Genomic DNA, 144179 nt, shown 5'->3' on the forward strand with positions numbered 1-144179 from the left:
TTAATTCTCTCAATTTCTACTTCATTGTGTTAGAGGTTAGGAATTTGGCACGCTATTTTTAAATCTAAACATAAATTAAGATAATTTTTCTAAAGAGCCATGCCCTACTGCCTAAAATGTTTCCCAATGAAGGTCTGCGTTTGCTTTCTGTTGTTGCCACGTCCCACTGTGCAGCTATAGATAGATGTGCCTCTCTGCCCAGGAATCCTCATTCTCAATACACTTTGTTAAACTCACTCAATGGGCTAACACTGTTCTTTGTTAGACATGAAGATGATTGCTTTGTAAAAGAATGTCAAACCCCTGGTGAAGTAGATTTATTAGGTGTCTGCTGATACCAATTTTTAACTGAGAACTTTTTATTATTCATTTCGGTCATACCTCGAAGCTGTTAATATCAACAAGCAACAAAAAGGTCAAATTCTTCCCAAAGGAAATCAGTATTTTTTTTTACACAAATAAGGGAATAATCAACCAGGGACGTCTAGATCTGTAACAGTTCGAGTTTTGTCATGTGTCTGTCTATCTCTTTAAGTTTCCTTGATGTCTGATTTAAAATTTCAACCTACAAGAGATAAACTTTGCAAGTGTTTTATGATTTTCTAGAAAAAAAAAATGCACACTCGCTTGTCTATATTCACAAATATGTTGAATAAATGTCAGAATGATTCGCAATCATTTTCGGATTTCTGGGGGCTGGTTTAAATCAGCAAAAAACATTGGGGCAGATTTACAAGCCCCTTGCGCCACGTTTACGCCGCCTTGCGTGACGCAACAGCGGCGTAAACGTGGCCCATCCCTGTGAGGCAGTTACAACGTGATGCATTTAGGGAGATGCGTCACGTTATAAAGCCCGGCGCCACGATGGGGGCGTTCCCACACAGGGTGGCCGATCCGGCGCCTGTGCGCCTCGCAAAAGTGCCTGCGTGAAATCTACAAGATTTCACGCAGGCACTTCCGTGACGCTGCTGGTCAATTCCTTACGCCTGCTTGAAGCAGGCGTAAGGACTGATGCAGCATGTTAAGTATTGGGCGGCCCTGAGCATTGCTGGAGTTGCGACAAGACTCCAGCGATGCGCCGCCCTTACGTCACGAGATGCGTCACGCATCTGCCTACCCTTGCGCCACGGCGCACCGCATTGTAAATGCGGCACATCTGCCGTGACGCAAGGGTAGTTTTGCGTGACGCATTTGTTCTGGCGTATCTCTGCTGATATGCAGAGATGCGCCAGAACTCGTAAATATGCCCCTTAATTTAGGGAGATGGCGGATCGTGAGATATCTAAAATAGGCAATAAATGCAGAGGCACACACATATGGGGAGGGTTACTGAGAGGTGCCTGGCCCAAGGCAACTGTAGAATTACTTCGCACGAATACCTGTACTTGGGAATGCAACAATTCTCCAAACCTTTTACGACCACTGCTCAGACTTATACTCCTCCATTCCAAACTTCATCACTCAAAGGCTCAGATCGATACCTTTCTGGATGATAATACGATTGTATAGGTGGAGGATGGTGTGCGAGACTTTTTAATGGCACCCGCCTTATTGACCGAAATTGTGTTAGCAATTGATGGCTTAGCTAGTAGCAAGGTCACTGGAGAGTACGGCCTGATAATTGAATTATTTAAAGAATTTAAAGAAAGTCTTGCTCCTCATCTGTTGGCGCTCTCTAATGCTCCATAGATGTGTTCAAGAGTGGCCTTGATTTACGCAATCATAAAACCTTTCAAGCACACACATTCAATGTCTGGCAGAGCTGCTAAATGTTGGTCCAATGGCCAAGGTATGGGTTCATGGCTACCTTTCCCCTTGTCTCCTGGTGGGTAGAGGTACACAGCAAGGTTGCCCGTTGTCACCACTTTTGTGTGCTCTCGCTGTGAGACCCCTGGGCTCCTTTCTGCATAGTGAAATGGCAAGAAAGGTTTCACGTTTCCTAAATGTAGATTTCTTTTTTTTCTATATGCCAACGATATCCTCTTGTTTGTTAAGGAACCGAAAACTAACTTGAAACCCATAATTCAAAATATCATGCTATGGTACTTACACTGGTCTGTGAATCAAGAGACTTGGAAAGTGACCCTGAAAGTGTCCCTGAGAATGGAGGGAGGGGTTGTTTGGTGCCTTTGCAATTGAGTGAATAAAGAAAAAAAAAACAATTAAAAGCATAACTATGACCCCATATTCAGCAAATTGACAGCACAGATAGACCACTGGATCGAGCTTCCCTGTCTATGGCGGGCAGAGGAGCCCTGATAAAAGTGCTTGTACTCCCCAAAGTTTATACCTATTTATTAACATGCCAGTGAAAGGGACGGGCCCATCAGTTCTAGACCAGTTCTAGAATCACAATCCAATGGTTAATTTTGGCAGCATGAAAGTGTAAAGGGGAGAAAAGTCGTTGGGAGGCCATTCAATTAGTCAATAATTCTCTTGTACACATAGTAACCATGGACAACTACTTAAGGTTATTTGGATTTAGTACACAGCCAAAGATAACTGAACATAAAGACACCTCAATTCGAGAGTGCAGAAATACATAGGAATGAGCATAAAGTCAAATCTGCGTATCCAGTTTAGATAATGCATCATAAGCAATACAATTAGTTCAAGAAGTAAGATACAAAAGATCAGGAAGCAAGAGTCCAAGTTTCCCTGCATCAAGGGTTGGTGAATGAAAAGCATTAAATCGATCCCTACTCTAACACTAAGGTGACATCCTTTCATAAGCATTTCCAGAGGAAGGAGTAAAAAGTGTCAGTACGTGGAATTTCCCTAAAAAGCCTCTCCATGATCAATGGGTCATGCACCATAAAGCTACCAAGACAGACTTTGCTCTAAGATGCTCTCTCTCAAAAGCCAAAAAAAGAAGTGAGACACTATCCCTAACTTCAACAACAGTTATTCGTAGGTAGCATTCCCAAGGTTCAGTGCGAGCCGCACCACCTGCTCTGAGAACTGTCCTGGAGGTGAGTTTCCACAGGACAGCAATGTACTTTTCTTGATACAATTTGTCATTGGTTCCCAGGCCTTCTCCTGTGTTTAGCATAACAACCTTCCTTTATTGAGTCAAGCCACAAGATTGTAACTTCTTCTCTCAAACAAAGACATTATTTTATGTAATGAGAACGCTTCTTTCACCTGCAACACAAAACGTGAGAAAGAACAAATTTCACAGCACACATGAATTTCAAATAGTTAATTCTAAAGTGAGAGTTTCCAGGGAACTGCCATTGAGGCCTACAAAGATCAGTTAACATAAGAAACACTTCATATTAACTTCACAAATTCAATAGCATTAATGCAATTTCAACTAGTTCATTTTCCTAAATATGAAATTACATGATTGATAAGCACATTTATTACATGAATGGTTGTCAGTTGCACAACATGAGTGTTCCATGTTAATGGTTTCTTCTAGTGACATTAATTTTCTATGTTCATTAACCATGCTACTTTTCAACGGACTAAAACCCGTCCCATTTGGGAAACATCCTTTACAACAAAACTTTTACGACGCAAAGCTATTACAACACAGGTTTTACTACGCATACCTTTACAACGCATTACACTGGGGGGGTGCTCTAGGATAGGGAATACGTTTAATTTACTATCCAACACCTTCCCTAGTGTCCACGGGGACTGGAGTTGGAATAGTAAATTAGACTATTCACTATCCAGCCCCCCAAAGTGTAATGCGTTGTAAAGGTATGCGTAGTAAAACCTGCCTTGTAACAGCATGCGTTGTAAAAGCATGCGTTATAATGTCATACATCCGTCACATTTCCATGTTAATACAATTCACCAATTCAAACACTTTACATTAATACAACAAAGGATTGTATGCGGGTGCGGTCTATAAGTAATTATAATTCACCATTACAAATAAAATGCATTTCCACTCTATCACCCAAAACCTCAGGATAATGATTTTTAAGGCAAACTTTGCACTCTGCATACTTGACTTTCATGGGAAGGAAAAGCCCCATGACTGAGTTTGGGAGAGATGTACACTCTAATACCAAAAGAGTGTGTTTGCAGACCCATTCCCTGAATGATATATTTTAGCAGCACAGGCCCATTATGCAACCTACTGGGTGAACTTGCACTGCACAGTGCAACATATACCTATCTATATTGACAAGCCAAACAGTGGATGACTTACTTTGACACAGGCCATCAAGATGCCCCGACAGGTATAATTTGAGACAGTTCAATGGCCCCAGTAGGCGATGTGGATTCTTACTCGATCTGTAGGTTTCTCTACCATCCATTCCCCTTGAAATTGCTGTCAATAATAACCATGCCCTATCCCGGACCGCAGATAACTCAGCGTAGCATACACTCACACTTTTGACTCCAGAGGAAGGGATAATTATTTTCAACTGACTCTGGAAAAATTCAAACAGTTGGGAAAGGTTAACATGCACAACCTCTTCACCTTACTATTGACTATGCAAGGCGTCCGATGCTCAGTGGAGTAACTTCCCCTAAGAATCCCTGGAGTTTCTGCCATTGACGCAGATGTACAAAACTGCTTATATGAGAGCTGTGTACCAAAACTGTAAAAAATGATAAAGGCTGTGATCCCACACCCTGCCATCAAGCCTAACTGGGAAACAGACTTAAGGACTGCCACATATATTCAAACAAAACCTGGGAACAATGCTGTGAAAAAAAAATGTGTCCGTAATCCAGAGGCACAGATTAATACACTATTAACGTTCTGAGCAGACCATACTAAACCCCTCTGAGGCTACACCGGAAAGACCCAACATGCTTCTCTAGCTGCCTCAGATGATCAATAGAGCCATCACATTTCATACATCAAGCGTGGTACTGCCCTACCATATATCATTTTTATTGGAGCTCATCCATACAGGTAAAAAATAGTTTCCACACAGCTACAGTGAATGCCACTGCCCCTGCTCCTGGAATCCTTGGTGGACTTCGCCCAGAACAAGAGAAAGGTGATGGCGCTCTTATTAGTTATTGCTTCACCCAGGGTTATAGATCATGGTGGAGGTGCCCCGTCCGCAAGCTCCATAAATGGGTTTGTGACATTATACTCTGTGTTATAAACATCCAGTGCGAGACACAGATATATTTGGGGATCCTTTCATGAGTTCAAGGGCGGGACGTAATATGGGCTCCGATTTTATAGTGTTAACCCAACTCAAACATAACAGAAGCATATGTAAAGTGCACATTCACCCAGGAGGGTACATTGGTACTAAATAACAGATATTTATTGTTACCCAACTCAATGATACTCATTTCATCCACCTCAGAATGAGGAAAGGCTAAGTGGACCTGCCAGGATTTAAACATGAGGCCCCTATAGTAGACGGATTAGTACATTAATCCACCAGACCCAGCCCAATCTGGCACAGGAGCTTTTGCCGTCTGCTGTGGGAGTTCACCCTTCATGCACTGTCTCGGTTATGTAAATATGTTGACGGTATTGATTTGACATATTTGCTCAGTATCTGCAAGGATCTTTCTAACTACAAAGAGTGTCCATTTCCTAAGGTATTATAATAGCCTAATGTATTATAAAATCAGTTATCTTAATGCATTATAATATCAGTGCCTTAATCGTTTACCTGGCTCTGATTGTCTATTTTTGTTTACATATATGTATTCATAATTTATACTGATTATATGTATACCAATGTAACAGAAATTCCATAAGCAGATTTAAAAATATAGGCATAAAATATAGAAAACAACAAGTTGCCTGAAAGTACTGTAAAGCAGTGCAAAATGTCTTACTCTTTGTCAAGGGGGCTTACCATGGGTGGTAGATAGCTGTTCCCATGCAAGCACTTGTGATTTGTTATGCAAAACCCCATCCGCTAACAACAGCTGCCAGGGTTTTGCATACAAAATATATAAATATATACAATACCCAAAAAAAACACTTTCTACATTGAGCCCTTTGTAACTAGGAGTTGGAACTACAGTTCTCTATCTCCTCAGCCTTCATTGCTCTCCAATAGGAGAGCAGAGTTGCAACCTTTTTCCTCACCTTCAATCGCATTGGAGGACGAACTGGGAGGTGGGACTACATTTCCCAGACTCCTGCCTAATTAGGAATCAAAACCAAAACGATTGAACATCCGATCTTGTGACATTTTCACGTGGCACCTGGCATTTACCTCCAGAATTTTGCATAAATACAGCCAGGCCCAGACACGGCGAGCACCAAAGGAGTGCAGGGAGCAAAATTAAGTGTAAGTGAGGAAAAACTCCCTTGATGAAGTAGGTTTGGGGGCTCTCCTTTCTAAAAGGCAACCTGAGACCATGTGCAGTGGATATGTTCTTTTAAAAGGCTTACTATTCATTTTATTTCTCTTGAGTGTGACTACAGGGATGGCCCACGCCACTACCCAATGAATCACTCACAACTTAATAGAGGATAATCAGGTTTTAGGTATACTTTATTTCTGATATACACCATTGTGTGAATGATGAACATTATCTACAAATACCATTTGCTTTCATACACTTTCAATGTATGCTTTTATATTTATACATATGTCATGCCTGACATTTTCAAGGGTAAACTCAAATGCCTGCATGCCCTATCGCAAATGTTAACCAAGGTATGGCTGAGCATGAGACAATGCAATATCAAGGGGTGAACATTACCCCCAACAGAAATACAATAGAGACCATTAAAGGAAAAGGTCCACTTTGGTCTGTATGTTTGCATGCTTCATGATGTTCGTATGAACTAATACTCAGAGTTGGAAGCTACCAACTAAATATTGTAGAGATACTACATACATTTCCGGCCCTAAAGAAAGCCTATTGTGTTTTGGTGGCAGTAGATACAGGCTGAAACATGCTGACCCATTGATGTTAGGGGTCATTATACCCACTAAACATCTCACTATTTTTATTCTCTTCAAAGGACTTTTCTAGTAAACAGGATTTAGGATCCTGAAGGCAATTTTAACTTGCACTTGTTTTCCCTTAAACAAAGAGCTCCACTTACAAACTGCGCTGTGCCCTAACATTCACACTAAGGGGCTGATTAGGATGGAGGATTTTCCGCATCCTCCGGGCCGGCGGCGCCACCGCTGGCCTGAAGGATGCGGAAAATCCTCTGCGGACCCACCAAGACCCACAAACACATTAGGATGGCTGGTGGGTCCTGGTTTCCGTCCGCAGCTTTTCCTCCGCGGTTGGCTTACAACCGCGGCGGAAAAGCACTAATATGGTGACGGTGTCTCTCAGACACCGTCAGCCAGATTAGGATGTGCTCGGAAACATGCTTTTCCGCGGCGGCTTTTCCGCCGTGGAAAAGCATGTGTAACTTCACTGCGAGGGCCCGTTGCGGGCCCCCTAGGTGAAGGGGGGGTGGGGGGTGCACATGGGGGGTACCTATGGTACCTCCCTGCATTTGTATGCAGGGTGGCGGTCACATCCTAATTGCACGGGAGGGAACTCCGCAGCCCATGCGGAGGTTCCCTCCTACTCAGGGGTCAAGTCCGTCCGCTATCCTAATGACCACCTAAGTGCAGTGGGTGAGGATCTGAGGATAAAGCATGCCACTTGTGGTAGCTGTGGGTGAGGATCCTACTAATATATTCATGAGATTCCAGTGAAATACCAACTTATCTGGGCACAGATCTCCTACCATCTTAAGATATATTGAGACCAGATGACTGACCTCCTAGACCTTAAGAGCTCATTGTAAGACAGGCTAACCCTCTCTTGTGTAATTATTAAAATGTGTCTATGCATGGTATTTTGTACTAAAAGGTGACCCTTTCCGTACGAAACCTTTTCTACACTTCCGGGACTCAGGTGTTTTTTTGCTCTCTCCCTACGATGAGACACATTTGGGTACTGCACTGCGTTGTGTGACAGTTTTGTAAATATGGGGTTTAATGTGCACGAATGAGAGCTGTGCTATGAGGCAAGATGTAGAGCTCATTTCTGAATTTATGGGGACTACACAAAGCAGTATGTTGTCTAATGTGCTACGTACTGCCAATGTGATATCTTACTTTTTTTCTGGTGTAAGTGTTCTTTTGAGGAGTGGTGGAGTGAGATTTGAAACCAAAAACAATAGATGCACCCAGCACTTGAAAAGTCTGGCTCTATCCAGTTGCACAGCCTAATGAATGACCATCACCACCTACATGGCTATCAGTAGTATATCAGTTCATGTGGAACTAAAGACCTCGACTGTGGTCTCTTTATTGCACCCTCAACTTCACCACAATGTGTGACACCATGGATTTTGAATCCCCAACAGAAACCTGGGACACCAGCATGGGATTTTTGGACATAGAGCTAATGGGGTTCTTACTATATCTCCCACTTCATTATTAGTTCACCCAAATGAATACCCAATGAACTGTGAAGCTATAAGACACCTGAGAAACCACGAGGATTCACCCATCCTCTCTCATCATCTGCAAATTATCTAAATGTTTCTTTTTTGTGTTCAAAATATTTTATTGAATTTTGGTTAAAGACAAATATTAAAGACAATACACAAAATATTGTTGTTAAGCAAATAATACCAATTATTATATAATAAGAATATATTAAATATTTTAAACTGAGAATTACATTTATAACTATAACATTAAAAGGATAAGTATACATCACCAGGAATCCCAAAAGATTGATAAGCAAAAGAATTGTGATTAATCCCATTCATAGATAATTGTGCACCTCTTCTGGTGAAAATAACCCATGACCACCAAGCATGAACAGATAATATAGAAACGTCTTTCCAGCAATAAGTGATAGATTATATCACTGCAGAGATTAGGCAATTGAAAAGTTTGCTTTCTAAATCACATACATTTTGTGATAAAAGTGCAGATTTACATAATATTCATTGATAACAAATATCTATATGAATATTTAAAATCTTTTTAGTGACAACCCAAATTTCGGACCAAAATTTAAAAACTAAGGGACAATCGAAAAGCATATGTTGTAGTGTACCTGGATGTGATTTACAATGCCAACAATCTGCAGATGGAAGATGTTTAGCCTTATATAAATTTGATGGAGTCCTTAAACAATTATATAAGATATAAAAATTGGTTTGGTAAAATGAAACAGGTAGCCAGCCAGATATACTACTAAGCCAAATATCCTTCCACGTGTTAATAGTTAGAGAGAGCGAAAGTTCATTATTTCAAACATTTGAAATCATCTCTAAATTATTGCCTGAAGTATCTCACAATTATTTATAAAGAATGGAAACTCCATGAGATGCTTTAGAGACTGTTGGAATGTAAATTGATAAGTTGGCAGTAACATTAGAGGGAATAGCATTTGGAAATGGAATCTAAGATAGAATTACATAAATATTGATACTTAATAGCGTCAGATTTGAGTAAACCAAATTTTGCTTGGAGTTGATCAAAAGGAATAAAAGTATGATTGGAGTAAACATCTCTGAGGTAAAAAAATACCGGCTGTAATCCATGAACACCAGAAACTAATATTTCTATTTAATTTAATAACACTACTATACCATAGCGATAATTCATCAGTATTATTCATGGGAAATAGAAAAATTAAATCAAGATCATTAAATAACATTTTAGTAGATTTAATAATAACTGATTATTGAAAAAAATTTAGTATTATTACACATATTCAATAGGGTAGGTAGCGGAAATGGATTAACTACTGATGTCTCAATACGTAGCCAAGCAGGAGGATTATGTAGAAATGATTGATTAAACCATAACAAACTTTGTTGTAAAATAAAAGCTTTATGATGAAGAAAAAAGTCAGGGATACCAAAACCAGCATTACGTTTAGGTACTTTCAACTTTTTATTACAAATACGAAGAGATTTGTTGTTTCATAAAAACTTTGACCAAAGTTTATCATCATCTTTATAAAACTTTAGTGGAAATTGTGTAGGTGGCATGGCTAGGATGATAAAGATTTTGGGAGCACTAGTCATTTTGATAATGTCCATTCTGCCCCACCAAGAAAGATGTAATGGTGCCCATTTAGCCGTTTTGTTTTTAATACAAATTCACAATTTAAATTGATTGTAGATTTTATAGAGGCGGAAAATAAAATTCCAAGATATTTTTATTTATTGTTTTGCTGAATAATTTCTCACATTGGAAGCATATCAGGAATGCAATAAACATTTAAGGGGACACATTCTGTTTTAGTGGTATTTAAAGTATATCCCGAAACTCTAGAATAGTTTGTAATAATATTCATTGGTGAAGGGAACAAGGATAAAGAGTCACTAACAAATAATAGACCTTCATCAGCTTAAGAAAGGGTTTTAACAATATCCTTAACATTGATTCCTTTAAAATTCTCACATTTTATTATAGAGGTAAGAAAATGTTCAGTGCCAATTGAAAATAAGAGACGAGAAAGAGGGTATCCTTGTCTTGTACCTATAAAATGCGAAAATTGATTTGAGATTTGGCATTAATAAACAAACGAGCTGTGGGGGCATGATATAAAGCTGAAATAATGCGTATACAAATATCTCCAAAATTAAATGATGATAATGTATGAAATAAAAATTGCCGATGAATTTTATCAAATGCCTTCTCTGCATCAAAGGCTAAAATTCCAGAAGGTAATGTTAAAGTACGATTCTGTTCAATAATGTGCAGCAAAGTTCTGGTATTATTAGCAGAATATCTATTTTTCATAAAACCAGATTGGTCTGGATGTATAATAGAGTCTAATATGGTTCCCAACCTAGTCGCAAGAATTTTAGCATATAACTTACAATCTTGATTGATTAAGTAATTTTGATGATAATTAGAATCTAGAGGGATCTTTATCCGGTTTCAGAAGTACAATAATTAAAGCTTTTGTAAAAGAGCCACATGTAGTTCCAGTGGATCCAAAACACGTAAATAGTTGGTGTAAAAATGGTAATAATTGTTATTGAACTTCTTTATAAAATTTTGCTGGTATCCCATCAGGACCAGGAGATTTATTCTTTTTAAGGGATTTTATAGCTGATAAAATGTCATTTGTAGTAATAGGTGCATCAAGATCATTCTTATCTGTTTGTGAAATCCTGGGTAACTCACAGGAATTCAAAAAGGAATCTATCAAGAATACATCTTGAAAATCGGGTTTATTATAAAGTGTGGAATAGAAACTTAGAAATTCATCAACAATGTCATTGTGAGAAATAGCAATTTTACCCTGGGAACCATGAATTGAATTGATTTGTGTTTTATCTTTTTTTATTCGCAGATAATTAGATAATATTCTTCCTGATCTATTGGCATTAAAACTAAATCTAGCTTTAGCATTAGAAAGTTGGATACCTGCTCTCTTACTAAGGAGTGAAATAAAGTCATAACATCATTTTTGTAGTTTAAATTTATATTGGGGATCGTTGGAAGTAATAAAAAGTCGCAATCTGGCTTTGAAGGTTTTTATCACTAAAAGGTTTTATTTTCGTGGGCCATAATTGATATGGATACACTTCTAATATAAGCTTTGAAAGCATCCCATCTATTAATTATAGAAGTAGAACCTTCAGGATTGAGTATAAAATATTCTTGCATGGCAGTTAAAAGTTTATGCTTGTTATACTTTTTTAAAATATATCAGTATTCATTCGCCACCTAGATTTTTTAATAAAAGTTGTTTCTAAATTCAGAACCAAAGAAATCATAGCATGGTCTGAGATGTCAATGTAACCAATATTAGGATTGGATATTGAACTAATTAAATGTCTGGAAACCAGTAAATAATCAATCCTAGAATGAGAATTATGAGGATTGGAAAAGAAAGTGAAACATTTTTCGGTAGGAAAATGCAATCCCCTAATATCTACCAACTTAGTGGCTTGAAGAAATTATTTGAATGCAAAATAAACTTAGAAGTATGAAACTTAGTAAGAGATAATCTATCAAGTAATGGGTCCGAAATAACATTAAAATCACCTAAAACAATGAAAGGGACATTACCAATCTTTAGAACCTCCTTTGTGAGATTAGTCAAAAACACTGGATCATCCGATGTAGGACCATAGACATTCACTAGAAATAAATATGAGTCATGAACTTTAATCTTAACAAGTATAAATCTACCATCCTTATCAGAAGTTTTACTCAAAATTTGACAATGTAGTTTCTTTGCAAATAAAATAGCTACACCGTTCTTTCTACCATTAGCAGGAGAAGAAACAATAACATCTACCCATTTTTTCTTCATATAATCTAAAATGTTATCATCTATGTGAGCTTCTTTATAAAACAAACATCTGCTTTTCAACTTTTAAGATAATCTAGAATTTTTGTCCGTACTGGATGGCATAAAATGAAAAAACATGGAAAAAACAGCAAACAAGAGACAAAAATGTGAAATGTGAAACGCGCACACGCTTAACAAGCATGACCAGAACCGCTGGAGCCCTTTTATAAAGAAATTTCAGTATTGAGTCAGAAGAGACATATCAGATAAAAAATCACGTAGCAGAGTCATTGGTGTCCATAGAGTGCTGTGACTGGTGTTCTTAAAAATGTCTCAAATCCCCAGGGCATTGAAAAGTTTTCGAGAAGTTATTCTTCCAAATGCGTATCTTCGATGGATCAAAGAGACCATATTTGTAGCCTAGAATTCATAGTTGAGGACGAAGAGAAGTGAATTCTTTCTGAATTGAGACAGTTTCTCTGGCAAAGTCTTGATGAATACATCTTTTGTTTCCATTTACCATCAGTGAAGGTATTTCCCTAGCTGCTTTTTGGATTAATACCAAATGGTGATGTCGAAGGACTTTAAAAATCATTTTCGTGGCTTTGTATGTAGAGGGTTCCTATGTGAGTGAATCCTATGAGCCTTATGAATCTCAACGTTTTCTGGGAATTTAATTTGTAAAAGGTTAGGCAATAAACCCTGCTAATATAATCTACAATTATTTCCTTCACCATCTTCAGGTAAATGAAATATGCGTAGATTATACTGTCTATTGCAATTTTCCAAGTCCAATAGCGCTGTGCAGATAGTGAAATTTTACCTACAAGTGGAGTAAAAGCGTCAAATTTAGCTTTATTATCCTGTATTTTGATGGAATTATCCGATATTTTTATTGATAGGCTAGCTATTTCTTTGCGTACATTTTTAATTTCAGAAGCAATGGTATCTGTATTGACACGAAGTGCTTGAATTTCCTCCAATATTAAAGATAGTGAGGGTTCAGAAGACTCCACTACTTTAGATTTTGCAGGAGGCGGAGAAACTTGCTGCCTTCATTTATTATTACCAGTATTCTTATTTTCCATTTTGAAGTCAAATGAGGGAGAATAATAATATATAGAAGCAAAGTAGTGAGTGTATAAGCAAAAACTGTGAAAACAGACAATGGCTGGTGCAGCAGTTAAACCAGACTGAGGGAGTGGCTAGGCCCAAACCAGGCCCTTTCCTGAAGATTACTCCGCCCCCCTGACTAACAATCCATGCAGTACCTTGAGGCAATGGTGGAAGCAGGAAGCAGGTAGGAGAAAAAACCACCTGCGACGCGCAGAAACTCCAGAAAATTGTCCACACTGCAGGTAAGCTCCATTGCAATGCAGCGACCTCAATTTGCGGCAAATTCTGACAAAATATCGTTGTTAAATCGCCAAAATGGGCGAAAATGCAGCAGAGCTCATTATTCGGTGGCCATCTTGAGCAGTGCGCTCGCGCGTCTTCCTTATCTAAATGTTTCTAACAACACTAAAAGATAGCAACATCAAACTCGAGTAATATACTGGCAATACCAAAAAATTTACCTGAAGGTCTCCACCGCCAAAGTCATCATATTATCCAAGACCTGTGTTGGAATGGGTGAATACGATGTCAATTATTACCAGGATGTATGCAGGCCTGACAACAACAATACCAATGTATGCCATAACCTGTACCCGAACGACCATGCTAATGTATGTTATAACTTAGGCAAACTTAACATGTCAATACCAGTAAGAACAATGTCAATGTACGATATGACAACTGTTTGCACAATGTTGAGAGTGTTGACAAAAATAATACCAGTGACTGCCATAATATTTGTAGAAGGGGTGGACGGAGCTCGCGGAGTTGCACTACTTTGAAGTCTGCATAGTTGCATAAAAACTCAGTGTAATTCTGCTCTGCTCTGCCCGACCCTAATATTTATGCCCACAAACGTTTGATAGCTTCTCACATTTTTCCATGATCTCGGTTCAGATGTGTTTCAATACCTGTTTCTTTAGTGTTTCTGTAACTGCCCTTTCAAAAAGAAACTCCAAACTCTTCTGCTCCAAAACCAAGTCGGTCTAAGAGTGTTTGGCAATTTCGCGATCCGCAAATCGTGCGAAATTGCCAAACAATCCGCAATTCGCAATTTCGCACATTTTTTTGCTTGTTCGCGCTTTAAAAATACAATCTCGCGCATGCTGCATTGACTTACCTTGATTCTGAGTTTGCCGAGTTGTTTTCCTCCCGCGAACAAGATGGCCGCACCCAAAAACGACTGCATAGGTAAGTTCGCGGTAGCCGTGCTGAAAAAAAACCCTGCGAACACACCAAAATAAAACAATTTGCACGTTCGCGCAAATTCGCAAATTTTGTGGACCGCGAATTCGCTTTCGCATGAATTCGCGGACCGCGAATTTGCAAATTTTGCCCATACTTAGGCAGAAGACCCCATAGACATGGGAAGCGGTGAAACCTGCTGCATCAATCAATCTTTGTGGCTATTACGATTTAGTGCAAAGCATTAGCCTCTTCCAGTGTGATATGTTGTACATGAGGTAAAACACAAGGACACATTTTCGACATGTAGAAAATATTTAAAACATAACTATCCAAAATAAAGGCTTGGCCTAATCTCCAGCATTATTTGGACCTCTCTTTAGTGCACAATGACTGAATAAAATTGACTGCCATCCTTTGCATTTCCCACCCCACCTCCGTCCTCCCTCCCCGATTCAGCCCCAAGTTCATTACCATCCAACAGGGCTTAGCTGAAAATTAAACTTGTAAATACATTTGGCTGCTGATGGTAAAACTATACAGTAAGCATAAACACTATCATTTACAAATCTTGACAATACAGAATAAGTGTCATCAAATATTGTGGGCGGGACGTGGCTCTACTCTAGCCACTTCGGTGGGGCATGCCTAAAAACGAAAACAGATACACTTTTCTGCACATAACGATCACGACATGTACAGACGGACAGTAAGGCCCTTGGAAAAACTCCCACCAACTTTAACTATCAGCATTTGAAGATGCGTCATGCTTCTCCCTGTTTACAGGCTGTGAATATTCAGGGTACAATCGAGAGTTCAACTCTTTTACTATGAGCAGTGTTATCTATTGTTCTCAGCATTCAAAATAACTCCCCTTTGTTAGAATTGGGGGTCTCTAGTTGGCACAGGTAGGTACTTGTGACAAATAGGGACCCTCTCCTTTAGTCAGAGTAAGGGGGATTACACTCCTAAAATAACCCCTGCTCGCCCTATAGGTAGCGTGGCACGAGCAGTCAAGACTTATTTCAGAGGCGGTGTAAGTTAAGCATTTGTGACCACATACAGTAACCCAGTGACAACACTACAACTGGACACCACACAAGGTTTTACATCAAAAATAGGTATATTTTATATAGAGTTACCACAAGACCAATAAGCGACAAAAAGAATTCATAGTACTATAAGCTTTCAAGAGTTCTTATTAAAAAGGCTTAAGTCAAGGTTCTGTGCGAGTCGGTAGCCCGGACGTGATACTGCATTGTTGAGAATAACAGAGTCTAGCAAATACAGCGGACCGCGTCGGTAAGGGCCCACTCAAGTGTCGACAGACTCAGTCACAGTACTTTTTACTTGGGGCTGCCGGCACGGATGTGGGAGCCTGTTCCGGTGATCGTCGCGGTGCAGAAAGGAAGCGTTGCAGGACGCGTTGACGCAGTGCTTGCAGCTTGCGGTGCGGCGACAGAGCCGGAGTTCGGGAGCTGGCGTCGATCAGTCCGGACAGGGGTGCGAGTAGGGCGGTGCGCCGCGAAGCATGCAAGGTGGTGCCCAACTCCGGTGCGTTCACAGGACTCGAAGTCAGCAGCAGTGACCTTGTCGGTCAGACCAGTGCGAGTCTGTGCAGTAAAGCGTTGCACGTCGCGGTGTCTACTAGTCGCGGTGCAGGCTACGGCTTGGTGACGGTGTTAGGACGGAGTAGGTGAGCGCAAAGCTTGCGTTGTTCGAGGCGGACGTTGCTTGATGCAGTGCCTAAAGGTCACCGGGCCGGTCGTGAGAGTCTGTCACAGTTCCCTGCCTCTGTAGCCACTTGTTTCCAGCAGCAATTCACACAGGCTGGTGAAGTCCACTGGTCCTTGGACTTCGGTCAGGGGGCAAGCTCTCTTCCAAGCCCTTGGAGATGTTTGCACAAGTTGAAAGAAAAGTCCACAAAGTTCTTTTTCCTCCCTGTGGCAGTCTGGCAACCCCTGCAGGCCAATCTCCCAAGCAGCCCTTCTGCTTAGGAATAGTCTCTCCTCCGTTTCTTCAGGTTCCTTCTCCTCAGCAGAGGTTTTGTCTTGTAAGTCCGGAAGTGATCTAATTTCATGGGATCAGGGTCCCAATATTTATACCCCCAAATCCTTTATTCTCTGAGGGGAGAGGAGCCAGCATTGTGGGAGGCACGTACAGTTCTGGAGCACTTTGTTGACAGTCTTCCTTCTCTTCTTTCAGTGTGCAGGGCAGAGACATCAGACGCACCATAGGGGGTGGAGCAGGCATTGTAGAGAGAAGGCCCAGCCCTATTCAGGTCCCAGGTGCAACTCCTCCCTCCCATCTAGAAGCAGATCTCTCTACTCACCACCGGGCTGCCCAAGCCTGTCTCTTGGAATCACCTAGCTCTGTCACTCACAAAAACCAGACAAAGGACAAAGGAATACACAACCTCGCAGAGGCAGGCTCAAATGGTTAGGCAAACAAATACCTACTTTCTAAAAGTTGTATTTGCAAACACAGAATATTAAAATAAACTTCACTAAAAGATGTATTTTTTTATTCCGAGTCCAGGCTTACTAAACTCAAGTTTCTACCGTGTTCCCTGAGTCAGGGATTATAAACCAGCAACCGATTCTGGCCTATGGAGAACAGGTAGCCTTGCAGTAGTGAAAACGAAAATGGCAGTAATTCACTATTAGTACATGCCACACACATCAGGGCTTGCCCTACCTTATACCTACAATGCACCCTGCCCGTGGGCCTACCATAGGGGCGACTAATATGAGGTCAAGGGTAGGTTTAGGGACTAGGAAGTGGGTGCACTTGCCCAGTCAGCATGGCAGTACCAGACTGCATGCAGGCTCTGCAATGGCAGACCTTAAACACATTTTACAAGGCCGCTTCTGTGGGTGGCACAACCAGTGCTGCAAGCCCACTAGCAGCATTTTGGATTTACACGTCCTGGGCACACTCAGAGCACTGTACTAGGGACTGACAAGTAAACCAAATATCCAATCTTGGAACCACTAATCAATACATTAATTTACAGTAGGGAGCACTCGCACTGTGGCACTGGACAGCAGTGGCACAGTCCCCAAAGCATCTAAAACCAGCAAAAACACATGAGGCAACAATAAAAATGGAAGGGAGACCCACGCCAATGGTGCCAGGTCTAACAACCTTCCTGGTACTTCATCAAGTTACCATCCTTGGAGCTGTAAGTGAGCATGAGCGCAGGAGAGATATGGCCTAGTCGTACAGAGATATTACTTCTGAACCTTGGTAGTTGTTAATGTTGTTGCAAACATGCTTCAAGTTAACATAGTGACAATGCCAATGAGTATCACAAGCAAGGGGATCATAAAACAATCATTAACTCATTGTTATGTGAGTTGTGACTGCTGACAGGACCATTCTCAATTATAAATCAAAGACATTCAGAAAAATATATCTAGTGTGCCATTTGACTCTGGGAATTCATACTAGGCCCTTGTGTTTCCTATAAAATATAAACAAATGATGAGCAGCAGACATCTATGCATTTCCAGACAGCCTAATTTGAAAGTGCATATGCCAAAAACTTTGGGGCAGATTTACAAGCCCCTTGCGCCACTTTTGTGTCACTTTTCCCATGTTAAAAATGACGCAAAAGTGGGGCAAGGGCCTTGTAAATAAGCCCTTTTGTTTTTGTAACCAATTTTACCATGTCCAGTTGATGCTCCTTAAGTGCACCCCCATCTTCATGCAACCGCTAGATATCTAGTAAGTGCTTGTTTATCGAGTCAACCACATTTCCCAAACTTTCGATGGAAGAAGTTTCAGTATCTAAACACTTCCGTTTCCACTCCCTCTGATACTCCTAGTACAGTCTTGTCCCACATTTCCTTGTAAGGTCATCATGTAACCCAGAATGCTTCCCCTTTCCACAATAATCCCACATACTAAAGTCACTATGCCACATATGATAAAAATTCTATCAAAGTAAATAAAATTGCATTGCCCCACATACCTTCTTGCCTTGCCTGTGCCTTTACTGTGCACAGTATGTGCAGAGAGACGGCTCATTAGCTCACCATGACTGGAGCAGGATCTAGTAACTCACAGCTGTGTCAATGCCAGGCAGGGCACTCTCCGGGGGTACTCGAGATGCTGAAAATAGGTAATAATCCACAGGAAAGTAAGAAAATAATCCAAATAAGATTCAGCTTTATTTCAAGCTAGTAACAGGAACACCACTGGAGTGCGTCTACCCTCCTTGAAGTCTGAACTGCCAATGTTAGTAACCGGCATTCATACTTCAACGCAGCATTACAGGATTAAATGTGTGCGTGCATACAACAACATCAAGGCATTTAAAAGATACACATGAGCGTGCATGCAGGCACGTGAATGAGCGCATGGCGAGATGACGATCAGATGACTTCACAAAGAGGTGCGTGCGCACCAACAAATGTTAGAAGTAAGCACTCATGACATCACCCTCCCCTTATCAAAACAAAATAAGCAAGAGAAAGTGGGAATTTAATTTTAAGTTTTAAACCAAAGCACCTGAAAATTATGTACAGTGTACCTGATTAAGACATGTAAAAATGCTTAAATTTGGATTGCAAAGAACAATTGCGTGAGGACCTTGAGGAGGAAAGTCCTGACATGGGAATAGAATGTCAATCAATAGATCAAGAGGCGAGAGAGGACCAGGTAAGCTGGTCCGAATCCCCGGGGTTATATGTTCTATCAAGAAGGACCAGTACCATGTATGATTTTTTGAAGGTGAAGACTCAGAGTTGTACGTTTTCCGAAGAAAAGGAACCGCTTGGGTTTTTCATGAAGCCCTCACCCACCGACCTAGTCGGTGGCATGCTTCATCATCGGGCCCACCACAGTGACACCGAATGTGTCCCGGGTGTGCTGCGACACCAGATGTTACTGCGGAGCTGGTATTCTTACTGAGTGTGCAGTGAAAAGGTGAAGGAAGTGAAAGTTAAAATGCCATACAGGAGGTCCCAGTACCCGAGGGATCAATTAAATTTAATTTCTGGGCCCCTGTTAGCGGTTAAAAGGCAAGCGGATGCGGTGGAGTTATTTAGTGAACTCCTGCATCCTGTGTGGTCGACATGTTTCAGCCAGGCCTTTTTATTAAAACTGGCTTTCCTCAGGACCAAGTGATATGTGAAGAAGTGCAAAATAAACTATGAAACTAAATTATAGTGATTGTGTTGAATGATAACAATGTGTCGCACGCCCTATAGTGTGCATATGTGTTAGAGAGGGATTCCCTCTGGTATTGCTACACAAAACATAAAGGACAAGGACAAACGTACAGGGGAGAGTCATATATAGTATTTAAAATAATGTTAAGAATCATTAAATGCAATGATGCCGACTTGTTAGTTGGGTGTCCGAGATTTTAGACGGCAGCAATGTGGCAGGAAAATATGCCAGAAAGGGGCGTGATAATTCTACGCCGATATTGTTCGGAGGTGGTGGTGGGCTAAAACAGCGAAATAGTAACCAAGTGAGGCACAATTTGGTGAAACATTTTATCCTCACATAGGCTTTTTCTGTTGAAGCCTTCTTGGGTCACCTGGCAGAGATAGAGACCCTAGAGAAAATATATAGTTTATCAAACAACCTGCAGAGGAAGAGAGTTGATGTGGCTTACCCCTGTTTTGGAGCTTGATTGGATGTGGTCTTACTCACGGTAATGCCGATCTAGATCCTCCTTGGAACATACGTCCTTCTGCGGTGCCCGATACAAAGGTAATGGGCCTTGGACGGTGGTTATGTAGGCTGTGCTTTACCGGATTGGTTCTACCTGTAATGTAGTAGAGATAGAAGAAGGTGCATGCTTGCGCTTTCGCTGAGTCATACGCCGCTTATCACACATGGGTGTGGAGTTAGTGGGTGTTCGCAATGCGCATGTGTGCCAAAGTGGTAGTGGCCGGGCATGCGCAGTACTTGTCCCTTTTGTCTTGTACATGAGGAGTCCACGTTGGGGGATTACCTCACGGGATCATGGTTAATTAAAGTTAAAAGGTTTGTGTGAGTTAAAGGAATTACAATTCGAGCGCAATGAGTTGACTGGGAACACTAAAGTTGAGGAAAAGTCGGAGTCCATAGTCAGGAATGATTTAAAGAGTTCCAAGGTATGGAATCGTTAAGGCCATGGGTATGGGTGGAGAGACGGTGTATCCAGTGTTGTTCTTTGCTGAGCAGGTCCCTTTCGTTTCTGTCTGTCAACTTGAACTGTTCAATCACAGTCCAGTTGAAATTGTTAGGAGTGTGGTTATGTGTGAGAAAATGATCAGTGAATTTGCTCACATTTTTGCCACATCTGATGGTGCTTCTGTGTTCGGTCATTCTTGTTTTCACTTTGCGAGTGGTCATGCCCATGTATCTGAGACCACACACGCAAGTGATTAGATATACGAGATTGGCAGAGTTGCAGTTTGTGAACTGGCGTTGGGTCCAGACTTTGCCGGGTTCAAGTGACAGTGTTTTGAATGATGAAGTTAAGTGACACACGCTGCAATCATTGCATGGTTGATGGCCAACGAGTTTAGGTAGTCCCCAAGCATTCAGGATTGTGTTGCATTTTGGAGTGTTCGGAGATCTGGGCCTGGTGGAGACCAATTGGTCTCTGAAGTTTTTGCTTCTCTTGTAGGCAAATCTTGGTTTTTCCCAGTTCCTTGTGCCCGAGTTAATATTTTTCCAGTTCTTTTGGATAATTCTCGACACCTGGGTGGACGCTGTGTTGTATGTGGTGACACAAGTGAGTACTGGGTCTTCCGGAGGTTTGACGATGTTTTCGAGGAGGGCCTCTCTGTTCTGGTTTCTGGCCCTTTTCTTTGTTTTCTGTATGATCCTGTTGGGGTATCCTCTTTCAAAAGGCTTATCAGCTAGGTCTTTGGGCTGTTTTTTGAAGTCCGAAAATTCACTGCAGTTACGCCGTAGACGTAAAAATTGTCTGTATGGCAGGTTTTCCCTCAGAGCTCGAGGGTGGAAACTTTCGAAGTGCAGGAGAGAGTTTCCTGCTGTTGATTTGAAAAAAGTGGTGGTTTTCAGACCTCCTTCTTCTGCCTTGATGAGTAAATCAAGGAAGGAAAGTTCAGATTTGCTGTGGGTGCAGGTGAATTTTAGGTAAGGGTCACAATTGTTAACCCAGATGAGGAAAGAATCTAGTGAGTCTTGGGCACCTCCCCAGATGATGAGGATATCGTCTATGTAGCGACGCCATAGCTTGATCTTTACCTGGTATGGGTCGGTGGCGGTTTGGATGAATGTGTGTTCAAAATGATGAACGTATAGACCTGCCACGCTAGGCGTGAAAACACTCCCCATCGAGGTTCCGTTGGTCTGTAAGTAAAACTTCCCTTCATACTCAAAATAGTTCTCCTTCAAAGCTAAGGTGGCACAGTCCATAATGAAGCTCACCGGAGTTTGGTATGTCCAGTTGGTACCTAGTAGAACGTCCCGAAGGACCCTCAGAGTGGCGTCTTGCGGCAAACTGGTGTATAGACTCTCGACGTCTAATCCCACCAGGATTTGGCTGGAATGATCAAAGGTGATATCTTTGATGATAGACAAGAGGTGCTTAGTGTCCTTTATGTATGATGGCGTGCATTGTACCAGGGGATTCAGGAAGAAATCACAGAACCGTGATAGAGGTTCTAGGAGGGATTGTATCCCAGATACGATGGGTCTCCCTGGTGGAGGGCTGATGCCCTTGTGAACCTTGGGCAGGATGTAGAAGTAAGGTGTTCTTGCATTTTTTGTGCACAGAAAATCCGCTTCTTGTTTAGAAATTTTCTCAGTGTCCTTCGCTTCCGTCACTAAGTGGATGATGGTTTCTCTCAGATTATCCGTGGGATCCGATCTGAGCAGTTTGTAGTTCCTGGCATCGCTCAGGAGTCTTGTGCACTCCTTATGGTAGCCTTTACTGTGCACAGTATGTGCAGAGAGACGGCTCATTAGCTCACCATGACTGGAGCAGGATCTAGTAACTCACAGCTGTGTCATTGCCAGGCAGGGCACTCTCCGGGGGTACTCGAGATGCTGAAAATAGGTAATAATCCACAGGAAAGTAAGAATATAATCCAAATAAGATTCAGCTTTATTTCAAGCTAGTAACAGGAACTTCACTGGTGTGCGTCTACCCTCCTTGAAGTCTGAACTGCCAATGTTAGTAACCGGCATTCATACTTCAACGCAGCATTACAGGATTAAATGTGTGCGTGCATACAACAACATCAAGGCATTTAAAAGATACACATGAGCGTGCATGCAAGCACGAGAATGAGCGCATGGCGAGATGACGATCAGATGACTTCACAAAGAGGTGCGTGTGCACCAACAAATGTTAGAAGTAAGCACTCATGACATCACCCTCCCCTTATCAAAACAAAATAAGCAAGAGAAAGTGGGAATTTAATTTTAAGTTTTAAACCAAAGCACCTGAAAATTATGTACAGTGTACCTGATTAAGACATGTAAAAATGCTTAAATTTGGATTGCAAAGAACAATTGCGTGAGGACCTTGAGGAGGAAAGTCCTGACATGGGAATAGAATGTCAATCAATAGATCAAGAGGAGAGAGAGGACCAGGTAAGCTGGTCCGAATCCCCGGGGTTATATGTTCTATCAAGAAGGACCAGTACCATGTATGATTTTTTGAAGGTGAAGACTCAGAGTTGTACGTTTTCCGAAGAAAAGGAACCGCTTGGGTTTTTCATGAAGCCCTCACCCACCGACCTAGTCGGTGGCATGCTTCATCATCGGGCCCACCACAGTGACACCGAATGTGTCCCGGGTGTGCTGCGACGCCAGATGTTACTGCGGAGCTGGTATTCTTACTGAGTGTGCAGTGAAAAGATGAAGGAAGTGAAAGTTAAAATGCCATACAGGAGGTCCCAGTACCCGAGGGATCAATTAAATTTAATTTCTGGGCCCCTGTTAGCGGTTAAAAGGCAAGCGGATGCGGTGGAGTTATTTGGTGAACTCTTGCATCCTGTGTGGTCGACATGTTTCAGCCAGGCCTTTTTATTAAAACTGGCTTTCCTCAGGACCAAGTGATATGTGAAGAAGTGCAAATTAAACTATGAAACTAAATTATAGTGATTGTGTTGAATGATAACAATGTGTTGCACGCCCTAAAGTGTGTATATGTGTTAGAGGGGGATTCCCTATGGTATTGCTACACAAAACATAAAGGACAAGGACAAACGTACAGGGGAGAGTCATATATAGTATTTAAAATAATGTTAAGAATCATTAAATGCAATGATGCCGACTTGTTAGGTGGGTGTCCGAGATTTTAGACGGCAGCAATGTGGCTGGAAAATATGCCAGAAAGGGGCGTGATAATTCTACGCCGATATTGTTCGGAAGTGGTGGTGGGCTAAAACAGCGAAATAGTAACCAAGTGAGGCACAATTTGGTGAAACATTTTATCCTCACATAGGCTTTTTCTGTTGAAGCCTTCTTGGGTCACCTGGCAGAGATAGAGACCCTAGAGAAAATATATAGTTTATCAAACAACCTGCAAAGGAAGAGAGTTGATGTGGCTTACCCCTGTTTTGGAGCTTGATTGGATGTGGTCTTACTCACGGTAATGCCTATCTAGATCCTCCTTGGAACCTACGTCCTTTTGCGGTGCCCGATACAAAGGTAATGGGCCTTGGATGGTGGTTATGTAGGCTGTGCTTTGACTGGATTGGTTCTACCTGTAATGTAGTAGAGATAGAAGAAGGTGCATGCTTGCGCTTTCGCTGAGTCATAGGCCGCTTATCACACATGGGTGTGGAGTTAGTGGGTGTTCGCAATGCGCATGTGTGCCAAAGTGGTAGTGGCCGGGCATGCACAGTGCTTGTCCCTTTTGTCTTGTACATGAGGAGTCCACGTTGGGGGATTACCTCACGGGATCATGGTTAATTAAAGTTAAAAGGTTTGTGTGAGTTAAAGGAATTACAATTCAAATGCAATGAGTTGACTGGGAACACTAAAGTTGAGGAAAAGTCGGAGTCCATAGTCAGGAATGATTTAAAGAGTTCCAAGGTATGGAATCGTTAAGGCCATGGGTATGGGTGGAGGGACGGTGTATCCAGCGTTGTTCTTTGCTGAGCAGGTCCCTTTCGTTTCTGTCTGTCAACTTGAACTGTTCAATCACTGTCCAGTTGAAATCGTTAGGAGTGTGGTTATGTGTGAGAAAATGATCAGTGAATTTGCTCACATTTTTGCCACATCTGATGGTGCTTCTGTGTTCGGTCATTCTTGTTTTCACTTTGCAGGTGGTCATGCCCACGTATCTGAGACCACACACGCAAGTGATTAGATATACGAGATTGGCAAAGTTGCAGTTTGTGAACTGGCGTTGGGTCCAGACTTTGCCGGGTTCAAGTGACAGTGTTTTGAACGATGAAGTTAAGTGACACACGCTGCAATCATTGCATGGTTGATGGCCAACGAGTTTAGGTAGTCCCCAAGCATTCAGGATTGTGTTGCATTTTGGAGTGTTCGGAGATCTGGGCCTGGTGGAGACCAATTGGTCCCTGAAGTTTTTGCTTCTCTTGTAGGCAAATCTTGGTTTTTCCCAGTTCCTTGTGCCCGAGTTAATAATTTTCCAGTTCTTTTGGATTATTCTCGACACCTGGGTGGACGCTGTGTTGTATGTGGTGACACAAGTGAGTACTGGGTCTTCCGGAGTTTTGATGATGTTTTCGAGGAGGGCCTCTCTGTTCTGGTTTCTGGCCCTTTTCTTTGTTTTCTGTATGATCCTGTTGGGGTATCCTCTTTCAAAAAGCTTATCAGCTAGGTCTTTGGACTGTTTTTTGAAGTCCGATAATTCACTGCAGTTACGCCGTAGACGTAAAAAGTGTCCGTACGGCAGGTTTTCCCTCAGAGCTCGAGGGTGGAAACTTTCGAAGTGCAGGAGAGAGTTTCTTGCTGTTGATTTGAAGAAAGTGGTGGTTTTCAGACCTCCTTCTTCTGCCTTGATGAGTAAATCAAGGAAGGAAGGTTCAGATTTGCTGTGGGTGCAGGTGAATTTTAGGTAAGGGTCACAATTGTTAACCCAGATGAGGAAAGAATCTAGTGAGTCTTGGTCACCTTCCCAGATGATGAGGATATCGTCTATGTAGCGATGCCATAGCTTGATCTTTATCTGGTATGGGTTGGTGGCGGTTTAGATGAATGTGTGTTCAAAATGATGAACGTATAGACCTGCCACGCTAAGCGTGAAAACACTCCCCATCGAGGTTCCGTTGGTCTGTAAGTAAAACTTCCCTTCATACTCAAAATAGTTCTCCTTCAAAGCTAAGGTGGCACAGTCCATAATGAAGCTCACCGGAGTTTGGTATGTCCAGTTGGTACCTAGTAGAACGTCCCTAAGGAGCCCCAGAGTGGCGACTTGCGGCAAACTGGTGTATAGACTCTCGACGTCTAATCCCACCAGGATTTGGCTGGAAGGATCAAAGGTGATATCTTTGATGATAGACAAGAGGTGCTTAGTGTCCTTTATGTATGATGGCATGCATTGTACCAGGGGATTCAGGAAGAAATCACAGAACCGTGATAGAGGTTCTAGGAGGGATTGTATCCCAGACACGATGGGTCTCCCTGGTGGAGGGCTGATGCCCTTGTGAACCTTGGGCAGGATGTAGAAGTAAGGTGTTCTTGCATTTTTTGTGCACAGAAAATCCGCTTCTTGTTTAGAAATTTTCTCAGTGTCCTTCGCTTCCGTCACGAAGTGGATGATGGTTTCTCTCAGATTATCCATGGGATCCGATCTGAGCAGTTTGTAGTTCCTGGCATCGCTCAGGAGTCTTGTGCACTCCTTATGGTAGTCGGTTTTGTCCATGAGGACTATACCGCCCCCTTTATCTGCAGGCTTATTGGAAAGGGTTGGGTTATTCTGCAATTTTTTGATGATATCTGGTTCTTTTTTCGAGAGATTATGAAAAGGTTCCTTGTATTCAAGTTGTTCCACTTCAGTGTATACCGCTTGTTCGAAGGTTGCAATCTCAACCGGTATTGTGGCCGGTGGTGGAACAAAGTTAGACTTAATTCTTAGACCCGTCTCATTAATGTTTTTGCTGGTGATGGTCAGGTTGTTTTGTTTCTCGAAGAACGCTTTGGGTTTTAGTTTTCGGAAAAACTCAGCAAGTTCTTGGTGTCGGTATAGTCCTCATGGACAAAACCGACTACCATAAGGAGTGCACAAGACTCCTGAGCGATGCCAGGAACTACAAACTGCTCAGATCGGATCCCACGGATAATCTGAGAGAAACCATCATCCACTTAGTGACGGAAGCAAAGGACACTGAGAAAATTTCTAAACAAGAAGCGGATTTTCTGTGCACAAAAAATGCAAGAACACCTTACTTCTACATCCTGCCCAAGGTTCACAAGGGCATCAGCCCTCCACCAGGGAAACCCATTGTGTCTGGGATACAATCCCTCCTAGAACCTCTATCACGGTTCTGTGATTTCTTCCTGAATCCCCTGGTACAATGCACGCCATCATACATAAAGGACACTAAGCACCTCTTGTCTATCATCAAAGATATCACCTTTGATCCTTCCAGCCAAATCCTGGTGGGATTAGACGTCGAGAGTCTATACACCAGTTTGCCGCAAGACGCCACTCTGGGGGTCCTTCGGGACGTTCTACTAGGTACCAACTGGACATACCAAACTCCGGTGAGCTTCATTATGGACTGTGCCACCTTAGCTTTGAAGGAGAACTATTCTGAGCATGAAGGGAAGTTTTACTTACAGACCAACGGAACCTCGATGGGGAGTGTTTTCGCGCCTAGCGTGCCAGGTCTATACGTTCATCATTTTGAACACACATTCATCCAAACCGCCACCAACCCATACCAGATAAAGATCAAGCTATGGCGTCGTTACATAGACGATATCCTCATCATCTGGGAAGGTGACCAAGACTCACTAGATTCTTTCCTCATCTGGGTTAACAATTGTGACCCTTACCTAAAATTCACCTGCACCCACAGCAAATCTGAACTTTCCTTCCTTTATTTTACTCATCAAGGCAGAAGAAGGAGGTCTGAAAACCACCACTTTCTTCAAATCAACAGCAAGAAACTCTCTCCTGCACTTCGAAAGTTTCCACCCTCGAGCTCTGAGAAAAACCTGCCGTACGGACAATTTTTACGTCTACGGCGTAACTGCAGTGAATTATCGGACTTCAAAAAACAGTCCAAAGACCTAGCTGATAAGCTTTTTGAAAGAGGATACCCCAACAGGATCATACAGAAAACAAAGAAAAGGGCCAGAAACCAGAACAGAGAGGCCCTCCTCAAAAACATCGTCAAACCTCCGGAAGACCCAGTACTCACTTGTATCACCACATACAACACAGCGTCCACCCAGGTGTCGAGAATAATCCAAAAGAACTGGAAAATTATTGACTCGGGCACAAGGAACTGGGAAAAAAACAAGATTTGCCTACAAGAGAAGCAAAAACTTCAGGGACCAATTGGTCTCCACCAGGCCCAGATCTCCGACACTCCAAAATACAACACAATCCTGCATGCTTGGGGACTACCTAAACTCGTTGGCCATCAACCATGCAATGATTGCAGTGTGTGTCACTTAACTTCATCGTCCAAAACACTGTCACTTGAACCCGGCAAATTCTGGACCCAACGCCAGTTCACAAACTGCAACTCTGCTAATCTCGTATATCTTATCACTTGCGTGTGTGGTCTCAGATACGTGGGCATGACCACCCGCAAAGTGAAAACAAGAATGACCGAACACAGAAGCACCATCAGATGTGGCAAAAATGTGAGCAAATTCACGGATCATTTTCTCACACATAACCACACTCCTAACGATTTCAACTGGACTGTGATTGAACAGTTCAAGTTGACAGACAGAAACGAAAGGGACCTGCTCAGCAAAGAACAACGCTGGATACACCGTCTCTCCACCCATACCCATGGCCTTAACGATTCCATACCTTGGAACTCTTTAAATCATTTCTGACTATGGACTCCGACTTTTCCTCAACTTTAGTGTTCCCAGTCAACTCATTGCGCTCGAATTGTAATTCCTTTAACTCACACAAACCTTTTAACTTGAATTAACCATGATTCCGTGAGGTAATCCCCCAACGTGGACTCCTCATGTACAAGACAAAAGGGACAAGCACTGCGCATGCCCGGCCACTACCACTTTGGCACACATGCGCATTGCGAACACCCACTAACTCCACGCCCATGTGCGATAAGCGGCGTATGACTCAGCGAAAGCGCAAGCATGCACCTTCTTCTATCTCTACTACATTACAGGTAGAACCAATCCGGTCAAAGCACAGCCTACATAACCACCGTCCAAGGCCCATTACCTTTGTATCGGGCACCGCAGAATGACGTAGGTTCCAAGGAGGATCTAGATCGGCATTACCGTGAGTAAGACCACATCCAATCAAGCTCCAAAACAGGGGTAAGCCACATCAACTCCCTTCCTTTGCAGGTTGTTTGATAAACTATATATTTTCTCTAGGGTCTCTATCTCTGCCAGGTGACCCAAGAAGGCTTCAACAGAAAAAGCCTATGTGAGGATAAAATGTTTCACCAAATTGTGCCTCACTTGGTTACTATTTCGCTGTTTTAGCCCACCATCACCTCCGAACAATATCGGCGTAGAATTATCACGCCCCTTTCTGGCATATTTTCCTGCCACATCGCTGCCGTCTAAAATCTCGGACACCCACCTAACAAGTCGGCATCATTGCATTTAATGATTCTTAACATTATTTTAAATACTAAATATGACTCTCCCCTGTACGTTTGTCCTTGTCCTTTATGTTTTGTGTAGCAATACCAGAGGGAATCCCCCTCTAACACATATACGCACTTTAGGGCGTGCGACACATTGTTATCATTCAAAACAATCACTATAATTTAGTTTCATAGTTTAATTTGCACTTCTTCACATATCACTTGGTCCTGAGGAAAGCCAGTTTCAATAAAAAGGCCTGGCTGAAACATGTCGACCACACAGGATGCAGGAATTCACTAAATAACTCCACCGCATCCGCTTGCCTTTTAACCGCTAACAGGGGCCCAGAAATTAAATTTAATTGATCCCTCGGGTACTGGGACCTACTGTATGGCATTTTAACTTTCACTTCCTTCACCTTTTCACTGCACACTCAGTAAGAATACCAGCTCCGCAGTAACATCTGGCGTCGCAGCACACCCGGGACACATTCGGTGTCACTGTGGTGGGCCCGATGATGAAGCATGCCACCGACTAGGTCGGTGGGTGAGGGCTTCATGAAAAACCCAACCGGTTCCTTTTCTTCGGAAAACGTACAACTCTGAGTCTTCACCTTCAAAAGATCATACATGGTACTGGTCCTTCTTGATAGAACATGGGAATAGAATGGACATGTTGGGGTGAGTTAGTAGATGAAGGCTCTGTGATGGAAGGTCAAGACACAGCCTCTTGATGTTCATTAACATTGTTTACGTTGGATTCAGTAAAGGAAGAATCGTGAAAAATGCAAATCCTCTTGTAAATCAGTACACTTGTGTGAGTTAACTTGACAATCATTCTCTTGTTCCACCAACCCTTTTTTTACCAGAAAAAGAGAAGCTTTTGAAACCGTGAGAACCTGTATAGGGAGAGAAAACTTAGAAAGACCTTTTTTAACCTTATTGGGAAGCCTCAACATGACCCAATCACAAATTTTATAGTCACGGGTGATATTACAAGTCTTAGGGCCCCATTAGGATGGCGGGCGGGCATCGGAAATCAGGACCGCCCGCCCTAAGGGCAGGGGTCCCGCACGCACCATTAGGATGTGCCCGCCACAGTGGCGGGCACATCCAGTATCTATAGTATTGTGGCGGCCGGAGCTCTCTGCTCCGTCCACCACAATACTAAAAATGCTTAGCATCATTTACATAATCAAAGCGGCAGGCACCGCGCGGTGCCTGCCGCTTTGAATATGCAAATGCAGGGGGGTACCACAGGTACCCCCCCGTGTGCCACCCCCCTTTGGCCTTCACTCCGGGGGCCCCCAGAGTGAACACCGCCTGCCTTTCCGTGGCGGCATTGCCGCCGTAGAAAGGCATTGCACTCCTGCCATTGTAATATGGCTGGCGGTGTCTCATAGACACCGCCACCATATTAATCATTTTCCGCCCCGGCCGCAATGCGACCGGGGCGGAAAAGTTGCCGGCGGTGTTTCCCTCCGTTGCGGTCCACCCCGCCATTGTAATGTGGCAGGAGGGAAAAGGGTGGTGGGCGGGCATTTCTGTCGGGCGGCTCGCCACCGCCACCATGGCGGTGGCCATCAGCCCGACATCGTAATGGAGCTCTTAGTGTCAAACAATTATTTTTGATTAAGTTGATGATTCGTAACATTCTTTAACATCTTTTGTTTATCTTTACACACCAAACAGGACTCATCTTCTTTTCTTAAAACATTTAGCCAGTTAGGACATAATGTACTCTTGGGGATTTTCTTCTTAAGTAATCTGAAGGGAGAAACACCTGTGGAAGAGTGAGGGGTGGTAAGATAAGACCAAATCTTTTTCTTCAAAAACAATTCTACTGGAGAATTACAAGCTAGGGCAGATTGAAAATCTTTTTTAATGAACCTATTCATGCATTCCACTAAGCCAATAGAGGAAGGAGAATATAGTGCCACTCTCAAATGCTTAACGTCATGAGCAGTTAGAAAATCAGCCATAGTAATCGAAGTAAAATGAGATCCATTGTCTGTGACAAGTTCTTTGGGAAAACCTTCAGACAGAAAAACTCTAGAAAGAATATTTAGCACAGATGATGAATTGGGAGAAGAACAGAAATCCAATTCCACCCATTTTGAGTAATAATCAATTAAAACAATAATGTACTTTTTATCACTTGGTAAGACTTCAAAAGGTCCAGCGAAGTCAAGGGCTAACTTGGACCAAGCTTCAACTGGAACAGGCACATTATGTAAAGGGGTCTTCAATGTTTTATAAGGGCTTGTCTGAAACAAGGCAGGCTTGACACAAATGTATCCATTTTCTAGATGTTACACCCACACCTAAAGGCCCTGCATGTGCTAATAGGAAAATCTTTTTGCAAAGAGAAACAGGAGGTACAGCACAATCACCTCGCATAATTAAGTTTTCAACAAGAGAAAGCTCATCAGAAATGTGTGCAAAAGACTTCAAGTGAGCTGGTAAAAAGCGTTCCCTTGACCAACCATTAATTAACATATTCTTAACTGCCAAAAGAGCATTGTCCTCATCTGAAGCTTTAAGCCAGTCTTTTTGAGAAATAGAAGCCATGCTTCCAATAAAATCTTCAATGCTAGCAACCATACATTCAACGTCATCAAACCTTGAAGAGGATGAATCATCCTGTAAAGTCAGTCTAGACAAACAATCAGCCCTTAAATTGCGTCCATCAGGAATGTATTTTATAGTAAAATTGTACTCATGTAAACATGAAAGAATACAAACTAATCTGGAATATGCTTTGCCCGTGCCATTAACATTGAGAAAATCAATTAAAGGTTTATGATCTGAACACATTTTATAATGAGTGCCCCAAATGAAAGTCCTGAATTTCTCCACGGCCCAGGAACAGGCAGGAGCCTCTCTCTCAATGGTACTGTATTTACTTTCTGCAGTTGTTAGTGACCTGGAAGAGAAACCAATTGTATTTTCTTTACCATTAAACCATTGACAGAGAACAGCTCCAAGACCACGTTGACTTGAATCTACTGAGATGGTGCACTTCAGTAGTGTACCTAAGGGATCTGATTTGCTATTTTAAAATATGAGTACATCATCTTGGTATGCCTGAACTGAATCAATCCCCTTTAAAATATGATCCATGAATCTTTGGAAAACGCTAGCTGCTGAGGCTAGGCCAAACAGTAATCTCAAAAATGTATATGCTCCGAAAGGAGTAACAAATGATTGGGCATATTATCAAGGGGGTTTATCTCTGCTTTTTTGGCTTTAAAAGCCAAGAAAGCGGAGATAAAATTATCTCCCTATTACCTAGCTGTCGCTAACACCAGTTACAGGCAGCTAGTAGGAGATAGCGACCATCTTGGGCCCCACTTTGCATGTCAGTGATATTTATCACTAATGACATGCAAAGTGGGCGTTCCAAGATGTTAGCGACTGAAAACAGTCGCTAACATCGCTATCTCCTATTACCAACTTTTGGAGATATTCGCGATAAGCGCGAATATCTCCAAAAGCTAACACCTGCCCTGAGCAGTTCTTAGCCATGTTATCCAATGGGAGGTGGATAACATGGCTAAGAGCATTAGCTTGGTAATGCATGAATATCGCTGACTTTTCAGCGATATTCATGCATTGCGGCGATTTTTATCGCATTTGCGATAAACCTTGGTAATACCAAGGTTTATTTGCGGTAAAAACCGCCGCAGCTCAGCGGTACATTTTTCCCGCTAACCAAACAATAGCGATAATTATCGCTATTGCTTGGTAATATGCCCTGTAGTGAGGTCAGTAGAAGTGTCAGAGAGTGGAATATGGTGGTAAGCTGAACGGAGATCTAGAAGAGAAAAGTAAGTAGCACCAGCTATATTTGACAAATCCTCGGTTTTGGGTAACGGGTGGCAGTCTACTGCTATGTTTTTATTAAGTGAGCGTAAGTCAGCACACAAGCAAATAGATTGATCCTTTTTCCTAACTATGACAATGGGACTGACCCACTCAGATGAGTCAGTCGTTTTGATAATACCCTCACAGATTAATTTGTCTAATAACACTTTAAGATCATCCCTCATGCTCAAGGGAAATGGTCTTAGTTTGTGTGAAATGGTAATAGCATTGGCCTTTAATTTGATTACATGCTCAAATTTAGAAATGTTTCCTATGGTTGAGGAAAAAACTTCAGGAAACTCAGAAATTATTTTCTGTGAATCATTTTCTGAACATTGTGAAATTAAGGAAATACAAACATCATTTATCTGTATTCGATTATCAGATCCCGGAACCAACTTGAGAACCATTTTGGCTAAATCTTGCCAGCCAACAAAGTTCTTACCTTTAATAGCCTTTAATAGCCACATATACGTTTGTAAAACATTTCCAACCTAAACAGGATATAGATTCAACAAAATAACCTAACATGTCAATTGTGAGGTGAGCATATGCTTTTGGAATGATGTCTAAAACCTTCAAAGATTTTTCAGAAGACCAATGCTACTCATACAAGATGTCAGAAACAATGGTGACAGGTGCTCGCGAGTCAGCCATCATGTGAAGAACAAGCTTACCAACAGTAACCTGACAGATGGGATCTTTGACTCTGTGGGAAGAAGATACCAAAGCAATACAATCAATGGAAATCATGAGCCTCTCCAAATCATTAGGTAAAACAGCATTGTGGTTGGAATTATCACTGACAGGAAGATCAGAGGTTTAGAGAGTGCAAACTCTAATCATTTTCAAAACCCCACAAACAGATTGAAAATTACCTACTTTGTTACAGTTGATACATTTTTTACCCTAAGCAGTGCACACAGGGCTATCTCCAAGATGAGATCTGGAACCACACCTGCAACAAAAAGCATTAGGGGGCAGATTTATGTTAACTGGCGCATCCCGAGGGATGCGCCAGTTAACATGCGCCACAGTGCGCCACAGCTACGCCACCCATGGTGCGCCGCATTTATGATGCGGCGCACCATGGGGCAAAAACGGCACAGATGCGTGACGCATCTGTGCCGGAAATGTGGCGCATTGCTAGAGTTGCGTCGCAAGCGCGACGCAGCTCCAGCAATGCTCTGGGGGGGCCTATTCTTTCAATGCTGCCTCAAGCCTTACGCCTGCTTCAAGCAGGCGCAGGGTTTTGACGCAGCATTGCCCTGAAAGTGACTGAGTGAATTATCATAGATTTCACTCAGCCACTTTCAGGAGGCGTTCCTGCGCAGGAACGCCCCCACTGCGCAGGAACGCCTCCTCATGGCGCAGTGCTGTACAACGTGACGCATCTCCTAGATGCGTCACGTTGTAAATAGGGCGCAGGGATGCGCCACGTTTCCGTGCCGTTGCGTCACGCAACGGCGGCGTAAACGTGGCGCAAGCCCTTCATAAATCTACCCCTAGGTTTGTATTGTTTGTTTTGAAAGGGTCTTGTAAATTTGGACCTGTAGGAAACAGCATTAACAAAAGAAACCAAAAATTTGTATTAACAGGATTAGTAAATTTGGACCTGTAATAAAGAGCATTAACTGAAGAATCCGGGTGAATTGCATTAACAGAATTAAGATTATCAGTTGCAATACATTTAGAAGAAATAATAGATCTTTCAATGCCCTTGGCAATGTCAATAACCTCAGCTAAAGATGGATCCCTACGGCTGAGAATGCGTTCCTGAATTTTTTTTAATAACAACTATACATAAATTGATCTCTGAGATGATAATCTAAGCATGTGCCAAAGTTACAAGTAGCTGCTAAATTTCTTAACACTGAAAGAAAATCTTCCACTGACTCATCAGGTTCCTGCTTCCTTTTCATAAAGTTGAACCTTTCAAACATTACACTGGCTTGTTCCAAGAACTTCTTGTTAAGTCTTATTACAGCATCAGAGTAGACGTTCCAACCATCACCCTCTCCTGGAGGGGGTAGTGTCAGAGGAAGATTGTCAAAAAAAATTCTGCCTGAAGTGCCGAGGTAATTAAACAAAATTGCTCATTTGCGCCTAAGAGAATAGGATTCTGGATCAATTGCAACTAGATCATTTTCAACGTAACAAAACCATGGTTTCCAGGTTTCTTTTGGTTTACCAGGATTGGGAAGAAACTGGTCTAGTTGAAATAAGTGTTGGGAGGAAGCCATGATATAATAAACAAAATGAATTTGCCAACTACAGAAATTAAACAGTATATTTAAAGTAGAAACAACCAGGTAAGAGTAATCCTTTGAAAAGACTTTGCAAAGTTCTAAAGTAAAACAGTACCATGAAATTCAGTTTAAAGCTGCCAGAATAAAGTAAACAATGAAGAGACCTTTGAAGACTCACTTGTATTTCCTTAAAAATGTTGCACGCACAACACGTGTATGTGCATTTGAAATTGTAGAGGGAAAAGTATTTCCTTTTTGAAGGTTTCGCATGTTGCGCGTGTATATACCTCTAATCTTGAAGAAGGAGTGCCCAAACCAAGATGCTGAGTGCATGGCAGCTCCGCGATGAAATCATCACCGGAACGGAGCTCGGATGCTTTTTGAAAGGAAAACTCGCTTGAATGAAATAGACACCAGTAGAAGGAGGCGCATCTGGATAAACAGCTAGCTGCACAAGGGTGCACCAATTTCCAGATTCGGATCTCTCCTTAAGCCCTCTCAATCCTAGTTGCGGCTCGGAAAAAGCCATTCACAAGCCAAGGCAGGAGGAATTAGAAGAAACAGCTAAAAATTGGTGGTGTTGAGTAGAAAAGGTCAAAGAGACTGTCGCTGGTCGCCAGATGAAAAGAGGTAATAATCCACAGGAAAGTAAGAATATAATCCAAATAAGATTCAGCTTTATTTCAAGGTAGTAAAAGTAACACCACTGGATTGCGTGTACCCTCCTTGATGTGCGAACTGCCAATGTTAGTAACCGGTATTCGTACTTCATCGAGAGACAGGGAGCACGAAGATGCATACAAGAACAGCATTACAGCATTACATGTGTGCATGCATACAACAACAGCAAGGCATTTAAAAGATGCACAGGAGCGTGCATGCAAGCACGAGAATGAGCGTATGGCGAGATGACGAACAGATGCTTAACAAAGAAGTGCATGCGTACCAACAAATGTCAGAAGTAAGCACTCATTACAATTGCAGCCACAGGGAAAAAGGCAAACAGATTACACTTCCCCTCAGCGCTCGTGACTTGAGTGTCGATGGTCGCATTTTCCTTTTTTGGAGGGGGCGGCTGCACTGAATATTTCGTTTCCCTTTCAAGTAGAGAAGCATTGGCTGGCTCTAGTCTGCACTGATTAAATTACTATCCCCAATAGCAGGCACCACACCTACAATGATGGGGGTGGGCCAGCACCAGCAAACTTTGCTACACTTTGCGGAAGGTGGAGTTATTTTGCCGAACTTCACAAACTCTGCCAGCGGAGCAGAGTTCACATCCTGCCACAAATTCTTAGGAGTTCCAGTGAACTTGTATCATTGCTGTTGGATTCACCGAAGGTGACCTCCCCATCAACCCTGAGTCAGAGATATGTGGGTAGACAAGTCTTATAACCTGCACCCAAACCTATCGAATACCAGGTCACAGGTGGGGTCTCTCTAAGCCTAAAGACAAATGCGCACCTAGGGAAAAACCCTGATCGAATTCACAAACAGGTCCAAGGAAATTGGCCCCAATAAACCACATTTGGCCTAGGGCTCACGTTCCCCAAAGTACCACAAAGGTAGATGCTGCAAATGACATGCACACCACATGTAGTGATCATGCGCTCCTCATGTCGTACATCTGGACTCACACAGACTGGCTCACACTAGAGCCCCCCCCCCCCCCCCCCCCCGAGGTCGAGAGCCCTCTGGGCCCTTATCAGATGCCCACGCTTGTTGGTTTATGATTGAGCTGCTTTTTGGAATGTAGAAAAATGTTTATCTTGTACCTCATTAACTGTATATAACAGCAACCAAAACTTTGTACACCGCAAGACTTTGTGCAGACGCACTCTGTCCAGGCGCACCCAGCCGCAGCGTTTAATTAAACCAATTTGTTCCTGTTTTGCCAAACGTCTTTTGTCTTTTCATTTATTTAAGGTAAACTCATATCCGAGCAACACCTTACTAATGCACAACTGAATTTTAAGTATGCATCTGATATTGTACTTAAACCAAAGGTCTCATGTAGATGTGGATGTTTTTAGGACATCTGTTGAAAATCAGAGGGTGTCCCGTCTCCCATTTTATAGGTGTGTTATCCTCATTTTGAGGTAGTTGAGCTGCTATTTTTCTGTGAAAAACTCACAAAACACTCATCATGTGCCAAACATACTTGCAGGAATAATGAAGATTGCACCATGCTACCTGTTGCTGGTACCACTGACTCTGAAAACATTGGTCCACAACTGTGATCAAAGGAAAGCAGTAGCGGCTGGCACTGGTAAAAGTAATGGGGCGGGGTGGGTGTGGGTGTGGGTGAGTTGTCATACGACGGGAGGAGTAAAATGAAATAAATAAATAAAATCACTTACCTTGAGCTCGCTGCATGCCAACTCAGCGATGTGCCGAGCGCAACCTAAGTGTTTTTTTAAATTAAATTGTATTTCTCCAGTATTATGTCGACTTGCCCGACCCCATCCTGCCCCGCTCTGCCTCACCACTCTTACCTGTGCCGGCCACCACTCAAGGAAAGGGATTTGACAGGTGAGAGACAGATCTGTGTTAAAGATGTTCAGATACTGTCACTTCCATGATATGCGCCTTAGTTAATGTTGTCTAGTAATTGTTCTGACTGGGCTATTTGAAACTGATAGAATTAACAATCAGTATTGATGACACACTATCTTCATGGATAACCCTTTCTGAAATGGATGCATACAGACTAAACATATGTAGCAATCATAGTGTGAGCTTGGTATGATGTGAACTGTATAGCAACAAATCTGTGGAAGTTCCCATAGATTGTTTTACAAGAATGTTTAATTATTTTGAGGTCCAACAAGAGCTTATAACTTTTGTAATACGATTTGTGCCTTCATCTATTTTATTTTCTTCCTGTTTGAAGTTGCAGGATTTCCCTGCTGAGGACATGGAGTGTCTGAACAATAGGAACGACTGTGTCTTAGGCAAGTATAGGGTGTAGCGTGGTTGGTAACTGAGTAGTATATAATGGTCAGAGAAAATTAAAGTGATTGAGTCAGACCTGCAGGATTTTCAGGAGCAGAATGTACAGGAGTATTGTTCTGGGCACTGGGAAGTACGTCCTGTGTTGAACTGGGAGCTAGCAGGACTTGCATGTGCTGAGCTACTTAAATAGTAAGCCAGGTCTGAGATGGCCAAAGGTATATATATTATTTAGGGACAACCATCACCCTTGCAACATTATTCCCAGGCACATGAATGACTTCCATAGAGCCACTTGAGGATAAAGGTTGGTGCCTAGCAGCCTACTCCAAGACTTTTACTGGCCAGGGGAAAAATGGGTGTGCTCCAAAGGCCCAGAACTGACAAAATGGGGTGTGCTGAGCGCTGCCTCAGGTGTTGAAAATGCCAGGATCCTGGCTCTGTGGGTTCTATTTGGGCTGCTGCTTCTGGTGCTGATTACATCGGGACCTGTTCTTTGCAGCCTAACAATTTCTGGAACTATAGCCCCATCTGTCACAGTTATCAAAAACAGTTTAGTAGTCAGCCAGCTGCCACATGTCTGCAAGCTTGATGGCATATGAAGGCCTAGCTTATTTAGGGCAGGGCATCCCATTCATGATGTTCCTGGCATGGAAGATTGCCACTGCACCAACACACTGTGTGAAAACTACCACTGCCCTGGGGACTTTCTGTAAACCTTTTGCAAACGTACATCCACTTCAGCACTTTGTCTCTTAAAACCTAAAAATAGTACCGATCTGTCCATTATGTTGGCATGTCCGGGCCGGCCAGCTAATATTTTGTAATTATTATTGATGGAAACACTTAAGGCCAAAAAATTCCGACCAGACAAGCAAGGAGGTCTAAGTCAGTTACAGCAAGAGTGGCAGTTCCATGCTATGAAATCTAAATGACTTTGCAAGTGTCCTCTTCACAAAATGTTGTGATTAAGCACAGATCCAACACTAGCTGACTAATAGAAATGGAGATAGATACTGGCTACCATCCACCCTCCTGCCAGTGCAATCTTGCTCTTCATTTTTGCGAAACACCAACATTTAGGAAGTCCAATCAGGATTTGTATTTTTATTTTATGTAAAGCATGGTGTTCACCAGACGTATATCTTGGAACATTGATTCAGCCTATATTTGAGAAGAATGCAAAAAAACACTTCCTGAAGCATGCTTCTGGCAAACAATCTAGGCTTTTTATGGGCCCCATCTAAAATGGGCAATGCTCTGCGTGGCAATATCCCAACTTCTATCTTCTCCTCCTTAAATAGTGCTGCACATACTAATATACATTTTGTTTTAAGAATGAATGAATCCAACCTTGATGAACAACAGGAGTTTTCACATCAAGGTCGGCATCCTCCGGCACCATCCGGCAATATTGTAATATTTAAATATATCAAGAATATGTATATACGGCACCACTTTGCCAGAGGGCGAACATGGCAGCCGTGAGTTGAGCGCTCACTTGACTCTCCTGCTCTGCCGTCACACAATATGCGATAATCATCCATGGAGCCGTGGTTAACTTTCCTAAGAGTTTAGTTAGCCCTTTACCTGCGCACTCCATCTGGGGATGTGTGTAGGAATATCGTCGGACCTCCCGTGCTGTCTCTTGGCTGCCCTGGAACTAAGGAGGGGCTGGAGGTCTGCCGCTCGAGGGCTGCTCTGAGGGGGTCTCTCCCGAGGCATATACAGGAGCGATACAGGCAGTGCCAGCACAGGGAAGGCGGCTGCCGCCGTTGCATCCATGCTGGAGAGGGAGACTGGAGCCGAGGAGACGGGGAGAGTTGAGAGCGAGGATTCTACCACGAGGAGCAGCGGTTTGTAACCAACTGAAGGCCGCAAAACGAGGGAGGTCGTGAAGGAATTGGGGCCCCAAGAAAACAGGGTCATGGGCGGTGAGGGCAACGAGGGAACCCGGGGGACCCCTAAATCGAGTAAGTCCTCTGCGCTTTACTCTCTAAGATGGAAGGGGGACTCTGTTTCCATCAAACCTGCTCAGACTAATCATAACCCACAGGAGAATAAGTTAAGTGGAACGGGCAAAGCATCTAAAACCCCTAAAACCCCTAAGATTAAGCCAATAAAAAAGGCAGGAAGCGTGGGGCATTAAGAGAGCCTGAGACACAGGAATCCAGGGCAGGGAGAATATGCAAAGATACCGACAATGCACTCTCGGAAAATAAAGAAATACCAGGTGGAAAACCGGAAGGTAGCATTGAAGAAAGTTCCTTTCCCTATCAGGAGTACGAAGGAAAAGGCGCAAAAAGCATTAGAAAGAGGTGTTCCTCTGCAGACACCAAAGTAAGAGTTACCTCATCCCTGAGATCATATTTTAAAGTTTTCCCACAGGTTTTAGATGTGGTAAAACAGGGAGAAGCTCTCAGGGAAGGATTCAGGCAGTCTAGGTTTGAAAAGAAGTCTCCTTCTCTCTTAGGCATGGACACACAAAGCCCCTAGCCCCTGCTTAACTCTAGCTTGATCCCTATGCCCATATTAGTTGTGACCTCAAACCTCCCTAATTCACCTGAGCCACCATCTAAGCTGTCCATTCAGTCAAAAGAGTCTGGAATCTCAGAAGCTATAGAAGAAAGCGAGGCGATTAGCTTAAGTGAGCAAATAAAGTGCACTGAATGAGCTAATTCTGTGGGAGAGGATGTGAGAGATGCTGGGAATAACAGTAAGGAAATGGGGGCAGTCTCTGAGGATAGACCCCTCTCGGGCAGCTCCTTAGAGTTGCTATTTCTTGCAATGGCATCTGATATTAAAAAAAGGCTTTGCAATTTCTTAGTCAAATCAGGGAGAGATTAGACTTTTCTTTGAGTCACTTGAGAAAAAGCTTGACATCTTAAGTTCAAGGACGGTGGTTTTAGAGATTTCTGTGGAAGAACTTAAAGAAGATTGGGTAGCAGTTAAAGTGGATATTTCCACACTCAAGAAGGACGTAGCTGCACTCCGCGACAGAGTGGAATCGTTTGAGAACAATTTTAGATGCAATAACCTGCACCTCTTAAATGTACCTGAAGGTAAAGAGGGTGAGGATCTCAAATCTTTCGTTGTTACTCTCATTAAAGACGCAGTTCATATTGATGAATCAGAAGAAGAACTTAAGCGGGACATGCAAAGAATACATAGAGATCCTTTTAGGAGACATCCCAACTGAACAAAACCGAAAAAATTCTAATCAATTTTCTTACCTTTGCTCTCAAACAGAAATCTTTGAAACTGAGGGACTTCTCCTTTGAGATCAGGCCGGATCTCTCACGCATTACTTTAGATCATCAATGGGAGTTGGGAAAGAAAATGGAAGACTTTAAGAAACTAGGGGCTGTTGTCCAACTCAGATTCCCAGCACAATTGATAATTCTGTTTAACAATAAGATGTATAATGTGGGATTGGTGCAGGAAGTGGATGAACTCCTGGAAAATCTAAAATAATTTTCCCTCTTCTAAGATATAAGAATGCAGGATTCATTATATCAGCAAGAGTCTGAGGGATAGGAACCTGGTTGCAATAAGAAACTCCATTGGTAAACTCACATAGTACATATCATGATAGACTTAGCTACACTAGGAATAGATATTAAGTATGGGCGAAATTTGCGAATCCTCAATGGGCGCGGCCATCTTGTTTTTCATTCATTGGTATGGTTCTGGGCATGCTTTTCCTATCCTCCCATAATCTCTGCAATCCTTTGTTTCTTTGACCTTTTTTTAAAATCTTTTTTACTCATTATCTATCCCTCTATTTTTCTACATATATATTTTGTTTTTTTTCAACTTTTCGTTACTTTTAAAGCTACTTTTTAAAACTCTTTTCTTTTCTTTACTTTTTCCCTATTCTTTCCTATTTTTTTTTCTTCAGCTGTCCAGAACCATGCCAAAGGGAGTCGGGAAGAGCAAGGTGAAGGGTCCCGCACCCCGCACCCGGCTCCCATGCTGGCGATTGAGGGGGGAGCAAGTGGTGGCCAGGGAGATTTTCACCGCGGTGGAGGTGGCCGCCCTTATATTTTTTGTTCTGCACCACCTCTCTAAGACCGTGGCAGCAGGGGGCAGGCCCGGTCAAGGGTATGGCCTCCGGGAGCATCGCCAGCGGTTGGATAAGGTGTGCCGGGCCATGCAGAGGGAGTCGGGGGTCCGGCGCACCTATGACCAAGTGGCGCACCTGTGGGCCGACGTACTCGACCGGGAGCAGGACCTGCTCCACCTGCTCTGTGTTATATTGCTAATATATGTTTTTCCCGAAGAGCAAGAATGCTGCCTATTCGATTACATTGCAGGTAAAATAGTGTTTAAATAGCTTCTGTGATTGCAGGTGCTCATCTCCTCAGTGGCCTTGCTACTATGCTTACTTGTTTGCAACTTTGTGCTCATTTGGCCTGAATATGCATGAGTGTAGTACTTTACAGAACTGTGTAATGCTAGAGAGACTAGAGACTCAAGTCTAGTCCTTCCTTTGTACTCCTGCTGCCACTAGGAAGAAGATATAGTGATGGATTGATAGGTTGTGTACATTAGGACTTGTTATTAGTAGTAGGACATTTTTTTAGTGCTCTGCAATCATGATGACGGACTGTGTCTGTCACGTCGCGTGCTGCTGAGTGCTGGCAGTCATAGTAGAACCTTTTTGTTGTTGGTTTAGTTAGTGATTTACATAACATTCCAAGTAGACGGTCTGCAAATGCAGCATACTGTACTAGTATCCTCCTAGTTGATCAGATCAGATACATGTAGTGCAATTGTTGCTAATTTGTTTCCCAGAGATAATTTTAGATTGTGGTCAAAGAAATCAAATATTTCCAAAAAACAATCATTCATGTTTGTGTTTATTTCATGATCATCAGCACCTCCCACGAGCAAGGCAGCAACATCCCAGACTCCGGCGGAACAGAGTGGGCAGGACGGTCCTCTGCAGGCTCTTCTGCTGGCCCCAGTAAGTTGTTCTGTTGTTAATATAATTATACTTCCCTCACTTTTACAGCTCCTATTCATTCCAAACTGTTTCCTCATTCTATTTTTTTACAAAATAGTCTTTGATCTTCTTGTAGACTGTTTCTACTTTCTTATCCTGCCTCTATAGCATCACTCTCTGTGCTACTACTATTTACTATTATTTAGGTAGCTAAGCTTGCCCAGTCGGCAAACGGTGTTAAACAAAACTCTGATCCAGCAATAGCTCTAGAGGCACTCAGTGCAGTACTCTGGGTTGCCCTTGCTGTCTATTCCAGTCTTCTTAATGTTAATGCTTTGACTATTTCCAACAACAAAATGTCAATGTCCACCGAGAATAAGCTAGTTGTTGGCTTTTTGATTTGATAGTAGCACATACCATACCGCTAGTGCTTCAGGGACTATTCTGCACGTACAGAAGTATTGACAAGAGAAATAGGACATTGTTGAGGATAGGTGCAGTTCGACTTTCCACATACCTCAGTCAGAAGTAACTGTGCAGGACTCAGGAGCACTCACCTTGTTGGAACTTTAAGTCCTCCTGGTGGTGTTGAGGAGTAGTTGGTTCTGTCTGTAATTATAAAAATGTTGCACGTTAAAGAGCAAGCATTCATCAGTTGTGCCAAAAAGAGTTGCATGTTATGGCTAAGCATAAAAGTTAACACCCTCCCCAAAAACGTGCCTTCTTTTCAGTCCCAATAATTAAAAAATGTTTAACATTTTCTCTTCCATTACGAGACGAAGTAGGGGGTGGTGTATGGCATCTAAAAATATGACATATTTTTTCTAGGCGTCACAACATCGGATGCAGGACTTGCCACCACCAGTGCCGGGGCCAACAGCGCGGAAGGGTCGACTCAAGCGGGGGATGCGGCGTCGCCACCAGGAGGAGCTGAGGGGGATGGCTCAGCAGCGGCAGACGGTGGTAAGTTTATATTATACTCCTTACTTATTTGACATTTTAGAGTAGGCTCGCAAAGGAGTGTATGATGTACTGTATAGTGGACAGTACACTACTACAAGTACACTGTACTGTTAAGAACAGTTACTGATTTAGAGCTACATTTTTTTAGCCAATCACGAAGAAGACAGTCACCCTTGACTTAGCAATAGCATTAGCAGCGGTAGTTCTCGAGTAAGCAATGGCCCCCTCTATTTGACGTCAAATCAGCTGGGAAACTTTTATTGTGAAGCCAAGTCATATCAGATGAACTTGAAGGATGTGATGAACGAAAAGGGAAAGAACTTAGGGTCAATGGAAGGACGAGCGAGTCGTAACATTTATGACTAAAGAATGATACGTGTTTTTGAATGTAGGCATAGGTGGCTGATAGGAAGGAATCAGATGAATGGCTGCTTGAAGCAAGGATGGTTGGAGGAGAAAGAAAAAATTACTGCCTGTGTGGGTCAATCAGAAAATTCATGTGTGGTGTGCATTGCAATATATCATTTTGGTGAAACTCAAATGCAAGTCCAGACGGTGGTTTACCAAATAAAATGAAAAGGGTGTTATTTGGTTGTTGAGAAAAAGTAAAGTTGTTACAGTTGAGACATTAAGAAGAATGATAGACGTTTACTTTGGAAGCCTGGATGTTATCTTCTTCCTCATACATAGCAGAGGTGTATGTAGAGCAGCCGCTCAGTGCATGAAGAGTGTTACTTTGTTCGAACAGCATGTCCGTGCCAGAGTAGCAAAGCGGAGGAAATCCAAATACTACAAATTGTGATTGTTCAGAAACTCTCCCTTGCCTAAAGTAACAGTACAGTAGTTTACTTTGCAAGCACAGCATATATTGTGTATGTATTGTATAGTTGACAATTATATCAAGTCAAGTCCTTTCCTCCGGCAATTATGGTTACCACACTCACTCCCTATGTTCATAATTTTCTTTCTGCTGTGTTAATCATGGGTGGACTATCGCTGTTGTTCACTCAATCTATCACAACAAAGCTCCTAAAGACATCCATCATATAAGCAAAGAGATCATGTGATCGGCTGGATACATGATCAGAAATGAATATTCTTCATTTTCCTTTTGTAGTACTGACGGCCCAGGGGGGGAAAGCGAAATATAAATTACATTGAGCAGTAGCCCTTGATATAACAGAGTATGGCCAGTGCCACCCCTATACAAAAGTAAGAGCTTCCCTATCCCCACCTGCATGTACTGCTTAAAGTAATGCTTGCAAGTCTGCGTCATCATGGCTTGTGTCTCTTTTTCTTGGGTGCAAGCTGACTGATCTGGCATTATGCCGGCTATCACAAGTTCACGTACAAGTACTTTTTTTCCCAAAACTAGAGAAAAAAAGAAGAATACTGGTGGACTCTCTAACTCTCTGACTATGTATTGAGTCCCTAGTGCTGCCTGGTAGTATAATTCCTGAAACTCCCACTGTTACAGGCCTACAAAGACGGCAGACAGATACATGCCAAAATGTTATACTGTGCTTGCAAATTGCTAGTGTTACTGTGAGACAACTTTCTGTTGAATTATTTTGTGTTATTGTTAAAGAGTATTGGTTACATTATTTTTCTTTCTTTCTTCATATAGATGCTCCCAAAAAGCTCACCAGAAGGGGGATGGCTGTCCGGCCCAGGGCCCGGAAGCTGGAGGCCATTCGGGTGGAACAGGAGGAGGGGGCGTCAACAGCCTCCTCTAGCACTGCACCCGTGTCCACCAGCCAGGAGCCTCCAACAAGGCGCCGTGCTCGGACAGCCCTCCGCCACCGCTCAGCTGCAAGAACATCAGCAGCTGGCCCCGCCAGAGCCTGGAAGGCACTCATGTGCCGCCTAAGCCTATAAGTGGACTACCTGGAGCGCAAGGTGGACGACCTTAAAAAACAGCTCCGGGACCTCCCCAAGGACCGGCGGGACCACCTGTCCAGACACCGCCGGAAGTGACTGTGTCCCTTGCCCCTTTTACAAAGACTGTTAGGGGGTGGGAATCAGGAGTTGGGGATTATTTGGGACTAGTGGACTATTTCAAATGGACAATTGTTTGGGTTAGGGAGGGGTGGGACTAGTTTATTTTTGTTATGGGAAATATATAAATATTCATTTTACATACTTCAACATAGTGTACGCGTTGATCTTATTTTGTGGGGTGGTGGGCGGGGGTTACGGCACGTTTGGTTTCCTCAAACTTACCAGCATGAATTATCTAAAACGTCCAAAAATGTTCAAAAGTGCCACTAACAGAGTTAGTGAATTTAATTGGCCTAATAGTACATTACCAGTACTACTGTCAGTCTCCCCACCGAGTTCTACCCCATTATTCTACCTCCCCAAAAAGCTTATCTTACCTGTGATTCGTGTTTGAGAATAGAGCTAGGCACAGCGCTGGCTGCATGGCAAATGGCGATTACGCCATCCCGGACCGAAATTCCTTTTTTGTGGTGTTAGTAGGAGTGGTACCACACTAGCAGTAGCAGCATATGAAAAAAAAGTTTAAAAAATGAGACATTGAGTAGCCTGAGAGGAGTATTAGAAGGAACAGTAGCCTAAGCAATGCTGAAGATAAGTATGGGGAAAAAAGAATTGCATGGATGATTATGGCTACAACAAGAACAGTGACACAGCAGCGTAACAACAAGTCTTCTTGACAAGTAGGAGGATGATTTTGACGATGGATCCAATCGATGGTGGGCATGAAATTCAGAATTTATTTTAAAATACTCATTGTTGTTTTTTTAACCAGAATTACAATATCCTAGGATTCATCTAGCTGCCTTAAAATGGATTTGAGGAGGTTGCTTGCACCTTATCCTCCCCAGCAAGTTTGTGTAATTATTGTTGTAATTTACTCACACCTTAATGAAAACCACACAGCCCGGGGGAAGAGGGTTAGGGTTTGAAACTTGGATGGGAATGGGGTTTGTGGGGAAAGTTTTGTTGTGAGAGGGAAAAAAAACACAGCATGGGCAAACAACAAATGAAAATAAACAAATCTTTGGATACAAAGCTATCCATAAATCTTTTAAGGGACATAAAGGAAGTGCATGCACTACTGCATGCATAAAGTTGTTTGCTAAATGGACAGGTTACTGAAAAGTAAGTAGTACTTTCTACAATGTACTACCTATGAAGAAACAATGTGACAGTACAGGGCTGCAGTAATTATGCAATTTCACTTGCCTATCTGCCCTTAGAGAGAAGAACCAATTAATACATTTAATTAGTTTAAAAAATAGCAAAGACAAAACTTTACAATGGCTGGAGGGATGAATTGAAGCAGAGAGCAAACAAATGCACCGAGTCGCACTCATAGAAGTTCACAGCAATAACATTACTTAAAAGATAAGTAGAAATGAAGATGGATACTGTAACTGTATGTTGTTGTAGTTGTCCTGTTGAATTTGGGAAGTTGCATGCATCCAGCCATTCCTCTTTTTCGCGGTCCTCCTCCATTCCATCTGACGCTCAGTCGATCAATGTTGGGGACCAGAAGACACCTTGTTCACTGCCTGCCTGGCGGATGCTGAATTGCGGGTCGCTAATTGTAAGCCTGAGTTCATCCTTTTTGCCATTGCACAGGGTAAAAGCGGGCCTGTAATTGTTGATTGAAAAACAGGAAGTGATATTAAAACACCACAGAGAAAAAAATACAAGGTACGCTGTGTAGTGTAAAAATAACACTTTCAGTTTCAGAGTCGACAGTATTACAATACATACAAGCATCATTTCGAAAGTGCGTACTCTGAGTCTCCTTTTCAAGGATAAATAAGTGTGGGCGAAATTTGCGGATCTTTCCCCTCAAGCTAGGTGTAAAGTGTAAACTGCGATTTTAGAACAAAATTAGAATTTCCCAGCAGTGCTCCCAGACCCCTCAACCCACCCCCAAACATCTAGAACCCCCCCCCAAGCAGCCCCCCAAAAACATGCGATACTACTAGGCCTAACTTTCAACCGTGCCAAAATGCTCTCTGCAACTAGGGCTAGGGCCAAACCCCCCTTTTCCACCATTAATTTTCTCCAAACCACTTGCATCCGATATTAGACCTTCCCAGCATTTCCCCCAGACCCCTCAACCCACCCGCAAAAAAGTAGAACACCCCCAAACAGGCCAAAAGCAAAAATGGAAAATGTCACACTTAGAAAATTTGAGGCCGGCCTCAAATTCACTCCAAACGCGCTCTGCAGCTAGACCCTAACTCCCTTTTCCACCATGGATTTTCTTCAAAGCACTTGCAATCAAAATTAGACTTTCCCTGCAGTGCTCCCAGACCCCCCCAACCCACTCCCAAAAACCTAGAACCCCCCAAACAGCCCCCCAAAAACATGCAATACTGCTAGGCCTCAGTTTAAATTGTGCCAAAACGCTGTCTGCAACTAGGCCCAAACCCCCCTTTTCCACCATGGATTTTCTTCAAGCCACATGTAATCAAAATTAGACTTTCCGAGCAGTGCTCCCAGACCCCTCAACCTACCCCCATAAACCTAGAACCCCCCCAAACAGCCTCCCAAAAACACACAAGTGAGCTAAAAAGGAAAAACTTTTTCACCATGGATTTTCTCCAAACCACTTGCATCCGATATTAGAGCTTCCCAGCATTGCCCCCAGACCCCTCAACCCACCCGCAAAAAAGTAGAACACCCCCAAACAGGCCAAAAGCAAAAATGGAAAATGTCACACTTAGAAAATTTGAGGCCTACCTCAAAATCACTCCAAACGCGCTCTGCAGCTAGGCCCTAACTCCCTTTTCCACCATGGATTTTCTTCAAAGCACTTGCAATCAAAATTAGACTTTCCCAGCAGTGCTCCCAGACCCCCCCAACCCACTCCCAAAAACCTAGAACCCCCCCAAACAGCCCCCCAAAAACATGCAATACTGCTAGGCCTCAGTTTAAATTGTGCCAAAACGCTGTCTGCAACTAGGCCCAAACCCCCCTTTTCCACCATGGGTTTTCTTGCAACCACTTGCAATCAAAATTAGACCTTCCCAGCAGTGCTCCAAGACCCCCCGACCCACCCCCACAAATCTAGAACACCCCCAAACAGCCCCCCAAAAACATGCAATACTGGTATATCCAAAACATGGCAAATTGCGCTGTTCACAAAAAATTGCTGTTTTCAGCTTTCCACTACTTCGATCCTTTTGAAACTTACCTGGACACTTGTTCCAGCGACTCCCAAGAATCTCAGCAAGGCAGAACAAAATCGAACTACTGCTCTCTTTGAAGAAGAAGAAGAAGAAGAAGAAGAAGAAGGTCTACGACTAGTTTTTACTTTTCACCCAAACACACGCGCCCGCAAAACACCAAAAAAGGCCACAATTCTGCCAATTCTGGACCAAAGAACGCCAAACCCCCTAAAACCTTGCCAACATCATTATGAATGAGCCTGCATCGGGCCCTGAGCCCTAGACTCAGCGGGAACCCTACCAACTTAAACTCAAAAACCCTAGTAAATCGCACTGAACCCTAAACCCTAGATTTGCTTTGTCTGTCTGTGTCAAAGAGCCTAGGTATGCTACTTCAGGATGCTTCACTCAGTGGTACCTGCCTTGACAGTCTGCATGGCCCTGCCGCAAGTATGGGCCGAAAATCCGTTCCACTCAAGAATTTGCGAATTTTGGTAATTTCGCGAGATTCGCGAAAAACCGAAAAACAGCAAATTTCACAAACATAACGGATGTTTGGCCCAAGCTTGCGGCAGGGCCATGCAGACGGTCAAGGCAGGCATCATTGAGGGAAGCAACCTGATGGTGCATACCTAGGCTCTTTGTCAGACAGACAAAGCATATCTAATTGTATGCAGCAAGCCACATAGCCCCAATTTTACATGAACTGCTGTCTGGAGTGGAGTGGACTCTGCCTGGCATAACAACAACAGTACACTGCCTCGCCCTCGACCACTATATACCACAAATAGACAGACATGTAGTTCTGCTGTAGTAGTTGTTGTAGACTGGTTTACCTGTTTGCCACTCACAAATTGGCCATAGTTCTTCCGTAAACTAACGCTGATGATCCATCCATCCCAGTGAGTGACTGTAAAGAAAAAATATATATTATTTAATCAATCATCTTGGTATATTGGCAAGTGAGTCCACTCCAAGGACATTTTGTATACTGGAAAATGCTAAATAGTGGCCCCTGAAGTTGAAGTACAATTTGAATTAAACAAGGTAAAAAAAACAGAGTAGTAGATATGAGTTACAATTACTGTGTAAAAGATTAAATAATAAATAAGACAAGACATATGATTCATTTCATGCAAAAAAAACAAACAGCAATTGGTTTCATCAGAGCCAGACAGTCATTGCTGTCTACTGCATGCCATCTGCTCATTATTCATTACCTGTTCTACTTTTTGCCCGCATCTTCTTTGGAAAGTGAGGGCCCACAGGGCAGCCTCTCCTGTCAATTTCAGAAGTAACTCTGTCAGCAATTAGCAAGCATGTAGTCAGTCAGTAATTTCAGTCCCACTTGAGGGGACTCGTCTACGAAGACAAAGTTTCTTTATTTTTCGTAATCCATCCATCTGCCTTGAGGGAAATGGATAGGGGGAGTCTGGAGGAGGAGGATAGAGGAGCATGATTGAGTTGTGAACTTGTGAACCTCAGGAATGCAGACTGCGGCACCTTCAAATCAATAAGGAAAATAAGAGAAAGACAGTGCTGCTGATGGACTTGTTGTGATTAGGTGATTAGAGTTTTGTTGTGGTAAAAGTTGCAAAACAAAGAAAGACACGCAGGAATAAAAGTGAATAAGGACGAAAAAAGGAAGTCATTTTCAGGCCTCGGTTTCAGGGAAGTAGAGCTCGTCCTCAAACTCTATGAATTGAGACGGGAGTAGGTCAGCTAACAGGGAAGAACTTCAGTCACCTAAGTCGGTGTCCTCTTCTTCCTGTGTGCATTCATGTATTTTGTAATCTGGTGGCATGAAGTGCTGATTCATCTTGATCAGTGTTAACCTCTCCACATTTTTGAGTGAGAGGCGGGTCCTTTTTGAAGTTACAATGGCACCAGCAGCACTGAAAACACGTTCAGAAGACACGCTTGCGAGTGGGCAAGACAAATAATTTAGAGCTGGGTTGGTGACTAGTGGCCATAGAGCCCTTTTCCTATACCAATACAGCAATGGGTCCTGACTAAAAAAGACCTCTGTTGGGTCATCCAGATAGGCCTGCACCATTGACTGAAGGTTCTTCAGGGTTGCTCCACTTTTCATACCATCTGTGGCCTTTGCATCACTGGAACGAGCAAACCCTTTATGTGTTAGCCAATCCGCTTCCGACAATATTATGGCTGGGCCTGGTACAGGTGAGGATGATGATACGGTTGCTGGTGTCGTTAACGGCTGTGAGGGAAAGTGACTCCCTTCGGCCACAGATTCATAAGTGGAACTTGACGCCGGATTGCCTGCTGATTCAGTTGTACTTCTGCCGGCTCCATGAATTTTCTGCCGCTCTTTTTGGAACCGAGTGGCTGACACAGCTAGCCAATGTTTGTACTTTGAAACATCTGCTTCATCAAAAGGAATTAATGCTTTGCTGGCCACTGCCTTTTTGTACCTTGGATCCAGAATAGTGGCACAAATGTAATGTCTGTCAGGCTTGCAACTAGCTCCGATTTCTCCAACTCTAGCCTCATGTCTTTCATAGTAGAACCCAGTTTATAGACATAATCATTTATTATTACTCCCTACTGCTCAGACAGACGTTCAAGCATGTAAAAGGTTGAGTTCCAATGTGTTGCCACCTCCTGGATGAGTCCTTTGACTGGCAGTCTACGTTCATGTTGAATGTTCCTCAGCTCCTTCCGGGCCTTAAAAGAATAGCTGAAATGTGGGCAGATTCTTTGGCAGGTGGTCAGTAACTTGCTGACTGTGTTCTCTTTTTTTCAAGAAATCTTGCACCACAATGTTAATACTATGCACCAAACACGGCACTCTGAAATAGTCACCTTGCTGCATGGCCTTAACAATATTACTGCCATTGTCCGTGGAAACATAACCAACTATGCAATTTCTTGGATGCAGCCATTCATAGACCTTCCTATCAAACTCCTCCAAAAGGTTAGGTGCAGTATGAGTTTTCTCCATGGCAAACAGGGCAACTGTTGCATGTTTCCGAGTAGCTTAAATAACTGTGTCTGTGTCGACACCTACTTTTAACTTTTCTTTAACCCCTGCAAAAGAGACCCAGTGTGCAGTGATGCACATGTAATCAAGGGCTTGGCAACTGGTCCACATGTCTGTTGTCAGGTGGATAGTGTGAACAGCACTCTTCTGCAAAGCTGCCCCAATCACCTCCAGCACATCTTGATGTAGTGCTGGAACCGCAACTCTGGCAAAATAGGACCGGCTAGGAACCTTCCATTTAGGGCAGACTGTTGCCACAAATTCTAGAAAACCCACCCCTTCCACGAAAGAAAAAGGGAGAAGGTCCAGCGCTAACATTTTAGCCAGCTTTGCGTTATACAGACGTGCTGATGGGTGGTTGCGTTCAAATGGCACCTCCGACCAAAACATTCTGCTAATGGTGGTCGGCACCGTTTTACATGATGATGATGATGCAGACTTCTTCAAACCAGTTAGGCTCATTGATGTACCTTTTCACATTGGTGTATCTCCCAGAGTCTTAGTGTGCCTCATACATGTTGCAGGGGTAGAGGGTGTGGGCGCTACCACTGCAGTGCTGCTGCCAGGGGTACTAGGTGTACCAGAAAAAATGTTGATCGGTTCTTGACTTCCCCCCCTGCACAATCAGCCCCTCGTCAGTATCATATGCAATGTTAATGGATACATTTGGATACGTTCTACTTTTGGCTTCCCGGATCTTCCTTAGGTGCGCCTCCCGCTGGATAAAGTGGTGTTTTTGGAGATTACCTCTCTGGCCTCCGGTATCATAGTTGGTACCAAGCTTACCCCGACTAACTAATATTTTACAAATCGAACAAACGACCATGTTTTCCACCTTTTGGATAACAGTAAAGAAGTCCCAAACTGGGGCCTGGAGATGTATGCTGGTGGTGGAGGTGCTACTTTGAGTTTCAATGCCAGATGAAGTGGAGGATGGGCGTAGCTGAATTCGTTTCGGTTGTTCACTTACAGCACCACTACTTGAGGTAATGGAGGTTGAGCTGAATGGAGGTCCCTGCCGGCCCTTCTGACTAAAAAATATGGAAGCTGTAGGTCGTGTTGGTGTTGTAGTTAACTGCGTTGGTGGTGGTACCAGTGCCACGCCGCCCACATCCCGCTCAGCAGCCATTCGGGATAGGGTGAAAATGTCTGTCTGCTGCATGCCCGCTGGGGCTGGAGTGACAACTGTGATGACAGGATCGTCGTCAGACTGTTCATCAGCAGCAGCAGACACCACTTCTTGTTCGTCGTCATCACCCATAAGTGGAAGCCTTGCGGGAACCGGCTTAGCTACCTTTGTCGGCTCATGGCGTACCTCACTCTCAGACTGCATTGGTGGGTTCCAATCAAGATCAAGGTCATCAGAATGAAGGGGGCTTGAAGAAGAACTTGTAGTAGTAGTTGTAGCCCTCCTTGACCTTTTTCTTGCTGGGGAGCTGGAAGACAATGGATCATCATCAGGAGGAGTGGCTTCCTCGGATGATACCTCCGCTTGAATATCAATTTCCTGATATGCCCCTACTTTTGGAGGAACAAGCTTTGTAGGCAGTTGTGCCGCTCTATGAACCTCTAGTTGCACCTCTCCATGCACCTCTCCATGCACCTCTACTTGCGCCTCTACTTGCACCTCTCCTTGCCCATGTACTTGCGCTTGTAGTAGTTGCACCTGTGGTTGTCATTGCACCTGTGGTGGTTGAACACTCATCAGCTGAGTTACACCCGGCGTTGATTGGATGGTTCTTTCTTGTGATGAGCCAACATCACTGGTCGATGGTGATTGAGAAACTAAAGTGGCTGCCTCAGCAGCACTCATGGTCTTGGACATAACTTGGCGTGGTGGCACTGAGCCCAATGTAGCGAAGGTACTGCTTCCAGCTTGGTCCCCGGCGGACACCGCTGCTGCTGCAGGCGTAGTTTTTTTTTACCAACAAATGTGTCGGTGGGCCCACCAGTCTTCTTGGTAGGTGCTTGCTTCTTCTGCTCCTTCTTACTGGCCGTGGCACTGGCAACTTTTTTCGCTGAGGTGCTACGGCTACCTTTCTTTGGGCCCATCTTCGTCAGATGTCAGAACAGCAGGCCGCAGTTGCACGAGTTGCAGAGTTGTCTTGTCTGTGGCCACACGTGACGTCACGTGACGTAGTGCTGCACACACCGCTGCAGGACTTCTTCCTGGCACTGGTGGTTCTCTTGTGCACCTAAAAGCAACGGAAGCCAGAGGAACATCAGTTAAACACCCCAAAAAGTAAAAAAACACACAGAACTCACCACAATCCAATGCCATCCAGGCCCTCAATGATGTTTAAATTCAAGACACCCCACAGAAAGACTTGGTCCATGTACCACTCACTACCCCTGGGCCTAAAGGAAGAAAGCAAGGCAAACTGGGTGCAGGCCTGAGCACACTGCCTGGCGTCAAAATGGGCCCTTGACCCCCAGCTACATGGCCAGGCCCTGCCTGGACCGGGATTCAAAATGTCTCCCACCCATCTGGCCAGGCCCCAACACCACCCCAAAAAGTCAGAAACCACACAAAAATCATCACAATCCAATGCCATCCATGCCTTCAATGATGTTTAAATTCAAGACACCCCACAGGAAGACTTGGTCCATGCACCACTTACTACCCCTGGGCCTACTGGAAAAAAGCAAGGCAAACTGGGTGCAGGCCTGAGCACACTGTCTGGCTTCAAAATGGACCCTTGACCCCCAGCTACATGGCCAGGCCCTGCCTGGACCAGGTCTCAAAATGGCCCCCACCCACATGGCCAGGCCCCAACACCACCCCAAAAAGTCGAAAAACACACAAACATCACCACAATCCAATGCCATCCATGCCCTTAATGATGTTTAAATTCAAGACACCCCACAGAAAGACTTGGTCCATGCAGCACTCACTACCCCTGGGCCTAATGGAAGAAAGCAAGGCAAACTGGGTGCAGGCCTGAGCACACTGCCTTGCTTCAAAATGGACCCTTGACCCCCAGCTACATGGCCAGGGCCTGCCTGGACCAGGCCTCAAAATGCCCCCACCCACATGGCCAGGCCCCAACACCACCCCAAAAAGTCGAAAAACACACATAAATCACCACAATCCAATGCCATCCATGCCCTCAATGGTGTATAAATTCAAGACACCCCACAGAAAGACTTGGTCCATGCACCACTCACTACCCCAGACCATTTGCTGATCATCTTCCTCCCGTGAACACCCTCAACGACTGGAACCCAATCTCCACTGAGGACACCATCCGCCTGATGAATTCCATCCACTCAGGATCCCCCACAGACCCTTGTCCTCACCACATCTTCAACAAAGCAGACTCCGTCATAGCACCGCACCTCCGAGACGTCATCAACTGCTCCTTCAACTCCGCCACCTTCCCGGAAGACTGGAAACACGCTGAACTCACCGCCCTTCTGAAAAAACCCACAGCGGACCCCACCGAACTCAAAAATTACCACCCCATCTCGCTCCTTCCATTCCCGGCCAAAGTCATTGAGAAAGCTGTCAACAACCAGCTCGCCGCCTTCCTCGAAGCCAACAAATCCCTCGACTCCTCACAATCTGGCTTCCGAGCAAAACACAGCACTGAGACCACCCTCATCGCAGCAACAGACGACATTCGAACTCTACTGGACAATGGAGAAACAGTCGCCCTCATCCTCCTCGACCTCTCTGCAGCATTCGACACAGTCTGCCACAGCACCCTTTTACAACGCCTCAAAAACATCGGAATCCAAGGAAAAGCACTTGAATGGATCACCTCGTTCCTCACCGGAAGAACCCAGAGAGTCCGCCTCCCACCATTCAAGTCCGAAGCCACTGAAGTCATCTGTGGCGTACCACAAGGATCCTCACTCAGCCCCACCCTCTTCAACGTATACATGAGCCCCCTCGCGGCCATCGTCCGCCAACACAACCTCAACATCATCTCCTACGCTGATGACACTCAACTGATCCTTTCTCTCACCAATGACCCCAGCACCGCCAAAAATAACCTACACGAAGGAATGAAAGAAGTTGCCGAATGGATGAAACAAAGCCGTCTGAAACTGAACTCGGATAAAACAGAAGTCCTCATCTTAGGTACCTCCCCCTCCGCCTGGGACGACTCATGGTGGCCGGAAGCCCTTGGAAAGGCACCCATCCCGACAGACCACGCACGGAACCTAGGCGTTATCCTGGACTCTTCACTCTCAATGAACAGACAAGTCAATGCCGTATCCTCTTCCTGCTTCAACATTCTTCGCATGCTCAAAAAGACATTTCGCTGGATCCCCTCCGACACAAGGAAAACAGTCACCCACGCTCTGGTCACGAGCCGTCTGGACTACGGAAACACCCTCTACGCAGGCACTACTGCAAAACTCCAGAAGAAACTCCAACGAATCCAAAACGCCTCAGCCAGGCTCATATTAGACATCCCTCGCAACGAACACATCTCTGGTCACCTTAAAGACCTCCACTGGCTACCCGTCAACAAGAGGATCACCTTCCGACTGCTTACCCACGCACACAAATCGCTCTACGACATCGGACCAGATTGCCTCAACTCACGACTGTCCTTCTACACCCCCTCCCGCCAACTACGATCCTCCAGCCAAGCCCTCGCTACTGTACCTCGCATCAACAAGACCACCATGGGAGGCAGATCCTTTTCATACCTGGCTGCTAAAACTTGGAACTCACTCCCCGCTTACCTTCGCCTTACCCAGAACCACCTGGCATTCAGAAAGCAACTTAAAACGTGGATATTTGACAAATAATCCTCCTCCCCTCCCTAAGCGCCTTGAAACCCTCTGGGTATGTAGTGCGCTATATAAATTCTTTGACTTTGACTTTGACTTTATTGGCTAGTGTGACTTTACATGCACCCCAAAATTAAAAAACAAAAAATCCACATATAACAGTGAGCTATTCAATTCCATGACATAAATGATATTTAAGTTCAACAAAACTCACAGAAACCGTTGTATCATGCACCCATGACTAACCCTGGGCCTACTGCATACTGTGGCTACCCACAATATATTTTTTTTAAATTGGGAAAAAGTTTAACAATTGTAGTTGCAGCAACTGCAATGCCCCAAGCAAACAACACCAACTTACTTGTAAAATCTCAAATCGAAAAGTAATCCAAAAGTGATCCAAACAAAAAGTCCTCAAATACAAATATACAGCAGCAGCCACAAAAAGTAATCCTTCCAGCTCCAGATCCAAATGAAAAGTGACCAGGACATGGACAAATCACAGGGAGGAGCCTGCTGGACAGGAACAGGAAGTTGAAGACTCTGGGGCACTTCCTTCCTCCCACCCCCCCCCCAAAAATGGACTCCTTGCACCAAAAAGTGCATCCAAACGAAAATCATCATTTTCAGAAGGTTTATGCTGCCTGCGTTGGATTTCTTGTGCAGAATTGCAATTTTTGCAATTTCGGGAAAGGGAGCTGTTCAAATCTTCCGCCGGAAGTCAGCTGCACGCCGCATCTACCAGTTCGGCATTGTTTACTCCTGCGATGCGTGATTGCGGGCCCTTATGACGTACTCGCGTTGTCAAACTCTCACTGTGCAAGTTGCGATCACGCAGCAAGATCCAAAATGGCGCAGCACATGCAAACCAGGAGAAAAACAACTCTGCGAACACAGAATCACGGTAAGTCAATGCAGCGCTCGCAATATTGTACTTTTCAAGCGCGACCAAGCAAAAAAATCGGCAGCTTGCGCCTTTTCGGATTTTTGGGCAAATTTGCACGATTCGCGGACTGCGAATTTGCCAAAAATCCGCAAATTTTGCGAACGAAACAGATTTTACTCCTACGCTTAATAGATATGCGGACTAAGGCCCCTAATGGCATAAACATAGGGGCAGATTTACAAGCCCCTTGCGCCACTTTTGCGTCACTTTTCTCATGTTAAAAGTGATGTAAAAGTGGCGCAAGGGGATTGTAAATCTGCCCCTTATTTTCTTAGCATTTCACTAGCAAAAGGCAAAAGTAGCGTAGAGCAGGGTTTACTGGCAGGCAGAATCTGGACTTGTCCAGGTAAATGGGGGTAGAGTTTTAAGGGTGGGGTTGGGGTAGCACGGGTGGGGTAGCAGAGGGGTAAATAAGAAAAAAAAGTAAATCTCATTTGTCTTCTAACTCAGTTACGTTCTCCTTGCCACTGTTTTTGGTTTGGTGTCGAAATTCTGCAGGAGAGAGTAGAGCCAAAGCCGGCTTTTTAATCCTCCATTAGAGCATTACAATGTTTATCTTGGAACGTTAATGGCCTCCGAGTTATGAGTAGGAGGGACATTTTTTTCCAGCATTTGACGGATTCACCCACACATATCATTATCTTGCAGGAAACACACCTCCTGAAAGAAGAAATTGATGAAATAGGTGGGAAGCTTAGGTGGGTTGAACACTGTCTTTCTTTCGGTCAATCTGCCAATGTTAGGGGTGTTGCTATTTTAATTAAAAGACAAAGACAAGCGAATGAAGGCCTCCTGAATGTCATGACTGATGCAAGTGGTAGATGGATCATAGCTAAGATATCTGTGGTAAATACACTCATTACAGTAGTTGAATACTATGGCCCTAATCAGGACAACCCATCAATTCTGAAAGCAATCTTTTAAATCTTTTGGGGTTCCTGGATACGACCACTTTAGCTGGAGACTTCATTATAGTACTGAACGCTATGCTGGACAAATCCCCAAGTAGTAGGGCTAGTGTCCTGTCCAAATATAGAGCTTACTTAAAAACTCTGATGAGGAAAAATGTGCTTTCCGATGTTTGAAGGGAAAGGTCGGACACTCAACTGGGGGTGTCTTTCTATAATAAAAAATATAGACATGAATCTAGGATCAACTAAATCTTAATCATCAATGACTTAAGAGGTAACATCAAAGATATAGGCTATCTGACCCCCCATCTATCGGACCATGAGGCCGTATGGATGGATTTGGATTTTGCAGGGAATGAACAGCAGAGGGTTTGGACATTTAATGGCACACTCCTCCTAGATGAGGCTGTAACTGGCTATTTGTCCCAGGAGATAAAATCATTCTTAAATATTAACATAGGTTCAGCAGAATCTTTGGTAGTATGGGACACTTTGAAGTCATTTTTGAGAGGTCTAGTTACAAATAGGACTTCTTACAAAAACAGGCAGTACAGGGAGGAAATTGCGTCTAAGGAGCGTCAAATAAAGCAGGTGGAAAAAAGATTATTAACTAAACCGATCAAGACTGTATCCAAACACTAGCAGCCAAACTGGAATCCTTAAAAGCCCTATTGGATAATATAGTTCAGACCTGAATTTCCAATGGGTGGGAGGTGAGCAAGCTTGCTCACTTTGAGAATGGTGTGAGGGTTCCGGTAGATTACTAGCCTGGAAGGCCAAATCAGATAGAGTGCGTAATCTGATAAAACAAATAGATATTGCACATACCGACAAATTAACAATCAAAGAAGAAAAGATAGGAGAAGCTTTTCACACTTTTTTCAAGGACCTATATGATGAGGACAACAATATTGATAGCTCATCGGCACAGGATTGGTTATCCGATCCATCTTCCAGATTTGGAATCCACCAAGCAAGAAAATCTAGAAGTGGAAATATCAAACAAAAGGTCAGGAAGGCACTTTGTGCCTGTAAGACTGGTAAGGCTGCTTGGCCTGATGGCCTTCCGGGCAGAAGTGTATAAAATTCTGGGGGAAGAGATAACTCCATTTATGACCACTATTTTCAATAAAATTCTGGTTGCTGGGGCTAAACCACCTACCTCGTGGAGTGAAGCTAACTTCAAACTAATTTTAAAACCGGGTAAACCCTCTACAAACTATGGGTCATATAGACCTATCTCGCTTTTAAACTCAGATTATCTGGCAGCTGTGCTTGAGAAATTGAACTTTGGGCCAAAATTTCTCCGAACCATCAATCTTATATACAATGATCCTTCGGCAAGACTGGTGGTTAATGGTAAATTGACTAAACCCCTCAGTATTAAGAGAGGAACTAGACAGGGCTGCCCCCTCTCCCCCCTCCTTTTTGACCTGTATATAGAGCCATTTGCTCAGTGTCTTTGGGAGGAGTCACCTATCTCACCATTTAAGAGCGGTACATGGGAGAGGAAGGTAGCCCTGTTCGCTGATGACATTCTTATTCTTTCGTCAGATCTAGAGTCATCCTTCCCTCAAGTCATCAGTTTAGCTAGGGAGTTTGGCTGAGTCTCTGGCTATGAAGTCAATGCTGAAAAAACCGAGATCATGACTTGGATTCTGCAGAAGGGACGACACCAAACCAATGAGGAGATGCGGTATTTGGGAGTTAAAATTGTCCCTAATATAGAGAGGATTGCCAAGGTGAATATTTTGAATATTCTAAAAGAGAGCCAAAAAATAATGAAATCCTGGGCCCACCTTCCCCTGACTACCTTAGGTAGAGTCAATTTGAAAAAGATGACAATTCTCCCAAAAGCAACATTCCTTTTTAATACCATCCTACTACATTTTGAGAAACAAATAATTGACAGATTTCAGCAATCCATCAATTCATTTGTGTGGGCCTATAAAGCAACTAGGATATCTTAGAAAAAGCTAAGACGGAGAAGAGAAAATGGTGGTCTTGCACTCCCAGATGTTCAGTATTATGCGTGGGCGTTTCAATTAACCAATTGAAGAATGTTGCTAAAATCTCCAGTTTCATCTGGTAGAGGGAAGATGTTTATGGCCATGTTAGAACAGGCGGGGCTTCCACATGAAGGTTTCTTTTCAAATATAGGGACAAAACAGTTTTTTTTACAGTAAGGCTGAAGGTCTTATGGGGTGCAGCTCAAATATGGGCTAAAATTAAAAAAAAAAATGGGTCTACAATATCATTCAAGGCTAGCTCCATTGTGGGATAGCCCGGGGGCACCAAGTTGAATGAAAGGTATGCTGGCTGTACCTTTAAAAACAGCAATGTGGGGAGACTTCGCTGCAGAAGGCTCTCCCCTACTTTGGGCAACATTTAATGAGAAAGTGGAACAGGACATGTCCAGATTCAAATATTTACAATTAAAGAGTTGGTCCCAGAATCTCAAAAAAACAATTGGGCTGGGGAATGCTCTAGAGGAACATCTGGTAAAAAGGCTAGCAGGGAAGAAGGAGGTATCATTTTTCTACTGGGCCATTGATGCAGATTTTAGATTAGCTGGTGAGTTGTGGGAAGAATCCATTCAGGAGATCGATTGGGTGGAGCTACGGCAAACTTCTTACAGCACTTTGCTCTTAGTGGTGAAGCCAGCCTGGTTGAGAAGACACCATTACTTCACCACACATAGGGCTTATCTATCCCTGGTGAGACTTTCTAAGATGTCCAATGGTCCACCTGCTAGATGTAAAAAATGTGACATGGAAAACGCCCATGACACACATATGTTCTGGGCTTGCCCTGCCATTTCGTAATTTTGGGAGAAAGTCGGGAATACCTTAACAACCATCTTGGGACACCCAGTACATATTTCCCTCAGTTTAATCATTTTGGCATACTAAGTAAAAGCACAGGCCCCAATAAAGGGTTTTTATTTGCCATATTGCTGGCCAGATGGGAATTATGCAAGAGATGGGTTGAGTCCTCACCTTCCACACACTCGGAATGGCTTTCTTCTTTGTATAAAGCATCTAAGACCAATCTGGCCAAATTAAAAATAGCAAGAAAAGAGCCATTTGGGATTGCCTGTTAAATTGGGCCCCAGCCTAGTCAGCCATTACTATTTTGTTTTGATTAATAATTTTTGTAAAAATCTTTTTGTCCAATGATTAAGCATCAGGGAAGCTCCCAGACTTTGATGGACCCAGCTACTACCATTGGGTCCCCAGGTTACTGCGTTCTAAGGTGGGCTTTCAGCAACAGTCTACGGTTCTTAGGAATCAGTAGAGAGCGTGACCACCCTTTCAATATTAACGAGAGGTCAGTAACAGGAAGGAAGTCGGTTTGCTACTGGTCGGCAGACGACAGACTGGTGGGGTGTTACCCCAAGGACCTACCTCTCTCAAGTGAGTAACAGTGGTGACCTTCGGATCTTCAGTTAGCTGGGGTCAGAGGCGAATGCGGAGAAAAAAAAAAGAATATGTTTATATGGCAGCAAACCTGCCAGAAGTTAAAAAGAATAAAAAACTCAGAACTTGTGACTATATCACAGGCCAAGTGGTTAACTGAAGGTGATCTGGGTTACAGGTTTTTGAGAGGTATGATTCTTCAACTGCAATTTATCTGGTTATCAGTAATCATCTGCTATTCAAAGTCAAGATACTTAAAGGCAATAACCTGTGTATTCACAAATATACTTTACATGTTATGTTTGAGAATGTTTTCCAAGTGGGTGAGCCTTCAATTTAAAAGCTACAACGGTCTGTCTTGACTCTAAGCCAAACCGTGAAAATATTTGACATGTAAATTATGCAGCAAACATCATACAAAATATGATCAAGTCAATTTTAAAAAAGCGCACTTTTTCAACACATGGAAGGTGCCACTTTAATTCAACAGGTTACACCACTGTAGTGAGAGGCGTTTTTTAAAGTGATGCTTTTTAAACATGAACTTGGAAACATTCATGCTTATCCTTGCGACAATACCATTAGTCAGCTAAGCAGCAAGTCAGTTGTCATTTGCATCCTATGTGTGGCTTCGATTCTAACAGTACATGGACCATCATTATCATCTATTATATCAAACAAAAGATGGTTAGGTAAGGGCACGTCCTGAACTCATGTATTTCAATGTTCCCTCGCATGTCATAATGAAGAAAATCAGAGCAGAGTGAAATATAATATTTGCCTAAGAACACACAACCTGGTCAAGCTGGGATCAATTGCAGGGTTTCTGGCTACCCAATGTACATTTAGCCATTTTACAGATATCTCAAAAGTTAATAGTTAGTTGTTAGTTCTTGGTGCACAAGCATGGGTGGCAGGTAAGAGCCACATGAAAGATCGACTGGTTTTGGGGTCCTAAAGGATGTTGAGCTGATCCAGAGCCATGGCTCTGGCTCGTGCCTAGATCAAGCCTTAAGTAGCTCACTCACACCTAGTATGTGTGTGTGAGAGTTTGCACATAAATGTGTAACTATATGTCTGCATGTGCTTGTGTGTGCCAAAATGGCTGGAGCTGCACCAGCACTTCAGAATCGAGTGTATTGACAAAACATTTTGGGGCAGAATTACAAGCCCCTTGCGCCTCTTTGCGCCACCATTGCATCACTTTTTTTGATGCAATGGCGCCGATGCATCTGCTCCATATTTACGTGGATGCAGATGCGTCACTTTTTTACAGGCTGCATCAGTTGTCACCTGCGTGAAAATCGCCTGTTCCACCTTCGATTTTTAATGTGTACAAGGTAGGCATTCTGTCATAAACGCCTACCTTGAAAATGCTGCAATGGTATTTACAACTTTTTGTTTTGGTGCAGCCTTTATCTGCTCTGTCCATGTGTCACAATCCCTACAGCTGCCAAATCCAGGTGAAGGGATGATGCATTGGCTGTGCCTAAGGGACCACACCAGCTGTAGTGACTTGATTGCAATATGCAATCAAGTCACGAGGTAAGTGGGCCACCTAAGGTAAGTATATGCACGTAATTTCACAATTTGTCACATTACGTGCTAATGTCACACATACAAGTGGGCACTATTCCCACTTGTGTGTGTCACATCCAGAACCAATGTGTTGAGTGTAAGCATGGGCGAATTTTGCGAATCTGGCGTTCGCGAATTTGCGTATTTGCGAACTCGCAATCCGCAAAATCCGCGAATTCTCGCGAATTTGCGGATTTTTTTATTTTTATTGTGTTCGCAAGGGTTTCTGCCAGTTCGTGAGGATTTTGTACCAGTTCGCAATTGCGAACTTACTTGTCGGCACGCAACGGTCGCGACTATGTTGTTTCTACGTCTGGTTCATCATCACAGGTTCACAGCACCCTCTGTTTCAACACTGCCACCCTCGGTTTCACCCATGCCACCCTCTGGTACATCAATGACACCCTCTGGTTCATCATCATCACTGTAGATTATGGGGGGAAAAAGCAAGCACACCTGCCCTGCTTCAACTGACATGAATTAATTTGGGGTTGATTTATTAATGTGTCACTGTTTTAAAATTCCAGTCTGGCACCTGATTCCTTATCTGTAATTTGCTTTCTGTTGCAGTGCAATTTTTTTTCCAGGCCCTTTGTGGCCTACTTGTAGCTATTCTATGATCCGGCTGTGAGGGTCAGAGCAGGGTCGTACAATTGTTGCAACTAGCAACTGAACTCTGGGGGGGCCCCATTGAGGAAGCACTACAGGGAATGGTTACTAATGATGAATTTGAACTTTTGCACCTGCTGAGTGCTTTCAGTTTAGCAAAACTCGTTTTTCTGCAGAACAGCAAATGTAATGCCCCAAACAAACTTACTTGTGAAAGTTGATTTCTAATCCAAAAGTGATCCAAAGAAAGTCAAAAGGCCTCAAATCCAAAAAAGGGCAGGCAAATGTCAACCTGAGGAGTTATTCTGATAAAAATCATCATTTTCGGTAGGTCTATGCAGCTTGCTAGTGGATTTCTTGTGCAGAATTGCAAATTTAGTAATTTTGCAAGTGCGAGATTGTTGCTGCCCGCCGCACCTACATGTTCGCAATTGCGAACTTACGCCGCACACCGCAAAATTGTATCACCAAGAAAAAAAAATCCACTGCGTGCGAATTTGCAGATTTTCGGTAAATTCGCGAGCGTTCGCGGATCGCGAATTTACCGAAAATCCGCGAGCGGAACAGATTTTCCGCCCATGCTTAGTTGAGTGCCAAGTGACTTTGTCACCTTTTTATATCAAACACATCAGTCCGCATTCAATAGTCGATGCGTCCTGACGCATCGCCTCTACTTTTGATGCACTGTGGAGTTGCGTCAGTTTTCGTGCGAACTCCAGCTATGCGGTAAAAAAATCTGAATCATGGTGCACCGTATTGTAAATACGGCGCATACATGGTAGTGCAAGAGTTTCTCCCGCAGGTGCAAGAAAACTGACACATAGCTGCTTTCTCTCAGTGTTGAGTGCTTTTTGAGGTAAGACAGTAATGCTATATGATGGGCTAAACTCCTCTCGTAATTCTGTGTCATCTCACAGAATTTTAAAGTAATGATGCATAATAACACTAAAGTAAAATAATTTGTGTTATGCCCTCCCCCAAGTGTAACCAAGCTGCCTTCTGTTCAAGATACTATAGGGAGCTTTTTTTCACAAAAATGAGAAACTATAGTTTATGGGAACTGAGTTTATGTTTTAGAAATGAAACTATTGTATTTGTTAGCATATTTTATGAATGTTCTTGACCTGAAAAGGTAATGTTTGGGGCAAAATGATTGCACTAGTGCTATGTGAAACTCCAATATGTGTGATTATCATAAACACTCAGCTTTATTAGCCCATAAGGGCACTCTAGCCCCCCGTACTGTCTGCCGATTATAGGGTTGTGTGCTTCTAAACAGCCATGCACCCTGCCCCTTCCAATATTCCAATATGTTTTTCAGTCCCTACATATGACCAAGAATCTACTTGAGAGAGCTAGAGAAATAAGCACACCATTAAAGTGTAGCTATATGCTAATGTACGTGATAGGCCACTTGCCATTGTATTTTATGAAGTCTCTTTATCAAATATAGATTTTTAAAAATTGCACTGTTTTAAGACTCATTTATGAAAATTTCTTGGGGCAAGTAAATCTTCAACACTTTTGGGAAAAGCCAGGCTTGCTTAATATTCCTTCAAAGTACTGGAACATTTTATAAGTGCCCTTTAAGATCCTAATTTGTTAACACATCATGATGATATTAAAGTTGCCTACATTATCCATAGAATTTCGGTGGCATATCTTGTATTCAGCAATACAGCCTTGGTAGAGAACATGCTAAGTGTGCATGACTGTTTCACTGGCCCTCTCGGGCCGGCCAAAGCGTCATGCGAACTTCAGTGTGCCCACCACTCTTCCCCCTGCCCTGCTATGTGAACAGAGCAGCACCACTCCACCTGCATAGCTGCCGCAGCAGGACAACATAAAATGATAATAATATCAAGTTATTATAATTTTATATCTCCTTACTTTCACTTCTTCAAAGCAGTGGGGCGACGCTCCACCACCTTAGCGGAGGAGCCGCCACTGGTCTCTTCACAAGATATATTATTATAATAAACAAATATGTAAAGAGAGCCTGCCTGGGCAAATTTCAAATGGTAACAAAAGTTTTGCCTCCTCACATCAAATTCAAATTCCATTGTGCTTGACATGTTGACATGTAGAGTTTAAAGTTAAACTCCATTCTACAGATTTCACATTGCACCTTAAGAACTTAACAGCAAGGAAACGTCTCCAGCCCATAAAAATGAAAGGGCAAAGCTTAGCAATAGCTGATTTCATAATTAACGCATCAGCTGCAGCAGCATTTTTACCAAACTAACTGGCACCCTGCAAGTGGTCTCCAGGCCACTTGCAGGGTGCCTGTTAGTCCATCTGGAGGCATAGGGTCCAACTCCATAGAACCAGTCCACAGACGTTCCAGATGAACTCTCTTGTCCAGGGTCAGCAGCAAGTTCACCAGCTACTGTTCTCCAGGGGTAGTGGTGCAGTCAGTGGCCCGCACTCATTACTGGGGTTCATCTACACAGGGTCAATTATTTTGTATCTTCTGCAGGTTCAGTGCTTCTCAGAGCTCTTTTCTTGTGCACGGCTTTAATAGTGGGGGTGAAAAGTTCGAGAAGGTAGGCTTCCCAGCCCAATCTAAAGATGCTACAACATCCCCCACCACTAATACACCCCATCACACAATTTTAGATTGTTTCTAAAATACCAAATTCTAATTTTTGTCAGCCACATTACCCACCAGAGAAATGGGGCTATTTCATTTTGGTTGTGCAATTAAACTGTAAGGCCTCTACAGAACAAAATCAATGCATTGAAGTTCCCATCTTTGACAGGCTGCCTGTTCACAGATACCAGGCAGTTAGACATTTATTTATGCTGAGCCCACACAAGGGTGAAAACACGTGTGCACAGAAGACTACATGTATCCAGCGCATAGCTTTTTAATCAAGTGAACTACCAGTGGACCATATTTTAAATGACATGTATTAGTTATTAGCACTGTAGTCAATTTTAGCAGAGCTTACAGTGAGTGAGACTCAGTTAATGACTCATAATCCCAGCAGAGACCCGAAAACCAGTTGGTTCAAAATAAAGAAATCTAGGGGGCGTTGAATCAGGCTAGAACCCATTCCTTCAAGCAACCCTTATTGCACATCAAAGGGGCATTACCTGAAGGAGTTTAAAGACCTAAATATCCATGTAAGCTGACTCTACATTTCTACACTGCCACCTAGCGGAGTGCCTTTCATCATCCCTGTTGTTTGTTCAGACCACAGGATGGAGCAGGAATAGCACTGCAGATTTCTCCAGCCTACCTTTGAGGGCTTCCCACACTCATTGGAGCAGTGACAAGCAGGTCAATGACCCTATGTTGGACAGCAACCAATCAATTTTTTCCTGGCCAACGTAAGAATGATCAAGTGGAGGAAATGGACACTTGTTACAATTCTAAACCATTGGATAGAATTACTATGGTATCCTCAAAAACTCAATGTGTGATGGTAATGCAGTATATCTCTTTCATCCGCCCCTACATTGTAGTTTCGGCAGTTATCATAGGATACCATAGAATGTGCTGGGTGCCTGCCTCATCCAGAGGATCCTCTGGTCTAGATTGCAGTGTCCAGAGATAAAAAATGTGCCCCCATTAGAAATAGGGTAAGTGCAAAAAGAAAAAGAAAAAGGTTAAAATAAGATCAACGCCAGAAAACTTTAATAAATTGGTGAAGATCTTTTGAATAAAAGTACTGGGTACTTATACTAGATCGAGTAACTGGATCTAGAAGTGTGGCTTTCCAAAAGGTGTCGACATGTTTCAGCCCCCTATGGCTCAACGGAGTCTGTGGGGCTTTCGTCAGGACATATAGACAAACAACGTAAGAATGGACACATGAACTCCATAGCTATAGCCTTGCTACCCCCAACTTTAGGGTCCTGCAGATGTGAGGGCTGAGGGATTACAGTAGATGTGACCTGTCCTAAGGCATTCCATCAGCCCCCTCTCAGGTCATCCTTCCATGCCTCAAAGTGAGGAGAGACACAGGCAGAGGCTTAGCCATTACACAGAGACAGTAAGCCGAGATTCAACCATTCAAATATCTATTCATACACTCCTTCTAAGAAGCAATTACCAGAAAAAAACCATGCTGTCTAATATCAAATTAAACCGAAATATAATCATATTTTAAATCATGCCAGGATACTATTGTGCTCCTCACAGATGCCTACAACGCCCAGCATGATGCAGGACCTGTGTACCTTAATCATTGCCTCGCATTCCACTCACCCACCACCGACCTTTGATCCGCTCAACCGGCCCTGGACACAGTTCCACATATCTGTAAGAACGTGACCAGAGTAAGATCTTTCTCCTACCTGACAGCAAAGACCTGGAATACTCTGCCTCTAAATCTCAGGCAATCACTGTCACTACCTCAATTCAGGAAGAGCTTCAAGACCTGGCTTTTCGACCGAACCACAGCACCTTTGACTGATAAGCAGCCCCCCCTAGTGCCTTGAGACCCTTAGGAGTGAGTAGTCATGCTTTACATGGCACTTAATTGATTGATTTGTTTTATTTGATAAACATGTGAGTGAAGATCGTCCACTCAATGTATTCCTAGCATTATGTTATATGATGGGAAACAATAATAAAGAATATTGAAAAGTGAAATTATCATGTGCCATAATAATGTGGCATTATTAACGATACCAAACTACTTTTCTTGAGTACCAGGTTTGAAGTTTAGTAAGGACAAATCTTTATTTTTCCCACTTGGTGCAATGACATCTGTTAAAACAGTCTGAGCTGCCTATTCCATGGGAGAGAGTATTTTATTGATATTTGGGTTTCTATAACTCACCGAAAGCCTGCTGGTATATTGTCCATTCACACAAGTACTAGTTCAATACAGCAGGCGGGGTTTTTAGTGTTTCAGAAAGGGAGGGGTGCTCTACCTGGTGTGGACATCTGGTGTGTAAAAATAGCTATGTGTGTGATGTGGTGCGGAAGGGCGAGCGGATAAGACCTTTTAACCGTTCCCAAGTTGGTCTGTCACCAAACCAACGAAACAATGTAAAACAGCAATGCCCTCGCTCACAACAAACAAGGTATGTCAACACTGGTTATAAAGTAAACAACATTCTATGTCAAGAGCTAATAGTTGAGACAGTTGCAATTTCGTCTTTGAAGATGGATATAAGTTTATTAGTTCCACAACCAGCCGACACGTGTTTCGTCTCGTGGGAACAAATCACTACGACTCCTCAGGGTTTTTGACAATACCTACACTCGTGTAAGTCAGGAGTGATATTTCTACTAAAACTGATTGCGTAAGAGATTAAAACTCCTGTCCATTTCAGCTGGGCACGTGAGTCGAGGGAAAGGAGTGGAGCAAAAACTCAAAAGCATCTAAAGAGGTTCCAGGTGTGTTGGCAACTTTTCGTAAATCGGAGTAGTAATTGAAGAAGGGTTATTTGGATCTTCACGTGGTCGTATTTTCACTTATTGAGCGATCCTCAGCACAGGGAATCAGAGTGCTGTATCAGCCGTGCCTAATACGTGTGCAGATTAAGCCCAAACCAGGAGGGGATCCAAAGGCAGGTTCCGATTCGCGTGGATACACCTTGAATCTGGAAGTATCAAAACCGTGGCATCCCTCCTTATATAGTTCCCGGTCGCCGTGTTCCAACTAAGTACTAGTTCATCTAATGAAATCCAGTGCTTTCTGAGAAACACAACCCCTATCGCTCTCCGACAGAGGAACATTGACCAAGACAATAGTGCTACCTAGGTGTTCATATTTATTTCAATGCTGAATGCAATATGGTCTCTATTATTTCAGAAATTAATTTTTACAGTTTCAGAAATATTTTGGAATGAAAAAATAGGAAGAGTTCAGTTAGAAACTCTCAATCAATGAAATGAAGTTTAAGGGCTGCATGCGCCTTATAGAAGGAGGTATTTTTCAGCAGTACAGATCCAGTCCAGGAGGAAGTGTTCTCTGAAGAGTGGAGATGGAATAACAGACTCATGAGAGACTTAAGGTCCTGTAGAGAAATGTTATCGCTAACAGGCAATACTAATCAAAGGTTTATTGCACAGTGAGCCACATCTGATTAGAAAGGTGGTAACACAATGGATGAGTATGGTTTTTATGCATGCTATCAAGGAGTCTTATGCACTTTAAGTGAACATTGTACTCATAAGGGGGACCTCAACATGCGTACAGAATTTATCACATTTAGAGATGTACAAGAGTAGTTGGCATTGCTCTTGTCTCACTGTTTACAATACCAAAGGTTATGAGATGGAACAGGGCAGTAATGGCACACTACTCAAGACACACATATTCCAACTGCCTACAGCTGTCATGTTGTTGGATAAGTCCTTGTATAAGGGAGCAATAATATGACTAGATAAACGAATCAAACATAACATTGAGAAAAGTTCTTCCTTTCAAAGACAAACAGAAGAGGCATTGTGGTGAGGTATTGACAGCTAAGGGTTGGGAAAAGGCACAGCATTTGGGGCTGAAGGCATCTAGTAAAGTCAGATTTGCTCTAATACATTTTACAATATGCATAGAATTTATCTGACCCCACATATATTGCAAAGGATGAAGCTAGATTGGTAGCAGAAATTACCAAACTGTGGGGTCCAAATAACAGCATTCATTTACATTAAAAGGACTTGACCCTTGCCTCTCTGGTAGATGGCCATAATGCACACACACAATTGTCATGGAGAATGACCACGGAGGCTTGTCTTTGCGTGTGTCACCCTTCAAGATCAAGTCTAAGGCCCACTCAAATTAACTGAATTTGTGCGACTATTGACAAGAAAACAAATAATTATTACAATGGATTTAGGCAAGAACACCTGAATTGAGCAGTAGGTTAGATATGTATCCCAATGAGTGGCTGAACAGGAAGTACATATGAAGAAATATGTGAAGATGTTAAGCTAGCTGAAGACCTGATAGGCAACATTTTATACAAGTCGGGTCACACCTACACAATCAGTGTACCTCTGATCTGAGCTAAAGGAGGAATATTTGATTATAATGCAAATTCAATGGTTGGGTGTAGCACTGACATTTATATTTAGGATAGAAATTAAAACCATGCATGTAATGCTGTATAATTAATACAGCTGTCAACTTGCTGGTGATCATACATTGCAAACTCGTCTACTTTCCCAAAGATTTGGCACTACTATGCTTTGAGGGTCATCACATGTTAAACCCGGCCTTGTGGCGTGGCCCTCCTGACTCGTAGCGACCCGACCCCGACCCATGCAACCCACCAGACCCCTGCTCATCCTGGCCCACTCCCTCCATGACCCCACAGAAAACAAGAGACTTCTCCGGCCTCACCCCCCATCTTCCCGGTCCCGGATGCATCCAAATCCTCTCGGCCCCGAAAGCCTCTGGTGACCATTCCCCTGCACCTAAGATGGCTGCACCGGCCCCAGCGTGACCTGTGCCTAGATGCGCCATGCCCGGCTGGGGGGTAGAGAACTCCCAGTGAGCGAGAGAGGGAGGAGCAGTTTCTATCACACCTCCAGCCTCCCCTTGAGAGATGGGTTTCGATCGCCCCTCCGGCCTCCCTGAGAGCTGGCTCCACACCTGCTGTGTGTCTGGGATCCCTCCAGGCCCAACTTGAAAGGATCAAAGGGCCGTGTGGCAGGAAACTCTGACAAGCGGCCCCTAGGTGTGAAGACCCCTGTCTGCGAGAACTCCGGACATCAAAGAGGAGCAGACTTATAACAAGGGGGCACTCTGGGACTATCAACAGATTCGACTCCTGGAACTACGTGAGCCCTGCTGACATCGTCGCGGCTCCCACCTAGCAGAGACGGACTTCTGCCTGAACCATCTGAGCCCTGCTGACATCGTCGCGGCTCACACCTGGCAGAGACGGACCTCTGCCTGAACCATCTGAGCCCTGCTGACGTGGTTGCGGCTCCCCTGCAACTTCGATAACACCTGAGCCTTGCTGACGATGTCGTGGCTCCCACTTGGCAGAGACAGACTTCTGCCTGATCTATCTGAGCCCCGCTGACGAGGTCGCGGCTCATCCACTCTCCTGGTCCGGCTGGATCCAAGATCGCACTGTATCCCCCGGCTCGAGGATTGAGAGCTGAGCGCCAAATACGCACCTGCCTTGACCCTGATTCTTAAGACTGTCCCGCTACCCCTACCCTAACCGAGACTTTATGAGCCCTTGCTCTACTTGTAATTAAGAACCTTGCGGATCATAAAGATCCTGATATCTTGCTAGATAAAGAACACGTTCTTCCGAACCTACAGTGTGGTGTCTCTTTGTCGAATTGATGGTAGCTCAGTGCGTACGATCCTAGATGCGAGACCCTTCCGCAGAAGGGTCTTCTGCCAGTGCTCGGCTGTATCCCTAGGAGAGGTGGGTCACAGGGTGGTCCAGGACGAGTCCTGTCCCCCCCTGAGATCGCCCCTTCTAACATTGGTGGCAGGCGACGGGATCCGAGCCCACCGTCTAGAGATCGTACAGTGAGCGGCTGACGCACTACTAAACAAAAACAGCAGAAAAAATCACCATGAGTCCTACTGAAACCGACGTGAGTCCTACGTTCCGTGCAGAGCAATTAGAAGAGTATACGCACAAAGAACTGAAGCAATTTTGCAAAGAACGTAAAATCGCTACCACTGGTCTAAACACCAAAGAAAATATGCAGAAAGCCCTGAAAGCCTGGGTGGAGTCCGGAGCCCTCCTTCCCCAGACAGAAGGAAACAGCAGAGAGGCGGAGCAGCCGGATGAAACCAAACTCTTTCAAGGGGGAAGCAACGGTACCCAGCTACGAAGTAACGCACCAGATGGGGGCTTATCCCCGGAAGAGCTAGCAGACAGAGAGAGAAGCCGCAATCACGAACTTGAAATGGCCAGACTCAAAATCGAGGGCAAGATAAAATTGCCAGAGAAAAAGCTTGCCATAGGGCAATTGCGAGTACAAGGGGAGTTAAAGGAAAAGAAGCTCCAACGAGAACACGAAGGAAAAAGACTTCAGCTGGAGCATGAACGCAGCTTGAAGGAGATCGAGCTCAAGCAAGGAGCGAAGAAACTCGGCCCCCGGGAAACAAAGAGCCCACTCCCCCGGTGGAGCCGAAGGTCCACATCCCCAAAGATGTGGTCAAAGAATACTACAAGAACGATGACATCCAGCAATGGTTCAAGGCCTACCAGGAAGCCATGACCTCCCACCGAGTCCCACAGAAGGATTGGGGGGCCGGGTTGTGGGGTCGATTCCTAAGCGAGGGGAGAGACACCCTGCTCGACCTGCCGTCCTCCATGCAGACCTCCTACAGCCACATGAAAGAGGCCCTCTTAGATCGATATGGGCTCACCCCGAGAAGTTTTGCCAGCGGTTCCGAGACTGCAAGAAGATCCCTGGCACCACGTGGGTGGAATACGTGAACTTTTACAGTCGAGCCTTAGAAGGATGGATCAAGGGCAGCAACGTCACCGCCTTTCGAAGGACTATTCGATCTCAAATTCAAATTCAAAAGACTTTATTCGGTTATATTTCATAAATAACCATACAAGTACATCAAATCACAGCAGTTAATACATCATCATGATTAATATTATAAAAAAGGAAACACAATATTTAACATGGGCTAGTATTTCAAATAAAGAATTTTATATAATTATGTCTCACGAAGGAAAAAAATGCTTTTAACCGCATCGCTGCTGCCGTCATTTGCGAAAAGCTGCTTTACATGACGAGCTCAGCTCGTCATCAGCACACGCCACCCGTGGGTGATGACGAGCTGAGCTCGTCATCAGCATCGAAAGGGTTAAGAAATGCAGAGACAGATGCCACTGAGAAAATATCATCCAAAGATTGTATAGCTAAAAAAGATGGGCGGCACTGTCTCATGTTCATGTATTTTAAAATAGGCATAATCCATCTTTTCCTAGATATTAAATAAAATCTACAGAAAAATAAAATATGGATATCCGATTGAGTGGAGCCGTTATCACATGAACATTTACAAATTTCCTTTGTCCAATCATTTATAACAGGAAAACTCAGCAGTCTGAACAATATCCCAAATCTAAATCCGGTCAACAGAAACCTTTCTTGATCTTTCATTTGGAGGTTTAGGTAAGGCTGAATAACCCTTGGTTTCAATATCAATTGATGGGCGATCATGGTCTTTTTTAACAGTTCTGTTTGTTCTCTTCGGTTCTCCCAAAAATTTAGACTTAGCTGTTTCAGTGCTTTCCTGGTGATATTAGACATCGACAAAGGATCTACATAAAATTCAGGATGATTTATATTATCGCACAATGCACAGCCATTTTATCCTGTTCACGCCGTCTAATTTCAGGGCATCCCAGAGAATTAGGCGATTTAGGTGACATTTTTCAGTAGTCCATACCCGATGCCATAAAAGAATCGGTTGCACCTTAATTAAGTCTTCCAGATAAGCAATAACAAATTCGGTATGACAATTATAACTAGACGTACTCTCTGGGACAGCTAGGAGATATCGCAAAAAGCCATTTTCAGTTAATTGTAAGCTAGTGGCATTAGAGTCACCCCATATTCCTGCCCCGTAGGTTGCCACCGTAACACAACTAGCTTTATATATACATATATAGAAGCTCTTTAACTGGCTTTTTTCCCATCTTTTTGCTGAACGATTTAAGGGCCATTATAGATTTAGAAAATAGAAACTCTCTGGCTTTGATTGCACTGCTCCATTTACCAGTACAATCAAACAAAATCCCAAGATATGGGAATGTTGGGGTATGGTCTTAAGGAATCGATCCTATGAACATGGTTTTTTTCTTCTGTTTCACCTTACCACCACAGTTCATGGAGAAAGTTTTGGTACAGTTTACCTGTAGATCTAGTTTAGTCATAAAGGAGCTAAAAGAGGTAATCAGAGTCTGCATGGCTATAGGGGTTCTTGCCATGAGAACAGCATCGTCTGCATAAATAGGAGCAGGTATACGACGAGCTGAGACAATTGGCATATCAGTGCAGTCCTGTAAAAGGGTTTCCTCCAGGTTGTTTATATAAATAGAAAATAAAAAAGGTGCGAGGACGCACCCTTGCCTCACACCCCTCGCTACACTGAACTCTCTTGTGCACTCCCCGTTTTTACCATATCTAACCATTGCACTAGCCCCATTATACAATTCTCTCAGAAATGTAATGATATTTTCCTCCACTCCCAACCGGGTTAAAATTGTCCATAGTTTGCCATGATTTACGCAATCAAAGGCAGATGTCAAATCTATAAATGTTAAAAACAATCTTCCTCCCTTAGCCTTAGTGTATTTCTCTATTAATATTGATAGATTAAGTACTTGTTCGATGGTGCCAACTCCTTCGCGGAAACCATATTGGAGGTCGCTAATAATGTTATATTCATCTGCCCATGAATGCAGTCTATCTAAAATGACTCTACCAATAATTTTAATGGTGGAATCAAGCAAGGATATGGGGCGTTAGCACACACAACTTGCTCCCTTTTTAAAAATAGGGATAATGATCGACTTATACCAGGTGCTAATCAATCCTACTGTACAAGCAGCATTAAAAGTTCTAGTGAGCAGTGGTGCCCAAAGGGGTAATTTTTTTTTTTAAATGTCCACAGGGACACCATCGGGGCCGGGTGCCTTTCCCCCTAGACTGGAGTTAATGCCCTTAATTACCTCGTCCAAAGAAAGGTTGAGTTGCAGCCCTTCAGGGCCCTTCCCCTTAAACGATGGTTCTTTCAGAATGTCAGTGGTGATTGGTACTGGGCTATAAAGTGTTTCGAAATGCTTGACCCATTCATCCTCGGTAACAGCAATCTCAATTCGAGCCTTTGTATTATCTTTAAAAAAAGGGGCATTCACTGCTTTCCAAAAGGCTGTCATATCCTTTAGTTCAGAGGCCTCCATTAATGCTGTCCTCCTCATCAAGTCTCTTTGAACTTTAAGTGCAGTTTTATATTATTTGCGTAGGGCCCTTATCTGGGTCTGATTTCTATCATGCCTATGCAAAGCCAATTTTAATTGCTTGTGGGCCTTACTGCATGCTGATTTAAACCAGCCCCTTGTTTTCGTTTGGGTCGTATTTTTCTTAGCATTTACCCCCAAACCTCTCTTTATACAAGCGGTTATTTCTCTGAAATTACTTATAATATCTGCATTTTTAGATGCCATATCCAGACAAACAGAAAAACTCATATTACACGCATTAATTAGATTGCTAAGAAACTCATCGGGAACCACCTTAGACCATTTTAAAGCGTATCCATTCTGCCTGGCGATTTCTATGTTTTCAGAAGAGACCGCTGGTCTTTTATGCACAGTCAGTTGTGGGTCGGATAATTCTACCCTGATAGGGAAATGGTCGCTTAGGGGAGATTTTCAAACATTATAACTGGCAATGCTATCCCTATAGCACGAGGAAATTAGGATAAAGTCAATTGTAGAGAATAAACCTCTTCCATTAAAAGTAGGAGAGAAGGGGGCCTCAGTGCTACATAGTATATTCGAGAACCCTAAATCATTATTAAACATAATCTCATTTAAAGCAGTCCCCGTTACTGAGTGCTCAAAATGCGACGATGCGGTATCCCTATCCACCGTTAGCCCACAATTTCCTGTTCCTGCTCGGTCACAAGGGGCACAATTGAAATCACCGCCCCTTATGACAATGAACTATTTGTGATCACTATTGTTTATGCTATAAAGTTTTGAGTTAAGGGTTTTGAGCACCACTAGTATATCTAATACAGGGATGTTATTATAGAAATGTACTAACAATATACAAACAGTGGTATTAATATGTAGCCCAACAATATGATAAAAACAGTTATGATAATAGAGCTCAATTATTTTACATATAAAACTGTTTGAAATGTACATGCATAGTCCCCCTTTTGCTCGGCCATGTTATGTACAGATCCTATGGCTGGGATGAATATAGATTTAAAACCACTCATATGATATTCTTTCTTGCCCATGTCTCCTGCAAACATATAACATCACAATTATTAGTTAATTTTTGCCAGTTTGGGTTATCTAATTTGGCCTTAAGGCCAGCTATATTCCAAAAAGTAATGGACCATTTGTCTCCAAGCCCTCCATTTAAACCTAGTTTATGGCACACAACACTTTCTTTAGGGGATTCTGCAGGCCCCCGCCTGCATTTACCTACATCTCAGTAATTACAATGGGCTTTTCAGGGGATCCGGGGTCAATAATGGACCTACTAGATACTCCTCTCTCACAGTCAGAATTATTGTTATTTGTACCCCCACTTGAAATGTCTTCCCTTGTCAGTGCACCATCCAAATTTTCAGGAAGGACCATCCCGGGTACAAAATGATCAGGTTCCACTAATCCTGGGGTAGTCAAATTTTCATGATAAGCCTTATGTGGCGGGATCGGAGAATTAGCGATACTAATTTCAGTAGCATTAAATTTATCCTTCGGTTGTCAATCCACACCCCCCAAACTGGATAGATAGTCAAAATGATTACTGATTGGTGCATTATTACCCTGCTAGTTGAGTATTGGGGTAGTTAGTGGGGAAATATCCTCGATGTATGTTAGTTGTTGGAGCACCGTTAAATAGGCTTCCTAGTTGGTAGACATTTCTTTCATAGCGTGGAGGGTGGGCTCTATATCTGCCATACAAAGTGGGGGGTGGTAGATAGAAGTAATTTAAGTCTAGAGTAACAATTCCCCCAAGATTGTCACAGTTCTGGAAACCATTAATGAACTCCACAACTCGAGGGTCTCTGAAATTCACTATAATACAGTCTCCTTCGATATTTTTTGCCTTATGTCCCACCCAGCTAGTTCTCTGAACGTTCATAATTTCCCCTTGTAAGTCTGGTCTTAGGGGTCTATTTTTTCCTAACCAGAACATAACTTTATTTTTTAATTCATGGTAGGTCTCAACCCTCTCACCATTCCCCCCGGGACGCCCGCTAGCACGATGACATATGGGAATGATTCAGGTGGCAAGTCGGTCCTCCTTTTATTGGCGGTATTTCTTGTACCTGCTAGATCTACAAAGTCATCCCCTTCCCTCACTTTGTCTGTGCTCGTTCCTATGTTCGTCTGGGCTCTATCTACTTCAATAGCTCTTATCGTTTTGTTAGTGCTCTGTGGAGTTTTACTTGTTACCTTTTTGTTGGTTCGTTTTGGTGTTTCCTTCCCTTTTTGTCCCACCGTTTCATTAATTAGGGTCTTCTGACTGATATTTAAGTTCGGGGGATCAGTAAGGTGGGCGGATCTGTTATCAGCCAATTTTTTTAAACATTACAGCATTCCCCTGTATTAATTTCTCGAGTGCCTCAAGATGAGTTCCAATCCTTTTAGTACGGTCCACCAGGGTGAGAATTAAAGATCTCACCAATTTTTCTATATTTTCAAGTGTGCAATCAACACTGTTCTTACCCTCCAACGGGTTTTTGATAGGCTCCTCCCTACGGTGACTTCATTCGAGACCGGATTTCACAACCTGAGTGGGTATCTTGTTTCTGTCCTCATTTATCTTTTTAAAGTATTTCGGGGTAGCTACCTTTGGCCTTTTAGAACGGCCGCCTTTAGGTGATTGCCCTCTACGTTTACGTTTTTGGTTAGGAACAGTTAACGGAGTACCCTCAGTTTGTATTACTTCTATATGCTGATTATTTACAGACTTGATGATATTTCTACGGTCTGACCCCGCACTAGGATATGTCATAAAGGAATCTATACTTATATCGATCTCACTTACATCTATAATGATGGGTAAGTCTCAGGGGTGTTGAGAGGTCTGTATAATCTGAGTGAGGAGTTGTTCGGGTGAGGGTACTGTCGCAATACTCCCGAGTGAAGATCTCCTTAAAAACACTGGGTCGAGAGAAATGCGACGTACAGTTAAATCAATCTCTTTTCCCAGGGCTGCTGATGCCCTCGTTATAAAAGCATCTAAAGTGCCGGCTATGCTTCCTCTCCCTCCCCTACTCCCAGATTTTTCAGATTTTTCACTCATGTTGCGTTTGGAGGCCATTTCTAGCAATGCAACCGCTACTTGTCGCTAGTTACATGGGTCCTAATAATACAAAAAATAGTCAGCAGGGTATGCAGCAGATATTCCGAAATCTTACTGTAAAACAGGGGGTAGAAACATTAAAAATCAAAGAAGGAGGCCCAGTCCAGTCCTCCTAGGGCCTCTGAGTCAAAAAGGACCAAATCATCCCTAATGTCTTTTGCCCTGTAATCTCCTCCGACAATACAGAAAGCTTGTGTAAGATGGCCTTGGTACCGTTTGAGTGGGGGAGGTGTCCGGCAAGTTACGAGTGGCTGTCTGAACCTCACAACCTGTGGACTGTCTCCTGGGCAACGACCTAGAATGTTCCCCATGGGGACAAGTCAAACGTAAAACCCACCTAGGGATGATGGGCCTACACGAATGGGCGTGCGCCACCACCCGATCCATGTCTGCTCGACTGCCCCCCTCGGGGATGTCGAGGATGAACCTTCCAGCCTCACCCCTATTGACGAAGACAGAAACGGCCGAGCCGAGCCCCACGAACTCTTCCCAGGAGAAGAAGCCATCGCCGACGACGGACCCCTACACCCCGATCCCGCAGAGATCACGGAGTTAGGAAATCTGCCCGAGTTGGCACAGTGGCACCACAAAGGGGGCCTAGAAAACACGTGTCCAGGGATGGCCAGCAAAACGGTGGATACACTCAACATTTTCCTAGAAGCGCACACGCTGGAACAAACTGTATTAACCATAATGCTCAGGGGTAAACCCGAGGAGCAGTGTGCGACCATATGAATTTCTGTTTATTAAGGCTCCCTTGAGCCGGTCGAGCTGACGAGCTCATGGTTACGCACCTGCGCGCCGCGAGAGTTATCAAGACCTGAGAACATTTTGGAAGCCTATGCAGCAGCCCCATGCATGCGCCTATTCCCTGCTTATGAAAGGTATAAACCTAGAAACACGTGTCCAGGGATGGCCAGCAAAACGGTGGATATACTCAACATTTTCCTAGAAGCGCACACGCTGGAACAAACTGCATTAACCATAATGCTCGGGGGTACACCCGCTTGTTTGGAGGAGCAGTGTGCGACCATATGGATTTCTGTTTATTAAGGCTCCCTTAATCTGGTCGAGCTGACGAGCTCATGGTTACGCACCTGCGCGCCGCGAAAGGTATCAAGACCTGAGAACATTTTGGCAGCCTACGCAGAAGCCCAATGCATAAGCATATTCCCTGCTGATGAAAGGTAACGACCTAGAAACACGTGTCCAGGGATAGCAAGCACAACGGTGGATATACTCAACATTTTCCTAGAAGCACACACGCTGGAACAAACTGCATTAACCATAATGCTCAGTGGTAAACCCGCTAGTAGGAGGAACAGTGTGTGAACATATGGATTTCTGTTTATTAAGGCTCCCTTGAGCCGGTCGTGCTGACGAGCTCATGGTTACGCACCTGCGAGCCGTGAGGGGTATCAAGACCTGAGAACATTTTGGCAGCCTACGCAGCAGCCCTATACATACGCCTATTCCCTGCTGATGAAAGGTAACAACCTAAAAAAAATGTGTCCAGGGATGGCCAGCACAACAGTGGATATACTCAACATTTTCCTAGAAGCGCACACGCTGGAACAAACTGCATTAACCATAATGCTCAGGGGTAAACCCGCTGGTAGTAGGAGCAGTGTGCGACCATATAGATTTCTGTTTATTAAGGCTCCGTTGAGCCGGTCGAGCTGACGATCTCATGGTTACGCACCTGCCCGCTCTGGGAGGTATCAAGACCTGAGAACATTTTGGCAGCCTACGCAGCAGCCCCATATATACACCTATTCCCTGCTGATGAAAGGTAATGACCTAGAAACACGTGTCCAGGGATGGCCAGCACAACATGGATATACTCAACATTTTCCTAGAAGCGCACAAGCTGGAACAAACTGCCTTAACCATAATGCTAAGGGGTAATCCCGCTGGTAGGAGAAGCAGTGTGCGACCATAGGACTTCTGTTTATTAAGGCTCCCTTGAGCCGGTCGAGCTGACGAGCTCATGGTTACGCACCTGCGCGCCGCAAGAGGTATGAAGACCTGAGAACATTTTGGCAGCCTACGCAGCAGCCCCATACATACGCCTATTCCCTGCTGATGAAAGGTAAGAACCTGGAAACAGATGTCCAGGGATGTCCAGCACAACGGTGGATATACTCAACATTTTCCTAGAAAAGCACATGCTGGAACAAACTGCATTAACCATAATGCTCAGGGGTAAACCCGCTGGTAGGAGGAGCAGTGTGCCACTATATGGATTTCTGTTTATTAAGGCTCCCTTGAGCTGTTCGAGCTGACGAGCTCATGGTTACGCACCTGCACACATAGAGAGGTATCAGGACCTGAGAACATTTTGGCAGCCTACGCAGCAGCCCCATACATACGCCTATTCCCTGCTGATGACAGGTAACGACCTAGAAACAGGTGTCCAGGGATGGCCAGCACAACGGTGGATATACTCAACATTTTCCTAGAAGCGCACACGCTGGAACAAACTGCATTAACCATAATGCTCAGGGGTAAACCCACTGGTACGAGGAGCAGTGTGCGACCATATAGATTTCTGTTTATTGAGGCTCCCTTGAGCCGGTTGAGCTGACTAGGTCATGGTTACGCACCTGCGCACCACAAGAGGTTTGAAGACCTGAGAACATTTTGGCAGCCTACGCAGCAGCCCCATACATACGCCTATTCCCTGCTGATGAAAGGTAACGACCTAGAAACACATGTCCAGGGATGGCCAGCACAACGGTGGATATACTCAACATTTTCCTAGAAGTACACACGCTGGAACAAACTGCATTAACCATAATGCTCAGAGGTAAACCTGCTGGTAGGAGTAGCAGTGTGCGACCATATGGATTTCTGTTTATTAAGGCTCCCTTGAGCCAGTGGAACTGACGAGCTCATGGTTACGCACCTGCGTGCCACAAGAGGTTTCATGACCTGAGAACATTTTGGCAGCCTACGCAGCAGCCCCATACATACGCCTATTCCCTGCTGATTTAAGGTAACGACCTAGAATCACGTGTCCAGGGATGGCCAGCACAACGGTGGATATACTCAACATTTTCCTAGAAGTACACACGCTGGAACAAACTGCATTAACTATAATGCTCAGGGGTAAACCGGCTGGTAGGAGGAGCAGTGTGCCACTATATGGATTTCTGTTTATTTAGGCTCCCTTGAGCCGTTCGAGCTGACGAGCTCATGGTTACGCACCTGCGCGCAGCGAGAGGTATCAAGACCTGGGAACATTTTGGCAGCCTACGCAGCAGCCACATACATACGCCTATTCCCTGCTGATGAAAGGTTACAACCTAGAAACACGTGTCCAGGGATGGGCAGCACAACGGTGGATATACTCAACATTTTCCTAGAAGCGCACACGCCGGAACAAACTGCATTAACCATAATGCTCTGGGGTAAATCCGCTGGTAGGAGGAGCAGTGTGCGACTATATGGATTTCTGTTTATTAAGGCTCCCTTGAGCCGGTCGAGCTGACGAGCTCATGGTTACGCACCTGCGCGCCACAAGAGGTATCAAGACCTGAGAACATTTTAGCAGCCTATGCAGCAGCCCCATACATACGCCTATTCCCTGCTGATGACTGGTAACGTCCTAGAAACACGTGTCCAGGGATGGCCAGCACAACGGTGGATATACTCAACATTTTCCTAGAAGCGCACACGCTGGAACAAACTGCATTAACCATAATGTTCAGGCGTAAACCCACTGGTAGGAGGAGCAGTGTGGGACCATATGGATTTCTGTTTATTAAGGCTCCCTTGAGACGGTCGAGCTGACGAGCTCAAGGTTACGCACCTGCGCACCACAAGAGGTTTCAAGACCTGAGAACATTTTGGCAGCCTACGCAGCAGCCCCATACATACGCCTATTCCCTGCTGATGAAAGGTAACGATCTAGAAACACGTGTCCAGGGATGGCTAGCACAACGGTGGATATACTCAACATTTTCCTAGAAGCGCAAATGCCGGAACAAACTGCATTAACCATAATGCTCAGGGGTAAACCCGCTGGTAGGAGGAGCAGTGTGCGACCATATGGATTTCTGTTTATTAAGGCTCCCTTGAGCCGGTCGAGCTGACGAGCTAATGGTTACGCACCTGCGCGCCGCGAGAGGTATCAAGACCTGGGAATATTTTGGCAGCCTACGCAGCTGCCCCATACATACGCCTATTCCCTGCTGATGAAAGGTAACGACCTACAAACATGTGTCCAGGAATGGCCAGCATTACAGTGGATATACTCAACATTTTCCTAGAAGCGCACACGCTGGAACAAACTGCATTAACCATAATTCTCAGGGGTAAACCCGCTGGTAGGAGGAGCAGTGTGCGACCATATGGATTTCTGTTTATTAAGGCTCCCTTGAGCCGGTCGAGCTGACGAGCTCATGGTTACGCACCTGCGCGCCGAGTGAGGTATCAAGACCTGAGACCATTTTGGCAGCCTAGGCAGCAGCCTTATACATACGCCTATTCCCTGCTGATGACAGGTAACGACCTAGAAACATGTGTCCAGGGATGGCCAGCACAACGGTGGATATACTCAACATTTTCCTAGAAGCGCACACGCTGGAACAAACTGCATTAATCATAATGCTCAGGGGTAAACCCACTGGTAGGAGGAGCAGTGTGGGACCATATGGATTTCTGTTTATTAAGGCTCCCTTAAGACGGTCGAGCTGACGAGCTCAAGGTAACGCACCTGCGCGCCACAAGAGGTTTCAAGACCTGAGAACATTTTGGCAGCCTACGCAGCAGCCCCATACATACGCCTATTCCCTGCTGATGAAAGGTAACGACCTAGAAACACGTGTCCAGGGATGGCCAGCACAACGGTGGAAATACTCAACATTTTCCTAGAAGTGCACATGCTGGAACAAACTGCATTAACCATAATGCTCAGGGGTAAACCCGCTGGTAGGAGGAGCAGTGTGCGACCATATGGATTTCTGTTTATTAAGGCTCCCTTGAGCCAGTCGAGCTGACGAGCTCATGGTTACGCACCTGCGCGCCGCGAGAGGTATCAAGACCTGAGAATATTTTGGCAGCCTACGCAGCAGCCCCATACATACGCCTATTCCCTGCTGATGAAAGGTAACAACCTAGAAACATGTGTCCAGGAATTGTCAGAATTACAGTGGATATACTCAACATTTTCCTAGAAGCACACACGCTGGAACAAACTGCATTAACCATAATTCTCAGGGGTAAACCCGCTGGTAGGAGGAGCAGTGTGCGACCATATGGATTTCTGTTTATTAAGGCTCCCTTGAGCCGGTAAGGCTGACGAGCTCATGGTTACGCACCTGCGTGCCGAGTGAGGTATCAAGACCTGAGAACATTTTGGCAGCCTACGCAGCAGCCCCATACATACGCCTATTCCCTACTGATGACAGGTAATGACCTAGAAACACGTGTCCAGGGATGGCCAGCACAATGGTGGATATACTCAACAATTTCCTAGAAGCGCACACGCTGGAACAAACTGCATTAACCACAATGCTCAGGGATAAACCCGCTGGTAGGAGGAGCAGTGTGCGACCATATGGATTTCTGTTTATTAAGGCTCCCTTGAGCCTTTCGAGCTGAGGTGCTCATGGTTACGCACCTGCGCGCCGCGAGAGGTATCAAGACCTGAGACCATTTTGGCAGCCTACGCAGCAGCCTTATACATACGCCTATTCCTTGCTGATGAAAGGTAACGACCTAGAAAAACGTGTCCAGGGATGGCCAGCACAACAGTGAATATACTCAACATTTTCCTAGAAGCACACATGCTGGAAAAAACTACATTAATCATAATGTTCAGGGGTAAACCCGCTGGTAGGAGGAGCAGTGTGCGACCATATGGATTTCTGTTTATTAAGGTTCCCTTGAGGCGGTCGAGCTGATGAGCTCATGGTTACGCACCTGCATGCCGCGAGAGGTATCAAGACCTGAGAACATTTTGGCAGCCTACGCAGCAGCCCCATACATATGCCTATTCCCTGCTGATGAAAGGTAACGACCTAGAAACACGTGTCCAGGGATGGCCAGCACAACGGTGGATATACTCAACATTTTCCTAGAAGCGCACACGCTGGAACAAACTGCATTGACCATAATGCTCAGGGGTAAACCCGCTGGTAGGAGGAGCAGTGTGCGACCATATGGATTTCTGTTTATTAAGGCTCCCTTGAGCCGGTCGAGCTGACGAGCTCATGGTTAAGCACCTGCGCGCCGCGAGAGGTATCAAGATCTGAGAACATTTTGGCAGCCTACGCAGCAGACCCATACATACGCCTATTCCCTGCTGATGAAAGGTAACGACCAAGAAACACGTGTCCAGGGATGGCCAGCACAACAGTGGATATACTCAACATTTTCCTAGAAGCACACACGCTGGAACAAACTGCATTAACCATAATGCTCAGGGGTAAACCTGCTGGTAGCAGGAGCAGTGTGCGACCATATGGATTTCTGTTTATTAAGGCTCCCTTGAGCCAGTGGAGCTGACGAGCTCATGGTTACGCTCCCGCGCGCCACGAGAGGTATCAAGACCTGAGAACATTTTGACTGCCTTCGCAGCAGCCCCATACATACGCCTATTCCCTGCTGATGAAAGTTAACAACCTAGAAACATGTGTCCAGGGATGGTTAGCATAACGGTGGATATACTAAACATTTTCCTAGAAGCGCACACGCTGGAACAAACTGCATTAACCATAATGCTCAGGGGTAAACCCGCTGGTAGGAGGAGCAGTGTGCGACCATATGGATTTCTCGATAAAGTTGTGGAATCTGCCAAGGTATTGTTTGTCATTTACTTAACCAAATGTGTCGTTGTCATACCTGCTTCAGTTTTTGTTGCTTCATTTTCATCAAGTAGTTTGACATCAGCATCTCTTAGGACAAAGCTTGCTGAGCAGTCAACCCTGTTGTCTCCTATTTTACTATTGTAAATGGAAATTGACAATATTTCCATTGTTGGTATATCTGGGAATGTCCCCAGTTTGTTGCTACTATAGTCTTTTAATCATTCTTATTGTTTCAGTTAGTTAAAACCACAACAATATATACAAATTGGATATATACAATAAAATATGTGAAAAGCTAAAGTGTGACTGTGCATTGTAAACATATGAACACGATCCTCCTTAATGGGTAATACTTAAAAGGAAACAATAGTAAAAACAAATAGACATCGAATTGGGAGATTACCACCCTGGTTGGTTGTCCGAGCCACTGACATTACTCCCTTAACCTGCCACAGCTGATTGTCTTGTGGTGGTGTAGTTACTTAAGTATATTGATGCCACTATAATGCACCTGTGAACATATTCCTATCTTTGGTTGGTGAGGATTACTGAGTTTTTGATCTATGATTGATTCCATGCTCTGTTCTGTGCTCTCTGTTCCTACTGTTATAACTATGTAAATCTGTTCCCCTAAATTAGGCTTCCTGGCCCCCCTGCAAATTTGCCCATTTCATTTGTCATGCTTGGACTCTAAATTCTTGTCATGGCAGGACCAGTCAGGAGAGATCCGCTCTGAAATTGTATTTATATTGTTTGGGTTCAAATTGGAATTGGTGAGGAAAATCCCTTGTTGTTGTTTCGCACATTGAGTTTCTTGCCTTCCCGCTTTATTTGTATTTTTCATATCTTAGTATTACACCTAATTAGGAAGACTTTATGTTAGAGATTCCAGTTAGATTCAAAGACTGTAGTTCTTTTCAGACTCCTCCAATTCCTTCCAAGCCCAAGATATTTGCCATTATATGTCAGTACCGAAAATAAAAGAATTATATCAACTATGTCAGTTGTGCGATTTCCGTTTAGGCGTGCTTTGTGTCCTACTTTCTCAGTCTTGGTTTATTCAGGATAAAAAGAATAGCACTTTTTTTCAAAGTAAGAGAATAGAGGGGCATATTATCAAGGGGGTTTATCTCCGCTTTTTTGGCTTTAAAAGCCAAGAAAGCGGAGATAAAATTATCTCCCTATTACCTAGCTGTCGCTAACACCAGTTAGCGACAGCTAGTAGGAGATAGCGACCATCTTGAGCCCCACTTTGCATGTCAGTGATATTTATCACTAATGATATGCAAAGTGGGCGTGCCAAGATGTTAGCGACTGAAAACAGTTGCTATCATCGCTATCTCCTATTACCAACTTTTGGAGATATTCGCGCTAAGCGCGAATATCTCCAAAAGCTAACACCTGCCCTGAGCAGTTCTTAGCCATGTTATCCAATGGGAGGTGGATAACATGGCTAAGAGCATTAGCTCGGTAATGCATGAATATCTCTGGCTTTTCAGCGATATTCATGCATTGCGGCGATTTTTATCGCATTTGCGATAAACCTTGGTAATACCAAGGTTTATTTGCGGTAAAAATTGCCGCAGCGCAGCGGTACATTTTTTTCTCTAACCAAGCAATAGCGATAATTATCGCTATTGCTTGGTAATATGCCCCAGATTGTTACATTATCAGTGTATCTGGACTGGACTCTAGTAGTTACAATGGAGATTTATGTATAAAAACACCAACAAACCTGCTAAAGTGCATGATGGGCATGCTGGAATCTGACATATGTAAAAATGTCTAGACCATGTATATTAGAATATACAACATAATGCCTAATAAATAAATGAGACTTCATGTCAAGTTTGATTACTATGATTGCCATTCTGAATTGATAACATAAAAGATAATACATTCTTTATCTTCAGCCTCAATGCAACTTTAAATAGCAAAATAAAGCTTATATATTGATGTGTATGGTATATGTTCTTATGGGATATAGATCATTGCCTTAGTAGGAATTTTTCCCTCCAAATGTCTGAGTATGGAACCAATTTCAAAAAGCTCCACACAACACTAAAAAAGAGAAAAATTTTAACATACAGAGAGGTTTATGTAAGTTAAAATGTGTTAAAACTGCAGAAGATAATGAAGTACTAAAGCTGTCACTCTAGTGGATCAATCAAAAGTACTATACTTGGCAGAGCAAAACATAATAATTTACACGAAAAATCACACACATTAAAAAAACTAAATGGCAGAAAATCAGTATTTCAAAATAAAATAAAAATTTCACTTTGAATGTCAAAAAAGGCTCTACCGTTTCTGAAAGTGATTTTCAGACGATCTTTTTCAAGATGGTATTCACATAAATTAATTTTACTGTTATGCCCTCATTCCAAAAGGTACAAATGAAAAGATCCTGATTTTTTCATATTTCTGTTTGATTATATTTGTTGTTTTTGTAACGTGCGCATGCAGTCTGGAGACACTTCCCAATATCACAAACCTCACTGGGGCAACTTGTCCCATTATTTAATATTTCTCAGAAAAAAAACTTTTACCTGACATGATATCCAGGATGCTGATTTGATTGGTTTGAAACAAAATTACAACTTTGAGACCTTGAGTCTTTTAAATCAATAGCTGCATTCATCAATTTAAATTTATTTGCTTTTCAATTGTATATACTACTCCCAATTTTTTACAATGTGCAAACGAATATATAGTTATAAACGCATCAATTATGCTTTAAATGTAGATGTGCTTATTTTCTGAAACCTTCACTGTTTGGTGCTCACAGACTAATACAATTAAAGGAATCTCTTGTTTGGATACCTGCATTGTATATATATATATATATATCTGTAACTCCACCTACGGTTCCCTTCGGGCAGGCATGGCGCTCTTTGCTGGAGGTGCGTCGCTTTACGGCAGAACCACGCCGTTACATATTCTCCAACATCTTCCACAAAGAAAGAAAGTAAGCTGCACACCAACAGCGGAGCCTTTGTGTTTTTATTAAAAGTACTTTCTCTCACCCGGCAGTCCTGACATGTTTCGCTCGACCTTCGAGCTTTTTCAAAGGTGCGCCGTGAGTCCTTGTTCTTTCAGCTGATGGAAACCATGCTCTCATACTTTTTCGTTTTGACACGCCCCCAATGGCTGCTGGTCTTTGTAGTCTGTAATGGTTCCCAGGCTGAAAGGAAATGTTTACAGTTTCGATTTTTACACAAAGAGTCCGTTGTGCCACTGAGAGCCCATTTTCAAAGCTCCCTGTGGTCCATTACCAAAGTCGGTCTTTGGCGTTCACCGCACTGCCCTTGACATTTCTGTAACTCCACCTACGGTTCCCTTCGGGCAGGCATGGCGCTCTTTGCTGGAGGTGCGGTGCTTTACGGCAGAACCACGCCGTTACATATTCTCCAACATCTTCCACAAAGAAAGAAAGTAAGCCGCACACCAACAGCGGAGCCTTTGTGTTTTTATTAAAAGTACTTTCTCTCACCCGGCAGTCCTGACATGTTTCGCTCGACCTTCGTATATATATATATATATATACATTGTTATATTACGTAATGCAATGATTGTTGATAAATTTGAGCTTGAAACTCAAAATGTGTTTCCTTTTAAGTGAGGGCTAATATAGTGCTGTGACATCACTTCCTGTGACGTTATTCATTGTGACATAATTATTATCCCAAAACGTTGTCATGTGAACGAGGCTCAGTTGAGCCGAAACGTCTTTGACAGTACCTCTGCAATAAAAAGCAAGAGCCCATCTGGTCCGTGTCCGAGTTTCCTTTGCTGGCTGGCGAGACTCGTTGCAGCGCAATCAGAAAGCGGTATACGTATATATATATATATATATATATATATATATATATATATATATATATATATATATATATATATATATATATATATATATATACATTGTTATATTACGTAATGCAATGATTGTTGATAAATTTGAGCTTGAAACTCAAAATATGTTTCCTTTTAAGTGAGGGCTAATATAGTGCTGTGACATCACTTCCTGTGACGTTATTCATTGTGACATAATTATTATCCCACTATTTTTGAATGGACATGTGCCCCATGCTACTCTATTGTAGTGTTATCCATTACTTTGTGAATATGTATATTCTGGTGGGGAAACAAAAGATCCACAGAGTTTTAGCCCTGGGCATTTGTTGGCAGCAGGGTGTTCCCACACGCTGGTACACCATAATTTAGCTGGAAACACACAGACTTAGGTGGGCAAACTGAAGAAAGAAGGAACTTTGGGGCATATTATCAAGAACGGCATTAACAATTGTCGCCGGTTTAGCGGCAGAAAACTGCAGCTAAAACTGCGATAATGGTCTTGATAATATACCCTTGAGAATTCCAATAGAAGCCCATTTTCTGGTGTGAACATTGGCATCTATTGGAATTCTCAAGGGCATATTATCAAGCCCATTATCGCTGCTTTAGCAGCAGTTTTCTGCCGCTAAACCGGCGATAATTTTAACACCGTTCTAGATAATATGCCCCTTTTACTTTAAAGCAAAGAAAGAAGGAACTTTTACTTTACAGCAAGGACCAATGAAAGGTCCAAAGGTTAGATCTAAATGTTGAGTTAATGTTATCTTTAATTGCTTGCGCTGAGAGACAACATATAGCCCTGGTTTGGTTTTCAGGAGTGCTCCATGAAAATGCTATTAATTACTGTACACTGGGAACCTCATTGTATTTCCTAGGACGTCTGGCCTGGAAATTTTTCCAAAGAGGTCATTCTTAAGGCAAAATTCCCAAGAACTTACAACTGTCGAGGTTTTACCCTTTCATTGGGGTATTACTGCAATAATAATTGTTTGTGCGCTGAATACCACATGTTTTTAAAGTTAGTAGTCCTAACTTTACTACTACTAAATTGAGAAAAATCGTAATTTTAAGACTTTCGGTATTCACAGAAGGCATTTAGGTGTCCTAAAGTTAGTAGTCCTAACTTTACTACTAATAAATTGAGAAAAATCGTAATTTTAGGACTTTCGGCATTCACAGAAGGCATTTAGGAGTCCTAAAGTTAGGAGTCCTAACTTTACTACTACTAAATTGAGAAAAATCCTAATTTTAAGACTTTCGGTATTCACAGAAGGCATTTAGGAGTCCTAAAGTTAGTAGTCCTAACTTCTGTGAATACCGAAATTAGTAAGTTCATTCTGTGAATACCAAAAGTAGTAAGTGCATTCTGTGAATGCCAAAAGTAGTAAGTTCATTCTGTGAATCTGGTCCGTAGACTTCAGGTGTAAAGTTGGACCTGGCTGAAGATGGCTGATAGCCATAAACCGGTCCTAGGATGCTTGATTCCGGTCCAGGGAAGACATGGCTTGGCAGTTTGGGCTGGACTGTTCCCATGAGGCACAGGGTCAAGACTGATTTGCATATGGCCATGTCTGAACTGGGGTGGCTTGGCGAGCAAAATAACAATGGATTAAACTCAGATCTGTGACTGGGGGTGAAAGTTTTGCCATTGTCTAACATTCCATCCATCATCTTGTGTGTTTTGCTGTTCACCCTATATGCCCAGACGTGGGTCCCTTGCTCACTAAGCCACTGGAGTCAAGCTATCCTGGCTTAAGACAGCTGATAGCCAGAAACCGGTCCTAGGATGCTTGATTCCGGTCCAGGGAAGACATGGCTTGGCAGTTCGAGCTGGACTGTTTCCATGAGGCACAGGGTCAAGACTGATTTGCATATGACCATGTCTGAACTGGGGTGGCTTGGTGAGGAAACTACCCAGATCTGTGACTGGGGGGGAATCTTTTGCCAATGTGCAACATTCCGTCCATCATCTTTTGTGTAAAGTAGGATTCCAGGTGTAAATTAAGGGCCTGAGTCAGTTCAGTTCACTTATAATATTTATTCGACTATCGTTATAAAATCTTATATGCAGTACAAACAAAATAATATAATATTAAAATCATTGCATCTTATATAAAATCACCGTAAAATTCACAAATTAAATGGGGCATAATTATGTTTTGCACATGAAAGGATCGATTACAAACAGTGAGGGGGCTACCCTCTGTGAGTTCCCCAGACTCCTCCAGAAACATTCTGCTATGGTCACTACCATCAACCACACTCATCTGTACAGCATATTGTAAAGCCAAATCCTCACAGGATGACATGATTTGCTCTGACAAGGGGAAAAAGTCCCCTGATTCCACGTCCAGTAAGTGTGTTTGGTCATCTCTGAGTTTGCTGACAAATTAGGTTGTTGAATGCTGCCAGCGACCCCGCACTCTGTCCCTCCACTACCTCATTTGGCTCCGCTGATATCCTCAGAGACAGTAGGGGTGCTTCGCAAACTCCCAACTACAGTATTTAATTGGGGTCCTGTGTTAGCAGGCATGACGTCCTCCCCTATTGCTGGGTTCAAGGTTAAGTGCGGCTTTTCAACATTAGGAGGACCCCCTTTAACCATCTCAACAGAGTCAACAGAATCCGAGCCCCCCCTCCAAGGTATGCACAGCCTTTTCCCCCTTCCGCTTATCCTTCGCTGTGGAGAAAATTGCCAGTATCTTTTTTTTCAATCACATTCCCCTTAGTTCCTGCTACAGCAACGTCAGTTTTACTGGGCTTGCCCAGGTTAGTCAGTTTGCCCTGAGTTTTCTCTCTCACCTCGCCGTCCGCCTTGGCATGTTCAATGTTATCATTTTCTTGGCTTGCGGTCTCCCTCAAGCTCCTTTTGGGGGCATTTCCAGCGACGATTCCAGTCCTCCTTCACGTTCACAGGACAGCTTCCAGGTGTGCCGTATCCTGCCTGCCTGAAACGCCCACTGACTGCGTCGGCACCTGGTCAGCCCTGCTGCGAGTCCCAGTAATCCTTCCAGCATTGACTGTCCGAGGCCTTCAGCAGCAAACACCTTGTGTTCTCAGACCAATTATATCCAGTGAGTGTCAAGCTAGCTCGGTCCAGCAAACACCTTGTGTTCTCAGACCAATTATATCCAGTGAGTGTCAAGCTAGCTCGGTCCAGAAGCATTTGAGTATTTACTGCACACTGCTAAGACGCCCAAACATATCTCTGACTCGCTTTTCCCTTCCAGCATCAGTTTTGCAAGGTCAGGCATGAGCGATCAGCTTACAAGTCCACTGCAGTGGAGGCCATCTTGCCTCTGGCCCTATATCTAGCTAAATTGGAGTTCAATGCCAGTAAGGGGGATATGGCAAAAGTACATCAAACGGCTGACCATGTACAAAATGCTAGAGAAGACATCTCCCTCTCGTTAATATATCAATCGATTATGTCCCATCGGGATGAAACTCGCAAGGCGAGTCAGAGAGTCCAATATCTTTCTCGTAAACTGCAAAATTTGGTTAGGCGAATGACTAAATCTTATGATGACTTTATCTCAAGATTTAACAAGGTAGACACACGAATCTCTAAAACTTAGAGGATGAACTGGTACAACAAAAGGCCGTGACTGACTCAATCCAGTCCACCAGGGATGATACTCAATGGAAGAAGGCAGACATAGAGAATCGGTCACGCTGGAATAACTTGAGAGTACTCCAGATCCCGGAGGGAAAGGAAGGGCAAGACCCGCGTAGATTTATAGTAGAACTGTTTAAAAAATCATTCCCTGAACTGACCAAGTGAGACGGGGACAGAGAGATTGAGCGTGCTCATAGGTTTCCTTTTAATATCTCTCTTCGAGCTGGTCAGGTTGATGCTAAACCTAGAGCTTTTTTAATTTCATTCAATAGTTTTTTGGCGCGAGAGGAGATTTTTCAGTCGGCACATCCCAATAAGAAAAGAGCTGGCAAAGATTTAGAATTTTTTGTGAGGCCGGATTTCTGTCGTCATACAGTTGAACTTGCTGGCAGCATCGGCAGCTGATCACTCAATTTCAAGTCAAAGGGGCACAAGCATATTTAATGAATTCGGCAAAGCTAAAAGTGATTTTTCATGATCGTATACAATTTTTTACTAATGAAGGGCCTGCCAAGGAGTTTTTGACTTCTATCTAGAAATACTGCCCACTAGTTAATCTGCTATACAAGGTTATTGTCGATTTACTCTTCCCGCAGTCTGCTTTTTTCTTTGATCAATAAGAGGTTATACTACTTTTATATAGCAATTTGTGATTGCATTCCCCTCTAACTCTGAGGTGGGGCTGGAAGCACAGAAGCTTGCATCTTCAGGACCATGGATCCTAAATCCTTGTTACAGGGGGGTGTGGGGAAAGGGGACACTGGGAGATGGGGTGCTGTGGCACTTCGGTTTGGTAAAAAGGGGAAAAGATCCGCAGTAACAAACAGGAAGAATAAAAATAAGGTACTGTTATGGTCTCAAAGGGTGTGTGTGTGTTGTTATGGTAACACATCGAGGTATGGTATTAATGTGGAGTCTCTTCCCAGTGCCACAATGGTCTCTAAAGGGATAAAAATGTGTTGGTTAAATGTCTCAGGCCTCAATAACTGGAAAAAGAGGAAGAGGGAGCTGCTGAATTGCAAATTATTCAGGGGAAATGGAGTCAAGCAGGTCCCAGATCTCCACAGCATGTCTTTTGAGGGAGCGGGTGTTGAGTAGGAAGCATCCGAGGTGGTCGGGCCCAGTTCTTGAGGGTTGCGCATCTGTGTATCTGGTGTGTGGAGGGAGGAGGGAGGAGAAGGTGCAGGTGTTGCAGGTAAATGGGCCTTGGCTGTTCTTCAGTGATGCAAAGTGGAAGGTGGCAGAAGGTCAGTGGAGGCTGCATAGCAGGGGATGGTCTGTGGACCAGGGTCGGTGGTGCTGGGCATAGTCCAGGTGGGGACAGGCGCAGAGAGGCTTGCCTTTAGCATGGCAGCAGTGCACCTGCTGTCCACAGCCGCCATTAAGTAGTGTGTGTGGGGCGCTGGGAAGCAGGGAAGTGGGGAAATATCACTGGAAGGATGCAGTCCCTGGGGGGCGTGCAGTAGCAAGGGCACGGAAAGTGAAAAAGGAACAAAAAAGAGGAGTAATAGGAGAAACTGAAAAAAGCAATAATTCTCCCATTTTGCTTCTAACAGTTAATTCCAAGATGTGAATTAGTCTAATATTTAAGTATTTGAGATAACCTTATAAAATGCATCATCCTCACCATAAAATCATTTCACTATTTAATTTCTCATTCCAACCTTACCTTGTCTCAACGAATGTACATTGATGAAGCAAAAGTGTCCAGTATTTTTGATTTCAAATAACTTTTATTGAAGTTTAGAACCAAAGGATAATACAACAGAATAAAAAAAAATATGCATACATCAAACTGAGGCTGGATAGTGTAAAACAGAGCAGCAATGTTGTCACAACCTTAAATGACTGGATACGCTATTAAGGGAGAAATGCTAAGTAAATACTGACCAACAGACATCAATGTAGTGGTGTGTATATTAAGCAGTAAATGGGATAATTGACACAGTTGTTGGTATAGTTGTGACCTTATAATGATACATCTATTCCAATGCAGCATATATATGGCAAAGATTGAAAAACGAAAGAAAATTGTAGAGACAAGTGTCTCTCAGCATTAAGAGAAAGAAGAGCGTTCAGGGAAGCATTAGTAGGCTCCAGAGAGGATGGCAGGCTATGTAAGGCTCTGTTACTGGGTTTGGATAAGTGAGGGCCACCCAGGGAGGTATGCTCCCGGACGATCAAGGTGGTTTAAAGGAGAGGAGGAGGAATCCAGCGAGTCCCACATTTTTCTGTGTGGTGGGTACCATGGAGAGAGTTGTAAAGTTATCATCAGCACCCCTGAGGAATGTTAGCCATTCCTGCCACATTTTAAATGAGATTATTTAAGAGTTTTTTTCAATTGTTCAGAATTATTTTGCATTCTAATGTGAGCATCAGGTCTAGAAGGTCACGGCCATATTCTTTACTTATTTAGGGATCCAAAAAACCCAGAAGAATGTATAGGAATTCTATAGCAGGTCGATATGGAGGGTGTGTTGTATACAATCAAAGACCTTGTACCAGAAGTGTTGTATAATTGGACACTGAAATAACATGTGTGCTAAGTCCCCCATGGATGAATTGCAATACCAGCACTAGGGGTGTTGGATAAGGTTAAGTTTACGAAGTCTGGATGGCGTCCAGTAAGCTCTGTCAATAATCATATATTTCATTTGGGAAACCATTGGTGAGATCTTATTGGTAAAGGGTGTCATAATTATGTACTTCCATTCAAATCCAATAGATTTGGTATTGGGTTCTGCCTCCCATTTTGCTTCATTTTCCGTATGGTTTTTACGTGGCTTGGGTAGGACCAGCTTATATATTCTTATATATTCTAGATATTGAGTGAACCACTTTAATAATTAGGCCAGCTTAAGGGGTAATGAGGGTCAGATTGGTGTTATGGGGTGTTTAGAAATTTGGGCTTTAAGTTTCATGAATCTGTATAGGTCTATGATGTCAAGATCCATCTCTGTTTACAATTTAGAGAAGGGTTTGGGTTGGTATTATCATATAATTATTTGATCATATTAATACCTCTTTGTGACCAATCCTGCCATATTGTTAGTTGGCAATCTATTTTCGATCTAGGGTTGTACCAGATTGCAGCCATGTTAGAGTTGCCTAGTTTAATGTGGCAGTGAGTGTCCAGTCGCAGGAGTGCTTGTTTTGTGTTCTGGATACTATATTTACAGTGCAGCAGTATAGAAATATGCATTGTTATGATGGCAGGCGGGGGGATATTATTCATAAGGCGTTTTTCTACATCTAAGCATGACGTACAGTAATCTGAATTGTTGATGAACCATTCAGCTACTTCTTTACAGAGGAAGGCTGTTTGATATTTCCTAAGATTAGGGAGGCCTACTCCTCCTTCAATTTTGGTGAATTTGAGTTTGGTGAGAGAGATTCTTGCCTCTTTCCCTTGCAATAAAAAAATTATTACAAGTTTTATCAATCTTTTTCAAGACATTCTCTGATAGGGTCATAGTCAGCATACTAACAAGATAATTGAGTAGTGATGTTATCATCATCTTTAGGGTTTCTACTCTTCCCTACAATGCTAAATATGTTGGAGACCTTCCATCTAGTAGCACAGCTATTTGTTTTGTAGAGGATATTTTCATTTGCTTCCAGCGTTGTAACAAGGTCATTGGTGAACTCCAGACCTAATTATTTAATGGGCCCTGGCTGAGAGGCCAATCCAGTGTCCCTGATTATCTCTATACTACATAGATTGTTAAGTAGCTTGACTTCTGTCCTGTCCTTATTGAGCATGTAACCTGAGACTTCAGCAACATTTTGTATTGAGTTCAATAATGCAGACATTGCTGTGCATACATCCTCCAAGACTATCAGGACATCATTCGAATAGGATGCTACTTTGAAGGTGGTGCTACCAAATGTAATACCCAATATATCTTGGTTCTCTCTCAAGTGTTGTCGGAAAAGTTATATGGCTAATACAAAGCAAGACCTGGACAGAGGACTGCCTTGCCTCGTCCCTTGTCTTATTGAGAAGGAAAAGGAGATAGTGCCACCCGCTCTGACTTTAGCTTTTGGGTCACGGTAAAGAGCCACAATCATATGAATTAGTGTGTCCCCAGGGTTAAACTTTTCTAGTGCTGTTGATAAGTATGTCCAATCAACCTTGTCAAACACTTTTTCAGAGTCCAGGATAATTGCGTCAGTGGGAGATAGCTTTGCCTTTTCAATGACATAGCAGAAAATCCTGGTGTTGTCACCGGAGAGTCTATGTTTCAGAAAACCCCTCTGAGATAGCTGAATGAGTTTAGAAATTTGTTTTTGCGCTCAGTTAGCTAAAATCATAGTGTATATCATGCAGTCTAGATTTATTAGGGAGATCGGTCTATGGTTTTTTGTGAGAAGGGGATTTGGTATCTTCTTTCGGTATGACTGTTATGATGGCTTATTGCTGGCGGACCTCAAGCTTGTCCTGTGAATGCAAAGTAGATAAAGAGATTCAAGATTGGCTGGGCTAGTTGGGTACCAAATGTTTTGAAGAAGGTGGCGTTATAGCCTTTTGGGCCCAGGGCTTTGACAGTTTTTAGTTTCCTAATGGCTGTCTCTATTTCCAGTATGTTGATGGGACTGTTAATGGAGGTCATTTCTTGATCAGATAATGTGGTGAGTGATACCCCGTCTAAGTAATTCCTGTCGTTTGAGTGATTTAGATCGGGGTTTACTTCATACAGTTTTTGGTAAAATTCTGTGAATGAGCCTGCTATCTTCATCTTTAATATCATTGATATCGTATTTTTTAAGCTTGAATTTTAAGTAAGATGCCAGAGACTTCCTGGCTTTGATGGCCGCACATAAGCGTAAATAATGTTTTGTTGATCCAGACACTGGCCCTAGTGCTAATTATTTTGTTGTGTTCATATTTTTTTTTTCTTTTGTTTAAAATCTGAGGATCTTTCTTGGTTACGTGTATCTTCTCTAGCTCTGAGATATCTTTCTCTAGGTTCAGTAATTTCCCCTTTGTTTCTTTATTCATATTTGATATTATTTTTCTTATCACTCCCCTTATTGTTGTTTTCAACGCTTCCCACCTTATGAGGTCTAAAGTATAATTTCCCTTATTCTCTAGTAGGAAATTCTAAATTGCCTCCTCCATATGGGTTTTGTTATGTGGAGTGGGGAGGACTTAATCATTAAGTCTCCAAAGGGGTTCTTTTAGAGGTGGAGCAGAGTCTGTGATTGTGAGAGTAATGCAGGAGTGGTCTGAAATAACTCTTGGTTGTATTGTTGTTTGAGCTATCCTACTAGTGGAGTTACCTGATATCAGAAAGTAATCGATAAAGGAATACAAGTTATGTGGGAAGGAGTAGAACACATAGTCTACTTCAGTCAGATCCTGCAACCTCCATGTGTCAATCATTGTATTTGCTGCATAGATTTTTAAGAGCTTTATGTGATTTATTCGGGCGAAAATGACAACATGAATTTCTGTCTGAGCTGGGATCCAGGGGTAAATTAAAGTCCCCTGCAAGATTGAATGTGGCGGAGTCAGGTATCGATTTGATTTGATCCATTAGATCATCCCAAAAATCAGACTCACCACTTCTGGGTGCATATAGGCTAGCCACATAAATAAATAAGTTGTGTTTCGCTAATTTTGTGATAACCCATCTTCCTTGTTTGTCAGCAGATTATGAGGCCAATTCTGTCCTTGCTTTAGAGATCAGAGTCTTATGCCTAGAGTAGGTGAACAGGCTACATATGAGATCTGGTGATTCTTAAGAGAGTTAGCTAGGATGGAGTTGATTTTTGTTTCTTGCAACAGAGTGATGTCTGCTCTTTGCCTCTGTCTATAGTCAAATATCTTTTTTCTCTGGTGGTTTAGGCCCTTAAAATTCAGTGAGATTATTTTAATATTTTGCTGGGTTTAAGGTATCACATCAGATTGTATTCATGATTAATGAACAGCACCCTCATCGCTGTAGTCGAGTTGGTGTACCGAGGGGGCACCCAACGATGTAAGACAGAGGAGAATAACAACATGTAGTATGTTTTTGAGTATCACTTTTGAGACCGGTGAAAGAAGTGTGCAGCAGGGAGTGAACCCCAAAAGAGCTAATAGGTCAGGTAAAGGTAATTTGTACCTGAGAGCCAATGGTAGAAAGAAAAAAACATAAAAGAAAATCTCCCGGGCTCACAATGCCTAACAAAGTTTAATAATAAATATGTGAAAAAATTGTAGAGCAGGAGTGTCATCTGTATAACAATTACCCCAGAAGTGAATTTTTAAAGCATTCTTATTTTTGGAATGAATAGGTGGCAGATTTCAGATTTCAAATCCTCCTTAAAAGGCTTGGAACCATAGTGAGATCGAGCATGACCTCACAGCCATAACTTTGTAATCATCTATTGGAGAAATATCATCCTTCACTTAGTCACCTTTGAGCAGTCTTGAGATATGAAGATGTTGTTAATATCCTACAGTAGGTGATTGTGATTGTGTTTTCTCATGATGGACAGGATGAGTTTGAAGTGTTGATATCCTAATGGTTTGCACACAATGGGTTTGAGGTCATTTTTGGTTAGCTACCCTTTCGGTAGGGACTCTGTGGGCTCTGTCGAACTCCAAGGATTTGTCAAAGGTCAGGTTTGTGGCTCGTAGAAACCATTTCTCTAAATAGGTGATGCATGATCTCCAATATGAACATCGGATTCAGCCGGGTCATCCCGGTGTCTCTGGGTTGGGCCAAAAGGTCTGGAGCTGTACACTTCAGAACCTTGGAGAGACAAGACTGGGTCCCCTCAATTGCGGTTCTTCTTTCTGTCTGGACTGGCCATAATAAACATGAGCAGTTTGTAAAAGCATATTTTACTAAAGAAAGGAAATGTGCACAAGTGCAAGGTACAATTGTGGATATGTATTTGTAAGCTTGAGCTGAGAGTCACAGAACGACCAATTGCCAAGTAACCTTGCCTTTTGTAGACAGTCTCATGTTATTTATACATTATTGAGTACATACGTTAATATTACACAAGCTGAGTCATCACCAAACCCAGACACTGCGTTTGGGGTTCAGGCTTACCTGCACAAACATACAAACATACTCAACTTGGGATGTCAGTGAAAACTTCTTGGCTGAAAGTACACATAAGTCACACATAGATAACAGAAGAGCAGCAGATAACGTTTTCAGAGAAACTCGAGAGCAAGCAAAAGTGTATTTGGCTGTTAGTAATCTACAATTTTCAACAGCTCACAAGATGGATACATTTATGCAAAATTGATTCCAGTGTATGTATATTACAATATATGTGTTTGCTTATACAAATGTAGTACTCTATTTTAAATGGATGCGTGTGAATGAGTGAGTCAGAGTAAGTAATAAGTGATACTGAGGGCAATGCGTGAGGAGAATTAGAGTTGGTGGTGTGAGTGAGAAAGAATGAGTGATTCAAAGTATGTGAATGCAAGAGGGAGTGACAATGAGTGTGAGTGAGCGTACATAAGTGAACCTGTGTGAGAATGTGGTGTTAGGCTTGCAAGTCTGCAGTTAGCTCTGGTTTGTCTTGACTTCTATATGCACAAGAGCAAAACGCTGGTGCACTGGAGGCAGTTCTCATCATAACATAACAGACATGTAACAAAATACGGGCACTAGACGTAATACTTGGAATTTGGGACACCCATGGCAAAATGTTGGTGCTGGTATACTGAAAGTAATGTTTGACATTGTCCTGCCAATCATAGCATATGGGAGGGGGCAATCATGTGGAAACTGTGACTTTGAGTTACACAAGGTAACTTTTACTACAAGGGACACACATGATATATGGACAGAACTAATGCCAAAATTCTGGAACCTGCTTATTTCATGTCATTTTGTCCTAAGGGGGCACCCATGGCATATGGTGGTCTTGGAACAATGGAAGCAGTTTTGGAAATATTAAGGAACCCAGTGTGCATTCTAAACAAAATAGGGTCCACTCCTGGGGAGCATCAGGTTTCATTCTCCTGGCACTCAATGAGAGGATGTCAATATATATTGAGTGCCTTTTAGAGTCTATTGCTGAGGGGAAGTTTATATGAAAATTGTGTTTCAACATGCACTATTTGATTACATTTTCTAAAATGTTCTCAGGGGAAGAATCCCCCCAAACCCTTTATATAAGTGGTCAGACTCACTCCTCTTAGATTTCTCACTATTATTCAATGAAAGTATTACCTTCTATCACTTTCAAAGATCACCTGCTACCACTGCAAGAACAGAAGGTAAAGAGTGTCTTGACGAACACTGTTTACTTTCTATAGATTTCACTAGGACGTGAACATTCCACTTTAGGTGTTGTAACTCCAAATAAATGCATCAGTGCAATTCAAACTATTGTAATTATATAAAAATTAATTTAAAAACAAGCACCTTTTAAAACAAGTTTTTGCCATGTTACCTTATTGTGAACACATGAGAAATTATGTTTGAATAAAACCTTTAGCTCTGTGTCTTGCAAATGATCATGAATAGCATTTCTTAGCAATAAAGAATAAAGTAATCTAATAGTATAGTTCATATTCAATTTATGAGCTATATAAATCAGCACATGTGCACAAAACTACACATTGTTTTCTTTAAAAAAAACATTTTATTTTCTCTTGCAATAATACATTTGTCATTGGGGTATAAATTAAGGGAACTATTCAGTCATGACTGTGTGTGGTATAAATAATTTAGATTCCCAGTGATGTTCTTTGTTTTGTGGCAATATATCCTCTTCAGACGAATACACAATCTTTCACTAATTACAAACAAAAATGAGCAATGTTTCCCAGGGCATATCATGTCATCATCACCCTAATATAGCTGGAATCTAAAATAGGCCTTTGTCTTTGTTGCATTGTTATAATAATCAAGCAGTTTTTATGGAACTTCAGTGATATCATTTATTGGGATGTCATCGGTTTGGGCCATATGACATCATTCCCTGGGAAGGTTTATGGTTAGAGGTTATATGAGGCCACCTAATGTGATGTTAATAAAGTCAAAGGCAGCACTGCCCCAGGCATTTTAGTAATGTAGAGCCCATGCATCTGCCAACTTCATTCAGAGTTGTATAATGTGAACATGTTTTTAGGATTTAGAACAGAGTGGCCATCACATAAACTTTGGACCCTGATTAGGTGCATGAGTAATTGAAAATGTATTTCAAAATGCTTCTTAAAAACAAACCTGAGTGTTTAGCATCTGCTTTAATAAATCAAATAGCAAACACAACGAAGGCTTTCAGACAGAAATGGAAACTGCATAAACACGAAGAGCGTCTCTGAATGTCATTAACGGAGGGGTCAAAGTGTGCAGTCGTATGATGAAACAATACCCATGTTCTCTCATCAACATCAGACAAAAGTGAAAAGTTGCAAAATGGAGAACACTAAAGTAATTCTATAATGCACAAATAATATGTAAGGTTGGAAATATACACACAAATTGATTGGCTAAAAATATTGGGCCTCATTTAGGAAAAGTGTCGCATCGCTGCGTGTAAACAGCGATGCGTCACTTTTCACTGCGCACTCCTTACGAGATTCCTGATGCGTCATATTTAATGTATGAAGCATCATGTCGCAAGGACTTACAGATACGTCAGTATTTCTGACGTATCTGTAAGCGCAAAAGTGACGCATTGCTGGAGTGTGTCACAAAAGTGAAGCAACTGCAGCAATGCGTCCTTTCACATGGGGAAAGCCTCATGTGAAAGGGCTTGCGTCAGTCTTACGCCTGCTGTGAGGCAGGCGCAAGATTTTGACGCAACAGCATCCTAAAAGTGACGCAGTGAAATCTCATAGTGCGTCACTATTACGAGGCTTTTTGCGGGGGAACGCCCCCTCTGCATACATTATACCTGACGCAGGTATAATGTGGCGCAGGGGTTTAAAAAGTGACGCATCTACCTAGATGCGTCACTTCTTAAATATGGCGCAACAAGGCGCATATTTTACGCCGCTGGTGCGTCACAAAAAGTGACGCACCGCCGGCGCAAAACTGATGCAAGGCCTCATAAATAAGGGCCATTGAATGTAAAGTGACATATTACAGTACATGTAATATTTAAAATTGTAAGTCTTAAAAATAATTGGATCTGTTTGGCAAAAAAAAGGCTTTTTTATTAGAATTGCAAGCTGCGGTGTGCTTCTTATCAATTATTTGTAGAAATATAGTTTAAGAAAGATAAAGGCGTAAAACGTAGACATGAACAAGTGCTGCGCTTCACTGCCTTAGAGGCATGTTTACTATTCATGCTGTGTGACGAATAAGATGCATGGTTCTCTAGTGAGACACAAATGCCTACAAATGTGAATGCTCTGGGCAATTTATATAACCTCAGATGTCCGCCTTTCCGGGCCGCCACCACCGCGAGCCTCTTTGATGCATACTTCCTTCCATGTGTGTGCCTAAATGCTGCTTCCAGGCAACATGCGAAACATTAGTCATGCTTATGTATGTTAGGACTGCCCTGCATTTCCTTTTGAAGTAAACACACTAACAATCAAAATATCAATTTCTGTGTCAAGGCAGTCAAGTCAACAGGTTCGGCAGAATACATTGCATTGGAAAAGTTGCTCTAAGAGATTATAAATTTGATAATCTGATTAATCAGGCTACTTTATTCACTATCATCTTGTTATCGTCATGGTGGCTGGTTTCCAGGAGGATACCTCATCTACAAAAAGTACAATTGTGCTTGTAACAAAAGATACGCTCACTTGTTCGCAGTAATTCCAGATTCCATTTCCACCGCAGTGAAATCTGAACCATTTGACTTTAAAATGACTCGTCTTTACATATATAATATGCTTCATCTTCAAACATCGTTCTAACATCACATTTTGTACTTATGATGTTGGGAGATTTATGACCCTTCTGAAAGTTTTTCATGAACCTAAAAAAAAGCATAACTATAAATAGCATTTTTCGTAAATATTTCCATCGTAAATTAATTTTAAAAATAGCTTTTGTTTGAGGAGGGAGGGGGAGATAGTATGTCTCTCATCCTCAACAACTACACAAATTCAAGTGTTAAAAAATTCTGCAAACGTTTTAACAACATGTTACAGGGGTTTTACATTTTTACCATAATGGATGAGACGAATAACCAGAAGAGAATCTATTCACGGGATCCATCATATGTAAAGTAGGATAATGTTATATGTTAATGCATTGTGCTCTAATGGAGGAGTTGACACACTTGGGTACCTGGGACCCTGTTTACAAAGGTGGTTTGCAGTTGCAAAGCCAGAGATTCACATGGATACAGCCATGGCAAAATCAGCTTTTTTTAAATAATGAATACAAGCTCTTTTGTGATTCAGAAAGGTCTATCGATCCTTTCTGATCCTCATGCATGAAGGAGCATGAACCTGCCCCCCCTTTTGTGATTTGTAAAGTGGTGTATCAATGTTTCTAACCCAGATCTGCAGTGGTAACTGACTCTCAAATTGAAATCAGTCCCCATGGGAACAGCTTCCCCTTTGGGTATCTTGAAAGGTGTTCACAGGGGAAACATACAATACTTCTTTAATGTCATTCTTAACAGTAACTCCTAAAAAATAAAAAAATAAAAAAAATAAAACAGACTTTTTTGCTTTAAGGCACAAGGGCTGCTTTAACCCCTCCCCTGCTGGTGACGGAACCACTCCGTCATCAGCCGCGGTCGCGCTGTGCTGATGACGGAGATGTTCTGTCACGGCCCGCTCGGAACGCCTGCGCGGCGCGGATTCTGCGCCTGCGCTGAATGTTCTATTGAGCGGGCGGGGCCGTGACGGAACCGCTCCGTCATGAGCACAGCGCAACCGCGGCTATTGACGGAGCGGTTCTGTCACCAGCATGCGCCCGCCGCTCTTCCGCCCTGCCCCCTTAGCACTGCGGCGGAATAGCCGCTGCAGTGAAGGGGTTAAAAAAGGTTTTCCAACTAGGAACCTAAGTTCATGTCTGGAACTCTGACATCCTTAGCAGGCCCACATTCCTCTGTTGTCATGCCTTTCCAGGAGGGTTGCCACATGTCTTTTACCTAATTAATATTCATTAAGTTGCAGCTTCTGCGCTCTCCTTTGAACCGACATTTAGTAAAAGCACTGATTAGTACACAAGATGCAACACAATCCAGTTAGTGGACAAAACTAAGGACTTACAGCTGCAGCAATGGCCAGTGGACCCTCGAATACATCTTGAATCCCACATTCACGATTCACGATAGGTTCTTAAAAATATGGGGGCATATTACCAAGCAATAGCGATAATTATCGCTATTGCTTGGTTAGAGACAAAAATTTACCGCTTAGCTGCGGCGATTTTTACTGCAAATAAACCTTGGTATTACCAAGGTTTATCGCAAATGCGATAAAAATCGCCGCAAATTAATGAATATCGCTGAAAAGTCAGCGATATTCATGCATTACCGAGCTAATGCTCTTAGCCATGTTATCCACCTCCCATTGGATAACATGGCTAAGAACTGCTCAGGGCAGGTGTTAGCTTTTGGAGATATTCGCGCTTAGCGCGAATATCTCCCAAAAATTGGTAATAGGAGATAGCGATGTTAGCGACTGTTTTCAGCGCTAACATCTTGGCACGCCCACTTTGCATGTCATTAGTGATAAATATCACTGACATGCAAAGTGGGGCCCAAGATGGTCGCTATCTCCTACTAGCTGTTGCTAACTGGTGTTAGCGACAGCTAGGTAATAGGGAGATAATTTTATCTCCGCTTTCTTGGCTTGGAGATAAACCCCCTTGATAATATGCCCCGTGTCTTCTAGAAAAAGAAAGAACAATACATGTTGTTTCTATATTTGCATACATTTTATAACATTCATGGTCATGCTATCAGTGCTACTATGTATTTCAATGCACCCTGCGAAGCTTGCCAACTTGGCTTTAATACTTATTCTCATTTTACATTGTTCTTTTGATTACATTTTCATTCCTTGACTTGCAGGTATTTTTGCTCCCCAAATTTAACTTTTAATAGCTAAAATGATAAAAAAAAGACAAAATCCACATTTCAAAGTTGATGTCAATGAAGGCGTAACTGAATCCACTCACAGTTTGCTTGAAGTCTCACTGACCTAGACTCATGGACCCACGAACCACCTTGTTTTGAACCCCTGGCTCAAAGAAGGTGAAGTATCTGGTTCGATGGGGTCAAAACTGACGCCGGCCTGTGGATTGACTTGCATCCCAGATTTGCTAAAATGTGTGCAGAGCTGCATGAAAATTACCAGTCCTGTACTGTGCAAGACTTAAAACAAATTGCATAGCATAATTTTTAGTGACACACTTTGATAATATGTTTAGCAGTTCTTTTGCAAATAGGGTATTTTTTTTATGATGCATAGGGAAGCTGTTCCTGCCAACCTTAAGATTTCGGATCGAGTACTCCTTCAAATATGTTTCAATGTAATTCTGTTTAAATTCCATGTTATGTTAAGGAATAGCACACAATATTCTGCATGTCCCTTTTTCTATCTATTTAAATTTGGCATTAGGGTTTTGTGTAAAGCCAAGTCATGCTACCTAAGTAAATTTGATTTTGTGCAGCTAATTGACAGCTTGGAGATCTGCATGACCTTTCAGTGCAAAATAGTTTTTGCAACAACATTTGATTGCTGCTGCCCCTTGCGATGGATTGCAATATGTTGCATTTAAGGCCGAAATGGCCTTACCGGGATTTGCTGTTTTCTCTGTAGGTTGGAAGGCTGGAGGCCGATTTTGTCCCCGGGTGGCTGGATTTGTTACTGGTTGCCGGGTTATCACAGAGCTGAGGAGCACTGTGTTTTGTAAATTGCAATGGGATTATAAGAACCTTGTTGGAAGCTGCCTGTCTATATAGTGTACTAACATGAGCCAAAGAATCTCCAAATTGTATAAATAGGTAAAATCAGATAATTCTAATGCTATTTTTGTGGTAATGTGGGCAAGCAGTTAGGCTTATCAGAGGGTAGTGCTAAGCATTTATTGTACTCACAGAGGCAATAAATGACACAAACACTCAAGAATCAATCTGAGATTCATTTAAAAATAACATTGATTTAATGTAATTTTTATGACCAAGACCAAAGTTCTATGGTAGTACTTTCGGTGATATGATTTTTCCAAGTTTGGAAAATATATCACTTTTTTGCACAAATACACACCATTGAAATTAACGAGAAAAAAGTAGAAAAATGGATATAAATTCAGCCAATACTTTCACAAAGTTCACCTTCTCGTTATAGGTCGATGTTGGGACAAGTTCCAAATTTCAAGCAGGAGAAGTTTGTGAGTGCACCAATTCGGCCGGGAGCGGAGTGCTGAAGCTCTGAGAAGCTGGTATGCAAAGACAAAGGTCACTTGAAAGTACTCTTAAAAGATGCCTACCAGTATAGATGACATTTGAATCTTGCACTTTTGCCTTATGGCACATTTTCTAAACACTGATTTACACATGTTTGATTCATTGTCTCTGTATTGTTGTGTGATGTAAAGTGCTCTGACACCCTACTCTGGTATGAGAGGAACCATAAAATAAATTAAATGCATGTGAGAGAAGGGCTATAAAGAGAGTAGGGGCAATGTTGGAGAGTGAAAGTGAGAAAATCTGTGGATGAAGAGGTTAATGGGGGAGGCATCCAAAAATATTGTCACCGAGCTCCACTAACACAAAGCCGGCCCTGCCATGCCGCTTATTGGGATGGAAGATGCTTACATCTCTCGAAATGTTCTTTCATTGTGTTCACAACTTCTTGGCTATGCTTAACAGTTAATATGTGCACTTATGTTATATTTCAATTCTTGTTTCATGCTTGGCATCTTATTTTTTGGTTCTTCATGAGAATGTCCATGGGTATGACAGGGTATCATGGTGCACTGTAAGGTTACACTTAAAAGTATGCTTTTAAAAGCTAATGAAATTGAGTATATAATGAAAAATGTGTTGCAGAAAGCACTATTTTTGCCATTTTCTTCTCAATTTCTCTTGGGGGGGGGAGGATTACCCCCAAAGCCCTCCCCTCTTTTGATGGTTAGGCATGCTTGCTGTACTAGTTTGCTATGCGCCCTATGAGCTCTAGTCAGGCAAAATTTGCCAGGAATTCTTTTGGTTTCCAGTCCAACACTGGTTGCATTGTGCAAGAAGTTGCACTAACATACTAACATATAATACATCTGGACCCTGGTGCAATCAGACAATATCAAAGTAGGCTGTTGTTCAAGCCAACACTTGGGGGTCTATTAGGATAGCGGGCAGATTGCCACCGCTGGACGGTGGTGGCCACCACCTGCCCGGGGGTGGCAATATGCCCTCTATTTGACTAATGTTTACCCCCACCATATTATTATGGCGGGGGCACCGCGGCGGATGGGAAAACCATCCGCTGCTTTTCTGTCCATCGATGAGTCGACCAGGTGGGAAAGGGTTTAATATGGTGGTGGTGTCTGCAAGACACCGCCATCCATATCAACATGCAGGAGGAGATGTGCCTTTCCATGGCGGCTTTGCCGCCCTGGAAAGGCAGGCGGTGTCTGCATGTGGGGGCCTGTTGTGGGTCCCCGGAGTGTTGGAGGGGTGAGGGGTGCATATGCAGGGGGTACCTATGGTACCCCCCTGCATTTGCATGCGCAACGTGGCAGGCACTGCGCGGTGCCTGCCACGTTGTGAATACAAATTCACAACATGCCTTTTTTACATTGCGGCAGGTGCTGCTGAAAACACCGCCCGCCACAATGTAAAAAATGCGGGACACTAGCAGGCGCATCTGATCTGAATCACAGGACCGCCACACATATGGCAGGCGGTCCCTTTAGCCGTTACAGTGTCCGCCCGCCATTGTAATAGACCCCTTGGTGTTAATTTACTTCTCAGTGTTGTTAAATCCACAGCTTGAAGCTGGTGAGGCCAATGACAAAGCTTTAGTGGCAAATCATTAGTGAAGTGAACTGTGTTTGTGATATTTGGGGATGCATGTGTCTTGTTCTTTTTACCTTTTCTGTTCTTTTTATTCTTCAATACAGCATTGAAAAAGAGACACAAAACAACATTTGCCCATAGAGTACATAAATATCTCATACTCTGTTCTAAAGTATGGTCTTTAACCTACTTACTTGCAGACTGGCAAATGCTGAATGTATAATGAATTGCAACCGGAGACTACTAAAACCATCAGAACATCTGACCTTAAATCTAAAAATAATTTGTTGTCGGTGGCTTAACAAATTACCTGGATGTTGATGCTAGTTTCAAAGTCTGAAATGTGCAGAGTAAACTTTTACTATTGGGAGAAAATGGTATATTAGTTGGGGTCGCTGAGTGTCTGCCACAAGTGATAAAATCACTATCTTGTTAGGTCAAGTCAAATGTGTCAGCATTTTGATACTGAGCTCAGACCCTGGTAGTTGTGGCACAGAACAGACAGGCTTAGCTTACAGAAAATGTGCAAAGCATTTACACATAACAAAATACCCACTATAAGTTATAAAAGTAGAGAAAAAATGAATAGGCATAATTATACCAAATTGACAAAAAGATCGAATAAGGGGAGCCAAAGAGATGGATTTTTAAAGACTGATGTGAAAATAAACCCAAAAAGCACACAGCACCAATGGTAGTCAATGTTCGAGGTAGGCCTGGACAAAGGTGTGATTTGATGCTAAGTGCAATGCATCACAGGTAAGGTACATCAAGTATGTTGGCTCCACCAGGGCCTTGAGACTGAGAAGTTCAAAAACGTTTATAAGTCCTGTTGAAAATGGCCCTATTTGCAGGGTTATCCCCAAACTTTTGGCTTCTTCCTCCTATTTTCCTGACCTATTTTTATCGATTTCAGGATTCAGGACACTTTATCACTGCTAATCAGTGATAAAGTGCTTTTGTATAGAAAGAATAAATTATATATTAAAGTTAATGGTCATAACTTTAGAATTTGTAATTTTTTTTAGTTTAAGTTGGGTTTCTATAAAAAACAAATTATGTTTTCAAACTATAACTTACTTTTAACCTTTGTTTTCTTTCACTGAATTCAAATTTTTTTTTTAGAAAAATATGTTTAATCAATCAGTGGGGTGTAATTGAGTGGAGTGTCATTAAGTGGAGTGTTGTAGAGTACAGCAGTGGAGAGTTCCTTACCGTGTAGTGCAGCAGAGTGTCATAGAGTGGAGCAAAGTGCAGTGGCGTAGAGTGATGGTGTAGCTTACAGTGGAATAAAGTGTTATAGATTGGAACGGCGTGGTGTGTCGTAGAGTGGCATCTTGTACAGTGGAGCGGCATGTCTTACAGTAGAGTCGAGTGTCGTGCAGTGGAGTATTGCCAACCAGAGTGTTGTGGCGTGGAGTGCCATGGAGTGGATTGTTGTTGAGAAGAGTGTCATCGACTGGAATAGAGTTGAGTACAGTGTTGTAGAGGGGAGTGATATCGAGAAAAGTACAGTGGAGTACAGTGTCGTGGAGTGGAGTGATATCAGGTGGAGTGTCATACAGTAGTGCAGAGTCTCGTATAGTGTAGTGTTGTGAAGTGTTGTTGAGGTACGTGTCATGTAGTGGAATGTGATAGAGAGTAGTATAATGGAGTACAGTGGTTAAAAGTGGAGGAACATTGAGTGGAGTGGAGTGTTCTAGAGTGGAATAGTATAGAATGAAGTGGCATATCATAAAGTGCATTAGAGTATCATAGAGTGGAGTATCATACAGTGGCATAGAGTTGAGGGGCATACAGTGGAGAAGAGTCTTCTAGAGTGGAGTGGCATAGAGTGAAGTGGCTTGTCACAGATTACAAAGGAGTGTGATAGAGGGGAGTGGACTGTTGTACAGTGAAGTGTGGATTGTGTAGCGTCATACAGTGGTGTGTCATTCAAAGTAGTATCGTTGATTGCAGTGTCATCGAGTAGAGTGTTGTTGAGTACAGTATCATAAACTGACATAGAGTGGAGTAGAGTGTTGTAGAGTGGAGGGGCATACAATGGAATAAGGTCTTCTAGAGTCTCCACGGATTGTTGCGGCATTGTATGCCCCGAGACAGAGTTTGGCGTGCCCTGACCCCGTTATGAGCAGGCAGGAGATATAATTGAATTATTCCTGTGGAACATGGCCAAAGACCGAACGACTGGACGTCATTAATGGGCGATTTTAGTCTTTTTAGAGACATGCACAGTCTTTAGTGGACGAAGTACCTACCCTGCCCCTTGTGGAATTGGATTTCCCCCTGGATTTTCGCTTGTGCTTTCTGTTCTTGAAGTACCCTTGTCCTGATGAAGCCATAAAAGACAACTGGCTGAAACGCGACCGCGCCTGCGTCAACACTTTGTTGATAAGGAGTCCCCACATAAACCCATAACCTAGTCTACGTTGGATTTCTTTTGTAAACAGATTTTATTGTTGTCCACATTCGAAAAGAAATATGCAAGGCACAAACCGCCAATATGCCCACGCAGGGGCCCATAAGACAAGGAGCATTGCAATCAAAGCTTAGCCAGATGAGGGGGTCAATCGTTATCCACAACTCTAGAAACCCCTGGACCATGCACCGTCCGTCTATAACAGTCAGCTCTCGGGCTGCCAGGGTCGAGTCTCAGCAGAGTCCAGAAGGAAGAATCCCCCAATGTTATGACACAGCACAATACTCCTGTGGAGGGCCGGCCCTCCCAATCACCATGCTCCGGCCCCTTCAGTGAGAGCCTTAGCCCTTCCCGCGTTCCCAAAGTGCCAGGACAGCTGAAGGTGGACAATTTTATCTAGAACACGTGAACCCCCAACAACCCCCTCTCCCCCCAACCGCCCGCTCCCACCCCCCCAGTGGTGAAAGTGCCCTACAGTGTAGCGTCAATGTCTAGAGGCCTGTGTGCTGCGTCTAGAACTGGAACAGGTGCAAGGCCCTGATTGTAGAGGGACACACCACTGATGGGAGGCCCTCAGAGAGGGACCTGACAAGTGGCCCCCAGCGATACTCGAAATTCTTGGAGTCTGCTCGGGAGATGTTGGACATGCGTTCCAGACTTAGCAGTTGCCACAGGCGGGAGTGCCACAGTGACAGCGCTGGCGCTTCTTTTTGTTTCCATGCTTTTGCAATAGCTAGCTTGGCTGCCCCCAAGCACAACCACATAATCCTTTTATCTGCCCTGGTTTGGTGTTCTAACTGGGGGTCCCGGAGGCCCAGAAGTGTCTCTGCCATCGTAGTCAAGTCAAGTCAAGTCAAAGAATTTATATAGCGCACTACATACCCAGAGGGTCTCAAGGGGCTTAGGAAGGGGAGGAGGATTATTTGTCAAATAAATGGATTTTACCTGAGGCAGAATTTCCTCCCAGAACGGCCTAATGGAGGGGCAATCCCACCATATATGTTGGAAGTCGCCTAGGAGCCCGCACCCCCTCCAGCACCTATCGGATGTCCCCGGGTAGATCTTGGCCAGTCTAGTCGGGTATAGATACCAGTCTGCCATTACCTTTATGTGTGCCTCCCTCAGTTTCGTGGAGCGATTAAAGCGAAAGATGTCTGCCCATAGGTGTTTCCAATCCTCCTCCCCAATGTCCCGCTGTGCCAACCCCTCCCACCATGCCATGTAGCGCGGCCGTGGTGCAATCTCTGTAGAGAGTAGGAGCTTGTACAATGCCGAGATTGCCCCCTTCACGGACTTGGCCTTGAGCAGGAATAACTCGAGTGGGGTAAGAGGTCTGGTGGCACCCTCCCTAACCTGCGGATTCAAGGCCCAGTGAAGGAGTTGAGCGTGGTGATATCGCTCCCCGTCCCCCACCCCGTAATCCCTCTTGCAATTGTCAAAGGTGAGTGGGTCATAGTCGTGGAACAGATGTGTGAGTGCGAGACAGCCCCCCGCCCTCCAGGCATCGAAAGGTCCCTCTCGAATCGCCAGGGGAAAGGAAGGGGTGAAATGGATCGGGGTGAGCGGTGATGGGAAGGACGTCCAACCCTCCCTGCCAGCCACAGGGTCCCACACTTTGAGGGTAGTGCGAGTAGGGGTGCTGATGTACGCATTGAGGGGCCTGTCCTTCTTAGCGCGCCATACCAGATCCCAGATCGTCCTGCCGGCTACGCTGCGGTCCATATGGAGCCAGTGCTTTTCCGACTCCATCTGTGCCCACTCAACCAGGACGCGCAATTGAGCCGCTTTATAGTAGAGACGAAGGTCCGGAAGCCCTGCCCCCCCTTTCGCTGCGGGCGCCTTAGCATAGAAAAGGATACGTTGGATTTCTTGCGCCCTAATAAATATATTTTCTGTAGAGAAGTGATATCTCTGGCGCTGGCTTTGGGACTTCCCCTTTTGATGTATATCACTTTAAGCCAGGAGTGGATACTGTGAGAAGTTTGTACATTTTCTTAGGGTACACTTATATATAGATAGATTGTAGTATATGTAATGTACATTTTGTATATGTGATTTGTATATATTGTGTATGTTTTACTGTGATATTACTTTATATGTTTTTGTTCTTTTGCGCCACTCTGTCTGTTGACACGTATATATGTTTATATGAAATTTTGAATATGACTGTCTTCAAATACTTGTAATCAACAGGATAATTAATTATGTCTTGTTTGCAATTAAATGTTGGATTGATCCCTCAGTACCATTTCCTTCTTCTTTTTCATCTTTTGATGTCCCTTGCTCAGGTATGGGAGGGTTATTTGGGCAGAACCCCTACCTAATTTTCTAGTATTTCTACAGCAGAATGGCTTTGAATGAAGTAGTGTGCTGGAGAATAAAGTGAAGTGCCATAAAGTGGGGTGGACTGTCGTAAAGTGGAGTGTCATACAGTGTGATGTCGTACAGTGGTGAGTTGTTCAGAGGAGTGTCATAGAGTGGAGTGGAGTTGACTGGAGTGTTGTTGAGTAGAGTGACGTAAACTGGCATAGAGTGTAGTAGAGTGTTGTACAGTGGAGGGACATAGATTGTAGCAGGAACAGTAGACTGTTGTAGAGTGAAGTTCCATCCAGTGGAGTGTCATAGAGTTGAAGAGAATGTCGTTGAGTGGACTTTCGTTTCACATAGTGGAGTGGCGTGCCATACAGAGGAGTGGAGTGGCATGTCGTACAGTGTCAGACACCATAGTAGAGTGGCATACAGTGGCTGGGCATAGATTGGAGTACCGTGGAGTATAGTGGCATAGATTGTAGGAGAGTGTTTTAGAGTAGAGTTGTGTATAGTGGAGTAGAGTTGCATACAGTGATTTATACCAACATACCACAAGATACCACTCTCAAGATAATGGAGACCAGTCTACAGGCAGAGACACAGTGGGAGTCAGCAACACCAATCAGCTTAATTTTGGACTGTGCTTCTATGGCCCTCAAATAGAATGTTTTGAAATACAAAGACCAACTGTACCACCAAATACAGGTGGTGTCAATGGGCATCAATTTTGCACTGAGCCTAGCCTACCTTATATATGGCAGCATTTGAGAAAGAATATATCACCGGAGAGGTCAATCCATACAATACTAACATTCTGACAGGGTGCAGATTCATCTGTGATATCCTTATCCTTTGGCATGGTGATATGGAAACGTGTGAACTTCTGCTCATCGATAAATATATTTAAACCATACGTGAGATTCACTAGCAACATATCAGATCGCACAGTACCATTTCTGGACCTCCTGTTCTCCCGAGACGTGGGTAAACTGTCAACTACCAATTTTTTAAAAACGAAAGATTGGAACAGCCTCCTTCTTTATGGAACTCATCATCCAAAACCCTTATGCAATAATTCCCGTGTGTCCAATTCTTTTTCCTACGGTGTAATTGTGACACCTTGAGGAAGTATGACCTACAATCAAAGGAACGGTGCACTAATTTAACCACACCTGATTTCCCCAGAATATAGTCACACAAGCAGGCAAGAGGGTGAAGAACAACCATTGGGAAATACTATTTGGAGGCATGAGTAAAGGAACTAGATGACTTACCTGTGTGACCACTTTCATGCCATACTCCAAAGGGATCCCAAAAATCATCAAGAAATATTGGTCTGTCCTTGAAACGGGTACCCTAAAAATCTCAAATCCAAGATTTCCAATAGTAGAGCAGAGTAGTGTGTTGTAGAGTAGAGTGTAGACGAGTTGAGTGTAGTGGCGTGTTATAGAAAACAGTGCAGTGCTGTAGAGTTGACTGGGCAGTCATACAGTGGAGTAGTCTGTCACAGAGTAGAATGGAGTATCATAGAGTGGAGATGCGTACAGTGGAATAGAGTAGCATGCAATGGTAAAGAGTTGACTGGCATAGAGTGGAATAACGTAGAGTGGCATTGAGTGGAATAACATAGAGTGGAATAGAGTAGAGTTGACTGGTGTGTTGTACAGTAGAGTGGAGTGCTGTACAGTGGAGTGGCATAAACTGGAGTGGCATAGAGTGTAGTAGTAGTACACTGGAGTGGCGTACAGTATAGTGGCATACAGTGCATTAGCTTACAGTGGAATACTATACAAAGAAGCAGCGTAGAGTGGAGCTCTGTAGAGTGGAGTGGTGTACAGTGGAATACCCTAAAGTGTAGTGCGCAGAGTGTATTTGCTTACAGTGGAAGAGAGTATAGTGGATTAGCGTGGAGTGGAGTGTGGTACAGTGGAGTGGTGTTGACTGACGTGGCATAGAATGGAGTATCATAGTGTGGAGTGGCTTAGAATGTAGTTGCATACAGCAGAAGAGAGGACAAAAGAGTGGTATGGATTGGAGTGGCATAGACTGGATTGGGTACAATGGAGTGGCATAGAATGGAATAGTATACAGTGGAGCACCATAGTGGAGTGGGGTAGAGTTTCAGTGGAATGGGGAAGAGTGAAGTGATCCAGTTGGAGTCCCATAGTGTGAAATAATAAACAGTAGATTTTGGTAGACTTAAATGGTGTACAGTAGAGTACAATAGAGTGTAAGGAGTCACAGTGTGGCTGTGTAGAGTGGGATTGCATACAGTGTAGCGGAGTGGCTTATAGTGGAGTGGCGTTGAATGGTGTGTCAGAGTGGAATACCTTAAAGTGTGGTGTTGTAGAGCGGAGTTGCGTACAGTGGAAAAGCAGAAAGTGAAGTTGTGTACATTGGAGGATCGCGCACTAGAGTGGCGTACAGTGGATTGTCATAGAATGAAGTGGCGGAGATTGGAGAGCTGCACAGCAGAATAGTGCAGACTGTAGTAGCATAGAGTGGAGTGCTGCAGACTCGAGCGGCATACAGTGTATTAACATAAAGTGGAGTGGTGTAGAGTAGTATAATATTGAGTTTAGTGGTTTTCAGTAAAGTGATGTAGAGTTGAGTGCGATGTAGTAGATTAGCAAAGAGTGGAGTGGAATAGAGTGGAGTGTTGTACAGTGAAATAGCATAGACTTCAGTAGCGTACAGTGGAGTGGCATGCTTCGGAGTGGTGTAGAGTGAAGTGGCATAGAGTGAAGTGGTGTACAGTGTACAGTGTAAAACAGCACAGTGGAGTGTTATAGATTTGAGTGGCATATACTGAAGTAGCATTAGATTTACAGTATAATTTCACTGAAATGATAATCAGTCAAAATCAAGTTTTTCCCTTTGGGCATAGAAGAATATCAACACTTAAATTCACAACTGAATTGGCTACAAACCACACAATCATTCATCCAATTGAGACCAATATCACCAAGTAGCACTATGAAATTGTATAGATTAGTATAAAAGTACAAAACTTTTATTCTAAAAACTGGAAGAGTTCTTTAAAACACATTCAATATAGCAATAAATATGGGCACAACGTGCTATAAATAAAGTCCTGTATTTTGTCAAGTCTATATGAAACTCAAAGACACACCAAAATCATTTAATGTATTTAATGTATTGAGAGAATAGTAAGAAACAGTATAAATCCTTTTCATAAAGAGGGAGAATATAATAGACATTCATTTTTGGCATTTAAAGCACACTAATAGAATAATAAATCATTGAATAAACCACAGCAGTGTATAAAACATTCTCTTATTTTAACCAATGTTTAGTCTATTTAGTGCTAAAACATTGCAGCATTGACATGTTTTGGTGGTTTCTCAATGATCAAACCCACCTTCTTCAGGAAACAAATAGATGTCTCCTACTAATCAAAATCTATCACAAAACATATAAACAAACTCCGTTTTAGAAATGAGCTCAATCTATACATGTTGAGGCAAAATGTTATTCTCCCTAATTTAACATTCTTATTGTTCTTAATAGTACCTAACATGTCTTGATGTTGGAAAGACAATTGGTCACACTGCTATTCATTCATATACTTCCTCACTCATACAACAAAATGTGTACTCTTTTTATATATATTTATTCAAAATGAAGTCAGGGGGATTTACCCACCTATAATTCTAGATTAATGCTCGGCTTGCACTACTCCTTATTAAAAGAAACCTCAGGTCTTTCTGCCTCGTAGAGGTTCCCCAATGGTCCCATACACATGTGAATCTTTACTGCAAACTTTAGGAAGACAAAAAGAATAGATGAAGTGTGTGTGAAAGAGCTGTCAGGATACCATACAGCTGTCAGACTTTCCCCTATTGATCACATAGTGGGATAAAGTACCTGATGTTGATTGAGTAGTTCATATTACATCATTTGTATAGGATTAAACAATCTCCCTTAATTGCTTGGTCCAGACACAGTTGAATGCATCAACTCTTGATTCGGCCCAATAGGTACCTGCAAATTGTAAAAATATTATCCTTTTCATAGGGAGATTGATAACTAATTCTTATTGGAAAATTCATACCTAAATTTATCCCATCATGGTTTAACCAATATTTGAACATATGGTTACAAAAATGGCAACTATTCACGGTAATTTCATAAATCTGTCAGATGCCCTCCATGAATAAAATGATATGGGAAATATAAAGCAAAGCTGTTTTAGAGTTTTTCCATAAGTAAACCAATTAATTAGTACAGCTATCGCACAACCACCAACACCCCTGGTGTGAGGGGGGCCCTCTCCTGTTATTTCTTTACAATTTCAATGAAAGCCATAATAGCAACATAGATGTTTTGATATGTTTTGCTATTGACAAGGTGGGGCCATCCAAGCAGGTGTTGAATAGATAGAGTAGACTGAGATGTCAAGAATCTCTCTAAATTGTTCAAGTGGGCACTAAGCACCCCATAGTCCTCATCAGGGATGAGGAATTATCCGTACATGTCAAACACTCTAGATGTGCCCACTGACTCATTTTGACGGATAGGTGGCTTGAAAACAGGTACATAGATGCAAAAGTCAGAGGCACAAGTTATATGTTTTTAATATTTCTAATATTGTGCTTACTGACAAAACCTTTTTGAAGTGGCTGACATTCTTACTGTGCCTACAGGCTTTACAGTGTCTACATATGACAAGCTAACCCACTTCTTTAGCCACCCCATCTTTTACGGTATCCAAATTGTTGTGAAAAAACATGTCTTTCAACGTTCTGGAACTTCTGTAGGTGATATTCACATGGGATTACACTTCCCTCCCAAAGATTTTGTCGGATATGACTAAGGTCCAATGTTTGGTTAGAATTCTATGATAGATGGTTTTGAATTACAGATATCAGTGCTTTTGCATACCAGGGACAGAGAAGACACCACCTCTGCAAATATTTATATGATAAAAATGCTATGTAGGGTCCTGCATTGTAATCCTGCCAACAACATCAAAAGGCTAATCTTGATATTAACATTATTTTGACAGCTGCTGTTATAAAGGTGAATAACAATATTAATAATACAAATAATAATGATGATGATGATACATATAAATGGCTTCTATATTTTACAATGTTGGTGTTTTTGCTTTATTATTGGCAGTATTATAATAATAATAATAATAATAATAATAATAATAATAATAATAATAATAATAATAATAATAATAATAGTAATAATAATAAGTAGAAGATAGAAGAGGATGTGGAATATAACTAACAATACATGTAATGAAAAGGATAATTTAATTGATAATTACAACTTTTTTTTTAGCGGAGTTTTATACAGCACAAACTTGACCCAAAGGTATTGGGTATCAGAGCGCTTTAGGTAGGACCAGTTGCATTACATGAGGACACATTTCTAGGAACGGGGAGATTAAGGGCCAGATGTAGGTAGGCCGTTACCGTTACCGATCGGTAAAGGCCGAAATTCCCGATTTTGGGCCCTTACCGATCGGTAAACAGCCATCGAGATGTAGGGCAATGAAAAAACTCAAAATCGGAGCGAAAACCGATTCGGAATGAGTACCGAATGGGAAAGAATCCGATACGTACATACCGAAAATCGGATATGTAACGAATCGGTAATACACCGATTCGGATGCAAATACCGATTCGGTCCACGTACCGAATCGGTACGTGGACCGAATCGGAAAGTATCCGATTCGGTCCACGTACCGAATCGGTACGTGGACCAAATCGGAAATTATCCGATTCGGTCCACGTACCGAATCGGTAGTGACACCGATTCGGAAATTATCCGATTCGGTCCATGTACCGAATCGGTAGATGAACCTAATCGGACATAAGCCGAATCGGAGAACCTACCGATTCGGTAGAATCACCGATCGGGAAATTCCCCGATTCGGACAGATGGGGAGATGTAGGGAGGCACAGAAACACCGATTTTGGCTCAAAATCGGTAGAATTCACTCGGTATTTACCATGGATTACAATCAGGTGGTAACCAACTCCAACCCATAAAAACAGCCCCAAAATGCATTGCAACTTGCAGGATGGCAGCTTTTTATGTCATTGCGAGGCGGCTACGGCTACAGCAGGAAGGACAGAGGGAATGGCTAAGAAATGAACAGGTCTACAGACAGAGGATAACCCTGTTCATGCTCACTGAGGCTGAGATCCTACAGAGATACAGGCTGGACTCTGACACCATACTTGAGCTCATCAGGGACCTCAAACCATTGTTGGACCACCCCACCCCAAGGGCACACGCCATCCCAGCACACGTCCAGGTGCTATGCAGCCTACACCTGCTGGCGTCTGGCAGCTATCAAAGTGGAGTTGCAGCGGCAGGAGGAGTGACCCAGAGCAGCCTGTCAAGGTTCTTCCACACATTCCTTGACGCCATGATACACAGGATGGACCAATACATCTCGTTCCCTGCAACCCACGCAGAACTGCTACAAACCAAAGCTGACTTCTACCAGATGGCACAATTTCCCCAAATCATTGGCTGCATAGATGGCACGCACATTCCGATATGCCCACCAGCGGACACAGAATACATATACCGCAATCGGAAATCTACACACACCATCAACGTGCAGGTGATCTGCAATGCAAAGTGCACCATCACAGACCTGGTAGCAAAATTTCCAGGTAGTACCCACGACTCCTATATTTTCCAACAGAGCGGCATCTATGCACGGCTGATGGCTGGCGAATTTGGTGAAGGATACCTCCTAGGTGAGACACATCATCAGACCCCCATAACACAAAGTAGCTAGGTGTAATACATGTATGCATGTGTGTAATGTTACTCCTTTCCCTTCCAGGCGACAGTGCATATGCCCTCCGCTCATTCATACTCACCCCCTACCTCAACCCCTCCACACCCAGCCAAAGGAGGTATAACCGGGCCCACAAAAGCACAAGGAATGTCGTAGAACGGACCTTTGCCATCTGGAAAAGTCGATTCAGATGCCTGAACAAGAGTGGAGGTGCAAGGCAGTATACCCCCATCACCTGCTGCAAGATCATAGCTGTATGTGCAATGTTACACAACCTTGCGGTGAAGAAGGGCACTGAGGTGGAGTTGTCTGACTACGAGGACCATGACGACGACGAAGCTGTGCCACCAACACAGCCAGCTGGGGTGTGTACGCCAAGTGATGGCAGATACAGACGTGAGGAGATTACAGAAAACTATTTCTGAGTAAGTACAGATGCACAGACAGGTAAATGGTTGTGGTGAAAAAGCAATTTTTAATACTGTTGCAACACAGTTACAGCACTGATGTGCAACAAAAAAAAGGTGTAATAGCAAAGAACACAAAAGTCTAAGGTCCAGGTTGCCTCACCCGCCCTTGCAAGGCTATTTCTTTGAGCGCTTGGCAGCCCCACTGGAGTGTCCCTCACCCCCTTCAGGATGGCCAGCGGCTTCTGCGGAGCGCCTGGTGCTCCTGCGTGGCTCTGACGCAGCGCTGACCGGGCTGCTGCGGCTGCTGCTGTCCCCAGCATCCCCCAGGTCCAGAGCAGGATTTGCGGCAGTGTTAGAGATGATCATGGCCTCCATTGCCGTGGTGATGCGGGCCATTCCCTTTGTTAACTCCGCCGTATTTTGTGTGAGGCTTGACTCCATGTTTGCACTGCGCTGACAGAGTTGGGCCGTTGCAGCTGCAAGGCGGCTCATGGAGCGGTTCAGCACCCGGACATCCCGCCTGCGCACCAGCTCATGCTCCTCCAGTCTGCCACATAACTGGGTTATGGCAGTGGTTAGCCTGCCTAAACCTGCTGCTACCTCCTTGTTTGAATCCACAAAGGACTGAAATCCTTTCACCATTACCCCCATCTGCAGGTTGTGCTGCAGGAGCTGGCGTTGGCAGGCCATGATGGATTTCGCCTGCTGCCTTTGGATCTTTACCATATTACCCTCGAGGCCCAGGAAGACACTGCCCTCCGGTGCTGGTGCTGCAGTGGTTGGAATGGCACGGCGCCGGGTACTGCTGCTGCCGGCCTGCTGAGTGGGCTGGGGTGCCACTGGTGGGGGTGTGGTGCTGGCCGGGGCCTGAGCCCCTGCTCCCAGGACAGGGTGTACTGGTGCCACAGCTATGATCGTGGCAGGAGCTGGTGTGGGTGGAAGGAGGTCCCTTGTCGGGGAGTTCTCTGGGGAGAACTGCAAGGGGGGTGTGCTCGGCATTTGTGGGGAGTGCAGTGCTTCAAAGTCTATTACCAGGTCTCCCTCTATACCAAGCTCTATGGTGTTTTCGTCCTCCTCCTCCTCGGCAGCCTGACTGGTGCTCGGCCCGGCGAGTGCAGTGGTGGATGGTGCTGCTGCCTCTGTTGTCATTGTTTGTCCGCCTGATGGTGCCCCTAGGTACAAAGAAGCATTTGTAAATTGAGTGCCGATGTATTACAGTCAGTACAATTAAAGCATTCCACATGTCCTTGCATCTCCTTAGAATGTGTTCCACTGTTTCCTGTCTTGTGATTCTGCACTGCCATATTTTGCTGACTTCTGCTGACTACATGTACCATGATGCTTGTCTCTTGTATGTTGGTCACAGTACTGTGCTGGGGTTTGGCTATGCATTGTGTCTAATGGGGAGGTGTCTGGTAGGGTGTGTCATGATGCGCATGCTTCTTACCTGTAGCTGTAGCTCTGGCTGAGCTGTCCAGGGTCCCAATTCCGGTTACGCTCTCCCTCTCAATGGTGCTGGAGACCAGTTCCTCCAGGTCGGTGAGGGGTGGCGCCGGGTTCCTGCCTCCACCAGTGCCTCCAGCCTGCCTCTGGATCTCTGCCATCTTCCGTTTGGTGAGGCTGCGGATGTCATAGAATCGCTTCTTCAGCTCATCCAGGGTCCTGGGGGTGACACCTGCAGCATTGACCTTTTCGGTGATTTCTGCCCAGAGCCTCCTCTTGGTGCTGTCTGGCACATTGAGGGACAGCTTACCGAATAGCTGACGGTGCACCCTCACCACCTCCTCAACCAACACCTGCAGCTCGGTGGTGCTGAATTTTGGCTTCCTCTTCTGGCTGCACTTCTGGCTCTCACTAGGGTTTGCCATCTTGATCAGAACAGTTCACTACCTCCTACTCCCACTGCTGCTAACTGTGAGTGTTCAGCTCAGGCTGGCTCTCCAGAAAGTTCTTAATTAGCTGCACCTGCCAGGGTTGCCACTCCCTGTTTTGGTGGGGGAGGGGGAGCCACCTCATTGGCTGAATCGGCTTTTACCGATTCGGCTTTTACCGAATCAGCTTTTACCGAATCGGTAAAATCCGAATCGGATTTTACCGATTCGGTTTTTTCAATGCATTCCTATGGGCTTTTTGGCCATGGGTGTGTTTCCATTCCTCCGATTCGGTAATTGCCGAATCGGATTTCACCGACTCGGCTATTTCCGAATCGGTGGTAGCCGATTCGGCTATTTCCGAATCGGTGGTAGCCGATTCGGTACTTTCCGATTCGGCCCGTGCCGATTCGGTACGTACCGAATCACATTACCGATGCCGACCGATTCGCTATTATTTCGCGGTTTGTTTGCTACATCTCGTTTTCCGATTTCAGAATACCGATTCGGCCCGCCTCGGTATTTTGAAATCGGAAAATCCCTTTTACCTACATCGGGCCCCTAAGTGCTTTGCCCAGAATCACAGGAAGTTGAGAGTCATTATCGAGACTAGAACCCGGTTCCGCAGATTGGAAATCCACCGCCCTAGCCATTATGCCACATCCTCTAACTATAATCATAAGAATACAAGATAATATTAACTATAAAAATAACACCATTTTCTTTATTGAATTGCGATTGATGTTTTAGGCAGCACTAAAATACCAATGTGCTGTTGACAGATGATTTTATTACGCCACATGCACTGAGTTTACCTATTTTCTGCTGACCCAGAGATCTATCTTGTAATAGTGTTAACCCGATTTGTGAAAAGTGGAAACTTAAAACCGTTAAAAGGTAACATTGCATATTATCTTGCCGGTTGTTTGGTGAATCCATGATTAATTTGTGAACAAATGAAAATCATAATCTGTCTAACATTCGCTAAAAAAAAAAAACATAAAAAAAAAAAGAAAACATTTGAACATTATGCAGGTTAAACTGTCTTGGTGCCATTTGGACATCCTTTCATGTACTTGATGTTTTAACAGTACATTACTGTGCAAAGAAATGCCACAGGGAAGCAGCTAATCCTAATTCTGGTCGATTTTAAGGCGAGAGAATATGCAGGTGAATTAAACTAGGGTTTCTCGATTTCACGAATGGTTCTAAAGTTTGATTTGAAAATGCTGTTCAGTAGCAATATTTATCAATATGTGTGCATTCCGTTTACACATGGTTGCCACAGGGTCATCTCTTCAAAGCAGCGGTGCACAATGCATAAGGCCAATATAACTACAATGGTTGGTTTTTATAAATGTAATGTATTGCAGTCTCTGTTTTTGTCCTGCCTTCTGCCAAAAGAATATGAAAATCTGCGTTTTCCTAATGTAAGTTTGATGTTTTTCAAAGGGCAATGTATTAAGTTTAATTTTAGGGATATGAAATGAAGCCCTAGTATTTCCTAGGGGACATTTTTTTCAGGATTTATTCCACGACTAGACCAGACTCTTTGAATCGGCAAATCTGTTTGACATTTTTAAGAAACCAAAGTACCTGAACTTTTCCGTGCAGGCATGGGACTCTGATATCTACAAATGACAGGCATGAAAAATGACTTTATGACAGAAGTAATAAGATTGAAAGCCAGAGTTGAGGATGTGAACTTCCGCTGGTGCATTTGCAAAATATTGCACCTTATTTTTTAGGTCTGTCCTACAGTCAGCTTAGGTGTCGCCATCTTCATGTAATACAAGTGTGTGCAGTGTGCTCAGTGAATGGTAAGCAGAAGATACAGATGATAGAAAGGAAATATCATCAGCAAACAGCAAGATACCAGAATAATCAGGTGCTTTCATATAGAACATTATTCACATAAAAAACAGGAGTTTTTTTTTTTAAAGGGTGACCAACATGAAAGTTTGTTTAAAAGTTTGCGGGGCATATTATCAAGGGGGTTTATCTCCGCTTTTTCGGCTTTAAAAGCCAAGAAAGCGGAGATAAAATTATCTCCCCATTACCTAGCTGTCGCTAACACCAGTTAGCGACAGCTAGTAGGAGATAGCGACCATCTTGGGCCCCACTTTGCATGTCAGTGATATTTATCACTAATGACATGCAAAGTGGGCGTGCCAAGATGTTAGCGACTGAAAACAGTCGCTAACATCGCTATCTCCTATTACCAACTTTTGGAGAAAGCGCGAATATCTCCAAAAGCTAACACCTGCCCTGAGCAGTTCTTAGCCATGTTATCCAATGGGAGGTGGATAACATGGCTAAGAGCATTAGCTCGGTAATGCATGAATATCGCTGACTTTTCAGCGATATTCATGCTTTGCGGCGATTTTTATCGCATTTGCGTTAAACCTTGGTAATACCAAGGTTTATTTGCGGTAAAAATCACCGCAGCTCAGCGGTAAATTTTTGTCTCTAACCAAGCAATAGCGATAATTATCGCTATTGCTTTATAGCGATAATTATCGCTATTGCTTGGTAACATGCCCCTGCGTTTGCCTTTTACTAGTCAGCTTTTAATGCATGGCATCACTTATTCAAGTTAGAACCCCTTTCCAATTTTCACATCATGAAAAAAAACACCCACCCACATAAAGGGAGCTTATTTTTTCTAAAGCATCTATCTTATTTGTCTGTGTAAACTTGCACTGCGATTCCACTCCAAGTAATACATTGTAAAATTGTCACTGCTCATCCTGACTCCACCACTGCTCGTTTCTGAGAGCAGTTTTCTTAACAAAAAAGTAAAACCTTTACTTCTCGTCTGATAATAAAGCACAAACAGGTTACAACTTTGCAAATTACGTGCTTAATTATTTGGCAAACAGTTCAATGCATTTGTAAAAATTGCAATAGAAGTTGGGAAAAAAAGAGAAAATTATTTAACCGAAAAAGGGAAGGCCTTTCTTTGGTTGTGCTATGAGGAAGGATATGCACTATCAAAATGGAGGTTTTAGAAAGGCCTAAGACTTAATAGTCTTTCAAGTTGTCATTCATAAGCAATCACAGCAGCCATATGTGCATGACAAACATTGGAAATTGATTTCAAGGTGAACAGGTTGTGTAAGTTAAATATTGGACCCTTTAGCCTAGTTTATATTGATCAATCGGTCCATTTTACTTTATTTAAATGGGCAAAATAAATATGACTCATAGAACCAAATTTAGAATAAAAACAAGTGCGATACTATTAATTCATAAAATTATTTTGCGCAATTAGTTTTAGCCAATACTTTACTTTGACTTACTTTCCCCGCAGTTTGCATGTTCTGTTCAATTGGTCGGAGAAGCTCAGTTTGTATTGTGATGACAAGAGTTAAAACAAAGATGGCCCTCATGTTTGAATTCAAAGCATGGCTGACTGTATTCCCGAGATTCTGGGCACCGCTTGCCGCTGCAGCATACAACTAGAGAACAACCAAAGCAATTTGATGTTCTTTTCTTTAGCTCAGAGCTGTGAGCTCCATGTGGGACAAGAAAGACTCAGAGCGGCGCTTTTGCCGATGGCAGATGCTATTAGGCCCAAGGCACTAGAGAACAATTTACCTTTCTGTACTGACGCATCCCAGTGTGCAACTAGATGGATACAGGGAAAATTATGTCAATCACCCATAGGTAAAGGAGGCTGATTCACAAAATAATTGATGAATAAGGAAAAGTGTAAGGCTGTAGAACTCTTTTTCAAACTCTTATGTCCCCTCGTGAATTATACCTTTAAAACATATGAAATGGCAATGTTCACCGAATATTCATTTACATTTAGTACAAATGGAGGTATTGTCTTCTTTTCATTTCTACTAATAGGGTGTTGGATTTTTCGAGATCGAAACACTAAGGCATGTAAGAGTGTTGCGTGCTTATCTAGGATCCTGATCGATACTGTGAACTTATGCCCCTATTCCGCTATAAATCCATTTATTCCCTATATTGGCATAACCGTTCAAGTGCGATATTCAGAAACTCATCTCTGGCCTCACACGAACAGAGCCACATTTCAGAATAGTTTTCTCTGCCACTTCCTTTGCAACCAATTAGTGCAATGACATAGCAGAAGTCACTATCTGAGATTCCTAGATTAACACTCCGAGTTCTTCAACAAGATAAAAACTCAGCAAAACTGGAAATCCCCCTTGCTGTGTTTTGATTAGTAATAGAACTCTAATGAGCAACTGATAAGCGATCACTTCCTAAGTGACATCTTTATTGACGTCTTATGTCCAGCAAACTTACGTCAAACATGGCACCTTTCAGGTATAAATACTACCAACGTTGCCTTAAGCAATTGCTGCTGTATGCTTGCTGCTGTCTGCCCGTTGTATGCTACTGTATGCAAGCTGCTGATACCATTATCGCTGCTAAAGCGCGAACGATGGTGTGGTGAACTTAGGAGCTGAACAGCCGTCCCCTGCAAGAGCCCAGCAGATGCAAGCTGCCCGCGGACGCTGTCCCCCCTCCTCCTCCTCGACGCGCTGAAGACAGACGCTGCCTTTCTCCTGTCGAGAAATCCAGCTCCGGCGTTTCTGGTCTACCCTTGCGGGTGACTGGGATACCGAGTTTCCCTGAAGGAGATACCAGACCTCCATCATTCTATTCAGAGGTATGGTGTTGATTAAACCCTTAGTGAGAATTCTTGAAGCAAACCTGGCAAAACCATCTTAACTTAAAGCTACTTACTTACTCCCCTCCCACGTATTAGGCTTAGGTCAGGTACACTGGGGTAGGCGTAGTTAGAAGCACCAGTTGTGTATTTTAGCCTAATGTATATATGAATGTATATATGTTTTATTACTTTTAAACCAGTGTATGGCTAAGAAACCATATCAATGCTTTTACAGTATTATCTCGCAATACTTATCTTACTGTACGTGCTTTTTATAATAGCAAGTCTTGCAATTGTGGCAATTCATTTCTCTTGTACGAGAAGAAAGACTGTTCAATAAACGTTAACCCTTTATTGACAAACGCCCGTCTCTCTGTTCTCTACATATTGTGAAAGTAAACTGCACCAACCTGACTGAGTAAAATAACTGTCTATTGTTTCACACGACCCTAGAGATTGACTCTTGATCTGAGGAGCAAAGTTGTCATGTTGCACGGTTGTTGGAAAACTGAATCCCTTCTTGTCTGTGCCAGGGAAGCTGATCACTTCCTATTTCAGTCAAGAAAGTTTCCAGTGACCTCTGAGCTAGTTGGTAACAAACCCAATTAAGTTTAGCATAGTCAATAGAGGCCTGGAAGATCCGCACTTCTACGTCGATACTACTGCTTATGTTATTCCAATGCGCAGGGCCTATTGGGAAAATAGGAACTACGCTACATGTCGCCCAACGTTTGGTAAGGCGATAAACTAACGCAAGACGTTAGAGTAACTCAGTCGTGCATATTTCACAGACCCCTTTCTCCCGTAAATACTCCAATAGACGTCTGGAGTGGGTGAAAGGTTAAAATCCGCCCGAACTCAGTAGGAAGAGATTCCTATGTAAAGCTCTGGTTTATTCAACGTTGAAGGATACAGTGTTCCAAAATATTGTGCACCTAATCTTTGTCTCCTTGGAGACCTACTCTGCAAAGCCTGCATTTATAAAATGACAGACAGTGAAGAAGAAAGGGAAGCAGCTAGGCTGGCAACCCTATTAATAGAGGAAGACTCGAGTCTCCTACAGACTGACCCGGATGCAATAATCATCCCGGTCCACTTAAGAAAATCTATAACTTTAAAACTTATAGAAAACGGACTGACACCACAAGGTGGTACAGTAATTTTCGTGATTCAGGCACACGAATATCGGCAGACAGAGGTATTCTATTCAGGGATAAACTTTCCAGCGGCAAACGCTAGAACAAAAGAGTTTCACTATTACAAAATAGAGGAACCTCCGGAAGAGTACGCTCCTTTTGAGGAGACTGAAATCCCACTAAAATTCAAAGAACACCTACTCTGGTTTAATGGCGCCCTAAAACATAATGATCATATTACCAGGCTCGGTCCACTAGGTAGACCAGGAGCAACGGGGCCGGTTCTAGCCGGCTACACACCACATCCTGACATTGCAAAAATGTCTAAAGAAGAGCTGTTAGTACAGCTAAAAACCCTTATAAAAATACATAGGCAATTAGTCCAATATGTAATGCGGACGGCAACAGTCCAACCAGCTGTTAATGTACCACAGCTGACCCCTCATCAGGGGAACACTAATAAAATTACACCACAGAACATACAGTCATGTCTTGGTAAAACACCCGTAAAACGGGAACAAATTCCTTTCTGGTTAGCACAGAAAATCACTCAAATAGAGGCAGTATTTCCTGATACTACCCCTATAGAGAAACACAGAATCTTGACAATCTGCCTTCCTATGGGAATCTCACCACACATAGAGGACTGTGACACTTGGGGTACAGTCTTTGCTTCCATTTACACAAAAACACATGGTGTTCCGTCTATGGCGGTAATACCAGAAGTGCTAAAACAGATTCAAAATGAATACGGTCCAGAGCCTGCTTTAAATCTTGGTATGAAATTACTGAAAGACTTCAAGCAGGTCTCGGCTATATTATTAGCCAACATAAAGGGAGAAGCAGCATCTGTGGCGATCCGCCAGAAGTTGAAGGAAACAGATATAACAGATCAGCCAGTTGAGCTTGCCAGAATCATAGAAAAATGCTATGAAGAATTAGGTAGAGACAGCTTGGGTTGGAAACCAGTAAAGCCCCAACTGCTCAAAAATCCTGAAAAATTATTTATTAAAAATAATTCAAACACTCCTAAAAAGAGCTGGGATGGAAATAAACAATCCACTCCCAAGGAAAAAGTTTTCCAGTCCAGAGGAAGGTCTCCTCGACGGAGGGAAAGAACTCCGACTCGAGAACACCAGTCTCCCCAGAGGGAGTGGAGTTCTGGACTTTTTGGTTCCGTCCAGAGGTGTCAGGGAACAACACCCAAAGACCCCGGAGTTCCACCTGTCTTGGTGCACAAATAAACAGAAACACGGGCTTCTCGATGGTGGCGTCAAAGACCAAAGGTTTATTACTGCAGGGACACAGAAGTCACAGAAACTACGCATGGGCAGTGTCTAGGAGCCTGTTCGATTTGTACAAAGAGGGTTGCTCCTTATATACTAAATTTTAAGCTGGGGGCGAATTCTTTTCATGCAATACATTCTCAAAACCTTTGTGTCTAAAAAAATAAATATTTGGCGTTGCACAGGAATCGTCGATAATATCTGATGCCAAACATCTACGAAGAGGGGTTCCCACTAGTTCATCACAATCCCTTGTCAATATTGCATTCAAGAGCCGGACCGCCTCATCGTAAATTTCGTTGCCTCCCCCTAATAAAGATTCAGAAAGAAAGGAACGGAGCCAGGTGTGGAAGATAGAAAAGTGGGATAAGGGATGTTTGTGGGTTGTAAATGGGCAAGGCTACCGGCTTCGGCCGCCTAATCATGATCGGGACAATGGACACGGGAACCAGTTCAGTAGGGCTGGCCTCGGGCAGAGGAGGCAGCCTTTGTCGAGTCATGCAGCTATAGCGTGTTCTGGTTTAAGGTGCACGTGTCATGAAAGAGGTGAATCTCCGGCTAAGGCTACGTGTCCTTAATCGAAATGAAGTGATCAAAGGTTATTGCGTATGTGAGGGCAAGAAACACAAAATGGCCGCCATGATCTAAGATGGATGCCATGGGTAGATCAGAAATGTGTTCATAACAGGAGTACTCTTGCTCGTAGCGTAGCGAAAACACCAGGATATGCTAAATGGATCATTTGCGGTTCGCTGATACCAATATTATGTATTTCCGACAATATTGAAAACACGGGTTCAAATCGTCACGGAACCTCAGACCCTCCTTTTGCCCTTACATAGGCAATTACTCAGTCTATGTCAGAATATAGTTCTATGCTCATCAGGTCAGTGACATGTTGTTGTATCATCATCCTTTCTCGTGCCTTTTCTCCAAACGCAGGTGGTTTTCTAAGACAAGTTGCAGCACAAAGACTACACAGAGCAGGACCACACTGGATAATCAGGCAGCATGAGAATAGGAATACTAAGATGACACCAATGACCATCAGAACCTTCCATCCCCACGCGGATATCAGAGTCCAAAACCACTCCATGAAGGACCAGTTTCCCTTGTCTACGTGTATAGAGTCGGAAATCTTGTGTAGCTTCGAGATCGCCTCATAGACTGTTGGAGCATTATTAGGAATAAAGACACAGCAGCTCGATTGGATCATTCTGCATACCCCACCTCGGTCTGCAAGTATAACGTCTAGAACCATACGGTTCTGCAACGTCATGAGTTTATCCGCCTGAAGCTCAGCTGTCAAATTGCTAAGGGCACCAGCAGTTTCGGTGATAGTAGATTCAACTACCCGTGTTAGCTGACGTATGTTTCTACTATTGGCCATAGGCCCCCAGAACGGAAGGAAGCCTTTGAAGAAGTCTCCAGCTTCCTGACCAGCGGTATCTTCCTTGCTGAAGACACCTCTCGCTACTCTGGTCTTGTGATAATCGGATGAAGCAGTGTATGTTGGAGGCAACAGTCGAGCAATATAACATGAACCTGAAAAGTCGGCAGGCAACCATGTATACGCTCTGTCTAGACAGATGAAGTAAGTACCCCTAGCAGTGAGAAAGGCAGGGGAAGAGTTAGCCGGAAACACGTAAGTCTCTACGCACTCACTCCTCCCTAGCTGAGCTCTCGGATTTCTCCCATTACCTTGCAAACAGACCTGACCTCGGTGAGGTACGACCCAGATTGGAGTTGAGCTTTTACGCTTGCTTTCTCCCAAACTAAGGCGATACTCTGAAGAGTTCCAACTTAAATATACCCGCAATTCGTCTCTAGGGTAAGATAGAGTATTATTGACGTCCTTTATCATGTCAATAATTCCCTGGACTAAAGCTTTGTTGGCAGAGTTATATTTAGTGGAACGTGGTGGACGCGGTGGATAGGTTTCAAGGGCATAAGCAAAGATCGTTTGAAAGGCCTGAAATGATCCATTGTAGCTGAAAGGCAAAACCAGATAGGGAATACCTTTATCCATAGTGTGGGGTATCAAGCCACACACCCAGCAGTCTGTAGTGTTAACTACCAGTTGGTGTTGGTGCAAGAGCTGTACAAAAGTGTTGTTAATGAATTCTGAGCGTCGAGCTTGCTCATGTTCAGGAAACGAGTGAAAAGAGTGTATAGAAGAAACAGTAGAAGTAGCAGGATCAAGGGGAGGTACTGTAGTTACTGGCACAAAGATCAAATTTATACTAAAGACGATTCCACCCATCAACGTTATCAAAACAATTAGAAATGTAATAGCACATTGCATTAGGAAACATTTACTATGAAGAATTCTGTAAAGTCTGTTTCTGCGAATATAAATCACATTTTCTCGTTGCAGCGCAGGAAGCTCCATCTTCTACAATCCGCTTGCGACCACTGATGATGTGTACGTAGATGAAAATGCCTCTATCAGCCCTGGGAGTTCCCAGAACCAACAGAAAGATCGACCTTGTGTCAGACCCCCGCAAATTCAACTAGGCACACAGCCACGACCCTACGGCTACCCAGACGGCAAGGCAATTTTTAAAAACAATAAAACAATAGCAAACTTCCTGGCTGAAGGCAAAAGTTCAAAATATCAAAAATATCACAATAGGCAGTTGCCTGCTTTATTTGTCCATGTTACGAGGTCGTAAATTGTATCTTTGCTTTGCAGGTACTGTTTGATCGGCAAATAGCATATCACGAGTAGTTGTTGCAGTGTTCAAGTTCGCAGATGACAGAGTTTTTTCTGATGCGGAGGACAAATGTTCAGAGTTCAGAGGAGTCTTTTCAGGAGGAGAGTCAGATTTCAAAGTGTCGGTAATCAATTCGGCATCGCTGAAAGGGATGAACTTTGGCGTTTGTTCAAATTCGGAGGCACCAATTCCCTTCTTCACCCAGTCGTCGTAAGGAAGTGGCAAAGGCACACGTTTGACATGAGATGCATGGATCCAGTGCTTGCGACCAGCTACACGAACTGCGGTTCTTGTCACAAGCAGGACTTGGAAGGGGCCGACAAACTTCGGTTGAAGGTTCTTTGTCCTCGCAAAATTTCTGACCACAACGTGGTCGCCTGGTTTCAGCTGATGCCCTGGACTCTCCGGAGGCTTTGGCAATGCATCGAAAACCTGTTGGTGAATAAGACTCAATTTAGCAGTCAAGTCGTAAAGGTAATCAATCAACATAGGATATTCTAGAGAACAAAACTCCTTTGGCCTAGGCACACCCCACACATTTGCCGGGCGGCCAAAGACAATCTCATAGGGACTAAGCCCTACTCTAGAATGTACAGTTGCTCTCGTTGATAACAAAGCCAAGGGAAGTGCGTCTGGCCAGGATAGACCTGTGGATGCCTGTATTTTAGCTAGTTTTAATTTGAGTGTGCCATTGTAACCCTCAACTAAACCAGCAGACTGGGGATGGTTTGCACTGTGAAACTTTTGTTTGATGCCCAGACCGGCACACACACTCTGCATAACTTTCCCTATGAACTCACTTCCGTTATCTGACCATACAATCCGTGGCATTCCGAACCTAGGGAAATATTCTTTGAGAAGAATTTTGGCAGTTGATAGGGCAGTATTGTCCTTTAGTGGATATGCTTCGATCCATCTGGAAAAAGCACAGACTACCACCAGGACGTATTTCAAATTATTACACCGATCCATGTGAATGTAGTCTAACTGTATCACTTCAAAGGGGCAGGAAGGAGGAGCGAAGTGACCAGCAGGAGTTGGAGTTCCCTTGCCAGGATTATGCATCAGGCATACCATACAATTTTTCACCACTCTCTCTGCACATTTACTGATCCCATCATTCTTCCAGACGGGAGCCAACATCTTACAGATTCCTTTAGAACTTATATGCGCTACTCCATGCGCCATTGTCACCACTGCAAGCACATACGCATCAGGCAACATCCAACGCTGCTGTTCTGACAAATCAATCCAACACCCACTCGAATCCAACTTGCCCGTACTTTCTCTCCATGCCCGTTTTTCCTCCTCAGTTGCCTCTTTCTGAATCTCTTTCACACTTTCCACTGTATCCTCACTTTTCCAGATTCAGAAACCCATCTTGCAGACGTTGCAACATACATTCTACTCATCATGTCTCTAGCTGTCTGTTTAGCAGTTTCATCAGCAAAAGCATTCCCACGACCAACATCATCCGTGATTGCTTTATGAGCGCTGCACTTCACAATCGCAACTTCAGTCGGCAAGGTTAGAGATTCCAACAGATCGTTAACTAGCTGACCATGTTGAATCTTAGTCCCATGGGACGTAATGAAACCTCTTTCTCTCCACAAATGGCCAAAACTATGGGCCACGCCAAATGCGTACTGACTATCTGTGAACACATTCACTCTCTTTCCCTTAGCTAAGACACACGCTCTCGTTAATGCGATCAATTCTGCAGCTTGGGCAGAATTCTGACTCACTCTTGCAGTCTCCACAATCGTTCTCAAAGTCGTTACCGCATAAGCAGCAGTCACATCACCATTCTCCAATTTAAAGCATGACCCATCCACATACAACGTGCCATCCGGATCTGACAATGGGGTGTCCTTTAAATCAATACGTACTTTTGTCTATTCCTCCGTTCTAAAACAACAATCATGTGGCTCGGAATCACTCGACTCTTGATTAGCCGGCAACAACGTTGCTGGATTCAATACATTACATCTTTTGATCTGAATATGACTCGCTAGTAATGTCAGCTCATAACCAGATAATCTCGCACTGGTAAGGTGTTGTGTCTTGGTTCGATTCATGAGTGTATCAACAGCATGAGGAACCATGACCACCAGCATGTTGTTCATCACCAAACCCGCAGATTGTCGAATGGAAACCGCAGCTGCCGCTGTGGCTCTCAAACAACTAGGTAACGCTCTAGCTACCGGATCCAATGTTGATGAGAAATACGCACAAGGGCGTTGTTTATCACCAAATTTCTGTGTCAGAACACTCAACGCGCAACCTTCTCTCTCGTGAACATAGAGTGTGAATGGCTTACTGTAATCGGGTGTACCCAATACAGGAGCTGAACACAATGCTTTTCGTAACTCAGAAAAGCTCTCCTGACATTCATCAGACCATGGCACCGGGCTCGGAACATTTTTCCCAGTCAAAGCTACCAATGGTTTCGCTAAAAGAGAAAAATTTGGGATCCATTGCCTACAGTAAGAGGTAATACCTAAAAAGGCACGCACTTCTCTCTGTGTGCGGGGAACACTCATCTGCATAATTGCTTTTATTCTCTCTGGGGTCAACTTCCTTCCCTCCTTTGACAAGAGATGACCTAGGTAGGTCACTTCTTGGCAGCAGTATTGCATTTTTGAAGGTGACACCTTGTGATTCAAATTGGACAAATGATGCAATAACGAAATCGTAGCTGTTTTGCAAGTTTCCTTGTCATCGGCAGCCACTAGAAGATCGTCTACATACTGCACTAGTGCAGAGCCTGGAGGAAGGACAAAGAAATCCAACTGACTTTTTAACGCTTGACTATAAATAGATGGGCTCTCACAATAGCCTTGTGGAGCGCGTTTAAATCTGAAGCTTCGACCTCCTAGACAGAAGCCGAAAATATCTCTGCTTTCTTCGGCTATCGGAATGCTGAAAAAGGCATTCTTCAAGTCGATGACTGAAAACCATGTGGCTGTAGCAGGAATCAATGTTAACAAGGCAGTGATGTCTGGAACTACAGGAAACTGCGGGATCACAATCTTATTAACTTCTCTGAGGTCGATGACAAACCTATATACTGGAGGTTTCGTAGGATCAGTTCGTTTCAAAATCGGTAATACAGGACTGTTACAGTCATTTCCTCTAGTTTCCTCAACCACACCTTTCTTAATCAAATCTTGCACAATCATTAAAAGTGCTCGTTCACCTTCACTAGATATTTTATATTGAGGAATTCGTGGAAATTTTACATTTGCTTTCAAAGTGACTACATATGGTGGTATCTCTAAAAGGCCTACATCGTTAGGACCAGTCGCCCAAAGAGTATCAGGGAGTGAACGCAGCTCTGGCGGGAGTGCATCCATTGACAAGTACATCGGAGAGGTGATTCTTTTGCCCAATGTAAGCTGTACTCCTTCTGGAGAACAGTACAATGTCGCATATAGGCGTTTTAACAAGTCTAAACCAAGCAGATTTTCATTACAACCCGTCGTCAAAATCAGGGGTGCTTTCAATTGACACGGTCCAACAGAGATAGACAAAGGACCAGATATGGGGTTGTAAACAGGGGGCGCCTGAAAAACCTACAGAAACATTCGTTAAGCTGGACAAAGGTGCGCCAGGGAGTTTCGCATGAATGATAGAACTTTTTGCTGCACCAGTATCCAACAGAAACGGTTCGACTACACCTGATGTTGCTACTGCGACATAAGGCCCACTCTGATCCACTGGAACTGATACTACTCCCTCTCTTTGTCCATGGCTGTCCTAATACCCATTTTGCTGAAATCCTTCATCCACTTCACAATAGTCTTCAACAAGATATTGTTGAGATCTATTTTGCTGGGAAGACTGTCCATTTCGTTGATCAAAATGATTGGAAGGGCGATCATTCGTCTGTGGAGGCATAGCACCTCGCCCTCTACCTCTAGAATTTTGCACAAAACCACCACGACCTCTCTGAGCTGCTGCTGCATTATTTTGCGCTAAAACTGGACACTCATTCTTATAGTGACCCTCTTTCTTACAGTATGCACACTGATTCCATTGATATTGCGGCCTCGGTGAGCTATAATCTGTCCTCTGATACGAACCTTGCTGTGTATTAGTCTGATTCGTGCAAGGCGGATACGCCTGCTGCAAAAGAACTTTAGTCTTTAAATCTTTCGTTTTCTTATCTGATTTCTCTTACTCCTCTTTATCCCTATTTTCATAATACTGTGCAGTTGCAAGTATTTGCGCAGTTGTAGAGACAGCCCACGCACTCTCTGAATCCTTTAATTTATTGCATAACTCAGGTAACAAATTATGCACGAATTTATCGACAAACAGTCTCTGTCCTCCTTCTGTACTCATATCCTGACCACTGTGATCTACAAAAGTCTCTTCGAACCTCGTGAAGAAGTCGGAGACACTTTCGTCTTTCTTCTGCTTGCATGGGACAACTTGTCCCAGTTAACGCGCAATGCTGGCATCAGAGTCTTCATCAAGTCGATTATTCTACCTGGAAGATCAGCAATTAGAGGTTCGGGTTTGGCACCACCTATTTGCTGACCATCTGCGGCAATGATAGCTGCCCAATCACCACCTAGGGCAACTGGATGATTCTCTTTACGAATTTTAGCCCAAATTGGTTGCGGAACTACATTGCCAAATAACATGTCAATGTCTGCCAAATTCATTATGCAAGCCTCAACTGTGTTAATTCCTTATAGTATCCGGCAGGATTTTTACGCCGATCTGGCAAAGCTTGTTTTACTGCTAGCACTTCGGCTCGTTTCCATGGAATGTGTATCCACACTCTCTGGAATTGCGCCGGAGCAGCTACAATACCATTCGGTGCGTCCGCTTCTATAGCTTCGCGCCAGATTGGAGGAACCTCCCTCATTGGATATTGGCGACTTAACTTCATCTTACCTTTCTCTAAGTCTCTTGGTGAACGAAGAGATGGATCATTTCTAAAACTTAAGATCAGTTCCATCGCTTCTTTTATATCTTGACCTACTATCATTCCTGCAGCAAACTTTTTCTGAACCTTAATTAAGTCTTCTAAATTCGATTCTACATCATCTTCTTCTATTTCCTCACGTAAAAGCGAGCACATCTCATCAAAGACATACCGTTGCGTTGGCTCCTTCCATTGCATAAATGTATCTAGCACATCTCTCGTACTATATCTTCTACTCTTCGAAATCCATCTAAGAGCCGTGGAATCCAAGATTCCCCGTTCCTCAGTACTTGGGAGCTGACTGCGTCTTTGAACAGAGTCAGAAGTAGGAGTCTTAATTAAAGTCTTATAGAAAGGAGACAGAATATTAGAGACGGAATCAGTGATTCTTCGACGAACAGAGAGCGGAGTCAACATACTGGCAGATGCAGAGAACACAGTAGAAGTAGGAACAGATAGCGGGACAGTAGGGGTATCGAGGAAAATAGTTTGTGGAACAGTAGGTGTAAGCGAGACAGGTATAGGTAGAGAAGTCGGCAACCCGGGAAGAGGAGGTGCCGTAGGAACATTCACATTAACCACAGGAGGTACAGGAACTTGATTCTGAGGGGCAGGAGCAGGAATACCAGGTTGTCCAGCAACCGGCAACTGAACATTCGGTACAGGTGGAGCCGCAATACCCTGTGCGTACGGTGGAGGTGACTGTAACAAGTAAGACAACAGAGGATCGTTTTCGGGATCCTCCAGTATCTTAGTTGTACTCGATGGCAAGGCAGGATAGCACTTGTCGATCTTCAAATTATGCTCTCTAATGGCCACCTCTACTGCCTTCTCAGATTCGTTGACTTGCAGCTGCTTAACAGCCTGCTCTAGAGTCAACTCTTCTGGCTCTTTCTGTTCCTTCTTCAATCTCTTAATCTCTCTCTGTTTGGATTCTTTTCGCCAGTAACGGAAAGAATCAAACATTGCCGGCCGGGCTTTCTTCCTAAACAATTTCGCTTCTGAATTATCAAGGATTTCGGGTTCAAAACTACCATGTAGTGGCCAACTAAGGACACCATCTTTCTCAGTGTATCGGACCCACACCTCATTATAAGAGATAGGACCCACACCATGTTTACAGTACAAGTCATATAAGGGAGTCCCAATCGGAGGAACCAGACATGAGTCCTCCAATCGTGAATCACTGTTGCAACCAAAGCACGACAACATACAATTTCTCCGACTTACCATTTTGCAATCCGGAACACAGAATGAACAAACACAAACAAAAATGTGCACTCGAACCAAAAATTTAGGCCTACCAAAAGCGAACCAATGTATCGATACCCAAACTAAACCAAATAGATTATCGTAACCAGAATAACCAGTGATAATCTTACGAAACCAAACCAAACCAAGGACCAAAAAGGATTTTAACAACCCTCACAAAGTAACCAACGAGCAACCACTAAATACTTAACTGAGGCACTGAAGACGTCACCAAGGAGAAACCCGTCACGTTTCGCCATACTAAGGACTGCACCTCGGGTCCAAGACAGGGCGACGGTCAAGGCAACGGCCCACTGCAGCCGCCCTGAACGGGAACCCTCGTGGAAGAGAACTTCGGGCCACTTTTGCGATATGCCGGGATCGATGAAGTGGGGCACCTCCCTCAGGAATCTTCACACGAAGCTTCTCGAACTCTTCAGGCTTTTGGACCGGTACCGAATGACGTCGCCCTACGTTGGGCGCCAATTGGAGTTCTGGACTTTTTGGTTCCGTCCAGAGGTGTCAGGGAACAACACCCAAAGACCCCGGAGTTCCACCTGTCTTGGTGCACAAATAAACAGAAACACATGCTTCTCGATGGTGGCGTCAAAGACCAAAGGTTTATTACTGCAGGGACACAGAAGTCACAGAAACTACGCATGGGCAGTGTCTAGGAGCCTGTTCGATTTGTACAAAGAGGGTTGCTCCTTATATACTAAATTTTAAGCTGGGGGCGAATTCTTTTCATGCAATACATTCTCAAAACCTTTGTGTCTAAAAAAATAAATATTTGGCGTTGCACAGGAATCGTCGATAATATCTGATGCCAAACATCTACGAAGAGGGGTTCCCACTAGTTCATCACAATCCCTTGTCAATATTGCATTCAAGAGCCGGACCGCCTCATCGTAAATTTCGTTGCCTCCCCCTAATAAAGATTCAGAAAGAAAGGAACGGAGCCAGGTGTGGAAGATAGAAAAGTGGGATAAGGGATGTTTGTGGGTTGTAAATGGGCAAGGCTACCGGCTTCGGCCGCCTAATCATGATCGGGACAATGGACACGGGAACCAGTTCAGTAGGGCTGGCCTCGGGCAGAGGAGGCAGCCTTTGTTGAGTCATGCAGCTACAGCGTGTTCTGGTTTAAGGTGCACGTGTCATGAAAGAGGTGAATCTCCGGCTAAGGCTACGTGTCCTTAATCGAAATGAAGTGATCAAAGGTTATTGCGTATGTGAGGGCAAGAAACACAAAATGGCCGCCATGATCTAAGATGGATGCCATGGGTAGATCAGAAATGTGTTCATAACAGGAGTACTCTTGCTCGTAGCGTAGCGAAAACACCAGGATATGCTAAATGGATCATTTGCGGTTCGCTGATACCAATATTATTTATTTCCGACAATGTTATGTTATGTTATGTTATATATTTCTTGTAGCGCGCACTGCTAGTCAAGACTGTCCTGGCGCGAAAAGGGATTCAGTGTCAGAAAGTAACAAAGGGATAACATAACAGGAGAGAAGATGTGCATTTACATAAATTGCTTGAATAAGTGAGTCTTAAGGTGTTTTTTAAAATAAGTGAGGTTAGTCGTGTGTCTCAAATGGTCAGGGAGGCTATTCCATAGCTGTGCGGCTAAGACCGTCATGGATTTTCCTCCCAGACGAGCTCTCTTAAATCTCGGAGTGACCAAATGTCTGAGAGAGGCCGATCTCAATTGTCGCGGGGGATGATAGAAGGCAAACCTGGCACTGAGGTATGGTGGGCAAGGACCATGTAAGGCCTTAAAGGCCAGTGTTAGGACCTTGAAGCGCACTCTGAGAGCAACTGGAAGCCAATGAAGATCCGCCAGTTGTCTTCGTACACTATGGCATTTGGGGATGTTGAATAGGAGCCTCACTGTCGCGTTCTGGACTACCTGCAATCTGCGGAGCAGGAAATCAGGAGCGCCCACGTAAAGTGCATTAGCGTAATCCAGGCGCGACAGGATGAGTGCTCTAGCCACTGTTTCCTTCGCTTCCTGGGGGAGAAGAGGAAAGAACTTCCGGAGGGTGATCAGGGTGGTATGAGTGGGGGGGAGGTGGGAGGTAATATGTTCATATTGAAAACACGGGTTCAAATCGTCACGGAACCTCAGGAGCCCTCTGAGAAAAGATACAACCTTAGAAATGGGGATAATTTGAAAAAACCTGATAGATATCAAAGTATTGATACACGTCCCTCTCGATCTTTTTAGCAGAAATCGGAAAGAAGAGAACGGTCAGACCCAGGAGAGCACACCAAGTCCAAAGACAAGGAACCTGCTCAGAGTAAAAAATCTCAATTTCCAAAAAAGAAGGTAGCCAGTATTAGAGTAATCAACCATGCCGAGAATACTGAGGACACAGTTGAAAAACGGGGAGTGGGCATTGACAATGTTGGACAGTGCAGCAGAAATCAGTATAGCGCGTAAGATCTTGATGAGTCATCTGGAGACAGTGGACACGAATGAATTCATTCAGGTTGAAACTGCCGACACCAGACTTAGCGAGCCCCATAAAATATACAAAATAACATTACGTATAGAGGGTGATAAGACTAGGAAAATAAAGGGTCTATTTTGGGATAAGCTCTCAAAAGGCTATGATATTCTGTTAGCTGAAAAAGATTGGCCCCCAGAGTTTGTCAGGGAGTGCCCTCGTGGCGAAGAAGTGATTATGCCTGCCTTCTCGAATCACATTCCGATTCACAAAAAATATACATATGCAAGGAAATGGGCAGTAGCCCAGGCACCGGCATTATATAAAAAACATGTAGGATGGGATGAGGACTCTCCTCCTCACAAAATCCAATTAAAAAGTGAACCAACTGCCCAACGGCAGTATCCCATTAAGCAAGAAGCTAAAAAACAGGTCAGGGAGATCTTAGATCAACTTGAATACCAGGGGGTGATTGAAACATGCACCTCTCAAATGAACAATCCTTTGTTTCCTGTCTCCATTCATATCCATTCATATCGTCTAGTTTTGGACTACAGACACCTTAATACATGTTGCAAAACATTTGCAGTACAAAACTCGCATAGTGCAGCCTAATGAATAACATAGTTAGGAAAAAATATAAAACGACATTAGACATATCTAATGGTTTCTTTTGTCAAAACATTGCACCAGAAAGCAGATATTTGACAGCTTTCTCAGCATTTGGGTCCCACATAAAATTCTGTCGACTCCCACAGGGGTTCAAGAACAGCCCAGGACTATTCTCAGCTAGGGTAACAGAGTTACTACAAATATATGATGATGAGGCATTATCTTACGTAGATGATATCTATATCACAGACGACAACTTGGATACTCACTTGAAAAGAGTGAACACCATTATACTTGGGTTTGCAGCAGAGGGTTACAAATTCAACTTTAAAAAGTCCTGAATTGCCCATCTGACAGTACTATTCTTAGTGTACGAATTATCAAGTGAAGGAAAAAGCCTAGCGGACAACTTCTTAGAGAAGTGCGCTGTACTCCAAGCTCCAAAAACGCTGAAGAATTTACAATCCATACTAGGTTTTCTGAATTTCGGAAGAACTTACATACTAAATTACGCAGAGAGGGTTAAACCTCTCTACGAACTAATTAAACCTGATTTTAAACAAATCAATTGGACTCAAAAACACACAGAAATTTTGAGATCACTGCAAACAGACATGTTAGCTAAAACTAAATTAGATACACGTGACAACACACGCGATCTTGTAATCCGAGTCATCCCAGGAGGATGCGGATTCACGTACCTGACCTCTAATGAGGGAGAAAAGGTACCAATTTCAATTAAATCTCACTTGTACACACAAGCAGAAAAAACATTCAGTAACACAGAAAGAACTGTGAAAGCAGTGCAAATTGCATTAGCAAATGAACGAGAACTAGCACACGGCAAAAGGATTAATATCCTCACAGCGGAATCCGCCTTCGAGGCGCTATTCAGCCCAATAAACATGCCTACAGTGTCACTGGATCCGAAATGGATACAGTGTGTAGATTCTCTAGGAGCGGAAGATGTGAAATACTATTTCGCCCCGCAATTCGAAGAACTGAATGATTTAGAATATGAAGAAGAATATCCTCTGCCAATCGAACTTCTGCCTCTCCCACAATACGCCTGTATAATCTATACAGATAGATTTGTACAGCATTTCAACGTAGAGAGCAAATCCTACGATGCAGCCTGTGCGATTGTTAAAGGTCGTTGGCTGTGCGGAAAAATTCAGACCGAAAGTAACAAAAACTGAATCTGTAAGAAACTGTTCGGTTCAGAGAACTGAAATCAGATGTTTGAAGATGGCGCTCGAAAATACAGAACGTGAATTTCCGACACTTATCGTGTGTGATTCTCATTTTTGCGTCAACTCTTACAACAATAAGCTGCAGAGCTGGATTGAAAACGATTACAAAGATGACACAGGTGCCACAATAAAGCATAAATTGCTCTGGAAACAGGTAGCTCTTTTACAGAAAGAACTACAAAAGACTCACGTGATACACGCACAGAGTCTTCAACGTGATGGCGTTCACGTTGCAGGGAATTCATTGGCTAATACAGCCACAGCGGAAGCAACTAAACCGGCTTCCGTAGCCACAAAAAAGCGT

General features: G+C 43.3%; 1 protein-coding gene across 1 annotated transcript; it reads right to left on the bottom strand.

The window, feature by feature from the left end:
- Window positions 1-121875: 121875 nt before the first annotated feature.
- Window positions 121876-123305, bottom strand: LOC147697087 (uncharacterized). Its single transcript, XM_086933286.1, has 2 exons — window positions 123149-123305; window positions 121876-122873 (listed from the first exon to the last, which is right to left on the bottom strand). Exons 1-2 carry the CDS (start codon window positions 123303-123305, stop codon window positions 121876-121878), a joined length of 1155 nt encoding a protein of 384 aa, XP_086789412.1.
- Between the last annotated feature and the right edge of the window lie 20874 nt (window positions 123306-144179).

This window comes from Lissotriton vulgaris, chromosome 8 (assembly GCF_964263255.1).
Source record: "Lissotriton vulgaris chromosome 8, aLisVul1.2, whole genome shotgun sequence".
Taxonomy (NCBI): Eukaryota; Metazoa; Chordata; class Amphibia; order Caudata; family Salamandridae; genus Lissotriton; species Lissotriton vulgaris.

Excerpts from the sequence above, each read along its gene's own strand:
- LOC147697087 (XM_086933286.1), bottom strand. The coding sequence starts at position 123,305 with ATGGCAGAGATCCAGAGGCAGGCTGGAGGCACTGGTGGAGGCAGGAAC. Across the intron at positions 122,874-123,148 it reads AGCCAGAGCTACAGCTACAG|GGGCACCATCAGGCGGACAA; the intron begins GTAAGAAGCATG and ends CTTTGTACCTAG.